The sequence below is a fragment of the Falco biarmicus genome, assembly GCF_023638135.1.
Source record: "Falco biarmicus isolate bFalBia1 chromosome 13 unlocalized genomic scaffold, bFalBia1.pri SUPER_13_unloc_1, whole genome shotgun sequence".
Taxonomy (NCBI): domain Eukaryota; kingdom Metazoa; phylum Chordata; class Aves; order Falconiformes; family Falconidae; genus Falco; species Falco biarmicus.
In genome coordinates this window covers 200,402-334,693 of record NW_026611656.1, presented here as the reverse complement: position 1 = coordinate 334,693, position 134,292 = coordinate 200,402, and the positions used below count along the sequence as shown (strand labels likewise).

Genomic DNA, 134,292 nt, shown 5'->3' with positions numbered 1-134,292 from the left:
GGCAGGGTGGTCCCCCAGCCCCTCCCCCACCCTCCAGCATCCTCTCCCTGCCACAGGTGGTCGTGGAGCGTTACCAGAAGGAGAAGACGTTGCCTCCCTTGACCAGGACCAAATATTTGGTGGCCCAGGACCTGCCCCTCTCCCAGTTCACCGTCACCCTGCGGTAGGTGCTGAAGGACCCGAAGGACCCCCAGGGTTAAGGGGTGGGGGTGGAGACCCCAGAGTGAAAGCCCAGCCTGGATGCAGCTTGGCCAAGTGTTTAGCCTTAGCTTAGCGCAATTAACCTTCGCAATTAGCAAAGGAGCAGTATCCCTCCACCCTGGTGGGATAAAGTGACAATCTGCCCTTTTCCTTGGGGAGCCAGGGTTGTTAATTAGGGGTAGGTAATTAGCAGCCCTGCTGGTTGGTTTAGAACCTTGGTGCTCCTGGTTCTGCTTGAAATCCCCCCATCCCCCACCATCAAGGATAGGTATCTCCTGGCCAGATGGAGGTGAGAACCTGGGGGATGGGGGGGGTCGAGAGCATGTGGGGGAGGGGTTGGTCCTCCCAGATGTTTTGGGGCACATCCAGCTGTGCCCTGGCACCCACCTTTACCCCTGTGGGTGACCGGTCCTGGAGCCAGGATTGTGTCCCTATGGATGGATCCTTCCTGGGGATGCTTCTAGAAGCCCCCTTGAGTGGTCCAAGGGTCTTTCCTGCACCTCCATGGGTACTTCCTTCCAGGATGCTGCTGGGTGCTGAGCAATACTTGTTTCCTTCCCGGAAGGACGCGGCTCTGCCTGGCCTCTTCCCAGACCTTCTTCCTGCTGGTGAACGACAAGGGTCTGCCCAACATGGCCATCACCATGCAGGAGCTGTACCGGGACCACAGGGATGAGGATGGCTTCCTCTACCTGACCTACGCTTCCCAGGAAATGTTTGGTGCTTCCTCCAGTGCCGCCTCGCGGGAAGTGTCTGGCGGTGCTTCCTCCCTCACCGCCTCCTCCAATGCCTTGCAGGAAGTGTCCAGCAGCGCTTCCTCCAACACCTCCCCCAGTGCCTTGCAGGAAGCTTCTGGTGGCGCTTCCTCCCTCACTGCCTCCTCCCACGCCACCTCCCAGGAAGCGTCCGGTGATGCTTCCTCCAATGACTCTTCCTCCTAGGCCTCACAGGAAGCGTCTGGTGGCACTTCCTCCTCTGCCTTGCAGGAAACTTCCAATGATGCTTCCTCCCATGCCTTGCAGGAAGTGTCTGGCGGCACTTCCTCCAATGCCGCCTCCCACACCTCACAGGAGGAAGCATCTGGTGGCACTTCCTCCAACGCAGTTTCCTCGTGGCTACTCATCCCAGGACTCCAGTGCTGGCGGGATCAGGGATGTCTCTCTCCCAACTTGGTTTAAAATCTGTGGGGGATCCCGGATCGCGGCTGCACCGAACCTCCCCCCTCCCATTGCCGGGCCCGGTAACGCTCTTCACCGCCGCTCGCTGCATCCCTAATCCTGCGGCTTTAGATCCAGATTATTCTCCCAAGGCGGTAGGAGGTGGTGCTGGTTGCCTCCGAGCCCCAGGAAGGTTATTTTTCTAAAAAGGTTTTACAGCTCGTTATTATTCCTCGGAAAATTTAGGCTCCTTCTAAACATTTTTCCTAACAGGATTGGGGACGGGGACTTTCACGCTCGGTGCGGGATTTTGGGAGGCTGAGCATCCTCGAGCCGCTGCTACAGCATCCCTGCTCTTGGGGGGTGGGCTACAAAAATACTTGGTTGGTGCCTCTGGCCACCTCAATGCGGCTGGTCCCTCGGGGGTGATGCCACCCTTAACTTGGGGGGCCACTGAAACACACCTGGTCCCTCAGAGGTGATGCCACCCTTAACTTGGGGGGCCACTGAAACACACCTGGTCCCTCAGAGGTGATGCACCTTTAACTTGGGGGGCCACTGAAACACACCTGGTCCCTCAGAGGTGATGCCACCCTTAACTTGGGGGGCCACTGAAACACACCTGGTCCCTCAGAGGTGATGCACCTTTAACTTGGGGGGCCACCGAAACACACCTGGTCCCTCAGAGGTGATGCCACCCTTAACTTGGGGGGCCACTGAAACACACCTGGTCCCTCAGAGGTGATGCCACCCTTAACTTGGGGGGCCACCGAAACACACCTGGTCCCTCAGAGGTGATGCCACCCTTAACTTGGGGGGCCACCGAAACACACCTGGTCCCTCAGAGGTGATGCCACCCTTAACTTGGGGGGCCACTGAAACACACCTGGTCCCTCGGGGGTGATGCCACCCTTAACTTGGGGGGCCACCGAAACACACCTGGTCCCTCAGAGGTGATGCACCTTTAACTTGGGGGGCCACCGAAACACACCTGGTCCCTCAGAGGTGATGCACCTTTAACTTGGGGGGCCACCGAAACACACCTGGTCCCTCAGAGGTGATGCACCTTTAACTTGGGGGGCCACCGAAACACACCTGGTCCCTCAGAGGTGATGCACCTTTAACTTGGGGGGCCACCGAAACACACCTGGTCCCTCAGAGGTGATGCCACCCTTAACTTGGGGGGCCACCGAAACACACCTGGTCCCTCAGAGGTGATGCACCTTTAACTTGGGGGGCCACCGAAACACACCTGGTCCCTCAGAGGTGATGCCACCCTTAACTTGGGGGGCCACCGAAACACACCTGGTCCCTCAGAGGTGATGCACCTTTAACTTGGGGGGCCACCGAAACACACCTGGTCCATTGGAGGTTGATGCCACCCTTATCTCTAGGGAGCCACCAAGCTGTCAGCAGCCAAGCTGGGGGGTCCAGGGGGAGCAAGAAGGGCAAGGATTTTGCCCCCACCATTGCAAATCAGCCGGGGAGACCCCCTCCTGCGGAATAACAGTACCCCATCCCCCTCCCCTCTGCAGAATGGGGGGGCTTGACACCCCCCCCTCTGCCTCCAACCAGCACCTTGAGGATGGGGGATACGGAGCAAAAACCCATCAGCAGCAATTAGCTGAGCTCAAATTGGGGTGCTGTGCTGGGACATGGGCTTCCCACCCCCCCATCCCACAAAATCCCTCTTCAATATTTGGGGTTCCCCTCGCCCCTTGCTGCACAGTCATGCTGGGTGAAGATTTCCTGCACATTTAATCTGAAAATGTTAATAAATGCTAATAAATAAGCTTGAAAATTAGCTGCTGCAATGGTGGGAGCAGATTCCCTGATGTGCTTTTTTTTTTGGGGGGGGGGGGGGGGCGAGTTGAAGAGAGATTCCCCCCCCCTGCCCAGGGATGCAGGTTGGGATGTGGGGGCTGTACGTGCCCCCCACGCCGGGTGCAGCCCCCAAAGTGTGGGGCAGCAGGTTTTTGCCGAGGATTTGGGCTGGGAATTATTTTGGGGGTGGGGGTGATGGCTCCATGTGGCGCCCTTGCCGATGATAAGGGGTGAATCCAGGCGATGGGGAGATCATCCCCATCATCCTGGGGTGATCTCGGTGACCCATGTGATTCCTGGGGTGCAGGTAGGGGTATCCCTGCCCGGAGCACTGGGAGAAACTGGAAAAGCTCCCAGTATGGAGCTGCAGCCCTTTGAGCAGAGCAGGATGGGGCTGAGCGTAGAGGATCCACGGATCTCATTTCCCCCTGGAAAAGAGCTAGAAAAATATATTTACGGCCCCGTTCGCTGGGTGCTGGGGGGGTTGTTGCCCCCCGTGGGGGGGGGGGAAGTGCTGCTGCCTGCCCCATCCCCCCTTTTTCCCCATCCCCCCCTTCTTCCCCATCCCTTATCCCAACCACAGCTTTTTCTCCTCCTTCCCAGGCAGATGTTCAGAGGCAGTGCTTGCTCCCCTGGCACAGACACCTTCCTGCTTGGTGGTGGTGGTGGTGGGTTTTTTATTTTATTTTATTTTATTTTATTTTATTTTATTTTGTTTTGTTTTATTTCATTTTATCTTATTTTATTGTATCGTCTCTGTGCCAGATGCGTGGTACCTGGAGAAGGATGGGGTGGGTTTTCCCTGCCCGCAACAATTAAAGGTTCAATTAATGCTGAAGGCTCCCAGGGCTCTACGATGTGGCACCTTACGGGTTCAGAGCAGGTTCGCCTTCTTAATTAGCTTAATTAATGGCTGAAACCAAGGGTCTGGAGCAGAGGGTTAAAGAAGGTGAGGTGTAGCCTGGCAAAGCCCTGGTCTGGGATGGCAAAGAGCTTCCTGCTCCCCTTTCCTGCCCTTTTCCCGTTTTCCCAGGGAAATACATCTACCTTCCAGGCACCTGGAAGGAAACAGCTTTTGAGGCTTCCCCTCCTTTCCTGGATTTACTCCATGAGGATGAAGCCTATGGGGAAGGCTGCACCGGAGGGCGAAGGGTTTCCCGTCACCCAGCCCAGGTTAGTGGGATGAAGGAACCTTGGGAGCACTGGCCAAGCTCCAGTAAAGCCCTGGGATACACTGGGAGGCAACTGGGCTTGGCCAAGGTGCACGAGGGTCCCTACTGCCTTCCAGAACCAGAGCTGAATCCGTTCCGGAGACTTCCAGAAGATGCTGGATGCCAAAAGCATCCAACAGTCCCACCTTATCCCTTGGATCATAAACTCCTTGCGCTTGATCCGGGTACCAGCACGGTGCCCAACACCAGGATCGTGCCCAACGATTTGCACGATGCACGGGGACACGCCGCGCATCCCGGGCTTCCAGACTGGGAGAATCCCCTCCCCCCCCCCCCCCCCCCCCTCCTCTGGATGCAGGGACGCTGAAAGCTGATCTCCTTCATTTCTTCTAGGAAACCAGATCAAAAAAGCTGCTGACCAGCATTTTACGGGATTTTGGGGATGCTGATGGATTTTTCGCCGGGTCATTTCTTTTGCTCCACGCCATTTGTAACCACAAGCCACCCGTCCTACTACAAATATAATTACATATTTATTGCCGATATCATTCCAAGTTAATTACACGGCAGCTAATTGGCTCAGCAGGGGGGGGTTTGCCATGGTTGGGTGTGAAGGAGGCAGCGGTAATCCTGAGTGCTTTTCTCCCCTGGTCCTTTGCCGCGCGATGCTGTTACTCCCTAGAGGGACCAAAGGGACCAGCCGAGATGCTGCAGATGCAGAAATTTTTCCGGAGCACTGAGATTCCTTGATCTGCTGGACAGGATTGACATCCTCGCTCCCTCGTTAAGATTCCCTTGGCATCTCCCGTTTTGGCGTGTTTGTTAGCGGGTAAATCTTCTATTGTCGGACGCTTTATGGTGGGAAAAATTGCTGTGCCTTTGTTTCGTAAATTGGACTTTCATCTCAGAAGATGCTGGTGATGGGGCCAGCACCCCCCCCCCCCCCCAACACATTAGTCCTGATTAGGCTCATTCCTTTTGTCTCATCCTTGAATAGATGTTTTCCCTGAGAGCCGTAATCATGAAGCCATCTCCAGATTGAGGTGATTAAGCCCTTGATTCCTCTGGCTCCTCTTTATCCCAACCCCAGATGTGGTGGTTTGTCACATGAAGGGTGATGATGACAAGCAACCAGCGTGTAATCCATCCCCGTCTTGCTCCTGCTGCAGCTGGAGGCTTCCCAAAACTTGGATCCTGGGGGATGAAGAAGGTACCTCAAGGGTTTCAACTCTGCTTCCTGGGCTCTGGTCCTTTGTGAGATGCTCTTAGGTGATCCCCCTCCCTCAAAACCTCCCCCACCATCCCCATGGGATTGCTCTTAGGTGATCCCCCTCCCTCAAAACCTCCCCCACCATCTGATCCCCCTCCCTCAAGACCTTCCTGTATCATCCCCATGAGATTGCTCTTAGGTGATCCCTCAAAACCTCCCCCACCATCTGATCCCCCCTCCCTCAAAACCTTCCCACCATCCCCATGGGATTGCTCTTAGGTGATCCCCCTCCCTCAAAACCTCCCCCACCATCTGATCCCCCTCCCTCAAGACCTTCCTGTATCATCCCCATGAGATTGCTCTTAGGTGATCCCCCTCCATCAACCCTCCCCCACCATCCCCATGGGTTTTCTGCACCTTGCTGCTATAGTTGGAGCTCAGACGCTCCCACCTGGTGCATCCCAATATCACAAAATGGAAAACTAAGCAGTTGCCTTGCTCAAGGTTGAACTCCCAAGGCTGGGAGCTCCTGGGAGCTGCCGGAGCCTGGTCAATGCGGGTGACAGGACCTTACCCCAGGCAGGAGACAACCTTGGCTGAGCCCAGCGGGATGCTCCGAGCATCCCCAGGTGGAGCTGGAGTCACCATGCCCCGGAGCATCCCCCCCAGCTGAGTCCAGCTGGCTGAGCATCATCAGCTGGATAGGACCCCCACCTTGCAGCCGTACCCCAGCAGCATCGAAAAGGCAGGATTTTCTCTTGGCTGGTGCTGGTTTCCCTGCTCCAAGGATAAGGAACAGCTTGGGAATGACTCACCTTCCCCATCAGGCAATTAGCAGCAGATTTGCAGCTAATGAGCTGTCCTGCCTCTCACCAGGCAGAGGTAAGATACAGATTTCAAGAGATCATGGAAATAAACCACCAACCCCCTCAACCGCGTCGCAGGATATTTTTAAAACACCTTTTAAAAAAAATCTAAAAAAAAAATTAAAAAAATTTAAAGAATAATTTATATTTCAAAAAGCCTAATTAGCTGGATGGACAGCACCGGGATGAACGGAGCCGGGTGCCCAGGAGCCAGCGGGATCCACACACGCTCCCAGCATCACTCCAAGGGTAAGCAGCGGCCAAAGCAGATGGAAGATCCCGCTGGATCCTCCGCGAGCATCCCGGTGCCTCGGCCGATGGGTGCCGAGATGCTGGCCAAAAGCTGGCGGCACAATGCGCTCGTCGGAGCTTGCGCGACAGAACTTTACTAATTGATGCTTATTTATGAATAGAAACCTTCTAGGAATCCAGCATCGTCGCCGGCTGGTTCATTAACGATTAATGGCTTTTAAAATAAAGGCTTTAGATGTGATTTAAGGGGAGGAGGGGGATGATGCACCCCCTCAACTCAACGGGTTATTTTGCTGCTGGAAGTGGGGAAGGACAGGGAAGTGAGGAAAAACCAGCGGATCAGCTGCAAATTGCTCCGTTAGCACTGCTGCTAATTGCGTGCCTGCTGTTTGGCACAGCAGCAGCCAAAAAAAAAAAAACCAACAAAAAAAAACAAACCCAAAAATTCTACAAATTGCTCTTTCAATCTGTGATCCCAGGCAACGAACTGCAGCGATGAAGGAGGAAGAAGTGACAAATCTGAAAGCATCACGACATAGTCGAGCCCGGGATGGGGGCACGGAGTGAGCCCGGGGGGAGAGAGGAAGCGAGGAGTGGGAAAAAGGTCGGAAGTGAGGAGTGCCGGGAAGGATGACTGCGGAGAAGGGCAGGTGGGGACAGCACGGGAAGGAGAAGGATGGAGAAGGATGGAGAAGGAAGGAGAAGGAAAGAGAAAAAAGGAGAAGGAAGGAGAAGGAAGGAGAAAAAAGAAGGAAGGAGAAGGAAAGAGAAAGAAAGGGAAGGAAGAAGAAGGAAGGAGAAGGAAGGAGAAGAAGGAGGGAGAAGAAGGAAGGAGAAGGAAGGAGAAGGAAGAAGGAAGGGGAAGGAGAAGGAAGAAGGAAAGAGAAGGAAGAAGGAAGGGGAAGGAGAAGGAAGAAGGAAAGAGAAGGAAGAAGAAAGGAGAAGAGGCTGGGTTGCATTGAGCTGCCTTGCGATCTGGCTTGGTCCATCCATCCTCTGGCTCTGCACCCACCCACAGCACGTGGAGGTGGCCATGGTGGCCACCTGGCCGGGCAATCCGAGCAGGACAAAGCTGGGGGCAGAGGGTAAGGATGTTCCTCTGCCTGCCAACCTCCGCTGGGTTCATCCCTGGCTTTGCCTGAACCTCTCAGCCCTGCAGATCCCATCCCTCAGCATCCTTCATTGCCCACCTGGTCCGACCAGCTGGGACCTCAGGGCTCCCTGGTGCCAAGAGGAAAAAAGTCTGGAGCAGGCACTGTGCAAGAGCTCTGCAGAGGCTGGATAGGACCATGGGTGCTGAAGACTGTAAATCACCTGGGAGCTTCTACAGCTAGCCCTGGCACACCAGGACCACGCAAGGACCAGCCCACCCAAAAGGAGACCACCGGCTTGTTTGAGGAATGTCCAAGGTCCTCCTGAGGACACTCACCAGCTCCATGGATTACCTGGAAGCGCCAGTTTCTCTCCACTGGTGCTCTGGCTGTAGCACAGGGAGACAAGTCCTGGCTGGAAGGATATCCAGGTGGAGTGCTGTCTGCTCCTGGGGTGGCCATCAGTGTCTCTGGATAACGCTCATCCGAAGAGCTCCCACTCCTCGACCAGCCCAGCATCCAAAGCCACATCCCTGAGTGGGACTGGACCAATCTTGACCAGCCCAGCATCCAAAGCTGCATCCCTGAGTGGGACCAGATGGAACATCCAAAGCTGCATCCCTGAGCAGGATCAGATGGATCTCAACCAGCCCAGCATCCAAAGCTGCATCCCTGAGCAGGACCGGACTGGTGGCAGATGCTTCTGCACATCCTGGAAGCATCCTCCTTTGCTGCAAATGGGAGCAGAAGCTTCCATGAGGATAAAAGGGAGCAAGACAGGGGACACAGGGTCCCAGGACAGACCTCCTGGCAGCCAGGATGCTCCAGAAGAGATGAAGTTGGAGAGGAAGAGGAGGGAACTGGTTCATCCCAACGATGACGCCGCCAGCACTGCCTGACCCTCCCTTTGCACATGCAGGAGATGGAAGCCCCAGCTCATCCAGAAGCTTCCAAGTAATTCCCAGCTTTCCCTGGCCATCCCCAGAAATCATCAAAGCTGCTTCGTTCGAATTAAGATTTCCCCAAGGGCCGCAACCTGCTTTGCCAATGTACAAACTGCTGGAAAAGGATTAAAAAAACCAAAAAAAAGTCTTTTTTTTTTTTTTTTTTTTTTCTTTCCCCATGATAAGTGTTCCCGGTGGGAAGCCTTGATGCCTAGGAAATTTTGTGATCTGTGCACGAGGCGCCTTTTCCTTCTGCCCTGGCTCTTTCCGTACTTTGCAGGATAAAGAAGGAGGAAAACCAAAGGTTTTTTACCCTGCAAAGGATTTTCCTTTGCAAACTGGTGAGGCTGGGATGCTCCCACCCCCCAGCACAAGGGAGGGAAGGGGATTCCCGACCCATAGAGATGCTGAGGAGGGAGGAAGGGACTGTTGCTCCCAAAATAGCCTGGGGACCTCGAAACCTGCTGCCTTCTCCTCCAAAAACGCCCACCCCCTGGACCACCAGCATCTACCAGCAAACCCCCAAGAGCAACCTGGTCCTGTTGAAGCCGCGGGGTGGGGTGGGGGTGGTGCTGGGTGACCTCCCAAGGTCCCCCCCAACCCAACCCATTCCAAATTTGAGGCTCAAACCCCACCTCGCACCTTTCCCTCCCACCCACCTCCCAGGAGGAGATAACGAAGCAGAACCTTCATCACCAACGTTGCTCCTGCCCGAATCCATCAACCGGGCAAACCCACCCACCAGCTCAACCATCCCAGCTGGATTCACCATGGAAGACCGTGACTTTTTAATTATTATTTTTTATTATTTTTTTTACCCCATCTATCTGTTTGTGGTTCTCATCCCGAGTTGAAAACACCCCTGAGAAATTAAGAAATTAAATTCACGCAAAACTCAAGGTCATGCTTTTGCCCCCACCCCTCCCCCCAAGGTCTCATCCTGCTGGAACCAGCACCCTCGTTCCCTGGAAGTCATAAAAACCCATCAGGTCAATTAATATGGAAATCTGTTCCCGCTTTGCCTCCCGTTCCAGCCTCCCATCCACCGTGTTGATGATTCCTGCGCCGTTGATGAATAGCCTGCCATAAATAGGCTCTGATTAATTGCGGCTGCACTCAGGAGGGCTGGAAATGCATCATTTTGCCGCGATGGATTGGGATAATGGTCATCATCTGCCTTTGAGTGCCATTCAACCGAGCCCTGGGAAGCCAGGTGCTTGGTTTTGAGCTTTTTTTTTTCAAAAAAAAAAAAGTCGTGGCCGCGCACGTAGCTCCAGAGAAAGAGCTCGCTGCCGGCTAATTCCTGTTTTTTTTCCTTATTGATCACCTCCAGCAATGGGATGGAGGCAGAAATAGATCCAGCATCCTACCTGGACCGTTGGGTTGAGGGATCTGGCATGCAGGAATGAACGAGACGGGCACCAAATTGCCTGGCGTGTGCCACCGGCATGCTTGGATCCACACCAGCACCTGGGCCAAATCCTGGGAAAAGCACGGCACCTTGTCATAGCCAAGCTTTTGCTGCTGGAATCTCCAGCTGTGGACGTTTGGATACCCTCCAGCATCGCACCCACCTTCCTAGAGGGCTGTCCCAAGTTGCACTGAATAAAAAAAAAAATTATATGTATTATCTATATCTCATCTAGAGAGAAATAAATAGGATTATATATATGGGATGGATATTTTACATAGAAACCATCCATTTTTTCATAGAATAAACAGAATATCTGTTTTTTTATATATTTACAGTCACATTTGGGTACATTGAGAAGATGCTGAGCGCCCCCTCCCCCCCCCAAGCCTGGGCAGGGCCCCACAGCTTTTGGCTGCGTCGATGCTGAGTTGCCATGGAAACCTTGGAGCCTTGGGATGCAGCTGAGCATCAGCGAGGGCTGCAGCCAAGGTGCCAAGGCAGGATGGGTGCAGGCGGGGGGTGCCCCTCCCCTCCAGAGGGACCCTGGCACCTTTGGTCACAGCCAGCCGGGGTGGGGGACACCCCCTCCCCAGGTTTATTTACTCGCTTCTCATTAAGGGGGCTGGAACCCCCCCCAGTAGGAATTTTGTGGGATTTGCCTTCTGCCTTCCCAGGAAGCTGTGCCAGGACCCCAGGAAAATCCCGATGGCATCTGAGCGGGTGACAAGCCCCAGGGGGGCACCCACAGGGCTGAAACTCCCCGTGGGACACGGGGTGGGTGGATGGGTGGGGGGGATGGAGACACAGGGAGGCGGGAAGGTCTAACGGGGTATCAAGCTCTGGAAGCAAACGAGGTCTCAGCCGCTAAATCCCGTAAGGAAACGATGGCGAGACAGGATGGGAAGGCTGGGAGGGATGAGCAGCCACAGAGATGGGGGGCTGGGGGCAGGGACCAGCACCACAGCCCAAAGATCCTGAGCAGCTCAGCATCTCCCACGTATCAGGTACACCCGGTGCCTGGCGCATCCTGCCCAAGCCACCAGCACCGGGGCGACTCTGAGCCAAAACATCACTGGTGGTGGGCGTTGGGGCAGGAAAATGGGAGGAAAAGGGGAGGAAAAGGGGAGGAAAAGGGGAAGGGGGATGGATTTCCCACCCCAGGACCAGCCGTGGATGCAGACAGCTCCGGATGATGCCCACATCCCAGAGCCAGCAGGTGGAAAGCCCCGCTCCCACCCTGCTCCCATCCTGCTCCCACAGCTTCCAGCATCCAGGTACTGGGAACCCAAGGAAGGAAATGCCAACCCCACCACGCTGGGTTTTCCGGAGGAAAAAAGTTCCCTCGTGTCTCAGGGACGAGGTGCAGAGGGTCGAAGGTTCCTCATTTATCTTGGTGGGGGGTCAGTGGGGTGAAGGCTCTGGGGGGCTCAGGGGCTTCTCCCTGCTCCAGCAGGGTGCCCAGCGTAATTAAGCAGCCAGGCTCATTAAGAGCCACCGGTGGAGCTAGGGTGGCTAAAAAAAAAAAATATTAAAAAAATTAAAAAGTGTTCACCCCTTACTTCTGGTCTCTTCTCCAATTTTAAAAATAAAATTAAAAAAATAATAAATATGTAGCCCTTCTGGGCTCTCCTGCAATTTTTAAAAAATAAAAAAAAAATTAAAAAATTAAAAATTTAAAAATGTTTAGCCCTTCTGGGCTCTTCTGTGATTTAAAAACAAATTTAAAAAATTAAAAAATATTCACCTCTAAGTTCTGCGCTGTCCTGCAATGTAAAAAAAAAAAAATTACCCCCATTCCACAGCCCCCCAACCCCCCACATCCCACAGTCGTCGCCCCCCCCCCCCAACCCACAGCCCCCCCCAACCCTCCCACATCCCATTTCCTGGTTTCAGCTCCAGCCCTTCCACCTCCCCCCGGATTTCCCCCGGAAGAAGGATCCCCCACCCCCGCGGACGGGCAGGAAATTTCCATCCCTGCCCAGAAAATAAAATAAAATAAAATAAAAAAATAAAATAAAAATCATTCCCTCCCGGGGTGTTTGGAGGCAGCAGGTTTAATGAGCCACCTGAAAATCATAAACCCTGGCATTAATTAGCTCCGGGAAAAAGGAAATGGGCTCAGTTCCGGAAAAAGGGAAATGGGCTCAGTTCTGGGAAAAGGGAAACGGGCTCAGTTCCGGGAAAAGGGAAACGGGCTCAGCTCTGGCTCTGGATGCTCCATGGATCCCATCGCTCCCAGCAGCTCACTGAGGAAGCGAAACGCGCCAGGTGAGCGGTGATTAATCATTAATTAATGAAAAAAGAAGCAAAAAAGCCGCCAGGAAAAAAATTAAAATAATAATTAAAAAAAATCCTGAAAACTCGAAAAACTCTCCTCCATCCCAGTGCCTTCCTGCTCCATCCCAGTGCCTCCCCACTCCATCCCAGTGCCTTCCTGCTCCATCCCAGTTCCTCCCCTCCATCCCAGTGCCTTCCTGCTCCATCCCAGTGCCTCCCCACTCTATCCCAGTGCCTCCCCACTCCATCCCAGTGCCTCCCCACTCCATCCCAGTGCTTTTCTGCTCCATCCCAGTGCCTCCCCTCCATCCCAGTGCCTCCCCTCCATCCCAGTGTCTTCCTGCTCCTTCCTAGTTCCTCCCCTCCACCCCAGTGCCTTCATGCTCCATCCCAGTCCCTCCTCACCCACCAGGGCACCCCCAGCCCCCCTTTCCAGCCTCCCTCCGCCTCAGCACCCACAAAGAGCCCGGGGAGGGGGGGGAGGGGTGCGAGGAAATGCGGGGGTCCCGCACCCCGATGCCTTTTGCTGCGGGCGAGGGGGTCTCCAGCAGCCCCCCTGCCCAGCCAGCACCGCCCTTGACCTTGCAGCTTGGCTTTGCACCCACGTCAGCACCCTCCGAGCCCAGCCGGGCTGAGGAAAAGGGGCTTTGTGCTAAATTGCAGGCAAAAAAAAAAAAAAAAAAATTAATTAAAATATGAAGTCCATCCCTGTTCTCTCCATCCCCTCTCCAAGCCAGGACCAGGCACAAACCATCGTTTCCCTCCCCCCAAACCCTCCAGGATGCCCCCGGGCAGGATGAGTCCCGCACCACAGCCCGGCCACCTCTTATGGAAGCTGGAATGAATTAAAAATAATGAGCAGGAAAGTTCATTAAGGGAAAAGCTAAACGCTCCAGCCTCATCCTTGGATGCTGCCAGCAGCTCTGGCAGCGCCGCGCGCAGCCGGATCTGTGATGAAACTGGGGGGGGGGGGAGGGGGGGGGAAGGGAGGGGGGAAACTCAGCAAATTAGATCCAGTTGATGATCTAATTAAGGTTGTGTTTGCAGAACTATGGGATGCACAAGCCAGTCCCTGGGCAGATGCCAGGCAGGGGCACAAAACGGCCCTGCAGGGAGGTGGTTTGTTTTGGTTTTTTTTTTGGGGTGGTGGTTGGGGTTTCATCTTCTATAACAGCTCAAGAGCTACCTCTAGAGGTCCAGGCACCATCCAAGCGGACACCCAGGAACCTCCCAAGGAGGGATACCGCTTTTTCCTGGGATATTTGGAAGCTGGGAGATGTTTTTCCTTTCACCCACGAGAGCTGCGGGTGGTGGAAAAGCGGAGATAACGGATTTTTTTAATCTAGCGCTGGTCCCACCGGTGATGCTCCCAGGTGGGACCAGGTCCTGGAGATGCAGGTTCCATCCTCATCCTCCTCCTCCTCCAACCTTTGCCTCCCCCAAAAGTCCTTCCGAGTAGGGTGAGCCATAAAAACCATCGGTGCCAGGAGGCTGGAAGCACCGATCGGAAAATACGGGATTAATTCAGCAATTCAGCTGGAATGTTAATGAAATGCAAAGTGACACGGGGGGTGGCGTGATGGAGGAGTGGAGGGGGCTCTGGCGGACGCAAAGACGGGATCGTGCCAATGGGATTTTGCTGCGCTTGTGAGTTCCCTGGGGAGAAGGATCTGAAGGATCAAGAAATTCAGTAACGAGGATTAGATGGAGCCCGGAAAAATAATTGCGTTCCCCAGCCGAGCCACCGAGCGCTCCCTGGGTGGTTTCTTTTTTTTATATATATATATATTTTTTTTATGGACAATTAGAAACAGCAGTGTTAAATAAAGCCGCTCCCGTCTGTCCATGTGCCCTTCGGGATCCAGTTCCGAAAGCCTGGAGAACACAAATCCCAGGGAAGGCTGTGGGAAAACTCATGGATGCTCCCGGGGTGCACGGGGACACCAGCCCAGCCCCGTGGGCAAGGGCCCGGCAGCCATTTATCCAAAGGGAAAGAGACCCCCACCCCACTCCCACCCCGAGCTCCCCCGGCACGGATGGGACCCAGGGGTGCTGATTTGGGTGCTGCTGCTTTGGTGGTGGAGACCCCGCTCTTCCCAGGACCCTCAGCCCCACAACTGCTGCTTCCCCATCGGCTCCCGCTCTTGGGACTGACGGATACTTCCCTGATGGGTACTTCCTGATGGGTACTTCCCTGATGGGTACTTCCTGATGGGTACTTCCCTGCTGGGTACATCCCTGACGGGTACATCCCTGATGGATACTTCCCTGATGGACACTTCCTGATGGGTACTTCCTGATGGATACATCCCTGATGGATACTTCCTGATGGGTACTTCCCTGATGGGTACTTCCTGATGGATACTTCCCTGATGGGTGCTTCCCTGATGGGTACTTCCTGATGGGTACTTCCCTGCTGGGTACATCCCTGACGGGTACATCCCTGATGGATACTTCCCTGATGGACACTTCCTGATGGGTACTTCCTGATGGATACATCCCTGACGGATACTTCCCTGATGGGTACTTCCTGATGGATACTTCCCTGATGGGTGCTTCCCTGATGGGTACTTCCCTGATGGGTACTTCCTGATGGGTACTTCCCTGATAGGTACTTCCCTGACGGATACTTCCCTGATGGACACTTCCTGATGGGTACTTCCTGATGGATACTTCCCTGATGGGTACTTCCCTGACGGATACTTCTCTGATGGACACTTCCTGATGGGTACTTCCTGATGGATACTTCCCTGATGGGTACTTCCCTGGATACTTCTGTGATGGGTACTTCCCTGACGGATACTCCCCACCATCCCAGTGCCTCCCCACTCCATCCCAGTGCCTTCCTGCTCCATCCCAGTGCCTCCCTTCTCTCTTGACGGTGTTTTTCCAGGAAACACAAGTTCTGCAGCGCCTTTGTGAGCAGGAACACGTCAGGACTGAACCCCTCGGTCACATCTCCCTTCCCCCCAGCACCCCTGGACCCTCATCCCAACCCAACGCTCTGTTTAACCCCATCCCGACTTCGGTTTATTCACCAGGATATTGCCCACTGCTTCACGGTGTGCCCAGGAAAGGGTTTTTTCCCCCTGAAAAAAAAAAATAAAAAATTATTTCTTCTGGGTTTTTGGTTTTTTTTTTCCCTGAAAAAAAATAATATTATTTCTTTCGGGGTGGGAATGTCCACCGTGAGCATCCCCCGTGTCCCAAGGACTGATCCTTCCAGGCGGGATTCACCGCAGCTCCTAAAGCCGTGCGGATGAGCTTCCCTGTCTCTCCTAGACCCACTTCCCCCCAGGATAAACCTTTCCCTCGGTGAGAGAGGTGCGTTTTTCCTGGAAGTCCGACACGGCTCCCAATTCCCTTCCCAAGCTCCTTCCCAGGGCTGGAAGCTGCTGCGTCACCAGCCGGAGGACAGATCCGGAGCTCCTCAGCTCCGCTTTGATAACGGCGCTTGACAGTGATGGATGCCACCTCCCGCGGGCGTGGCGAGAGCCACCGGCACGGGGTGGAAAATCATTCCTGAGCCCGGTTTTGGGGTGGGGGGACAAACACGGGGTCCGTCCCCCCCTTCCCCACCTGCCTTTCACCTTCAGCATCCTCCTGGTGGGCTGAGGGAGCTGGGGAAAAGCATCCCCCCCTCCCCCCGCGCCAGCCCTGCCTCCAAGCTGGCTCCTGATTTCCCGGGATACGACAAGCTTCTTCCTCAGGCTCTGGAAAGAAACCAGAAGAAATTCCTTAAATGATCCTTCCGGAAAAGTGAAGGTTTCAAACACGATCCTGTCGGAAGCGGTTACTGTCAGTGTCACCACGCTGGTGACGGGTCCAAGGGTTGACACGCGGCTGGAGCATCCAGCCAAGGTCTTCCCGCAGGAGCGGGGATGTGCTGCTCCATGACTTATCCTGGGAAAAAAATCGCCGTCCAGGCCGTCCATCCGTCGCTGAATCGGGATACAGGACCAGCGAGCGCAGCAACCAGCGGCTGCTCCCTCGGGAAAAGGCAGGAGAGCAGCTCCGAGCACAGGATCCCCTACGGGAACCAGGATGCTGCGCCTCTTTTCCCAGCGTGGCCGAACCCAAATTTTGGGATAACCCATCCCCAAATTCCAGAGCAGCTCCCACCCTCCCCACGCACCCGCTCGCTCCTTCTCCGAGGTCTCGAAGCCCCAGCCGCCGCTCAGCACTGCAGGATAGTCCCCTGGGTGTGACGCCGGGCTGGCTTCACCCCAACGCTGGAACCGAAGAGCCACCAAGTCTATTTACTACGTAGGTCCCACCTCGAGTAACGCCGGAGTAGCCTCAGGGTATTTATTCTTCCCTGGGTGGCTGCTTGGAGCCCACCGGACGGCACAGAGCCCCCCCAGCTCTTAGTAATAATACACCCTTGTTACACCTTAGTAATAATAATAATAATAAATTAGCCATAATAAATACCATAATAATAATAAATCAGCCATAATAATAATAATCAGCCATAATAAATATCATAATAATAATAATCAGCCATAATAAATACAATAATAATAATAATCAGCCATAATAAAGACCCTAAACACCCCCAACCATCACCAAGCGCTTTATTTACCTCCGCTCCCGCTTTCATCACACCACCCACTTATTCGAGAGTTTTTCTCTTTTTCAGGTTCTCACCCGCTTTGTCACCCTGAGCTGGATGGTTGGTTTTTTTTTTAATTATTATTATTTTTTTTAAATTGATGTGTAGCTACGGAAACCAACTTTGATCTGCTGCGCGGGAGCTTTCCATCTCCCCGACAAAAAGCAGAACGGCGAGGGATATTCGGAGGTTTGGGTTTGATGGTCCAGTAATTGGAGGGAGGAGGCAGGAGATGGTGCCTTTTTCCAGCTCTAAAATGGCAGATTTTAGCAAAAAAACCCAACCAAACCCCACAACAAACAAAGGAAACCCACCGCCACGCTCCCTATAACGGCCAATTTCACACCAGAAAAGGAACACTTAAATTCACAGAACGCGGGGAGAGGCAGGAAACAGTTCCTAAACCGCGCTAGAAGCACCGGGTTTTAAAATGAACCTTTCAAAATGAACCTTTAAAAATCAACCTTTCGAGATGAACCTTTCAAAATTTAAAAATTAAAAAAAAAAACAACAAAAACCCCCCCCCAATCCACCAGGATTTAAGCAGTTCTTAGGAAATCCAGCGTTGATTCGATGCAAAGCAGAACGCAGTGACAAAAAAGGGGGATAAAAGATATCAGCTTCTAGCGTCAGAAAAACTTTTCCAAATTGGTCTTCGGCCACATTTCCATTTTAAGACTTAAAAAGAAAAAAAAAAAAACCACAAAAAACCCCACAGAAACAAGAGCCAGCTCAGCACATATTGCAGAGGTTTGGGGTTTTTTTGTTCTCATAGAAGCCACAAGATCTCTACAGGCAAAGGAGGAGAAATAATCAATACCAGAGCTCTTGAAATGTTTAATTGGAGAGGGTTTTATTTTCTGCGTAAGAGAGCTGGAACTATACAGCTGGTTTGCATTGGACCGAAGCTGGGATATTTTTATTTTTAAATTTTTTTTAATTCCCCCCCCATTTTTATTTTGCTAAACAGAAGCAACGCAGCGTAACTGGAAAACAACGCCTTACAGTGTTTAAACCACAAGCGGGATTCAAGAGGAGCCAGAGGAAAAAAAAAACCAAAAAACCAAAACCCCAAAAACCCACACACACCCCCCCAAAACCCAACAGCTTTCTAGTTAAAAAGAAAAAAAAAAATCCAAGATAATGTCCGTCCTACAGAATGGCATCCTAAATAATAAAAAAAAAATAAAATTACGGAGCGACTCCAGGCTGTGGAAGCACAGAGCATCCTATGTACCGCGACGGAGTTGGGGCCGGCTACGGATCTGCCTGTGGTGGCAACCACTGGCCAGGAACTCTTCTTTGTCATCAGACCCTCCCCCCCCCCCCCCCCCCCAAAAAAAAAAAAAAAGGCATCTTCAAGTTTTTCCAAGAGTTGAAAGCGATGGCAGGAGCAGAGGGAGCTGCCGGTGCCACCGTGGGGAAGGGATGGAGGGATGGGAGAAGGGAAGTTGAAGGGAAGCTACGGACGGACAAGCTGGCTCCTCGTTTGCTACCCGCCGGGTTTAATTGGTTTTTAATTAATGGGTTGGTCAACCCACCCAGAGCGGAGCGAAATGGCGTTGGGGCTGGTTCCAAAAAATAAAAATTAAAAAAAAAAAAAAAAAAAAAAAAAGTGGAAAGAAACATGCAGAGGGGTTGGGGTGTTCGTTCCGTCCCAGCACCTGCCGTTCGCACGTCGCGGCAATAAATAATTGGGGGGGGTGGGGTGGGGTGGGGGAGGGGGGAAGCACTGAAGTGTGTGACCTTTAGCATCCACCATCCCTCTGCTTAAGGAGACACGGCAACAGGACTCGAGCGGCTGTGGCATCCCCCCCCCCAAAAATGTTGGGTTTAAACATTCCCTCTGCTGATGAAAGACGCTACTGGCTTTATTTTGGGTGGGGGTCTCACCCTGGGCTGACCATGCACCTCAGCGGGGGGGCAAAACACAGGGGCAGGTGCCACAGAAGACACTGAGATATGAAATAAGCTTTTTTTTTTTTTTTGCTTTTTTTTTTTTTTTCTCTTAAATTGGAGATGAAGTTCATTTGGGAGAGTGCAGGGTTGGAGTAGGTTTTGTTTTTGTGGTTGGCTTTTTTTTTTTTTTCCTGTTGTTGGTTTTTTTTTTTTTTTTTCCGTTGTCGTTTTATTTATTTTTTTCTCTCCTTTCTTCCCCTCGCCCTTTTCCTTTCGACGGGTCACCAAGGCACTTCACTCCGTGCGTAGGATGATGTGGATCCCTGATTCTGTGAACACGGGGCCGCTCATCTCACCAGCCCTCAGCGCAAACGAAGCATCTTCGAAAGGTTTCTGCATCTGACCTGCGGAGAGCAGACACCACAAAGTTTAATCAAGCCCGGCAACAAACGCAACATCTTCCTAAACAAGCAAACCTCCAAAAAAGCTCCCAGGCAAACCACAAAGTCACCAATTAATAATCTGCAGGTTTGTTTTCAGCTGCTGCCCGAAGATGATGCAAAACGACGCGTTCGCAGAATTTTTTTTTTCTTTTTTCAACAGGGTTGGGTGTTGGGTTTTTTTTTTTTTCGGATCCTACAGACACAACTGCAGGGAGGAAAGATACTCAGAGAGCCGTGGACCCAAAAGGAAGAGAAAAAAAATCTGTTTTGCAGACTCACTGGCACAAGTGGAGGCCGGTCTTGCAGCCGGGAACGGAACTGATGTTCGTTACAAGTGGCGCTAAATAATTGACAAGGCACACAGGGATCATGGCATCACCTAAATAAAAAATTGCTTTTCCGGGGGCTCCAGTCTGCCAGCCACAGAATTCCAGGAGATCTGAGTAATCCAGGCTGGGGAAAGCTGGAGGTGCTGGGAGGAGGGACCCCCCCACACCCCCCCCGGGGGAGATTCACCAGCGGACCCCCCCGCGGCTCGGCAGGGTGGGGGGAAGGAGCGAGCAGAGTGAGGGGCTCAGCCAAAAAATTCAAGCCCAGAGGAAAGACAGCAGCCGGCTACGGGGTGGGGGGTCCAAGGGGGGGCACTAGTTTCCCCCGTGACACAGGTCAGACCAGAGAAACTGCCCCCCCCCCCCCCCCAAAAAAAAAAAAAAAAAAAACAACCAACCAACAAACGAGGTTTTACTGATGCCAGCAGGTCCAGGTCTCACCGGGGGGGCTCTCAGCAAAAGCTTCAGCAGCAGGATGAGACGCAAAGTGCCCCCCCCAGGACGGAGGGGACCCGACAGTGCCCCCCCCCCCAGCACAGAGGGGACCCTTCCTCCCTGCCAGCGAAGGCTGGGGGGTGACAGTGCCTCCCCCCCACCCCAGAGGGGACCTGACAGTGCCCCCCCCACCCCCAGCATGGAGGGGACCTGACAGTGCCCCCCCCCCAGCACAGAGGAGACCCTTCCTCCCTGCCAGCGAAGGCTGGGGGGTCACAGTGCCCCACCCCCCAGCACAGAGGGGACCTGACAGTGCCCCCCCCCCCAGCACAGAGGGGACCCTTCCTCCCTGCCAGCGAAGGCTGGGGGGTGACAGTGCCCCCCCAGCACAGCCAGATGCCAATCTCTTTGCAAATTAAAGCTTCCCGCCCCCCCCCGAAGCCCGCACATCCCAGAGGCATCGCATCTAGCCCGGCAGCATCTCCAGAATTTATCTTTTTCTTTAGCACCTCCCTCCCTCCCTCCCTCTTCCTCTACCGAGGCCGTTAGATGCTGCAGAAGATGCTCGATTCCTCCCTTCTGGGATCAGTAATAGCTTCAGCTTGGCATTTTCCCCTTCCAAAATAAAAAAATAAAATATGTTTTATCACCGGAGTGACCTGATGCATACGGCTTTCCAGAGTTTCGCTTCTCTCGTTTCAATTAATTGCGAGAAGAGGCGGCTCACGAGCTCCAGTGACAAAGCCAGCGTCGTTCCCTCGAATTTTTGGGGGGGTTATTTTCCACTAGGACCTGAAACCTTTACATCAGACGAGGTACCAGCCCCCCCACTACACCACGGTGGTCTTCCTCAACCAGCCACCTGACAATGCTGAAGGGTTTGCAGAAGACAGATTGAAATGGTTTCACGGCTTCGCCTCCCAAGTAACCCGTCCTCCAAGTTCTAACGAATTACTTTTTTGGGTTGGTTTGTTTTTTTTTTTCTATTTATTTGGCTTCAAAAGAGGTAGAGAGGGGGTTGGACTGACAGCTCAGGGGTTTGGCCACCACGCATGGTTCCAATGCCATCTAGTGGAAACCGCCTCTTGCAAAATTTCCTTACATTTTGGTGCAGCCAGGAAAAAAAAAAACAAACCAAAAAAACCCCCCAAATCAATCTCTTCCCCTACGTCTCCGAAGAGCACGATGAGCTGAGCACCCGCTGAACCCAAACCAGCGGGCACAGCACCCTAGGATTAACGCTTCATTCCATAAAATCCATAAAATCTCGCCACCCCCCGCCTGAGTGGATGTGTTTGAGGAAGCAACTGCTGCGACGCTTTGGGATACGGATGGGATCAACGAATCCAGCATTCCCCCTCCCCGGCAAGAACCTTCCTAGACCCTCTTCAAACAAAATACGCACGGACACCCTCGTCAGAAAAAGCTTTTGGGTTGTTTTCCCGAATATTGTAGCCGCACTTGGGACGTTTGTATTTTCCTCCTAGCAGAAATTACGGCAAAAAGCATCCCTAAGACAAAGTTCAGTGCTACACTTCCCCATCCGAAAGATTTTTTTTTTCCTCCCACGCCAGCAAATCTCTTTCACGACGCAGCATCCACCGGCCTTTTGTTGTCGCTCCATCACTGCACCCATTGAGAATCCCGTGTAACAAAACCTCTCACCGGCACCATTATCTCAGTGGGCTGCGACTTGATCTTATTTCCACAACTCGTTAATCACTTGCCAATAAAAGCCGAATCATTTCTCCGCCGTGCCGCTAGCCAGGCTTAGCCGCCTCCTCCTGATTCAGCGCTCATTATGCTGCGCCACCGGATTTCCAGTCAGCATAGCTGGAAAATCCTTTTTTTTTTTCCCAGCAGGAAAAGCCAATTTCACGAAGGGCGTTTGCACAACATCGCCTCTCAGCCTGGAATAATATTAATCATTGCATTCCTAATTGGTTTAACTTCCAGGCATCCAACGACATTTCCCGCACAGCGGGCTAACCTGGCATCTAAATCCGTTTTTACCTTCGGCCCTACGTGATGAAGCATTATTAAACCCCCCTTCCCCCTGCCAGGAAGATCAGGATCGACCCCGTGATCCCGATCCGGCGTCCACGCCGCCGGGCTGAGCTGGGCTTACCTCTGCCAAACGCACCCAGATCGCCTCCCGCTTTGGCCGAGCTGCAGTCGCTAAACTGGGAAGCCAGAGATTCAAAATCCTCTTCTCCCGATTTTATCTTCTGGATGTAGCCTGGAAAGAAGGGAAGAATTCAGGTGGGGGAAGGCAAAAAGGGGGGAACCCCCCTCCCCCCCCTGCTCCCCAAAACCTACGCACACGGAACGAGGCTTTCAGACCCCCCAAGAACAGAGCCAGAATTAAACGTCCATAACACCCCAAAAGTGCCTGTCTCAGGTTTTCTTCCAGCTTTGCACCGTAGTCCATTTCTATTTAAGTTTCTATTAAATAATAAATTCCTGTGCTTCGGGAGGGGGTAGTAGGCAGAATCAACTGGGTTTTTTTGTTTTTTTTTTTTTTATCGGGCTCGAAAATAAGATGAGTTTTTGATTGCAGAAGAGCTCACCTCACCAGAAGAATCCCCGAGGAGTGAATTATTTGTCAAGACAGCTTTTTAAAAGGTATTTAAAAAAAAAAAAAAAAGTTGTAGTCTTCGCAGCTCCGCCTCCCTGTCCTGAACCCAGCAGATCCCCCCATCCCAAGCTCGTAAGAAGATAAATTAAGAGAGAGATCATCTTTTCCAATCAACAGCTTGTTAAAATTATTATAGAGCCACTCATTACAGATGCTGAGGGCTCTCGGGGCTGGGCAAAGCACAAGCGCCCCCGACACATCCCTCGGTGCCGCCCGGCAGCTCGTCACAGACCCTCGAGACCAGAAAATCCCGCAAAGCTCCACGCGCCTCCCCAGACTCCGGCTCCTTCGTTAAGAGGAGCGGGATCACTAATTGAAATCCCAAGCCAGCACGGGTCCGACTCGCTGCCACCCCCCACCAAAATGCAATTTAGCACCAGTTGCAAGAAACGTTCCCGCAGGAGGACGGCTGCGTAAAGCCAGACAAACTTAATTCTCTCTAGAAACCCTTTTATTTTCAAGCCCCTCTTTCCAGAAAACCTCCCGTCACCTTTTGAAAGAATCTCTAAGGCCTGGCTTCCATTTTAGACCTAAGCAGCCTCCTACCTTCAAAGAGAAACACCGAGAAGCGACCGATGAATGGGAAAAAAAATCAGAAAAGAAATGCAGTTTCCCCCTCTCAAAGCTGTTCTGTTTATTTTTTTTTGGTTTTTTGATCACCAAGCTTCCTATTTCAGGTCGGGTCCCGCGCAAGCCCTGTAGCCTGCATGTATAAAGAGCCTGCACTTTGCTAGATAAGTCTCTAAAAATAATAAATATATATATATAATACCTAAAATTGGGCTGAGCATGGTTTTTTCCAGCCGCAAGTGAGGGTCAGGCATGTTAATTCCAGAGCTAGGCATTATTATTTGGAGGCACGCTCCCACAAAAAGGAGAGGGCGGTTTACGATGCAAAAAGATGAGGAAATAAGGATTTTTCCAGCTCGTTTTAAAGGCTAGGGAATTTTATCCAGCGGAGGAAATACCTGCAAGGGCTGGGAGCAGGTAAGAAAATCATTCTGTAACGAGCGGAGCGGAGGTTGACGTGTCCAGCAGAAGTGAAAAAGCAGGCTAGCCGTTTCTTAATTCACTCCTTTGTCGCAGTTTCACGCTAACAAGACAAAACTAAGGGATTTTAAACCCTCCAGCCCATTTTTCCTCCCCAACTCAGTCTTCTCTTTCTGCCACTAGCCTCAACCTTTGGAATCCAGCAAGGTGTTCAGGACGGCTGGGTTTGCTTTTCCAGCTGGACAGACCAAAAGAAAAAAAAAATGGGAAAAGGAGATTGATTAGCTCTTGTCCTAGATTTTAATTTTTTTTTTTTTTTTTAAGCAGGCGCCCTGAATGTAACTTTCTACAGCTTTTGAATTATCTTAATACCTTAATAACCTGCTCCAACAGAAAACACCAGCGCTCAGCACCAAGTGAGATTATAACGCGCGCGGATCCTACCTGCTGCTTAGATGCACGCGTGGAGGCGGAAAAAGTCTACCGTGCAAGTCCAAAACTTTACAAAACTTAAGACAATGGCTATTTATCCTGCATTAAAAAGAGAAAAAAAGGATTCTTAATCTGGGTGGAAGACAGTTTTAGGAAAGAAACCGGTACCAGTTCATCCTCTTAAACTAAGCTGCTTGAGCACCAACACTCTACTTGCTGACAAAACGGAGTTTATCCTAAAAATACCTATTTGCAGCACCATAAATACGTATCTAACTGCGCAGAGCTGCAAGCACCCGTCAAACAGCGCACCCAGAAGCATCAGGAATTACAGCTTTACGATACGTCCTGATGTCAAAGTAATGAAGGACCCAAATTTAAGGATCAGAGCGTTGATGTTTATATCCCAAACCGGTCACGTCGGCACTTTCCGAGGGGTCAAGAGGGTTTCATAAGCTTGCAGAGAAAACCAGCTACGCCTTGAAGTAGAATTTAGTTATTAAAACTTCCTAATTTTATGCCAGCGAGCAGCCTGAGAGCAAAACCCGCCTGTCAGCTACGGGAAGGTTTTCCTGGAAGAAGCCTAAGGCTTTTTTTAAAGCCAAGGAAGCTGTTTCAAAGCACCTCTACCAGAAGAAGACACCTTGTTTCTAACCTTTGGCTCCGTCAAGCGGGGTTGACAAGACTTTTCCCCAAATGATCTCGGCTGTTTGGAATAAATTACACAGATTAGTGTAAAAAAAACAAAAACAAACCGCAACAAACCACTGTCTGGGTTTTAATAAAGTATCCCTAAAAATCTCCAGGGCTAAGTGAAACCAAATCATGGGGTATCAGCGCAAAAAAAAAAAAAAAAAAAAAGAATGGCAACAGATGGTGCTGAAATGGGGAGTGCTGGGGAAGAGCAGCATCCAAGGGATGGCGCTTTGGGATGAATCCTGACCGATTTTGCAACAAGAAACGGAGTGAAGCTAACGGCACACGTGAGTAACGAGCTGGAGCCGGGGGGGGGGGGGGGAAGCACCGTTGGCAGGAGGATCAGAATATTAAACGTGACCCCAAGGACCCGGCGAGATCCAACGACACCAAGTGAACTCACGCACCTATTTACAAACACACACACACACAAAAACACAACCAAAAAACCCCCAAATAAACCTGCTGTCTGCAGAGAGGCTCGATCAGAAAGAGGAGGACGTCAAAAGGGAATGACAAAGCACTCCAAAACAGGCAGTGTGACTTTAAAAAAGCGAGAAGCTCCTGGTATCTTCAGCAGAGAGAAAGGCAGGAGTAAACGCCCCAGTAGAAGGCACAGCCAAGAGCTCAGCTGGAATATTGCACAGCACGATGAACCCACGCTCGAGAAAAATTAATTGAAACTGAAGTGCAAAGGAGGGCTAAGAGCAGAAATGGCAGAAGGGATGACCTACATTCCCAGAAACTAAAAGCCTGGTTGGCTCAGCGTGCAAAACCAGGCTGGTAAAGAGCAGGGTTCTCTAAATCCACTCGGAGGTCAGCACGGGGAGGGAATTAATTAAGAGTAATTAAACACCACCAATGCAAGAAACAACGGATAGAAACCGATCAGACGCAGGGTTTAGCTGGGAAGCAGGCTTTGCTACACGTCAGGGCAGGATACCCCCAGCTGCCCCTCGATGAAGCGGGCAGAGGGGACTAGGAGGTTTTCCTGCCGTGAATACCAGGGTCAGGCTCAGCTCTGGAATTTCCTCCCAACCCTGCATTCCCTGGGATGTTATCGCCGGTTGGAAAAGCACCCCGAGCGCTCCAGCTCCCAGCGGGAGGGCGAACCCCCGTTTCATCCTCCGCTGCGACTCCCTGAACGGCTTCCAAACCACCCAACTGGAATATCTGACATCGAGTCAAGTTCACCTCCCGAAAACATTTATCTTCAGGATCATCCCCTTTCCCCTGGGAACAAAGAATTCCTTCATCTCATTTCTTTCTCGGGTTTTTATTCGTGTATAAACGCCCCAGCTAGATTCGGAGGGAGATCTCAGCCGTTATCCCCTCTCCAAACCAAACATGCCAAAAAAAGGAGACCTACTTAGGCAATTCCACGCTATAATTCCATTCCCCAGGTACGGTACATCTGTGCAGGGAAGTTCACCGACGCCTGACTGTCAGGAGCCGCGGCCGAGCCAAGCCGCCCATCCTCCCGGGAAGTTTCAGCTGCTCTAGAAACAATCATTTTCAAGAAGCCACCAGAAAATAATTAATCGTCACCTGATGGTCCCTGTGACCTTCCCAGGAATAAAGTTCATTGGGGACAAACGCGGAGAGGACAGGGGTTAGGGTTGGGTTGTTCTGAGAGCGGCATTCCCGCTCCAAAAATTAATTCTCTTTACCAACAACACAAGCGGGGCGTTTACACGAAGGAAATTTTAATCACGACTCCTTCCTCTTCGGACCCCACAGACGGATTATGGAACAAGGGTTATTTGATAGCGAGAAGGCTCGGAAGCTGCCAAGCTTAACCTCATCCTTCCAAAAAGGGAAAGTTTAAATCGTTTCTTTCCCTCACCCTACCACGGAGCACCCAAACCAAGTAAGAACGATGACGACTGTTGAGCCCAAACAACATTATTTAGGCTTCTAAAAATAACCAATTTAGGTAATATCTCCGTATCAAAAAGCCTACCCAGTCACAAGCTCCTGGAACACCTCTTTTAGAGAGAAAAAAAGACAACTTTCCCTTCTAAAAATAGAAATTACCCCCTCTTACAAAGATTCACCAACGCCACGCCAGCATCACGCATCATTTAACCTCTGAGCCGTAGAACGCTCTGTGCTCGCCTTTCAGTTGAATGTCACTGCAAGAGACGGCTCTAGAATACTTTTTATTCTTAAAAGAATAATTAAAAAAAAATAGGAAGAAGGAGAAGACAGAAAGAACGTGCAGCTCGGCTGAAATATTGCAATCTTTTTATCTTCACACCAGCCTCAACTCCCTTGGCACACACACACATCTCCACGCTAGGCGTGCATCCCACTTCACCTCCTCTGGTCACACTTTTCCAGCCACCCTCACCTGAAGGAGACAATTCCCCCTCCCCCCCCGAAAAAAAATAAAAATAATAAAATATTCCCATCTGTGCCAGTTCATCTCATCTCCCCTTCCAAAAGGTGGTGAGCAGATACCACCTGCTGGTCATCGCCTGGGTGCTTTGCTTTACTGAGCAAAATTTCCCCTCCCAGGGGTGGCAAGTAAGAAAATCTTTAAATTAATTGTTGATTAGGACTAATGATAGCCAAAACACCCTCGCTACCTTCTCTCCCTCATGGCTGAAGCCGTAAAAGATACACCAGACGCAGTACTGCGGTACAAACCTGCGCGCCCGCAGCGCGCCAGCTAGCCTCGGCGTCCTTGCCGCCAGAAAAAAACCACAGCTGCCCACTAAAGGAGCACGGTCTCGGTTTCAGTTAATCACCGGCACTAATTGAAACCTCACCTTAAGCCCTCAAATTCCTTATGCTAAAAGGGAAAAGCCAGGAGTAACAGCTGGGCTTCGAACTTGCCACGCTAAGAGCAAAACCTCAACGCTGAAGAAACACGACATCAATTCAATTCTACAGCCAGAGTTGCAAGGAAAAACAAATGAACTAAAATAATCGAGGCTGCTGAAATTAACACCGCCTATGATTGCGGAAGGCATGCAGCGCACTCACTCCTAGACCAGACCACAAACCAGAACGCTTTGGGAATTTGGGAAAAACCCGTCGGATCACCCGTACAGCCCTGTGCAGGGTTGATTGCCTCCTACAAGCAACTTGATTTCAAGCAGAGGTTAATCAGAACTTACTCTAAGTTGCTATTAGGGCAAGGGGTCAAGTGGCATTAAATAAACAGCAATGTTTAAAGAACATCTGGTTTATCTTTCAAGAAGTTTATTTTTAATAGAAAAATACACATTTACACAGAAAATACAAACAAACCTCTGAAATAACATTAAAAAAAAAAAAAAAAACACAGAGGGGAAGACATTTGGGCCGGGACCTATCTTTATGCCATCGAATCATACAGCAAAATTGTTTCTCCGGGTGGGCTGAGCCACACAAAAGTCCACGTTCAAACCATTTGGCTTGAAAAAAACCCTTTGCTATAGCAAGTTCACGACACAACCACTCGTCTCGGGGTTCAATTCTAGCCTGAAAACGACTTTTCCCCTTCCAACAGTATCATATTCTCTCTCTTTCTCCTGCCAGTATCATATTCTCTCTCTTTCTCCTGCATTTACTTGCCATTTATAAGCTCCAGTGCCTCATCTTTGGTCCGTGTGATCTTTTCCTGTCTCCACGACGAGGGTCTTCTGGACTGGTTGTGTTTCACCAAGAGATGCGAACACCGCACTTTGCTGGGCTCCCCCTGGCCGTTCTTCCCGCTGCCGCTGGGCCGTTCCCACTGGCTGGCATTTGTGATGTGGTTGAAGTAATAAACACGGCCTGTGGACAGAGGGGGGGGGCTGGGGTTAAAAAAAAAAGCTCCTGGCAGACCCCCAGCATCACCTCCTCGACCCCCAGTGTCATGTTCCTGGCCCCCAGCGCCCCCTCCTCGACCCCCAGCGTCCCCTCCTCGACCCCAAAGGCATGGAAGACTGGATTTCTGCGCGTGCTTGGCCACATCCACGCCATCAGCTCAAACACCCAAGGTGGGAGAGAAGCCTTTACAACTCCACGTAATTCCCAACGCGAGCGTTTCCGTCAGGAAGCGCCTTTAATCAAAGCAGCAGCCCCACGCAGAAGCAGGCTCCAGCTGCCTTTCCAACTCACGCGGCTCGCCTGGATTAGCGACAAAACACCCACTGACACAGCCAGAAACCACCAACACCCCCAGGCAGCACCCTGCCGCTGCCAGGAGGGTGGGCAGCGCTGGGTTTCTGGCTGAGGGACAAGACCCTGTTTCTCTTGTGTCCTGTTTACAAGGGGGAAGCAGCACAGAGCCTCTCCGTTAAGCGCATCCCGCAGCAAACGTGGCTACTGGCAGCAAAGATCACATCTTTGTATGGCGCAGACCCTTCCTTCCAAAAACCCCCTTTTTTTTCTACCAGAAAAGAAGACCTTCCTGCACAAGAGATCTGTATTTTCTCCGGGTAGTGGAGAATGAAGCTCCTGTGGAGTCCCCTCTCAACACATTCAGCGTTAGAGCTGGGTAATTCTGCGGTTCCAAGGCCTTGCAGCGCTCAGAGCCGCGCGTGCATTTACCTGCTATAACTCACAGCACGGACCGAGGTGATTTCTGCTTCCTTCTAGGGAATCCTTCAGCCCAAAGCTCTCTGCTGAAGCGAGGAGCGGAGCAGGCTCAGGTAAAAAGCCAAAGCAAGGTGAGGGGCTGCAACAGCCCAACTGGACGGGGGGGAAACCTTCAGCCCAAAGCTCTCCGCTGAATGTTGGGAGCGGAGCAGGCTCAGGTAAAAAGCCAAAGCAAGGTGAGGGGCTGCAACAGCCCAACTGGACGGGGGGGAATCCTTCAGCCCAAAGCTCTCCGCTGAATGTTGGGAGTGGAGCAGGCTCAGGTAAAAAGCCAAAGCAGAGTGAGGGGCTGCAACAGCCCAGCTGGGCGGGGGGAAGCAAAGGGGCCCGTGTCCCAGCTGCGATTCCAGCCAAGAGCCTGGACCTAACACCGGACGGCCACGGCTCCAGGATGCTTCAGGTGAGCTGGTTCTGACAAAGAAGGGCCCTCACAAACTCCTCTACCCCACCAGCCTCACGGCCTCCCCTCAGGCGAGCGACAGGAACAGCCCAGCTAGAGAACGCGGCCTCCCAGGAACCTTTCGAGCCTGGAAGAGGAGGCCAGACCCCGCTGGAAGGCCCAGCCCCCCCTACCACACAAGGAGCGCCCCCCTGCCCCCAGCAGCCGCTCCGCCCCCCGGCCGAGGCCCACGACGCCCTCAGGCACAGCAGCCCCGCAGCCCAACCCCCACAGACATCCCCACCCCCAGCGCGGCTCCCCACCCCCCTCCGAGGCCCAGGCCGGGCCCACCAGGCCGCACCCCGACCTGGGCCCAACCCCGGGCCCCCAAGAAGGCGCAGCACCGCGGGGGCGGCCACCCCCCAGCCCCTCCCGGTGGCCGCTGCTCGTACCGGAGCTGCGGCTCATGCGCTTCTCCCAGCCCGCGGGCAGCTTCTCCTCCTCCGCCATCTTCCCTCGGCTGCGCCTCCCGCACCGCCCGCGCCCGGCCCGGCCCCATTGGCGCGGGGAGGGGGCGGGGACGGCCCGCCCCTTCCCTATCCCCATTGGCCCAAGGGAAGGCAGCGCCCAACCTCCCCGCGCGGCCATTGGTGGAAGCGCCCGCCGTTCCGGCGGTCATTGGCTGCGGGCGGGAAGCCGCAGTGAGGCCGGAAGCGGGCCTGGGCACGTGACGCGGGAGAGGACGGTGGCCGCGGGGGGGACAAAAGGAGCAGGAACGCATTAGAGAAACAGCAACGCGCCGTTCCCGCGGCTCCCGGTGCCGCCGCCGCGCCACACAACAACGAGACTCGAGAGACACGTTTATTATAAACCACTTAAACACTCCAGGGCAGCTACAGCAGGTTTAGAGCCTCAACATGGCTCCAGCTGAGGGGCGGGAAGGGGGGAAACGCAGATTGGTGGGGGAGGGGGTGGGTCCCACGGGGGGAGCGAGCACCGCGGGGAGCCGGGAGGGGATGGCAGCTGCTACTGGTAGTAGAGCTCCAGGTTCATGCCATCATGGATCTCATCTAGCGGATGGAGTTAAGGAGAAAGACGTAAGGTCGATGGGGTGGTGTTGGGGTGGTGTTGGGGGGGGGGGGGGGGGGGGCAAAGCTGCAGGGCACCCACCCCCCGCACCCCCCCATCCGGTAACACCGTAAAACACCCGCCCGCAGATGGATACAGTCGCCCAGTGTGACGTGATCCTTGAAGATGGTGTACCTGCGGGGACAGAAAACAGCCCTCAGGCAGCCGGTACCAACCCCACCGCCCTGGGGATGGGGGGGCGATGGCCCCGGCTGCCTCAACCCCCCCCCCCCCGGCTCCACTCACCATTTCTTGAGCACGATCTTATCCCAGCGGGTGCCGGTCTGCGCCGCGATCAGCTTCTTCAGGTCGCGGATGGAATCCTCGGTGCTGGCGGGGCCGTTAAGGAAACGGGGGGAACCGGGAGAACCACCACCCCCACCACCCCCGAACCACCCCCTCCCCCGTTCCCGGGGATACTTGCATTTCACCCGCACTTTCTTGCCCAGACGATCGTTGCAGACGACTTCAATCATGGCTGCCTGAGGGATGAGACACCGGGGGTTAACGGGGAGGCGCAGGAAGGCACCGGGGGGGGTGTCGGTAAGGAAGGGGATTAAAGAAGGAGGTCCCAGCCCCTCCGAGCCCCCCCCGGGGCCTACCGAGCCCTGCGTCACTCCGCCACAGCCGCTACGCCGCTAGACCCGGAAGTTACCGGGAGCGAGGCCGGAAGCGGAAGTGACGTGTTTAAGGGCCGCCGCCTCGTGGGGAAGACGCGGCCAAGATGGCGGAGGCGGCGGGTGTGGAGGTGTCGGTGCTGCCCGACTTGGTGCTGCTGCAGGTCCTGGCGCTGCTGCCGCTGCGGGACCGGCTACGAGCGGCCAGGTAGGGCCCCCCCGCCCCGCACTGACCCCCCCGCCCCCCCGGGCCGGGCCCTGACCGACATCCCCCGCCCCCCCGGGCCGGGCCGGGCCCTGACCGACCCCCCCCGCAGGGTCTGTCGCCGATGGCAGCAGCTGGTGCAGGACCCGATGGTCTGGAGATACGTGGATCTGAGCCCACACCGGGTACGGGCCGCCTGGCTGCAAGGGGGGGGAGGGGTGCGATTGGCGGGGGGGAAGGGGTGCGATTTGGGGGAGAGTTGGGGGGGGGTGGTGGTTCGGGGGGGAAGGGGCGCGATTTGGGGGAGAGTGGGGGGGGGTGGTTCGGGGGGGAAGGGGCGCGATTTGGGGGAGAGTGGGGGAGGGGTGGTTCGGGGGGGAAGGGGTGTGATTTGGGGGAGAGTGGGGGAGGGTGGTTCGGGGGGGAAGGGGCGCGATTTGGGGGAGAGTGGGGGGGGGTGGTTCGGGGGGGAAGGGGTGTGATTTGGGGGAGAGTGGGGGGGGGGTGGTTCGGGGGGGAAGGGGTGCGATTTGGGGGAGAGTGTGGTTTGGGGGGGGAGTCACCCCGCTGCGGGTGGGGGGTGAGGGGGTTACCCTACTGCGGGCAGGGGGCTGAGATCGGGGGGCGGGGTGGGCGCCCCGCTGCGGGCGGGGGCTGGGAGCAGGGGGAATCACCTCGCTGCAGGCAGAGGTGGTCCCCCCCTGCCCACCCCCTGGGACCAGGCCCTTTTCTCTCTCCCCCCAGCTGTGCTCCCACAGCCTGTGGCACCTTGTGCGGCGCCACCTCGGTGACAGCCTGCGGACGCTGCGGATGCGGGGCACCCTCTGCTCCGTCAGCAAGCGGCGGCTGCTCTCCTCGGCGCTGCTGGCTGCCCTGAGCAAGCGCTGCCCCCGGCTCCACCGGCTGTCCCTGGCTGAGACGGATCTCCGCCACGTCCCCTATGAGAGCATCCCCCTTTCCCTCACCGTGCTGGAGCTGAGCCGCTGCGAGATCCCCACCGCCTGGTTCCTCGCCTCTGCGGCGCCCCAGCTGCGGCACCTCATTGTCCACAACACCCCGGGTTTTTTCGATCACCACCTGCTCAACGTCTCCTCCCAGAACCGCCTGAAGACGCTCAGCCTTTGCGGCACCTACCGCCTCACCGATACAGGGATTCAGAAGGCGGCTCCGCACCTGGAGGAGCTGGAGCGCCTGGTGCTCCGTCACTGCAGCTTCGGCGACGCTGCCATCTCCTTCATCGTCCGCCACGCGAAACGTCTCCGCTTCTTGGAGATGAGCGACACTGACTCCCTGACGGACGTGGGGCTGGCTTGTTTAGCCACGCTGCAGCACCTGCAGGCGCTGTGCCTCCACCTCTGCGATAAGATTTCTCCCAGTGCCGTTACTGCTTTGTGCCAAGCACTGCCCCAGCTGAGGAACCTCAAATTAACCTTTGAAAAGGAAGAAATCGATAAAATTCGGGCAATTTTGCCCCACTGTAGTGTTTCACACGCTCCTTGACGCACAGTCTGAAGCAGCAGAGCGTTTGCTGTTCCTTATTACATGTGAAGTTCTCCCTTTGGTGTAAAAACCTGTTTCTCTGGAAGCTGCTATATGTATTTTTGGGGCAAAATTTCTGTCCTTCTGCCCTTCGTATGAAATGGCTTCTCAGAAAGTTGGTTTGGGTAGGATTCCCCCCATTTTCTGTGCCTCAGGGGCCGGGGAGCACCTAGCTTTTGGGAACCCCACTGATGAAGTGACCAAAAACCGGCTGAGGTTACAAGTTTAACCTCTTTGCCTTCTCCTCTTCCCCCACCACTAAACGTTGGGAAGCTGCTTAATGAGCACGGAATTCCAGAATGCTGCTGGAAAAAAACAAAATCTGGCAGCCCAAACCCCAGACTCCCAGTTCATGTCTGACTGCGATTGCTTAACCGCCCTGCACCAAGGCGCCGCACTCTGCCGGGGAAGAAATAATTGGGCGACACGTTCCAGAGCTGTTCTTTTCTTGGAAAAGTGGAGGTGATCTGCCCGGCCGGCGAGCGTTTTCAAGTCCAGGATGTCACCTCGCTTCTACTGTCGTTCAAATTGAGTTCTTCAGGCTGCTCCTCAGAAAGGTTTTGGTTGTGGGGTGTCCTGAACGCCCGGCCTGGAGAGCCACATGTCTCTTGAGCTGGTGTTATCTCTGGATTTTACTGGGAGCAGCCACCTTTCCTCGTCACCTTTTATTGTCTGTGTTCTCCTTTTCCTCCCCACAATGTTGTAACCCCAGGTGACCAACACCACGGGCTGTGACGTAGCTGTTCTCAGGTTCTTGAGCCAAAGATGTTTTCATATCGTTGTATTTATTAAATAAAGATGCTTTTGATACACATTTTCTCGTGCTGTGAGGTTTTAACTGAGCTAATGCTTTTTTTAAATAAAAAAAATCAAGAGGTGGCTGGTGACACCGAGCGGTGTCTTTGGACGCTAACAGCGTCCTTCTCGGAAGCGCAGCGGATGGATTAATGTCTCAGCTGAGCTTTTTCCGGGCTCTGCCTCGATACAGCTGGTTTTCACCCCCCACCCCCCCTGCCCTCCCTTCAGCTGCAGCTTATGCAACAAGCCGTTGGCTTTCAGACAGACCTGGATGGCAGTGACCCCCCCTGTGATGAAATCCTCATCGCTGCGCGTCTCGTTAATGGCTGGTCTTTGCGCCCTGGCCTCCTTTCTGTTCCTACACACAATCTCAGCGTAGCTTTGGGGCAAATAAACAATGGTAAAAAACGCCCCAGCTCTGCTTTGGAAAACATCCCAAGGCTGCTGGCTTAATAAGTACGGCCACGTGTTTCTCCCAAGCCTAGAGATTTACGTGGGAGTAATTAGCGTTATTAAAACTTCAAGCGCTATCTGTCCCAGCACTCTAGGCTTGGAGAGCGAAGGTAAAGCAGCAGAAAGGAAAATTAAAACCAGTAAAAATCTGTCTTATCAGTCAAGGCTGCGGGAAGAACCTAAATGTTCTCTCGATGTTTGCAGTGGGACGCTTGCGAGCCCGGCGCCGCAAACGACCCAATTTAATATCTGAGGGTCCCAACGTACCACTTTTCCGTCGGATCCGCAGAGCGCCTAATTGCTAACCGTGTGGAATAGCACACAACGGCAATTACAACTTCAGATGGCACGAAGCGAGCTTTTTCAGGTTTGGAAGCAGGAGGGGAGCTGTCAACATCGCGTGGCCATGGGCAAATTGCAGGAAGAAAGGGCTGGAAGGTTCTTCTTGAACCATCAGATGTGTTTCTGCCCTGGTGGAGCAGCGGCTCACCCTCCTCCCGCGTCTCCTGAAGCGCTTGGAGGGCTGGTTTAAACCCTTATTGCTTCTAATTTCCAAATTCAGGTGGTTTCCTACTGTTTATTTCATCTTTTTCTGACCTTTTACCTTGAACGATTCATCCCCAGCCCCACCTTACAGCCGTCTGTACATGCGTGGAGACGCCAGCTTTTAAAAATAGGGAAGAAAATTGGGCGCCAGCTAAATCCAAACGGCTCCTGGTGCCCTGTCGGGGCTGAGAGGAGCAAAAATCCACGGCCACCAAGGTGAAAAGAAAACCCAGCGAGGCCGTACGCTTTCTGGGCGATGGATCACTGTGGGGAGCGACCCTTAACTGAGAAGCTGCTCCTGCACCTCCATCCCACGTGGATGCACATCCACACCGGCATTGCGTTGGACCCGGATCCGTTCATATTTTTTGGGAGCTAGCGCATCTGTTGGGGCGCCGCTTGCGCCTTCAGCTTTGGTTTCCAAACCCCAAATCATTTTTCCACCACAAAAATGTGGAGGAAACACCTTCAGAAACTTGAGAATTATTTTTTGTTGGTGTTTTTTTTTTCTTTAATCCAAAGGGATGGGGAAAAGTGCAAACAAAAAAGGCACCTGGCTTAGCTGGAGGAAAAAAACAAACAGGGACAAACAAATTATTGGAAGTGGACACGATCCAAGCGGCTATTTTGAGAGGCCAAACCAATAGGACAGCTTGGTTCAATTATAACCTTTGGACTGACCATCCCTAGGGACAGTGGAAGTCCTCGATTACCAGAGATCCCGGCGCAAAAGCTGCTGTTTGCTTGGGGCTGAGCTGCATCCCCTTCCCGGGATGGACGAGGAACATCTTCACAACGATCTGCGTGTTTTTAAAGGTAACTCCAGCCACGCCGGCTTCAACCCGCCGCCTCCTCCGGTAGGAGGAGCCGGGATAACGAGGCTGCGTCCTCCAGCGCGGTCTGGCTCCACCAAGACGTGGTTTCCGAGGGAGAGGAAGGTCCGTGCTCTCCTTCCTTCTCCTCTTAGGTCGGCTCTAACGCAGTTGCTTGGGGGGGGTGGGGAAGCCCACCCCGAGGAGCTCATTGCTGCGGCTCGGAGGTCTTGGGTGGTGGGCGCTGATGGAGATGAAGGTCTGGTCATGGTGGTGGTGCCCCACCAGCAACACCTGAGAGGCTCCAACCTTGCAAGTGTCCTGGACCGGGGAGAAATGAGGCTTTTCCCGGAGCTTTCCCAAGTCAAGCTTCCCAAAGCCAGCAGCCCAGCACCCTGGCAAAGCTCCCAAGGGTCATCCTTGCCACCCGGGGGGGATTCCCATGGGTGTCCCCCCACCCCAGGAAGGGCACCTGAGGACAGCAAAGAGCCCCCCAGATCACTTGGAGAACAATTTCCCCTTGGAAAAGGGTCGCCAGACAGCTTGGGAGGCTTCCAAAAATGTGTCACAGCCCCTAACACGTGGTGGGAGCTTGAAATTATTTTTATTTTATATGTCACCTGCCCTGCCCTTGAGCCGCGTGTCGCCGCCTGCGTTGGGGTGCCCTCGGCTCCCCAGGTGGATCTGAGCAGGAATTATCACTACAACCTCGGCTCCTGTAGCAAAGAGATAACGATTCTGGGTTATTTATTAACCCTTTGATAAACGGAACCAGAAGAGCTATGAAAAAATCCCGGTGATCCGTAGGGAAATTATGTGTCACATCTTTTTGGGGGGGTTTTTTGTTTGTTTGTTTGTTTTCTTTTCAAGACAGAAACTTCTTCCAGCAGAAGCTGAGATCCTTTTTCACCGTCTACTTGCTGCTGGCCCTCTCCTTCTTGCTGATCATCATCCTGTTCGCTGTGTCGCTCTCCAGAGGTACTGGGACATCATTGAACTAATTAATTAGGCAGGTAGGAGGCTGATGAAGGCCAAGCGCCGTAGAGGACTCTACAGGTCCTAATTCCAGAGGAGCTCCCAGACTGTCCCACGGCGTGACCGCTGACGTCCGTGCCACCCTCTGGGGCTAATCTGAGCCAGGATTTTAAATTCCCAGGGATTTCTTTGCCCCATAGGCTGCTGGAAAAGTAAATCCCGTCTTGATCCTTGGTGGGGTGAGGCACTCGCAGGCAGTCGGCGTGCACGACCGATAATCTGGCATCTTTCCCTCTCTCTCCATAGTTTCAGCCATTTCTTCCAAACTGGATGAGGTGCACCCGGAACAGAAACAGAATTTCTCCAGCAGGGATTCGCTCCGTAAGTCCTGGCTGCTTTTCCTCCCCTCTGGTCTCCCTAAATAATTCCCGAAGCGTTCCCTAAATCATTTACTTCGCTTTGCCAAGGTGGTGCGGCACATCCGTCCCCCACTGGATTTGCCACTGAGCCAGAAGCAACACATTTCTATTTTAGAAAGAACCAAATTTTCCTGGGAATAAGGAAAAACAAAACCCCGACCACCTTTTTTTTGGGGGGTGCTAATTGCCACCTTCCCGGCAATCCAATATGCCGAGCTGCAGGACCGTGCCGCTGCGTCTGGACCAGTTTGGCACTGGAGCTCTGCTGGGAAAACTTTCTTGGTGGGATAAGCCCAGCTCAGCTCCGTGCCATCCCCCTGAATTCCCTCCCATCCTTCTTTCCCCAGTGTTTCCCTGCGGACCTGGATCCAGGGAATGGGAATACTTTGACGGAAAATGTTACTACTTCTCCCTAAGCAGAACAAGCTGGCACAAGGCGAAGGCTGCGTGCGAGGAGATGCACTCGCGGCTGGCTGTCATTGACAGCTACACCAAGCAGGTAAAAAAATCCCAGCTCCAGGCAGGAAAGTTCCAGAATTCCCAAAATCCTCCTGTGCCTCCTTGGCTCCCTGTTGCCATCCTGAGCATCCCGGGAGCCGGGAGCTGGTCCTGTTATCCTTTGGATCAGCCAGCAGAGAGCAGGCAGAACCTGCTCTGCCTGCATCCCTGCCTTCCCTTGGATGCGGGCGGGATGCTGAGCACCGGCACCAATCCTGCACCTCCACCTGGTCGAGAAATAGCCAAGGGCAGAGCTGAACCTCCCTTCCCGGAGCCAACACGGAGCTCAGATGGCTCCAGCCGGCTCCAGGAGCCTTTTCCCGGTGCTTTTCCCTCCTGATTCCTCTCCCCGCTGCAGAATTTTATCATGTTCAGGACAAGGAATGAGCGTTTCTGGATCGGGCTGACGGATGAGAATTCGGAAGGGGAATGGGAATGGATCGACGGGACCGACTATAAAACCACGTTCACGTGAGTGCTGGCCTGCCCTGGGGTTTGCCACCCATCACCCCAAAACCTCCATGCCCCTCCCCCACCCTGCCCCGGCACGGCCATGGCCACAAGGTCTAACACACCAGCAGAAGCAAAATTTGGCATCTAAACCCACCCAAAAATCCAACGGGTTTCACTTTTCCCTGCCCTTCTCCCAACCCCAGGGCTCTGCCGCCTGCTCCCGCCGCCCTCTCTCAGCTCCATCCTTTTCTTCCCAGATTTTGGAAAGAGGGAGAACCCAACAACAGCGGGAACAACGAGGATTGTGCCCACCTCTGGATGTCGGGCAAGTGGAACGATGTCTACTGCACCTACGAGTGCTACTACGTCTGCGAGAAGCCTCTGCCCCCCTGAGCCGAGCCCCGCGCCGAGGCAGCGGCCGATGCTCCCGCACCGCCGAGGCTCCTTTTCCTTAATTTATACTATCCAGGCGCTTGCTCCCGGCTTTTCCTCGCCTCCACGCTGTCCTGAGGAAGAGCAGAGATGGATTCGGATGGTCCTACGCCATATTTTATATATATATATACACACACACGTGTATCTTTAAAAAAAAAATTAATGAAAATAATATCAAATAAGCAAAAAAAACCCCAAAATCAGGAATCCAAAAAAACCCCCCAAAACCAAAATTGGGAATCCTGGTTCTCCATGGGGAGCTCAGCCTAATAAAGGACAATTAGTGCCCTGGTTAATGAAGTTTCTCTGTTTCTAGGAGGGCGTGTAGACGGGTAGGGGGGAACTGGGGCAGCAGACGCGTTTTGAGCAGCTCAGCAGCGGTGCTGGGAGCGGGATGGGGAGAAATGGGGCAGAAGATGGGATTTTCCTGCCCGATGGCTCATACCAGGAGCGGGATGGGGACAGGTTGGGGACAAATGGGACCAAATATGGGATCTTCCTGCCTGATGGCACATGCTGGGGGCAGGATGGGGACAAATGGGGCAGAATATGGGATTTTCCCATCAAACTGGTTTTCAGTCAAACCATTAAACACCAATTCAGAGGTGGGAATGAGGTTTGGGCTTCCTAGCGAGGGAAAAACCCCATCGTTTTCCTAACTTTTTCCTTTTTCCTTGGTGTAGTTTGGATTCCCCCCAAAATACCTTGCATGCACTGCAAAGTGTGCGTGTGTGCTGCAGGGAGGGGTGTGCACACGCATGTGCGTGCACGACAAGGGGTGTGTGCACTGCAAGGGGCTGGCGTCCACACACGTGTGCGTGCGCTGTGTGGGGTGTGTGTGCTGCAGGGAGGGGTGTGCACACGCGTGTGCGTGCACGACAAGGGGTGTGTGCACTGCAAGGGGCTGGCGTCCACACACGTGTGCGTGCGCTGTGTGGGGGTGTGTGTGCTGCAGGGAGGGGTGTGCACACGCGTGTGCGTGCACGACAAGGGGTGTGTGCACTGCAAGGGGCTGGCGTGCACACACGTGTGCGTGCGCTGTGTGGGGTGTGTGTGCTGCAGGGAGGGGTGTGCACACGCGTGTGCGTGCATGACAATGTGTGTGTGCACTGCAAGGGGCTGGCGTGCACACACGTGTGCGTGCGCTGTGTGGGGGGTGTGTGCTGCAGGGAGGGGTGTGCACACGCGTGTGCGTGCATGACAATGTGTGTGTGCACTGCAAGGGGCTGGCGTGCACACGCGTGTGCGTGCGCTGTGTGGGGGGGTGTGTGCTGCAGGGAGGGGTGTGCACACGCGTGTGCGTGCACGACAAGGTGTGTGTGTGCACTGCGAGGGGCTGGTGTGCACACGCGTGTGCGTGCGCTGTGTGGGGTGTGTGTGCTGCAGGGAGGGGTGTGCACACGCGTGTGCGTGCACGACAAGGGGTGTGTGCACTGCGAGGGGCTGGTGTGCACACGCGTGTGCACGCACTACGAGGGGTGTGCGCTGTGGGGAGCGGGTGGGAGCCGCTCTCAGTCACCCGGTACTGGGGGGTGTCCGGTCGTGCTCCCCAACCCAAGTACAGCTCGGTCCCTGGGGGGGGGGGCAGCACCCAGCGCACCCCCACCCCGGGACACCCCCCCCCGGTCCCCTGTTCCCGGGGCCACCCCGGCAGCCCCCGGCCCGGTCCCCCCCAGCTCCCCCCGGTCCCCCCCTGGTCCCCTCCGGTCCCCCCAGTCCCCCCTGCCCCCCCCCCCCCCCAGCTCCCCGGCCGATGCCCTCGGCGGCCCCGACGGCGGGCGGCCGCACCTCTGCCTGCCCTGTCGGCGACACGTCTGTCGTGACGGACCCCGGCAGCCCCGCGGTGAGCGGCGACGCGGCGGATTAACACCACGGGCGGCGCGGACACCCCCCCCACCCCCCCCCCTCCCCCCCCAACCCCAACCCCCACGACCATCCGGACCCCGCGGAGCCTCCCCCGTCCCTGCGACAGCGCCTGTCGTGAGACGCGCTGCCTCTGTCACGACACCCGCTACGGGGGGGGGGCGCCGTCGGTATCGCCTCTTGGGCTTACCGGGGGGCATCACCCCCAAGGGGGGTGGGGGTGGTGTGTCCGCCTGGGGGGTGGGTGGGGGTCCCGCCTGGGGGGGGGGGTGGGGGTCCCCCCTGTGGGGTCCGGCTAGGGGGTGGGGGTGGGTCCCTCCTGGGGGGTCCGGCTGGGGGGTGGGGGGGGTCCCGCCTGGATGGGGCCCCCTGCGCGCGGCCGGCTCGGGCGCGCTCCCGGGGGGGGCGGGGGGGCGGCGGCGCGGGCGGGCGCGGGCACGGGCGGGGGCTGCGCGCTCTGCCCCGCACACGGGCGCTCCCCGCTCCGCTCCTCTCCCATCCCCTCCCTACCGGGACCGGCACCGGGAGCCTTATCCCGGTAAGTGCCCGAGCGCGGACGGGGCGGGCGGGGATGCGGTTCCCGGTGCCCGACGGGTGGGATGCTCCGGGGGTGGGGGGGAGGGGGCCACACGGGGAGGGGGGGGCGCCCCGTCCGGGAGCGGCGGCACCGGCAGCGCAGGGACCCGTCGGGCCGCCAGGACGGGACGGGGAATGGAGGGGGAGGGGGTGGATGGGGAGGATCGCGGTCGCTCCCCCCCGGTGCAGCCCCCCCGGTGGGCTCCGAGGATGTGGGGGGCAAGGTCGGTGTTAACCCCATCGGTCCCGGGGGGAGCGGGGGGGACAGACGCCGCAGCCGCCGTGATTTCGTTACCGTTCGTTCACCGGAGCTCCGGGACGCGGAAAACGAGCGGGAGGCACCGGTTAGCCCCGACCCCCCGGGGGGGCGACGGATCCCGGTCCTTAACGCCCCCCCCTCCGCCCGCAGCCCCCGCGATGAAGACGGAGGAGGCTCCATCCTGCCTGCAGCAGGCAACGCCGGTCCTGGGCTTCGGTGAGTACCGGGGAGCCCGGCAGCGGGTGCCACGCACCGGAGAGCGGGGACCCCCCCCCAACCCCCCCATCAGACAGCATCCGTGCCCACCCCCCCATCCTCAGACGCCCTCACCGCTGCGGGGGTCTCGGTGTGGCCGTAACTTGCTGCGGGACCCCCCAACCCTACGATCCCACCCGCCGGCAGCGGCATTCCCGGCTCCTCCGCCGGCTTTATTCCTTCAGCGAGGAGAATCCTTCCCCCTGGGATTGTTGGGGTGACCGGGAGGGGGGGGGGGGGGGGTCGGTGGGGCCATCTCCCCCGGCTCCACTTGGATTTCGGCTTTGCCATCCGGCAGCCTCAGAACCGCTGCGGCTCTGTGGGTTGGGGTTATCCTTACCGGCGCCCAGCACCGGCACAGAACCCCGGGAAAAGGATGGGAACACCGCCAGCCTCCATCCCTACCTCCTGGATAAAACCCCTTTGGAGTTTATCCCGTTTTTTCGGTGACTTTAGGGAGCAGCCCGCGGCAGGGCCAGGCTGTGCTCGCGTGGCCCTCGACCCTCCCAGCCAGGGGCGATGGTTTTGCCGATCCCAAATTTAAATTATAGCCAAGACATCCCCCCACGACATCCCGCGAGGGGGTTCCCATGCCCCCATGGATGCGGGCATTACATTTGGGATAACGCTGGGGTGAAGCGCCCGAGCTGCCTCCCCTCCATCCTGATGCTGGGTGCTGAAGCTGGGCTCACTCCTGTCCCCCTCGTTGTCCCTTTTCCCAGCCAGCACATGGTGGGGTCCCCCTCGTTGTCCCTTTTCCCTTTTCCCAGGAGAACAAGGTGGGGTCCCCCTCGTTGTCCCTTTTCCTAGCCAGAACATGGTGGGTCGGGATTGCTCTTCCTTCACGTATTTGTGGATCCAAACTGTTGCGTTTTTATGAGCCTGATGCTTTCAGGGCAGCGTAAAGCAGAATTTCCTTTACTTTCAGTTTTGCTTTTTTCTCCCCGGGCTGGCTGTGGGGGGGATTCGGGCAAGCCGACAGTTTTCCTGGGATTTTTCACCCCCCTGGAGCTCGGGATCGCTGGCTCATCTCCCGTTGTGTTACAGCATTGTGGCCTTGTGGCGAGCAAGACTGAGGTGTGAGGGGGCACCACAGGCAGGATCCCACTGCCTCCCACCTCCCCGAAGCCCTGGCACCCCGAATCCCTGGCATCCCAAATCCCTGGCACCCTGAACCCCTGGCACCCCAAATCCCTGGCATCCCGAATCCCTGGATTCCCAAATCCCTGGCATCCTGAATCCCTGGCACCCCAAATCCCTGGCATCCCATATCCCTAGCATCCTGAATCCCTAGCATCCCAAATCCCTGGAACCCTGAATCCCTGGCATCCCATATCCCTAGCATCCCGAATCCCTTGCATCCCAAATCCCTGGTACCCTGAATCCCTAGCATCCCAAATCCCTGGCACCCCAAATCCCTGGCATCCCATATCCCTGGCATCCCATATCCCTAGCATCCCAAATCCCTGGTACCCTGAATCCCTTGCATCCCATATCCCTGGCATCCCATATCCCTAGCATCCCAAATCCCTGGCATCTCAAATCCCTGGTACCCTGAATCCCTGGCATCCCATATCCCTAGCATCCCAAATCCCTGACATCCTGAATCCCTGGCATCCCGTATCTTTAGCATCCCGAGTCCCTGGCACTCTGAATCCCTGACATCCCAAATCCTTGGCATCCCGCTGCTGTGCTCACCAATCCAGAGGGACAAACACCCCCGGGGCTGAAGTTTTGTGTCTCCCCTATTTAACCTGATCCCACGTTGCCAGAGCTCCCTGGCGAATTAACTATCTGCTTTCAAACTGATTTCTTATTAGATTATTCCCAGTTTTTTTCCCCCCTAAATGAAAGAGAGAGGGATTTTAATCCCAGATGCCTCCAACCCCCCTCAGGCTTGGCTGATCCCGTGGTGACGCTCAGCCTGGGGTGGGGTGGGGGGGGTGGAAAGTCAAGAGGGTGGAAATATTTGATGGCAGAGGTTAATAGCAGAGGGAAAAGTGAGAAGTGGAGGCTCGGCATGGGATAAATATCCATAGGGAAGCTCCGTGCGTGCCACAGCCCCCAGGATGTTGCCTCGGCCACCCACGCCACTCCTGGCATTGCAGAGCTGCTCTTGTGCTGCTGCTCCGGCATCACCCAGCAGCGTGGCAAACGTTCAGTTTTCCTCTTCTTGAGCCAAAAGCCTCATTTCTGCTCCCCAGCTGCTGGATCCCGACCTGCCGGGGGGTTCTCAGGGTCCCAGTCCCCTCCAGCTGATGCTGTCACCCCAGTTCCAGGTGCCAGCACTTCATTAAGGAGCCTGAGATCTGCAAAGGACTTGGCTTGCTGCAACGGCCGGCATCGCCCGGGCACGTGCCCGCAGGCTCTGCCGGCTGGGATGCCGGCTGGGATGCTGGAGACACAGGACCCAAACCCAAACCTCATTTTTTTGCCTGCGTGAAAAAGCCCCAATTCGCCCAAATTTACTCCCTGTAAACAGCCCCTCCTGCGTGGGTGGAAGGACGGCAGCGCCCTTCAAGGCAGAGAGCCTCTGCTGTGGTTTCAAATGATTTGGGGGCTTCGGGAAAGCATCCGTGGCTAAAATCGGATGGAAAAAACCTTCAGGAAGCTTCCTGCTGGCGGATGCTCTCTGCTCGCCTTTTGCCTCCACCGTGGTGGTCCTGCTCCACTCATCCGTGCTCCCGCCACCGATGTGAGCTTCCCCGAGTCCAGGGAGCTGGCAAGCTGGGGGGCTGGTGCAGGGACCTGGCTGGGACCTTCAGCCGTGGGGGAGGGTGCTCAGGTGTAAGGGCTGCTTCCCAGAGCTGGGGGAGGGGGGAGATCTGCAGGGCTGGGCTGGTCTCTGCGTGTTCCCGGAGAAGTAAATCCCCTTTTCCTGGAGATGCGGCTGGGTGAGGGCTCCTCTGTGTCTCCCAGCCTTGTGGCTCTCCCCCAGAACACATCTCCTGCCATTTCCCACCGCTCCTTGTTGGCTTTGCCTCCTCGCCCTGGGCCGGTGGCCAAATCAGAGCCGGGCTTAGCCACCCCCTTCAACCCCACGTTCCTCCAAGGTGCAGTAGAAGACCTTGGTTGCCCCCAGCAGGTTTTCTAACCAGGTTTAAGCTTCATCCGTGGGACGGCATCACCCTCCCCAGCCTTGGAGGGGGCTCGGGCAGGTGTTATCCCAGGATCCAGAAGTTTACAGGAGGATAAAAGCAGGGACAGGGATAAATGCTCCGAAACCCCACGGAGCTTGGCAGGATGGAGGTTGCGGACATTGGGAGACGGTGCCACTGCCTGGCTCAGCCTGCAACCCAGATCTGAGGCACCAGATAGTGTGTTTATTACTCTCCCTCCTCTACCTTGAAGTTATCGTGACAAAGCCTTTGAAGAGCAGCCATAGATTTACTTGTTGATAACACCGAGGAGAAAAAGAAAAATCTCCCCAACTGCTCTGGGAGCCTTTTTTAAGCAGCTTTTAGCACCAAATGTGGGGTGAAACTGGACACAATTCAGATGCAGCTCTGTGCTCCGACCTGGAGTTTTCCAACACGCTCAGCACCCGCCGTCTCCCAGTGGGACACGGATGGATTCGCTCTCCCGTTCCCACGTGTGTTTTCCCCGTCCTTTGCCATGTAGATGGTGCCAGAGCGGAGGGGTTGGGGTTCACCTGGCATTTATCACCCAGAACCTGGAGAAACCCCAAAACTGCTGCTTTCAGAGCCCGCTTTGACGTTGATTTTCCACCAAAAAACCTCCACACTGAGCCTCCCCACTCTCCTACACTAACACCACGTGGCTTTGGAATGAAAAACAAAAAAAAAGCAAAACCCAACGGTGGGCGATGGCAAGGAGTTCCGTGAGGCTGAGCATCACCCCCTCCCAAAAGCAGATGCGGATTTTGCAGGACACGATCCCTCCCAGCACAGGAAAACCTTTTCTCACACCGTTTTTTTTTTTCTCCCCTGCTGCCCAGGTTCGGATTCCAAAATGCGGGAGGTTTGCGCTGGCTGCGACACCCCCATCTCTGACCGGTTCCTCCTGCGGGTCAACGAGCGCTCGTGGCACGAGGGCTGCGTGAAATGCACCGTCTGCCTGCAGCCGCTCTCCGGGACCTGCTACTGCCGCAACCGGCAACTCTACTGCAAGCACGACTACGAGAAGTAAGTGTCCTCCACTTGTTCCTGGGTTTGCCATCCCTCTCGGCTCGGTTTTGGCTGTGGTGGAGGCTCGAGGTGTTTCGAGAAGGGTGGGGGGCGGTGGGGCACGGTGGTGGTGGTGGCACATATGTTGGTGAGGTGACCAGGGGCATCACAGTGGCGATGGTGGGTAGGTTGGTGAGGTGACCAGGGGCATCGTGGTGTCACGTAGGTTGGTGAGGTGACCAAGGGCATGGCGGTGGTGGTGTCACGTAGGTTGGTGAGGTGACCAGGGGCATCACGGTGACAGTGGCACGTAGGCTGGTGAGGTGACCAAGGGCATGGCGATGGTGGTGGCATGTAGGTTGGTGAGGTGACCAAGGGCATGGTGATGGTGGTGGCATGTAGGTTGGTGAGGTGACCAAGGGCATGGCGGTGTCACGTAGGCTGGTGAGGTGATCAGGGGCGTGGTGGTGGTGTCACGTAGGTTGGTGAGGTGACCAGGGGCATGGTGGTGGCACATAGGCTGGTGAGGTGACCATGGGCACAGCATGTCCCGCATGGGGACAGAAGTGCTTCGCTTCGGTCGCATGTGGTGGCGTGGCCGGGATGAAGAGGATGGAGGGATGAGTTGTCGGCTGGGGAGGAGGGAAGCACCAGCGGTTGGCTCTTGGGATGCTGTTCCAGGAAATAGGGATGTCCAGGGCCACCCAGGAGATGAAAGCGCTTGTCATCCTGGGCCGGCAGAGGTACCCCGAGGAGCTTTGCTTGGCAGGGAAGGTCCTGCTCCCTGCTCGTGGGGTGAAGGACAGACCAGACGCGGCCGGGAGCGGGCACGCTGCACCCGTAGACATGTCCCCATGTCCCCCAACCGTACCTGGGAGCTGCTGGCGAGCTCTGCATGCTTTCGTGGCCGGGGGGGGCGGGGGGGGGGGGGGGCACGTCTGTGCCTGTCTTCGCCATGGAAGGGTGGCGGGCTCTGCGCTGCTCGCGATGGCAATCCCATGTCTTCAGGAAGGTCGGCATCACCAAGTGTTTGGAACAGGATAGAAATGGGATAGAAAGGGATAGGATAGGATAGGATGGGATGGGATGGGATGGGATGGGATGGGATGGGATGGGATGGGATGGGATGGGATGGGATGGGGGGGGATGGGGGGGATGGGATGGGATGGGATAGGATGGGATAGGATAGGATAGGATAGGATAGGATGGGATGGGATAGGATAGGATAGGATAGGATGGGATGGGATGGGATGGGATGGGATGGGGGGGATGGGGGGGGATGGGATGGGATGGGATAGGATGGGATAGGATAGGATAGGATAGGATGGGATAGGATAGGATAGGATAGGATAGGATAGGATAGGATAGGATAGGATAGGATAGGATGGGATGGGGGGGTGGGATGGGATGGGATAGGATGGGATGGGATGGGATGGGATGGGATGGGATAGGATAGGATAGGATAGGATAGAATAATATAGAAAAGAACAAAATAAATGGAATAGGATAGAAATAGAAAGAAGAACAAAGAGAAGAGATGAGAAAGGAGAAGAGAAGAGAAAGAGAAGAGAAGAGAAGAGAAGAGAAGAGAAGAGAAGAGAAGAGAAGAGAAGAGAAGAGAAGAGAAGAGAAGAGAAGAGAAGAGAAGAAGAAAAGAGAAGAGAAGAGAAGAGAAAGAGGAGGAAGAGAAGAGAAGAGAACAGAAGAGAAGACAAAAGACAAGGCAAGAGGAGAAGACAAGAGAACAGAAGAGAAGACAAGAGGAGAAGACAAGGCAAGGCAAGAGAAGGCAAGGCAAGAGAAAAGAGTATTTCAGTTGGAAGGGACCTACAAGGATCATCTTGTCCAACTTCATCTGCTGTTGAACACCTTGCTAGGGCATCCAGCAGAAGACCGGGCGGCTGCGCTCCTCCGCTTGTTACAGGACTTTAATTGCTTAGATCGAATGTGGCGTTTGAGTGCTCAGTGAATCCAAACGGAGCTGACCAGAGGGAAGCGGCCCACCAAGCTGGAGGGGCTGGGGGCACTTCGTGAGCGGGAAGCTGGGTTGTGGTGGTGGGGATGGTTTTTTGTTCCAACAAAACCCAAAACAACAACAAAAAACCCTGGAGGGGCTGTAGGACAGCATATCGCTGGGCTGTGTGATTTGATAAAATACAATTATTGCTGCAGGTGACATTCTCCGAAATGTCAGGTTTCTCGATTTATCGTGATAAATTTATCAGCTTTGCCTGCAAAACTCCTGCAGCGCTGGAGATGGGAGAAGTGTCAGCAGCACCTTCGCTGGTGGCGTGGTTGCATCCTGCCCCAGCACTAAGGCAGTGAAGGGTTTTTTGACTTTAGTGGGTCATAAATGCACTTTTATTGCCAAAGCAGCTCAGGTGCTTCTCTGAGCATTTCTCACGCATTTGGGAGGTGAACAGAGGATGGAAAAATCTCCTCTCTGCCACTGCCTGGCTCTGTAGCCACTGGCAAACCCTGTCGCCCTCACTGGTTGAAAAAGTGGAGCTTTCACCCTTCGCTTTCCTTCCAGCACCGGTGACGTCCTCTCCCGAGGGGCATCGGGCAGCCCAGGGAGCTGGTCTGGGCACCCCCACGTTTTGCAGCAGAGCAGCCACTGGAAATGAGTCTGGGAGGACAGGGAGAGGGGCTTCCCTCTAAGGACAGCCTCATCTCCCCAGTTCTGCCTTCCCTGGTGGCCACCGTGAGCCCCAAGTGGCATTTTTTTTTTTTTTTTTTTGGGGGGTGGGGGTGTGTGTGACGTGGCACAAGCAGCCCCTTGTTTCCCCTAAGGCTGATCCCTGACAGCTGTGAGCCGGAGCAGTGGGAGCCCATCTGCTGGCCACCCCCTTTCCTTCAGCATCTGAGGAACAAGAGATAAGCTGGAAGAACCTGAAGGGAGTGCAGGATCTGCTCCTCCGAGCAGGACTTTGAATGATGAGCCAGCACCGCAGCCTCCCGTCTGGCTGCACAAGGCAAGTGGCATCGCTCCATGGAGCCGGGGGCAGGGGCGAGCATGCTGGAGGTTATCTCTCGGCACGGAGAACTTTGATCATGGCTGGAAACACCAGAGCTGCTTCCACACCGGCTGTGGCTCCGTCCACCTTGCAGCGGGGCAGGGCATGGCTCCAAGGCAGGGGATGGCTCCAAGGCAGGGGATGGCTCCAAGGCAGGGGATGGCTCCTAGGAAGGGGATGGCTCCAAGGAAGGAGATGGCTCCAAGGAAGGAGATGGCTCCAAGGCAGGGGATGGCTCCAAGGAAGGAGATGGCTCCAAGGAAGGAGATGGCTCCAAGGAAGGAGATGGCTCCAAGGCAGGGGATGGCTCCAAGGCAGGGGATGGCTCCAAGGAAGGAGATGGCTCCAAGGAAGGAGATGGCTCCTAGGAAGGAGATGGCTCCAAGGCAGGGGATGGCTCCAAGGAAGGAGATGGCTCCAAGGCAGGGGATGGCTCCAAGGAAGGAGATGGCTCCAAGGCAGGGGATGGCTCCAAGGCAGGGGATGGCTCCAAGGAAGGGGATGGCTCCAAGGAAGGAGATGGCTCCAAGGCAGGAGATGGCTCCAAGGCAGGGGATGGCTCCAAGGCAGGGGATGGCTCCAAGGAAGGGGATGGCTCCTAGGAAGGAGATGGCTCCAAGGCAGGGGATGGCTCCAAGGCAGGGGATGGCTCCAAGGCAGGGGATGGCTCCAAGGAAGGAGATGGCTCCAAGGAAGGAGATGGCTCCAAGGCAGGGGATGGCTCCAAGGAAGGAGATGGCTCCAAGGAAGGAGATGGCTCCAAGGCAGGGGATGGCTCCAAGGCAGGGGATGGCTCCTAGGAAGGGGATGGCTCCTAGGAAGGGGATGGCTCCAAGGCTGCTGCCTTTCCTTCTGCCTCTGGTGAGGGACCTAAATAACTACAATGATGCTCTGGCAAACTCCAGATCCATTGGGAAACGCTGTGAGCTTCTCCCGCCTGGGACAGGGAGCCCCTCGGAGCTCGGCAGCTCCCCGACGTCACTGCTGGTCGCCACAGATGCTGGCGATTCCAGTAATGCCATGGCACCGAAGGGCTGGGCTGGGCTCTGTCAGTGGCTGGTGCTGAGGTGATGCTTCCTTGCTTCATCCCATGCCACACAAACCACTTCCACGCGCTCCCTCCCCGCTCGTCTCTCCCGTGTCAAACCTTCCACTGAAATATTAGTGGAGGGACAACGCTGCTTCCTGGAAAACCCATGTGGAAAAGGAAGTTGTGACCTTCTGCAGCCGGTGCTGCTGGGAAGAGCTGGTGAGGGAACAAAGAGGCATCTGAGGATGGTGCTGGGAAGAGGCTCCACCGATTTCCAGAAGTTTTGGCAGCATCCTCTCAAGACTCCACGCTGCAATCTTATCTGCCCTGCGCTTGGTAAAAAAGAGCCACTGATGCAAGCGCTTGGCAGCGATGGGGATGGAAATAAAAATACCATGCTTGCCTGTTTCTTCAGGGTGGCTGGGAGAGGCAGGGGCACGGAGCTGGGAAGGCACTGGGAAGCTGGGAAGGTGCTGGGAAGGTGCTGGGAAGGCACTGGGAAGCTGGAAAGCCACTGCTTGGCGTGGCAGGGAAGGGCTGAGCACTGTGGCACCCACATCCTGGCGAAGGGTGAGGGTCCCTGGGTGCTTTGAAGCAGAGGAGTTGGGACCCCTGAAGGGTCTTGGCTTGGGCTGCTGTGCGGGTAGGCAGGAGCCAGGCACTGGGTGGGGGATGGGGGTGGTTTGACCGCTGTGGTTAAGAGTAACCAGCTCAAAACATCTTTGCAAAGAGATGTGAGAAGCATCGTCTCCTCCTCCGGCGGGCGCGTGCCTGACCCGAGGCCAGTGACGGCATTTCCACGTGGAGAGACCTCAGCCTCCAACGCTGCTTTTTTGGCCGTCGTGTTGGGGTCACTCTGGTTTTCCCAGCAGCTGCAGGGCTGCAGCCCCCCGGCACGCTCTGTTCCATCCCCCTTCTGTGCCCCGAAGCATCTCACCGCCCTTCCAAAACCACCCCCCTTGAGGGTCTCCAGCTCCTGAAACCCCTTTTGGAAGCTAGTGCTTCGGGCGCTTTCGAAGGCTCAGCACCTTTGTGCCTTCACCATGGGAATTTCCAGGGAGGCAAAGTCTCAGTCCTCCCGCTTGGAAATCTTATCCCCCGGAGTATTTATGCTTGGCCTTGACTTCCCAAAGTTCCTGGATTTGGCCGAGGATGAATCCAAGCTGCAGAATCCCGTGTCGCCCTGGGCTGCGGCGTGGTGACCCGGCGGGTGAGACCCATCTGGCATTTATTCCTTCTCATGTGAAACTGCGCAATAAAGAGGAAAATGCTTTAATGGAGAGATAAGCCAGCAGCTGCAGCTGAACGTGGGGGAAGGAACGGGCTGTTGGGCTGGAGATGAAATGTTAAGCCCGAAGATGGATGTTGTTCTGCCGTCCCTGTCCTATAAAACCACCATCTGAAGGGTTTTGTGAAATTCTCCTCTTCCCCTCTTGCCGGGGGCCCAGCCAGCTCTCCTGCGCTTTGCTCAGGCACCTGCCCTGTAAATCCAGCTCCGGGCAGCTTGTGGCAATGCAACGGCTCGGGGGAAAAAAAAAAAAAAGGGGGGGAGGGAGAAAAGGGGTGGGGGGTGGGGGGGAAGGAAGGAAGGAAAAATCCTCCTGAGCAATGATAGAGTGGCTGTAACGGCCGGGTGCGGGGCGCCTTGTTTACTTTGAAGTTTGTTTTGTGGAATGACAGGCGATGTGGGGGCTGCCGGGGAGCTGTCAGGAGGGATCTGAACCGCAGCCTCGCGCTGGCAGCCTTCCCCCACTCCTCCGCGCTCTCCTCTTGCCCATGTGGAGCTGATTTGCTCGTCCTCTCGGTCGAGATACGGGGTGAACTTGGCTCGAACCTGACTTGCAGCTTCTCCATTGCCGAGCGTTTTGCCGGCACGTGACCGGCACAGCTGAGCACGGACCGAGTCCTCCGAGCACCCTCACAGTCCCCTGCTCCTTACCTGCATCGCTTTGGCTTCTCCATCTGCTTGTAGGATGGAGGCCAGAAGGTTGAGGAGGGGTCTGAGCATCGCATCCCAGCCGTGGGCTCTGCCTGCATCCCTTCGAGCATCCTCTCAGAGCTGTTCTCATCCTTGCTGGGCGAGCTGGGCAGAACCCAGCCCTGCACTTCAACTTGAGATAATGTTGCCAAGCCACGAGTGGGTTTGAAAGCCCACGCAAAGTTTGGGGTGGCCAAGGTTTGGGGGGGGGCAAAGTTTGGGGGGATCCTGCTGAACCCAGAGCAGCTCATTTGCCTTTTGAAACCCGCCGTAGATAACCTCCGCTGCTCCGGCATGTGGAGCAGGGATGCTCAGAGAGCAGAGGTAGGAAACACGGACCCCCGAGACCAGACTCTTTGGTGCACCGGTGGCAAATGGCCGTTTCGGTAGCCTGGAGTGACATCCGGCATCATCCTGTGGAGACCTTGGACCAATTCTGGGCAATTTTAGGGGTTGTGCAGGTTAGGAAAAGCCCAGCGAAGAGGCGAGTGATGCGATACAAATGGAGTTGCTGGAAAATGGGAACTAGCTGGCTTTTCTCATCAGGTGGAGTAAGGTGGGGGCACAGGCGATGGCTGGGACGTGGAGGGGACCGAGTTTTGTGCATCCCCAGGAGCAGCGTGGTGCAGCCCAGGAGGAGCTAGCAGCCCTGCTCCTCCCTGCCCAAGGGAGCGACACCCTCCCTGCCCAAATATTGGGGACTGACCCAGAGCGAGCCCCTTGGCAACTCTTCTGAGCAAGCTGGTTAATGTTTAAACCCATGGGGGAGGGGCTCCTCTCCCAGCAAAGATCTCCTGGGTTGCAGAAGCCGGGATGGGAGGTGGTCAAGAGCGAGCCCAGGCGCTGTGTGCAAACCCCATTGCATTCCAGGAGCAGGAGTCAGACCCTAGAAATGATGAAATTGGTGTTGAAACCAGAAGAATTTGTGGTTTGGTGTTTTTTTTTTTCTTCTCGTGGTGGGATTTTTTGGGCTTTTAAGTAAAAAAGCTTCTCCCTCCCCTTTGCTGCATTCGGGACATTGGGTTATAGGCAGCTCAGAAATATCGGAGTGCTTCCCCAGTATGAGGGCTTTAAAAAATGGTGCTTGAGATGTATTTATAACCTGAAAAAGAGGGACTCGAGGACAAAACGTGATGGATTGCAAGAGCTGAGGATAGCTGCTGCTCTTACAAAGGCGCTTCTGGTTGCCTGTCCCACCTGGCTTTACCAAGCGCCGCTGCTCCTGCCTCTGCTGGGCATCCCAGTCCTGATGCTCCGGAGCAGGGCAGGATCCGTCCCTCCTGCTCCACTACAGGCAGCTTCTCTGTCTGCTGAGCAATGGGGTGTCCCCCCCCGAGTCATGTCTTCTCCTGGCCCCCCCGCTCCATCAGGCTGGAGAGAGGTAATGAAAAGTGGCGGCGCTCTGGAAAGGGAGCAAATAAATGAGATAATGAGCCCCCCTTGACGAGGCAGTGATGAATGGAGCCCCGCGTGCCCGCCGAGCAGGACCCTGCGGGGACCTCCACCAGTAACAAGAGGGGAAACGAGGGAATGGAGGAAGGGAAAGAGCTGGCAACTCCTTCCAGCTCCTCCGGGCTGGGTGATGGCGACCGAGTCCGGGCACCCTTGGGTGGCACCTTTCACAGGGCGAGGGGTGCTTGGCGCTGGCCCTGCGAGGAGCATCTGCAGCTGTTGGGAGACGCTTCGCTCCTCCAAACTGGGGAGGTTGGTCCACCAGTGAGGACCAGGCAGGACCTCAGTCATGCAAAAAGTGGGAAGCTTGAAGCTGGGGAAGGAGCCCGGGGTCCTTTTGGGATGGTCCTTTTGGTGTGTTTGCAGCTCCGCATCTCCCTGGACGGGGTGGGATGCTGCCGGGGAGCGGGACCAGTTCCCCCCAGCTTCAGTGACCAACCCCATCCCACAGATGGGGATCCTGCAGGATCCCTCCTGCCTTTTTCCCCATCCCAAGGATCTCCTCCTTCCTTGTCGGGCGGGTGGTTGAGCCCTGTCTCCCACTGAGAGCGAAGCCCGGCTGATGATTAATGATGTTAATTACACAAAGCTATTCCTACCCCAGTTCTCACTGTTCCCTTGCATTGGTTTGTTCACAGGGCCCAGGAAATTAAACACTAACTCTATAATCACTGCAAAATGAAAGAAATATGCAGATGCGCCTTGAGCGTGATTAAGAAACCAGCCACCACGTGCTGTCTGTTCCCCATTGCCGTTGGATTCTTTTTCCAATGGAGGGGGGGAAATACGTGGGGAAGGAAGAACTTTTATTTTTTATGGGTGGCACATTATTTTTCTAGTGTAATTAAATGTAATTTACTTGGATAGATAGTCTTTTTCTCTTTTGGGCTGGTTTTTTTTTTCCTTCCGTGTTTCGCGTCCCATGGCCTCGAGTCTCTCCTGGATCCCGCAGCACCAACTTTCATGCTACTCCTGGGCAGAGTTTTTGTAACCATCCAGCATCCAGAGCCCTGTGAGCATCTCATTCCAGCTGTGCCTGCCTGGAAAAAAAGAATTGGCTTTCTCTTCTGATGAGGGAAAGGAAAAATATGCAGGTATCAGAGTCCACAACCATAATTTGAGGGACTGTCCCCCCCCCACGCCAGAGCACACAGATACACCTTGGCAATCGGGTGGGTGCCAAGGGTTTATCCAATTTATATTTATCCAACTCGGGATTTCCAGGGAAAGAGGTTTCTGATCCCTTCCAGACTTTATGGGCACAACACAGCTACCGAGGATGCTGCCACCTGGCACCTGGGCTGGGGGAGGTGGATATGGTCCAGCGGGCAAGCAGCCTCCGGGAAGCGCAGGGATGGAGAGCCTGCTCTGCGGGGCTTTGCTAATTAGCGTGGCGCTGACAGACGGGCTACAGCTTTTACCTTGCCATCGGGGAGCTGGCAGAGCCCCCCCCGGCTTGCTCTAGGGCTGGCCACGGTTCGCTGGGCTGGGGAAGGGATAGGTTTGCTCGGCGGTGGGGTAAGGCTGAGGGTTCGCTGTGCGCTGCCGGTGTTGCCCCAAGACAAACCGGGTTTAGAGCCAGCACAGCCCCAGTTGGGCTGGCAGGTTCCTGCCCCGGTGTCTGGGTGAGGAGTGGGGGTTGCTGAAGGCTGGGCCAGCGGGCACGGAGCAGGGTCAGAGCTCAGGGTGACGATGCTACTGGCATCCCAGCATCTCGGATGCTATTCGCATCCCGGCACCTCCGTTCCCCTGGCGGTGCCTGGAGCATCTCTCCTCCCGCTGCAGCGGGGTCTGGATGTTACCTGCACGCACCGAGCGCTGCAGCTTGTTTGCAGGGATGCCGACACGCCACCCCATCGACTTTCCCAGCGCCAGAGCTCCTCAAGCAGCGTGCCGGGAAGGGCTCTGATGGTTTCGAAGGCTCCGAAGGGTGGGAGGCTGGAACGTGCTCCCACTTCTGGATGCAGCATCCCTCTCAGTCCAGAACCAGGGACCACCAGAGGGCAGGCGTGAAGGCAAAGGTGCCAGAAATAAACTCCTGGAGCCAGTTTCCAGGCTTCCAGCCGTGCCAGGGCTGTGGCACTGGGAGCAGCAGGCAGGCGGGCAGGAGCTGTTGCCCTGCAGCACGAGCATCCCGACGGGGAGCCCTGAACTGTTACTGCTTTAAGAAAAACACTTTTCTCCCAGACTAGGAGATGCCTGGAGCGTGGCCGGGGAGCCCAGAGCCTGTTCTTCTCTCTTTCCATCCGCAGTGGTTTAGGAAGGGTCCAGCAGAAGGGGTTTCCAGGCACTTGGTCTCGGCAAAGGGTTTGCACCAAAGTGGAAAGCCCACGGCTGGCGCGACTGATGGCAAGGATTTAAGGGAAAGTGATTTATGAAGCACAGAGGTGCTGCTGTCCCCCTGTTAGCACATCGCCTTTATTACCAAACGTGTCTAACACTGCAAGTGCAGCACTCGTCATCTATCACCCCGTTTCCTCGTCCTCCACCTCCTTCTTTGAGAAGTTTGCGTGAAACCAGACGCTAAAGAAACAAGGGCGAGAGGTGGCAACGCTGAACAAGCGTGGCTGGTGCCCCACAGAACCCTAAAAGTCAGGGTTAAGTCTTTCTCCCATCTTTCTCCCCAGGTATTTTCCTACCTCCTGCTTCCCAATCCTCTCCCCCTCTTTCCCTCCGCTGTTCCTGCTCACTGCTCATCTCCAGAGCTCTAGTAGCTCCGTGACTCCCGCGTTGCTAACACGCCGCTGGAGAATGTGGCCTCTTCTCTCCTAGCTGTTGCACAAATTGAATTATAAACCAGATCCATAATCTGCTTCCAGCTTTCATTTCCACCCCCCCTTAATGCAATTAAGCTTAAATGTGGTTAATTATAGTTTATCCTAACTATCTCGGTGGCAGCTTCACACATCTTTGACTGCTCACAGAGTTTATTTCCATTATCAGGGTCTTGCCGATGCGGTAATATCGGAGCTGGTCAGCCTGGCATGGGGAAGCAGCATCCCAAAACCCTTTCCCAATTCCTGGCTGTGGTTTTGCTGGTGCCAGGAGAAAGATGAAGCTAAAAAGCAGCTTGACCTGTTAAAAAAAAAAAAAATATGCAGAAGTTTAATTAACAATATGCTTTTAAATGGGTGACGTTCATTCCAAAAAGCGGCGTCATTCCCTTGCAGTGCCAGGGTAGATTTCGGGGCACGGTTTAAGTGCTTTCCACGCTGTGGTTTGTGACCTGTTCCCTGAGGCTTTGGCTTGGTTGGGTTTTTTTTATTTTTCCCTTCTTCTCACAACTTTTCCCTTCCCTTCTCTTTATTCCTACCCCCTCCATCCCAAGTCAGGCTGGTCTGTACGTGGAGACCTCCCAGTGAAGTCAGCTGGTTTCTTGATTTACACCGGTGGGTTCCCATTGACAGCTTAAAGCTTTCACTGCTTAAAAAATCTCTTTAGATTTCTTAAAATCTGGATTATATTGGACTGGTACGTTGGTCAGGAGCATCTATGCAGAGGGATCGCAAAGCTGACAGTGTTAGCTTGGCGTGCTCTCTGTAGTAGATCACTCGCTAAGGCAACTTTAAATCCAAGTTGTTTTCTGGAGGTTGCTCCTGGTGTACCTCTCTCAATCCTTAATGCAGGTTTATTTTTATTTTTATTTTTATTTTTATTTTTATTTTTTGCTGAAATATTGCCCTGGTCATCTCTTGGACCACGGCTCTTTTGCCCGAGCATTTTAATACTTTCTAAAATGAGCCCTGCTTAAAAGGAGGGTTTATTTTGAACCCTTGCAGTGAGGATGCTCTGTTATTCCTAAATCACAACAGGAACGGTGGGGATATGCCCAGAACTTCCCAAAAAATCTAGCAGGGCACAGACAGGGACAACATTTTTTAATGGCCAAGTGCCAACCTCCAGCTCATCACTGGCCCAACTCAGCTCCAGGGGGTACCAGAGGCGTTTTGCCAGGAAAGTCGGCTCCGGTCACCAGGTTAGGACGGGCTGGAGCTAAATGTCATTCCTGGAGGCAGGAGCAGCCCTGGCCAGGCACGGTGCCCCGTGCCCCCGCACGCCCCCTCCCTCCTTTCCAACAGCGAGAAGAGGGCGAGAGCGCGGTGTTTAATTTAAATCGCATCTCCCAAGCTTGTTCTTTTCTCAATCAATATTGCTTTTTACATCATATCTAATCTCTTTCTCCACCCCGCCCCCCCTTCCCAAAGTAAAATTTAATTAAATAATTCTAATGAATGTTTAATGATGTTCTTTTGTCATTATTAAATCTGTAATAAAAGTGTCTGCAGCCCTCCTACCTCCCCCCATCAATACCCCCACCGCCAGCCCTCCCTCTCCCGTGCACACACTGTCCTGCTGTCTCTCTTTCCCCCCTGCCTTCCCCCCTCTCGCTGTGACAACGCCGGCATTCAGACCTGAAAACAGGAAATGAGAAAAGGAGAAACAGGATATTGAGTTTGGATACTATCAGGATGGGTAATATCACCCCTAGCTACTAAGCGAAGGAAGCCTTCTCCTGCCAGGCATACTAATGGAGATGTGGAGGCTTCCCGGAGCCGCGCAATAAGGCAGGGCAAAATCAATATGAATTGAGAACTCCCAACTTGAAACCTGTGGACCTGGAGCGAGTTCTTGGTTCGCGTCTTGTTGAGCGGAGAGGGTGGAAAAAAAGAGGAGAAAGAAAGGAGCCGACGGTTCCCTTCTCAGGGGGGGAGCGGGAAGGTGCTGTCTCGGTGATACAGAGCCAGAAATTTTGTCTCTTCCCACAGAGGTGGAATCCCCATCCAGGTGCAGTTCCCATTTTTTTTTTTTTTTGAACCAGGGGCTGAAGCTTCCCAAGAGCTTCAGCGTGGAGGAAGAGCCCGCTTGTGAGCGGGGTGGCTTGCCAAGGCATGACACCAGCTCTCTGCACTGGGAAAAGAAAACGATTTCAAAAAGAAGAGGTGGGCAGGTGGGTTGGGGGCAGGACCCACCTCCTCACTCCTGCACTGGCAAGTGGCTTTGCTCCCGACAGCATGCAGAGTATCCTTGAAAAAGCACCAAGCGCAGGACCCCAGGAGAGTTGAGCAGGAAATTGCACGGGTTAAACCCGGAGAAATAGATGCTGCCCCTGCCCAGCGTGTGCCCATCCCCGCTCGGCTCAGGGCTCCCACGATCTGTTGGAAATATTAAAAAAAAAAAAAAAAAAAAAAGAAAAGCAAGCATTTAGAATACACTCTCAAAAGAATAAACCCAAAGCTGCAGCCTAGTTCCAGTCCAGCGCAGGTCTGGAGAGATCCAGCGGTTGAATCCCATCTTCCCCCAGCTCCGAGCGAGCCTCGCATGGGATTAGAGCAGAGCAGGAAGATCTTTCCCTCTGCCTGGCAAGGCAAGGGCAATGCCGACGCTGAAACCCCCTCCACCGCATCCCCCCAGCGATGGGGGGGTATTTTCAGCTTAGGGGAGCTCCGGCAGGGCTGGGAGCGCAAGGCAACCAGGCTGTTCGTGCAATGTTAGCAGCTGGAAGGGAAGGGCAGGAGGGAATGGCTCCAGGTACGCGTACTGCCGCCGTCCCTCCGTTCCAGATGGGTTTGGAAGGAGCCTGCTCGGTTTCTTCCTCGGGAGCGGCGAGGAATACCAGCTCCCATCGAGAGCAACAATACCCAGCGAACACGGTCCTTGCACTGGGTGGCCACGCGGTTCCCATCACTGCAGAAGCCCCTGGCGTGGGGGACAGCGGGATTTGGGAAGGGCTGCAATGCCCCGAGCGGTCCCACTGGGAAAGCAAGCACCAGATGGGTACCAAGACGGGTAAAACTCATTTTTAGGACCCGTTTTCCCTTCCACCGAGCTTTTCAGGGAACGGCGGTGGAGTGGGATGTTTTTTTGGGGGGGTACACGCTCACAAAACCACACAACCCCCTTCTCCCACTGTATTTTCCCACCGTCCTTCCCACCTGACAGAGACACCCCAGCACAACCCCTCCCCGGCAGTACTCAAGGAAAAGCGTGTTGGGGGTGTGTGTGTGGGGGGGGGGGGGGAGGAAAAACACCAAAAGAACCCCCAACCCACATTTTTTGTTAGCATTCAGCAGTGATATGACAGACGCCCTATGAATTCTGGGAGATTTTAATAAAGAAGACAGGCCTGTGAAATTTAATAAAAGAGTTCATCAGATTATATGGTGATGGCTCAGTGCCACCGTGCTGGCAGTAATATCCTCGCAGTGGGGGGTTTAACCCCTTGAGGGACAGAGCAGCAGCAGAGTATTAAATCTTTCAGTAGCATTTCACTTGTGTCACTTTAATATTTATGAATCTCTCCGGCTTTGGGAACCTCTTCGGTGTTGTTTTGCTTTTCTGTTTTGCTTGTGGTTTAGGTTTTCGGCGGCGTTAGCGGTTGGCTTTTTTTTTTTTTATTATTTTTCCCAGCGTGTTTTCACCGCTGACAGGAACAGAATCAAGCCCAGGGAGCAGAGCTTGCACCTCTTACCTTGGTGGATGCCAAAGGCATTTACAGGGTCCAGCCAAGCAGGACCACGCTTGCAAGATGCAGGTTTTTTTGGCTACTTTTCAGAACCCAGGGCGATGACACAAAATGCTGCTCACGGTGCTAGATGCAAAACTGCGGGGAGATCTCTTGGCTGCATGCTCCATCCCCAAATCCTGCTCCACACAACCGTGGTGCTGCCCTCATCCTTTCCCAGGGGTATCTCCAGGGGTGGGGAGAGAAGGTTGGGTCGTTCACGCTGTGTGGCAGTGAGGATGCAACGGCAGCAGTGTGATGGTGGCTCTTCGACTCTTACCTCATCCCTCTGCCTTTTAGAGAAACATTTAAGCGAGGTGACTAACGCCTGTTATTTTAAATTTGGGTTTTTTTCCACTCCTCGGGGGAGAACTTTGCAGGCAGCAGGCTTTGGTAATCTTTGACTTCTGAAGATTTCTTTTCTGGCGTACAGGTTCACATCAGAGGTTTGCAAAAGTTTGAGTCTCGGCAGTTTCTGACAAGAGGCACAATGACATGATCACAAAGTTCCTTTCTGGCCATAAATCTACCCATGTAACCCCGCAAAGAGTTTTGGAGGCAACGGAGAGCAAAGGTGACTGTTGCCCCCAAATGACTCCTCCTCTTTCCGACCCAAACATTGCTGGGAAAAGTCAGAAATTAAGCAGAAGGAAAATTTCTTTTCCCCCCTGGTGCCGCTCTGTATCGCCGACCCAGGGGAAATGGCTGGTGCAGTCGGGAATGAAAGCGCATATTGTGCCGCCGCAGCCTCCTCGTTTCCCTTGTGTGTTCCCTTCCCTGTCAAGCCCCCAGCCCAAAATCTGGAAAGGGGCTTTGCAAGTTCCACTGCAATATTTCAGACAGCAACAATGGATTTGGCAGCTCAATGTTAAGTAAACAGACCTCGCTTAAGCCTGGACTGCTTCATTTTGACTAAACCCTAACTAAATAAGCTCGTTTCACCAAGCACAGGCCTCCCAGCTTAATTCCTTGCTTCATTAACACCTTTTAATCCCATCGAGACAATCGTATGCCTGCCAAATTACCCTTCCCAGGCCTGGGTCAGCGTCTTCTCCGTGTCACAGCGGGTCAGAGAGGTTCTCAAACAAGTCACTGCTCAGCTCAGCTCCATCTGGGAGCCGGGTGGCCGCTTCTCCAGAGCCATCAGCCGAGAGACCGATGCCCTCGGCTCCAACACGGCTGCTCTGCCAGGATTAACGGAGAGTTTGGGGGTGTTTTTTACCAGGACTAAAGTCTGATGAACGAAGTCCATAAAACCCTCTGAAAAGATGGAGAAAGATCTGAAAGCGCCTCGGCTGTGGGCAAAAGCCAGAGGGATGCAGGTGGTTCCTCTTCTCGCTGCTCCACACTTTGCAACTTTGCTGAACATCTTGGGGGGAAATCAATCACAAAAACCAGTATTTTTTTAAATGGAAAAAAGAGAAAATAATCGCAAAAAAAAATGTTGTTCTTAGAAAGCAAAGCAAGGAGTTCATGGTAAAAAGAAGATAGTGAAGCTGTAGGCAGGGGGAGGGTCTCAAATAAAGCGATAGTTTTTCACAGGGTATGTCACTCCTTGCTACAAGATGCTGCTGGGACCAAGATTTCAGCAAGCTTCAGACCGCCAGGCATCACCGTGGTGTCCAGGCATCCAAGAGGAAGGGGGAAATAGCGTCGGGACTTTTGGGTGGTGCTGGTTGTGCTCCTGCAGGCGCTCAGCCTTTTCTGCAGAGGGGTCAAATACCTCCGGGCAAGGAAAGCGTGGGCAGCTGGCGACCCTGGCCTCCAGCCCAGCACCAAAGCTCTAAGAGACAATCCACCTCCGTCCTGGCTTGGGTGACACATGCCGTCTCGGAGCTGGTGAACGGTACAGGTGCGCTGGCCCCGGCTGCCAGGCAGCTCTCCTGCCCCCAGCGCCGGTTCTCTGGCCACGCGTGTCCATCCATGGGAAGAACCAGCTGCCAGGACCGGTCCCTGTCACCCCAAGCCTCTCTCACAACACCGACTTGGGAGCGACCATCCTACTTGCTCCATGGCCGAATTCCCAGAGACGTTCCCACTTCCAAGCCCACCCGCCTTCCGGCTGCTGACACTTTTTCCAGCCAGGTGAGCAATCCCCCGGCAGGAAAATCAAATTTCTATTATTTTCCAAGGTAATTAACTTAAGGCAAGCTGGTAAGAGTCATAGAATCATAGCACGGGGTGGGTTGGAAGGGACCTTAAGGATCATCTCGTTCCAACCCCCGCTGCCACAGGGACACCTTCTGCCAGACCAGGTTGCTCAAAGCCCATCCGACTTGACCTTGAACACTTCCAGGGATGGGGAATCCGCAGTTTCTTTGGGAAACCTGTGCCAGCGCCTCGCCACCCTTCACGAAGAAGGATGAGGGACATGTTCCTGCGTGCACACACCTGCCTCTGCTCACTGGATGGTTTCCGACTGTTCACAGGAATAAAAGCCGACAGCCTTATCACACCTCCTGTAAGGATATATCAAACAGAAATCAAACTCAGGTGGGATTTGGGGGAAATGGAGGTCTTAAGGACACAGGGGGACCTGGACAAAATAGAAGTGGGCTGTAAGGATCAGGCAGGCCAGGGGTCTTTCTGAAAGAAGCGGGGTGTCGTCGTTGTGAGTTGCAGGTGCATTGAAGTGGTCCTGCTGCTGCTCCGGGAGCAGGCAGAGCTCTGGCTTGTGTCGCTGCTCTTCCTAAACGCGCTTTTCATTACGAACCTGAGAACCCGCTTATTTTTCAGCCTGTCCCTCAGCGTTGTTTCCGCAGGCAGCCGCTTCCAGACACCGTGCAGCCGCGGCCGCGGCACAGCCTCCCAAGCCTCCTTGCAACCCACTGCCAGCAATGGAGATGTATTTTGTTCCTATGGCAACCCAAACAATATTACCTTGACTTAAACGGATTCAGGCAATATTAAAACCAGCCTCTTTAGGAATTCCTGGTGTTGGAGGGGCTGAGAATTTTAATTTTGTGTAATGCGAGCTGACACCGTGTTTATGAGCTGCTTGCTGAATGTTTTCTTCAATTAGTACAAAGCAGAGCGGATTTGTTTTCGGGGCTTAGCTGGGAGATGGAGGGTGCGGGCATCACGATGCCAAAAGCATTATTGAGTTACGCTGCAGTTACGCTTCCCTCACCTGGTGGCTGAAAAAAAAAAGCCCTTTTCATGGAAGCCTGGGACATGGCAGCGTCTTTACATGAGGCTTTGCTAACTGCCTCGTCCCAACAGCGGCGGGAGGAATCAACAGGGTGAGGTCTCCGGTCCCAGCTCTATTTTGTTTTCACCTTTCCTCGTTCTGCTCCATCCCTGCAGTTAGAAGCACATCAGGCTTGGATAAGCAATATTCCGGATGTTTTCCGCAAGCAACCAGGGATATCACTCAGGCTAGAAATAGAAAAGGAACGAGGGAATGCTCCAGTTATCTCCATGGATAACAATAATTAAGAAAACACAAGTGAGAAGCAAAACAGGCCATCCTCGATCAGTGTTTTCCTAAATTATCCTGTTCCTTACTTGGAGACAGGTCGGGATATTGAAGTAAAGCTTCTGTTTGTCAGGTTTGTGTTCTCAGCGTGTCTGGCGCTGGATTTGGAGCTCTGGGGTGGAACCAGCTTGGCTTGGATGTATTACAGGAGCAAACGCGTCTCTGGAAGATACGACAAGACCGTAGTACCTTCTGGTAGCATGGGATGCAATGGAAGCTTGGGGCTAGCCTGTCCCCAAGTCGAACGGTGTTCGTGTCACTAGATCCAGCTCCGTAACGAAGCCAGGCAGACTTTTCTTCGGGGGCGGTAATTCTCCCAGCTGAGATGCAGAGAAAAGTCAGTGCTTGCTTTAAAACCGGTTGTTTGAAGGATAAGGGACAGAAACCTGGGAAGAATAGTTTGGTGACCCACGACCAGCGTGACTAAATTATAAGCGGTTTGCAAGAAGATGAAGCCATGATGAAGTAGAGCTGCTGGGCGTGGAATACAGTAAGATTCGAACTGGAAATAAGGCATAGAGGAGCTCGTTAGCCCCTGGAACCTCTTCCAAATGGACGTGGACAGATCCTCCTCCTCTCGGAGCCTCCAGACCGCAGCTGGCTGGCCTTCCCTCTACGTCCACCACCAGCGAACGGGCTCGAGGTGGGAATCCCTGAGCAAGATCCTCTGGGTTGCAACGAACGTGGGGTCAGACTACATCCCCATTATCTTCCACCTGGGCTTAAAACCCAAGAACGTTAATGACTTTCATGTTTTGGGGTATGTCACAGGTTCCTGACTGATCTCAGGCAGCCGTGATCGCAGGCTGGCTCTGCTGTTGGGTCTTTTTTATCGTTTTTACTATTTCACTTCTGCTGTAAAAGAAGGGTGTTGGTGTTAGGAAGGGGACAGACTGGGACTCAGCCCAGATTCAGACTGGGACTGTGCCTGGAACACGCTCCCAGTTTGCTCCTTCATCAGACAGTGAGAGGTTGTGGTTAAAAGGCTGCTCTTTACTCCCAGCTTTTTCAACTAAAATTTGATTATTGTTTTTCAAGCGCGACTTACAGAAAGACAAAGAGGAAAGGGGGAGAGAAAGAGACACGGGGAGGGAGAGAGGAACATGCACACACTCACACAAAGGAGAGAGAAATCCCACACCATTCCAGTTGGAATGTCCCAGACACTTCAGCCGAAAGCCACTGCACAGCACAAATCCATGGTGGTATTTGGAAGGGATGAGCCCACCCCTGTAAGCCTCTTCATCCTGCTCCACAGAGTTTGCCAGGAGGATTAACCCAGTCTTGTTCTCAATCCCAGTTTATGAGTTCCCTGCTGGTGGGGAAGATCCTGTGTGTTTAAACAACAGCCTAATTAATCCCTATTTTATTACTTTCTCTTGTCAAGTGGCTAAATAGAAGCTGTCAGCCGGCAGCCACCACCGCTCACATTTGTTTAGATCCCAAATTACTTCATCAGAACCATCTGCTCTGTACGTGGGGTGCTCAGCAGTTGTTTATTTCTCTCTCTGGACACGGTGTGGGCCACAAACAGCTTTCCCCCTGGGATTCCCTGCGTAAGGCTACTCCAGGCCCTGGGGATGGTCCTGGAGCGGTCCATGAAGTCCTCTCATTAGGAGCAACCTAACAAAGCCAGGCAGCTGACGGCCCTAGGGAGGACGAGGGGACACAGAGCTCTGTCCCACCGGGCCAGGCACGTTTGTGGTCCTCCCTGGTACCAGGGAGGGTCAGCAAGCCCCAGCACGCAGGTGGGATGGATGCTTCTTGCTAGCACAGCTCCAAACATCCACTTCCTCCTTCCCTTGGCTTCCTGAGCCCCAACCCAGGGCTGATCTCCCCTGCCCCAGGGTCTAACCGCTCGGATCTTCTTTTCAGGCTCTTCCAAACCAAGTGTAGCAGCTGCTTGAAAGCCATCGCCCCCTCTGAGCTCATCATGCGGGTGCTGGAGAACGTCTACCACGTTCACTGCTTCTACTGCTGTGAGTGTGAGCGGCGCCTGCAGCGGGGAGATGAGTTTGTGCTCAAAGAGGGGCAGCTGCTGTGCCGCAGTGACTACGAGAAGGAGAAGGAGATGCTGAGCGCTATCAGCCCTGCACCCACTGAGTCCGGTGAGAGGCTGGAGCCGTGGTGAGCGTGGGGAACCGGGGTGAACCTCGTCCAGGGTGCTTACTCCCTGATTGACTATGGGGGAGGCTGCAGAGGGAGATGTACGCAGGTAGAGGTTGTAGCATCTTTTCCTGATAAACGGCCAAGGGGGTACGAGGCTGCTGAGATCCACTCGGACGATCTGGTGAGGTCTGGGTGGGCTTTTGGATGGGATGATCCAGGGCCAGGCTGGCCCAAAAGCACTGTCTCTGAACTGACAGCCCTGCCCCCGAGCCACAGCTCAGTCCACGAGCTTTCCTGGCTTCGCTCTGCGCTTCTGCTCTACATCGCAGCTCAGAAGGAGCAAAACTCTGCCACGTTTCTCTAAATCCTTGCCCTGGGAGGTGGCCCAGAAAGGCCAGTCTCTGCTGAACCACCACTACTGATCCTCTGTTGCAGTGAAAAGCGAGGACGAAGACGGCAGCCACTCGCACGGCAAAGGCAGCGAGGAGAGCAAAGACCACAAGCGCTCCAAGCGCCCGCGCACCATCCTTACCACACAGCAGCGTCGGGCATTCAAGGCCTCGTTCGAGGTTTCCTCAAAACCTTGCAGAAAGGTATAAGGAGGCCACTCAGCACAACTGCTGGCTTGGATCCTCGTAAAGGCGATGTAAGTTCTGATTCAGCTCTCTGGGTTTTGTGGACAGGTGAGAGAGACCCTGGCAGCTGAGACGGGCTTGACGGTGCGGGTGGTACAGGTCTGGTTCCAGAACCAAAGAGCCAAGGTGAGTGATGGTTCTCCTGGGTTCTGCATACCTGGGGAATAGCACACACGCTCGTTCAATTAAAAGGGAACTTAGAATTTAGCTTAGGAAAAGAAAAAACAGAAGAATAGAACAGCTATGCAGGACCCAAGCACTGGTCCACCTAGTCCCACAACGTGTTACTTAGCAGTAGCAAAAGCACAAAGAGAAATACAAAAATCGATCGATTATAGATGTTTGCAGGGCTTAACATTTTTCATGCTGTGAAGGAATTTTTATTACTCTTTTTCTGCTTGCTTTCCCCCCCTTACTACACAAAGACGAGAAGGATTTCCCACTTCTTTCTTCTAGAAGATTAAACATTTCGAATTTAGCAGAATTTAAAGGATGAAACCAGAAAATAATGTGGCTTTGAAAAACCTCGCTCTGTAGTAAAACCAAGTCCTTTGTTTTTTAAACTGCAAACGGCTTCTCCCACAAATATAGCTTTTTGTCAGCCCCGTTCCTCACCCAGGGATGCCTGCAGAGGACTCACCCAGAGGAGTATGAGCAGCTTTATATCACAGCCGTGCTCGCTCCCTGTGAAAACACAACTCACTTGCCTCCTCTCTCGCTCAGAACCTCAAATCCAGGGTCTCCATCTCCTTGCAGATGAAGAAGATTGCTCGCAGGCAACAACAGCAGCAGCAGCAACAGCAGGAGCAAGACCAGCTGGGCAACCCTCGTTTAGGGACCGGGAGAGGGACCGGTCGCAACAGCAGGCAGAGCAACGACGACAGCGAAGGTGAGGAGCGGCCGCGGATGGTGACAGCTCTGGGGGCTGCAGGCTGGGATGGAGGGGACCCACTGGGGGTGTATTTGAGAGGGAATGGGCACAGGAAGAGATGAGCAACGAGCACACATACCAGCTGAACTGGCTAGCTGGAACGGCTAGGTGATGTTCAGTCACGGGTAGTCGTGACACACCACGTATCTCCTCTTTTTGAGAAGACTATGGTTTTTTTCTGTCGCTTGTACGCACACAGCCCAGTACCACACGGCGCTGGTCCAGAGTGAGACCACCAAACGCCGCTGCAGCAATGAGGATAATGTTATCGCGATAGTGCTACGTGCTGTGCACCCTTTTCTTCAACCCATCCCACTGGTTGTGTCTCTAGACGGTGCGAGCGTTCACGGTCTGGATGGGCTGATGGTCCCCTACCCCAGGATCCCCCAGCAGCAGCTGCTGCCCCTGGACCAGAACGGCTACAGCACAGACTTGTACAGACAAGGGCTGACACCCCCGCAGCTTCCAGGAGACCACCTGCACCCCTACGGTAGGAGAGCGGTGTGGAGACCGTCCTGTCTCTGCATCAAAGCTGCACATCGCAGCCCGAGTCGTGAAAAGCCAATTCTGCCGAGGTCAGCAGCAGCGAGTGCTCCACGGGACCTTCTGGCCAGCCCTTCTCAGAAGTCTGGGGAGGCCAGAGCCTCAGGATGAGCTCGGCTAGGGGGCAGGGAGCAAGGCTGGGGTCTTCCCTCCATCCACCGTGAAATATTTGAGTGAGGAAAGAAAGAGTTACGCCGACAGCCGGTCCTGCGTGTGGGGCTCACCTCACGCCAGCCCTGCTGACCATTGCTCCGGGTAAAACACGGTCCTGCTGTCACCCTTACTCAGGTTCACACTCGTTTCCTTTTCCTTTTCTAGACTCAGAAGGAGTTTTTCATGATATGGACAGCGACAGCATCAGCCACCTGGGAGACTGCCTGCTCTCGACAGCCGAAGCCAACCTCCTCCAAGCCCGTGTGGGCAACCCCATCGACCGACTCTACTCCATGCAGAGCTCGTACTTCACGTCCTGACCATAGAAAAGCTCCCAGCTCTTCACGAGTATCTCGGATGGATGCTGCTTCCAATTCAGAACGAGGGTGAGGGAGAAGAAACAAGACCGAGACCTTCAGAGACATTCCTTGAGCACTGCACAACGGAGGACGCAACCAGCTCCGCCACGCGTACAAGCACTAATTCCTGGAGACTTTTCACAGCCTGAAGGACTTTTGGGACGTCTCTCTCCTTTTTTTCTAGCCACCAGTAGATCGATGGTGTGATGTTGTTTAGCTGTAACTTTAGCAGTTTGTCCAGTGTTTAAGCTTTTGAGCATTATGTCCTGCAAGCAAAGACTGGCCAAGCTAACCCGAGCTGCCCCTCGAAGCAGGAGGTGCTCTTCTCCCAAGAACTCGAGTTTATTTAAGCCTCGGTTGCAGCTGAGCTGCTCACTGTGCTGTTTTGCCTCATTTCCCAATCCAGACGCAGGCTTCACGAGACAAGGTTAATTCCCAACAGTAAAATCCAAGGTCCTGAGCCATCTCTAGGGGATGCCACCGCTGCTTCCGAGATTTTCTACGTGGTGGTTGATCGGCTGGCCCAGGGCCGTTTGTTAACATTTCACATTTTGTAAACGCACAGTAGTTTGGCCCCCGATTGAAAACAGCTACCCTTGGGTACCTGCTTCAAGGAACAACAGAATATTTACCCTCTCTCATGTTCAGGGATGTCAGGAGAAGCGTAACACACCCACAGCGAGTCCTTTGCCAGCTTTATGCTTGTCTGTCTCTAAAAGAGCAGTTTTCCTCCCTTTACGGACAGAACGAAAACTTCATTCTCAGAAAACAACAGCTGCCAGCCACAGTAATCTCAGTCTCTTTCTTTAAAAATGAATCAATTTTACTCTAAAAATACTCCTGCGGGAAAGCCCTTCCCCTGTAGGTCTGTCCACAGAGAGATTTCCCACCCTGACTGCGCTCCCAGTTTACTCCAGGCACCCCAGCACCTCGCTTCCCTCCATCCAGTGACGAAAAAAACGGGATTGCGTTATCCCGTAACGTGTCCCTGCCGAGTCACTTCACTCCAAGAGGCTACGTTTGACTTTTGCTTCGAGGGCAACATCAGGACTCGGCCAAGAGAAAAGCATCCCTGCTGCGGATAGAAAGGAATAACCCATTTTCTCCATCCACCACCATGCCACGAGGCAGGTGAGTTACGAGAAGCAGGTGGGCAGCAACGTGTGTACCCACCAAAAGGGCAAGAAAGAAGAGAGCGGAGAATGGAAGTCTGAATTATTACCAAAGGGAAATTCTTTACTCTCCTGCTTCGGACCCAAGTCTGGGATTTGGTTCTTTATATACGTGAAGGATAGCCGGTATTCCTGGAAAGGTCAGGTTTTCCCAGGAGCCTGCTTACAGCACATTAGCTGAAGGAATACGGTCCTCCAGAACTAACCTTCCCTTCTCTATTTGAACTGAACAACCGGCAGACAACTCCAAAAGGAAACAACGCTTTATTTTTAAATCTTGGATCTCCAAAGCTGGGAGTCGAACAGCGCAACTCAAGAACCCGGCTGACTGATGTTTCTGTACGTGGTGTTTTACTTCCAAGCATTCACAGGTTTGCCAGCCTGATTTTAAAGGTGTGTAGCCACTCAAATGAAAAAAAAAAAAAAAAAAAAAAAAAAGGAAATGGCTAGGTTTTGTTTTCTGCGGTTATGAAGGAAGATTCCCAGGAATTCAAAAAAATCCAGGATTTGGGGCTGAAAGGAGATGCAGTCCTGATGCATTTTGTTTTTTATCAGGAATTTGGCACCTTCTTAATTGCTTATAGAGAGCTGACATAAGGAATGACGTGTAACAGAACCACAGCCCTTATAAAGATCCCCCCACCGTTGCTTCCTTTAATAAAGCTGTGTGAACGTGACACGTGCTGATGTGCAGTCACTTCCCGTTGTGCTCACAGTGCCAGGTTCTGTAGCTGGACTTGCCTTTGCTCTCACTATCTGACAACGCCTATCCCCAGAAGGCAGTCATGTACGTAGTTTACAGACACTTTGACATTTCTTTTTACGAGGGAAGGGGGAGCCTTTTGCAGAAACAGCTATTTACGAGACGTTTGCCCAGATAGACAAGTTGTAGACCAAGCTGCTGCAGCTAGGTGACTTCCACCTTTGTTGTGTAGTCACCCACCCCTAAAAAACAAAGCAGAAAAACTCCTCCCGCTGTGCATTACTTTCAGAGGCTCTTGCACTACAGCCGGTCTCAGTTGAGATTAAGTTTTAAGAGGACGTTACAGTGAACTATGTGCAAATTGATGTTTCTCCCAAATACCAGAGCCAGCTTCACCCACTGAAACCCCACCCTCCCTTCTTGTGATCTAGTGCTGTGATGTGCCATGTTTTTTTGCATGTACATTTGAAAATAATAATAAAAAAAAACCAAGAAAAAAAAAAAAGAAAGCAAACTCTTAAGTGGAAATCTGAAGCTTGCCTCGGCACAAACTGCATGCATGGGCAGTCAGCTGGCTCCCTGCAGTCCCACGAAGGTTGGCCTGGGCTTCCCAGGAGAATGGCCCATCCTTCACCCTTCCCAGGAGTTAGGTATCCTGGAGTAAAGGAGCAACTCGTGTGAGTGGCTGCTCATACCTCCATAGAGTCAGGAAACTCAATAGCAGGTGCCAGGAGTTGCAAAAGGAACCAGGATCCCAAGGTGAATAAATAAATACGGTGAAGAGCTACACTAGACCCGGGGCTCCTGATGCAAAGATGTCTGATGGTGACACGAGGGGTCAAGTACAAGAGCCAGTGATGAAACGGATACCCTAGAGCTAAGGAAGGAAAGGACCTGCTGTCAGATAGCAGGTGCTCCCCCATTTTGCGCCCAGGTTCTGCCTGAAACAAGCAGAGATCAGAAAGGTGGACACCAGCACCGCAGCCAACAGAGCCCACAGGCTGTCGGGCTACTTCTTACCAGAGGACAGAGCTGCTTTTATTTTCAGCAGCCAGGTAGGTATCAGTGTTCAGTGGCTGCAGGTGAACCTACTCCCAAGCCCGTCTGGCAGCTGGAAGTCTTCTTGCAGTGGTGAAAGACCTGGGGAGACAGCGAGCGTTAAGTGGGAAGAGGCAGAAGTAGCTTTGCATACATAATGCAGGAGAGATCTGGCCCTTGGGCAGCCCAGGGGTACCAAAAGGCGCCCCAAAGCACCTGTGACCATCAGCCAATTAAGCCTCACGGCTATCGTAGGACTTGGGGAACACGTACTTGAAACAGCAGCAAGAGGCTAAGCTCACCCCGCAGCAGAGTGAGGAACAGAATCACAAGCACCTGAGGTGACACCCAGGCTTTTTGGCTTTCCCTTTTTGCTCTGCACGGTCAAGAGGCAGCGCAATTGCTCGCATCCAGCTCGGAGGTGCAGGTCCTTGGCCGTGACACGCCAGCCTGTTTCCCCCAGGAGGCTCTGGGAGCACCCGCCACTCTCTGTCCTACCCAGGTGTCTTTCCCTCCTGTCTTTGCAGGCAGGAAAATAAAGGTGAATAAAAAGCCAGTCGAGATGGCAGACTGACTGCCAGATGAAAAAAACCCCAACCAAACCCAAATGCTCCCTTCTGCCCACACAATTCCCCTCGTGCTCAGAAGCAGCTCAAAAAAAAAAAAAAAAATAAAATAAAATAAAAAATAATCAGCTGGATGACAGCCAAGGAAAGCAAATGTGTGTGTGAATGGAATGTGGCTCTGCACAACTCTCTGCCCTCAACAGTTGCCCATTTCAGACCCGGCCCTGCCAGCAGCACTAAATCTCTCCCCGTGACTGCAAACACCAAAGGAACACGCTGATTTATGGTTCCTTTAAGTAAAAGAAGCAGAGTGTAAAACGAGAATATTTTCTGGATGAAAAATTAAAGAGATGTTTTGGTTAGTTCCTCATTCTAGGATCATGTGTAATTTACCTTATTGGTTTTAAAGTTCCACTTGAAAGGGAAAATGACATCAACAGGAGTTAAAGCAACAGGCTGAAAAAAAAGTCCTGACACACTTAACTTCACATTCTGAGAGATCGAAACCAAGAAGAAATGGAGGCAAAACAAAGCAGAGAATTAAGTAACCTAATGATCCTTGGCTTTCTTTTAGTTAAGGACCTCAGAACTCCTTGCATGCATTAATTAATTATCCCTCATTACTCCCCAGCCCAGTAGGTGTTGTTTATTTCAGAGATGAGTAAACAGAGACATAGACCATGTTGGGAGGATCCTCTAAGGCCACACAGAAAGACAGCGAGTAAGTGGAAACAGAAAAAAAACCTGACACCCCATCTACTTAACTACCAGGCAAAAGGCACATTTGACTGCAAACAAGAGAGAAGAACAATTAAAAGTGGAGAAAACATAGAACCAGGAGACGGAAACCCAGCAGAGAATGGCGATGCTGATGCCAGAAGACAAGAAACAGAAGTGTAGCGACACAAAAAGACTTGTGGGAAGGAAGGATCCTTCACAATAATTAACCCCCAAGCGAGAACGCCTACACAAGCTTGGCGCTGCTTGCTTAACAGCTCTCATCCATCGCAGAATTTGCCCCTTTGGGTTCCTCTCCTCACTACTGCAGGGCTGTAGCGTTTATTTCTGGTCTGGTCTGTGTTTGGGAGGATGTGAGAGGACCAATCTATCTGAATCCTGCTCTAATTATTCCCCCCCCCCCCCAAGTCTCTCACTCTAGGAACCACAGGCTTATTCATTTATTGATTTCAGCCACTTGGCATTAATTTAGCTGAATCTCTTTGCAGTCTTTGGAGAAAAAAGCTGAACCTACCAGTTGGATTGACTGCCCGAGGACTTTTTCCCCTTGTTCAGCTTCGTGCCAGTGACTGTCCCCCTTCCAACGGCTTCCTGCACTCGCTTCCAGAAGCCTGTCCTAACCAAACTAAGAGGTACGAGATCATAATCCTGTGGTACAAGAAATGAAGAGGCAGCTTTCCTGGGTTCCCAGTTCCAAAATTTTCAGCTTTTCAGAGGTCTCCCTTGCCAGTTTACACCTCGTGTAAGATACTGGAGCAACAAATGCTCCTTTTAGCTTTTAAGGCTAAATATGTTTCCAGTGACAGGACCAAAAACCCACAACAGCTGGATTTGGAAGTAACAGCTTTTCCCAGCACTCCCAGGGACACTTGTTCACCCTGTGTATACAATTTTGCCTTATTTCCAGCTGCTACCGCACATCCGAGCCAGTTAGATCCACGGCGGCTGTTCCCTTATGTTGGCAAAGGGCAAAAATAGCTGTAACGGCCACTCAGATTTTATTCCAGCAAATTTGGGTAGCCCATGCCATTAGGATGAGCTGCAAAACTCCTGCTTCTCGCTTAAAGAGGCCTTAAGCCCCTCTGCCTAAGTGAGAATAAAACTGATTAATCACGCAGCACTGCACGTATAGCTGTGGATTCCTTCAAGGCTAAGAGGAAAGCAAGAGAATACTCTCTGGCTTCTTCCAGCCGTTCCCCGGCCCATCCAGTTGAAGGAAAGAAAAATCGTTGCTATGCCTTTCACTTTTCGCAAAGGCATTTGCCAAATTTGCCAGGGCTACAAGATGACTTAATCTAGAAACCTTTCCACGGGAGCTGGCAAACTGAGGAGGGCCACAGCTTCAGGTAGTGACCACCACAACACTCCCCTCCACGGGAAGGTTCCGTCAGTCTCTGCTACACGAAGTTATTTTACGTTTACCTTACACAGGCAGTGAAAGACGTGCACTCTTTAGTCACCATGCAACTTGCCGCTGCCTCACGAGTATTTTCTCGGAAAACATTTCTCTCCACTGCTGCAGGCAGAAACGGGATGGAGCAGCACCTTCCTCTCCCCCGTCTCTGTAGTAAGGAGCGAACTGAACCCTGCGACAGTTTGGCTCATCGATGACAGTGGCAAGTGGCTGGCAGCTGAGCGGTTAATGTGTTAAAGCAAGTAATAATAGAGTGGCTCAGGCTCCTGAGGAGGAGGAGGCGGCATAACTGGGCTTAAGAGGGGGCCCAGTGCACCTTAAACATAATGAAAAATGGCTTTTCTGCTGACAGGCTGACATTTCAATACAATGTCAACAACATGTAAAGCACCTTTGCTCCTGTGTAACGGCATCCTTAATAAAGCTATTCACACCACAATTTATGACTAATAGGGTGCTGCCTGGTATAAATAAAAACTCAAAAGACTCAATAAAAATAGATACTTTTTTTTCCTCCTTTTCTGGTAGCACTTGCCCCCCCCCCCAAATTAATTTTGAGGCAAAGCTACTGTCACCTTTTCCTCCCCAATTTTTCCGTCAGAAGATAAACAGCTCTTTACATTGCAAATGCGCAGCATTCAATTAAAAAAAAAGTTTTCTACAAGCGTGTGTAGACGTTTTAAGACCACTGCTGAAATGCACCCACCTCTGAGGCAGGCACCAGCAACGCCGACAGCCAGCTTTGAGCTTCGGGCTCTGCTAGAAGCTGGAACAGCTCAACTTAAACCTGCTGTCCCTCTCCCCAAAGGAGCGAAACCCTGCCCAACTGGAAAATGCCAAGCCATGTTTGCCAACCAGCACAGGCTCAAAGGCGAGCGCTTGGACTTACGCCTGGCTGAAACACAAATAAGGATTAACGTGTCCCAGGAAGGGGTATGGACCCCTGGGAACCAGGTCAAAGCCAAGTTTCCTTGTCCACGTCTCACCCTCTCTTCAAGGTACAAAAAAACCCTCACAAACACTGGGCTGTGCCTTCAGAGGAAGACTCCACGGGCGTTGTACGTAATAGTTTCTGGATGTTGCCCACTCCCTGCACACTTTTGGAAGATTTTGATTTATACTTCTCTGTAACTCTTCTGGAAGACCCAAGCTCCTACTCTGGACAGCAGCAAAGTTCCGAAGCTGCGTTTGTGTCACTAAGTCACAGAAACTCATTTCTCCTTCCTTAAACCTGGTCTTGAGCTCCCCAAAGGACTTTCCGAAGTTTAAACTGGTGCTGGGAGACTCTCAGCCCCACTTCACAGCCCTACAGCAGTTTCCAGACGTGGCATGCTGGAGGAGACACGAGGGCCCTAGCTCGCAGCACCCCAACATTCTCCCTCCGCAGATGTGCTCACAGATCCCACGAGCCCCAGGTCTCAACCCCCCTCCTCATAACACCATCTACAGTTTCTTTTGTTTTAATTTCACACACACACTATTTACAGCCCAGGAACAACCTCTCCTTAGAGCTGGGCTCTTCGTCCCCCTGGGGTAGAACAACAGAGCCCCCCGCCCCGCCTCCAGCACCCCTGCACTGGAAGATCTCTGTTGCACTTCCAAGTAGAGCAGTCAGTGCTCTGAAGTCTGTGCTTTTTCTGCCGTCTCTGCCGGTGGGAAGACTCCCTCTGCTGTTCTAAACCAGCAGAAGGCCTGGGGCTACAACCCCTCAAGGCACCCCCAAAACTGGGAACCACACAGGATGTTTTCAGGTGAGTCAAGCTGACCTTTACAGTCAAAGAAAGGTCCCTGCAGTTGGTCCAGCTCAAAGAGCAGCTTCCATCATCAGTGGGAAAAGCCAGAACTGGCTTTGGATCTTGAGAAGTGTTGGGTTTTTTTATTGGGACGAAGGAAAATTATTGTGCTTACTCATCAAAGGAACTGTTGAAGAATACAGAGCACAGAAAAAGAGGTAAGGGCTGATTTCAGTGCTCGGCTCTCACACAAGCACAGCTGCAGGTCACTGCTGATCCTTCGGTGTCGCTTCAACACAGTTCCGTAATTTATTTACTTAGAAAGTTTTTAGAGGCAACTCAGCAGACAAACCCCAGCGTTACCCGTCCAGTCAATGGATCAGGAATGCTCTGGCATCCCGGTCAGAGTCCAGCTGTCTGCTGGAGACAAGCGTAGTGTAACCAGACCCAGAAAACCACATCCCAGGGCGGCGTGTTGTTTTTCAGAGGGGTAAAACCAACCCAACCAAGCACTGGGACGATACTCCAGAGTACAGAAAGACTTTTCATTCACTCCTGAAGATGAATTTTAATTCCAAGGCTCCCCTATGAAAAAACAGCACAAATACAAGCTTCAGGTAGGCTCTGCGCGCATGCAGCACCCTAGTTATGAGGTACAGTAGATTACCATGTCAGGTCATGGGAGTATGTCACGTTCAGGTGATTTCCACATAGTCAGTGACGTGTTATTTACTTTAAGGTGGCTCCATAGATGTTTACAAGATCTTCAGCAGAGCGCTGCAAGCTGACCTGCCCCAACAAAGCCATTCTGTATATGTTACCACACCAAACCGATGGCCAAGCTGACCAATAGATTTAGACAAAAATCACAACTTTCCCTGGGCAAGACTGCTTCCCTAGCAGAGCCTTTCGCCCAGGGTATCGGCTCAGTCTGACAGAGAAGAACAAACCCATTTGGTTAAATACACCATTGCACTCACAGCCACGATGGCCACACACACATCGCTTAGAGCCCTGGACAGTCCATGCCAACGGATAAACCACTCTTGTAACCAAAATATACTTCCTGGCTGTGCTCAATGGTTTTCTGAGACAAGAAGGGAAGGTGGGTGGGAGAAAAAGGAGGGTCTCTGTGTATTCTGGGCTGTACTGTTCCACTCCAGCTGTGCAGCCAAGCAGCCCCAAGCAGACATGGGGAGTGGTTGTCAGTAGGAGGGCTCTGGACCACAGGTGTGGAGAGAAAGGGGCTCCGCTCCGCAGCCCGACACTCACCTCACGTGGAGAGCTTCACCTGGTCAGCGCAGAGCAGAAAGGCGTTGACCTGATCGCTACAGTTCATGACGGAAGCTTGGTTCTCCTTCAGACATTGCTCAAAGGCAGCAAACGGCTCCGCGCAGTCCCGGCGGATCTGCTGCACGATGGGGCTGCGGGACAACACCGGGAGCTGCATGGCCTGACCCTGAGGGGTCCAATCCTGAGGGGCCCGGCCCTGGGGGGTGTCTGGCCCTGGGGGGGTGTCTGGCCCTGGGGGGGTTCCAGCCCTGGGGGACCCCGGCCCAGCCCCAGCCCTCAGTGGCCCGGCCCAGTGGGGCCCAGCCCGGTGGGCCCAATCCTGAGGGGCTCGGCCCAGTCGACCCAACGCTGAGATGCCCAGCCCAGCCCCAGCCCGAGGGGCCCAGCCCGGGGGACCCAACTCCGGGGAGCCTAATCCTGAGGTGCCCGGCCCTGAGTGGCCCAGCCTGGGGAGAATGGCCCTGAGGGGCCCAGCCCGGCCCCAGCCCACCCTCCCCCCGCACTCACTGCGCGGCGGCGCAGCGGGACATGCTGAGGCGGAGCCGGTGACAGTCGCGCTGCCAGGAGGCCGGGCTGGCGGCCACGCACCGCCCGTACTGCTCCATCTCGCTGCGGCAGTAACGTGCCGTGATCTCCAGGGCCGCCTGCCTGCGGGGAGACGGCAACGTTACCGCATGGGGGGGAGGGGGGCAGCGCGGCCTAGCGCGGCCCAGCCCCGCCGCCGCCCGTACTCACATGCCGCCGGTGCCGCTGGGGGGCGCTCTGCGCATGCGCAGCCCCGCCCCATCCGCCCCGCCGGCCACTGCGCAGGCGCCGCGCGCGGCCCGGCCGGAAGCGGAAGTGGGTCGTTTGCGGGTCTGTCGGAAAATGGCGGCGGCCGGCCCGCCTCCGGGTCCGTTGGACGAGCTGGTCTTGTCGGTGACGCTTTACCGCCGGCGGCCGCGGCTGCTTCACGGCACCGTGCTGCCGTTTGTGGCGGGGCTCTACCCGGCCTGGTTGTGGCTGTGGGGACCGCGCGTGTGGGCGGCGTGGCGGGAGGCGGTGGCGGTGGCGGAGGAAGAGGAGGCCGGCCCCAGAGCGGGCCCGGGCCCTGCGCCCCCCGAGGCCGCGTTCTTGGCGCTCGCCGCCATCGGCGTTGTCCACCTGCTGACGGCGCTCTCGGGGCTGTGGTCGGTGCACGCTCACTGCGCCCTCACCTGCGTCCGGGTGAGTCCCGGGGCTGCCGGTGCGGCGGGGCCGGCCGGCCGGGCGACCCCTCGGGGGCTGCCCCCGAGCAGCGCCGGGAGGCTCCTACCGCGCCCTGCGGGCTCTCCAGGCGTGCGGGGGCGGCTGAAGGCGTGGGGGCGTGCGGTCCATAAGGGGATGTTTCTGAGGAAGACGGTGAGGGGACGCTCAGCATCACAACGCTTCTCCCCTTAGCTGGGCTTGGGCAGCATGGCGGCGTGCTGGTGGCAGAGTTCGGCAGGCCCCAGCCCCGAAGCGGCATTGGGGAAACCAGCGGCATGTCTGTGCACAGACAGCCTGGGATGCGGCGGGTGTTCAGCACAGGGGCCACTGCCTTTGCTGGTGGCGAGCCGCCGTCTTTTGACGGTGGACCAGCTGGTTGCCGTTTTTACAGTTGCTTACTGGCAGCTGTATGTGCCTCAAGTGCAAGTGAAGGACTGAATAGACGTCCTTTAGCGATAGGGTGTGATTTTGGGGATGGACTGCAATAATTGGAATGTCTTTGATTCTAACAACAGCTCCACAAAAGCACCCGGCTGTAAAGGCCTCTGTGGTTGGCCCGGTTTAGTGCAAAGGCCTCTGTGGTTGGCCCGGTTTAGTGCATCCCAGCCAGAATCCCTCTTGACTGGGGGAAGTTCGGGGCCTGGGATCTGCTTGATGACGTGTGTCTCGTTTATGTTTCAGGAGCCTTGTCCTAAGAAAGCCACATTGGCTAAAGTGGTGCCAACCCCCAATAACGGATCGGTCGAACTAGTGCCACTCCACAGAGACCAGGTAAGGACACTGCTGCTGGGAGCAGCGCTGATGTTTGTCATGGGCCAGGGAGCTGCCACAGCGTAAGCCTGCAGTTCCTCAGCTTTTAATTTAAGTAATTAGTGAATAATCGGCTGCGGTCAGTCACAAGTGGGGATGTTAAAGGGAGCACGGTGTTTCCTGGCGCACGTACCACAAGAAGAATCACACAATGACAAGATACGTGAGGGGTTGGGGTTTCTTTCCTTCTTCAGGCCCAACTGTGTGTGGAGTGAAGCCTTTGCTGTGTGTTCAACTGATTTGTTTTGGTTCTTTTTCCCCCCTCTCTGCAGGGTGAGGATGGGCAGGAGGCTCTTTCCTTTGAATTTCAGAAAATCAAATACTCCTATGAGATAGATGGCAAGAAACAGTTTCTTCCTGTAGCTTTCCCGGTGGAACATCCTCTTTGTTACTACCAGAATGCCCGAGGTTATCAGGAGGACAAAGATATTCGAGCAGCTGAGAAGAAATACGGTACAAACAAGTAAGTTTTCCAGGTGCAGATCTCTTTGCCACGGTATCCCAGCGTTGAACCACATTTCTAGCCTTGCTTTATAGATTTCAGTTACTGCTGACACTTGTTTCAAAAACGGAGAACGGTAGCGTGCTGGGGGGGTCTTCTCCGGGGTGGGCTATAGATGGAAATTAATCACGTATAACAAATTAACTGAATCAAAGTAATTGAAAATAGGGAGATTGTGGACGTTCTGGAGTACAGCGTGGTTTGACGCCAGAGGCTGCAGGTGGCTTTTGGGTTGGGCTTTTGCTGGGAATCTGGAATGTTCAGATTAATAACAATCCGATTCTTTCCCAGGGCTGAGATGGTGGTGCCGGAGTTCTTGGAACTCTTTAAAGAAAGAGCTACAGCTCCGTTCTTCATCTTTCAGGTAAAATGAACAAACAAAAAGAGCTGTAAATACTTCTCCCTGCTAAAGAACGAGAGAATTCCTTATAATCCTGGCCTGAGAGCCACAAATCAGCTGGCAGCTTTCTAAAATCGAGAGCAAGTGCTGATCTTGCACTGTAACATCAATTTTACTTCTGGGAGGAACCCTCTTTCTCCCCAGTGGCTGTACTGTGGTTTTCTGTTTTTCTGGCTTGCTACAGTTCAACGTTTACCAAGTTAGCTTCCTGGAACTTGAAGCTTTTGTTTTCTGAGAGGGATCAGAATAACTCCCGTGTCATGCTCTCTCCACAGGTGTTCTGTGTGGGGTTGTGGTGCTTGGATGAATACTGGTATTACAGTGTTTTCACCCTCTCCATGTTGGTTGCGTTTGAAGCTTCTCTGGTCCAGCAGCAAATGAGGAACATGTCGGAGATCCGAAAAATGGGCAACAAGCCCTACATGATCCAGGTAATCCAAACCGGAGAGAACTGTGCAGGAAGTTTTTGCTGTAGCTGTCTTCTAACTGATTAGTTGCTCCTTTTTCCCATTCTTTGATCCTTTTCTGACACATACAGAGCTGCTGAAAGTGCTTTTCCTCCCCCCCCTCCAGGTTTACAGAAACCGCAAGTGGCGCCCCATTTCCAGCGATGAGATTATTCCAGGGGATATCGTTTCCATCGGTAATGACTTGCGTGATGGTTGTAATCAAAAGCTTGTTTAAAATCTGATTTCTTCTGGTGTGGTGAATTGAATTAGGTATATTAATTAGGTCTTGGCTGGGGTGCTTTTGAGGGCTTTGATTCGTAAGTGTCACAACTCAAGGGTCCAAGAGTTTGGGCTGAATCTATTAGACCTGCTAGCTGCCTTTAAGAAAGGTAAATCCCTGCATCAGTCGGCCTCAGATTCTTCAGCTTAGGACTGTGAAGATGAAGGGTTCCCTGACAATAAATTCCTCGAACGGAAAGGGGAAGGGCCTGGCACCTAACCCTGCTCTCCCTTTTAAGGTTGTGTTACCCCAGGTTGTGATCGCGGTCTCCGAAGCCTGAACAGCAGTGAGAACCCAGTGACTTGATGTTAAACATTCTTGGTTTCAGTTAGAGACCCAGTAACCTTCAAACCCTTTTGGGTCAGGGAGTGGGTACGTGCTGGGGTAAACTCAGCAGCTCATGGGGAGTTTTGAAGCTTTAGGAATCTCCTAAACTGAAGGAGAGCTGTGCCCTGCCAGGGAAGTAGCCAAACAGCAGTCGCTTCTCCCTTTGAGCTGCTTCTCAGATTTAACGTGTTAATTGCAGGCCGATCTCCTCATGAAAATCTCGTGCCGTGTGATGTGCTGCTGCTACGTGGAAGGTGTATCGTAGACGAAGCCATGCTGACAGGGGAGTCTGTGCCGCAGATGAAGGTCTGAGAAATGTCCTCTGTGCTGTCCCTTTGTCGTAACCTGGAAAAGTAAAAATGCAAAGTCATCCCTTGGCGTGAATGCCGGCCCAAGCAACCTAGTCTGTTTGTTACCAGCTCTCTGTCAGTGATTGATGGTCTCTGGTAAATGAGAAACAGAAAAGTCTGTTTTGTCTGGCAATGGCTCCAGCTTTTGGGTCTGAACTCCATCGTGCGGGCATGGCATCGCTCTCCTACACATTCCCCAGTCTGGATTCCTTTGGTGGGGTGGAGGTGGGAGGAGGAATGGGTGTAAAGCACTTCAAAGCCCCGAGTCTTCCTTTTTTTTATGCCAGTGGGTGACTTAAAAATGAGAAAGTAATGCTTGCGGAGCCTCCCTTGCTGAATTCAGTGTGCCAGGGGTGAACTAGTCCCCCGAAACCAGCATTCCCACAGATGCCAGGCTCTAAACCCAGACCGATCGGAGCTGAATGGCGTGTTAAGGTCTAGATTCGGTTCAGGCTTTGGTTGAAGTGAAGCTGAGAGCATCTCGTGGGATAAGAACAGAAGAGAATACTTTTAAGTGTACTTGTTTACAGCTGTGATTCTGAGGCCGAGTGTTGTCCCGCAGGAGCCTGTGGAAGATCTCAATCCAGAGCACATCTTGGACATGCAGACAGATTCCCGTTTACACATCATATTTGGGGGAACAAAAGTGGTGCAGCACATCCCGCCCCAGAAAGCCAGCACAGGACTGAAACGTACGTACCTGCGCAAATCTCCTCAGAGACGAGCGTGTGGCACGCTCGCAGGTTGATTTTAGGGGGCTTGATAAAACTTTTGGAGGGAGTCGTTGAGCCAGTCTCCTTGGCCCTGTCACTGCCAGTTTATTTTGATTATTAGGCTGCTGTGATGTCCTGTTGAACTTGACTACGTCCTCCTGTAAGAGAAGGGTGTAGCTTCAAGTTTATTCTGTCTGTGGTAAACCTGTACAAGATTTGCCCTAAACTTACCGTCTTCCTTCCTCTTCCAGCTGTTGATAGCGGGTGTGTGGCATATGCTCTGCGAACCGGCTTCAACACATCTCAGGTACATTGTGGACGTGCCTTCTCGTCCCCGTCTTGTCGATGGTGCTGGCTGTGTTGCTCAGCCCTCCGCAGTCAGAAAACGCTTACGAAGTACAGCGACGGGGGAAATATAAATCGGGGCATTAAAATTACTTGTTTGTTTGGGACAGGGATAAATAAGGTTGGTCTCTGTGGGTCGGATAAGTAGTCTGATGTTCGGTGTGGAAGCCCAGCAGTCAGGATTCGGGGTTCCTGCTGTCACTGGCCACGCTGTGTCTATACTACAGCTTCTGGTTATCCCTGTTTCTATAATGGTAAATGTTGGGAAAGGGCTTCTGAGTGTGTCTGGAAAGACTGGAGCCACAAACACGAGCTTTTTCAATCGAAAATTGAAGGCTGCTTCAACGAAATCATCAACTCCAGTGACTTGTTAAAAAACCTGCAAACTTGTTACTAATTATAAGTGACTCTAGGCTGCTGCCTAATAAGAGGATCACAGACGTGGGAATCATTCTCAGGCTCTGGCCCCAAAACACCAGAGTGTATTTTTAAAAATGGGTTTTGTGCGTGTTTTTAACAAACCAATGCATTACACATTTTTAACGAACCACTGCATGCTGCAGAGTCAGCTTCTTGCATTGAAGGCTGTATTTCTCAGGGGAAATTGCTGCGTACAATCCTCTTTGGGGTGAAGAGAGTGACGGCCAATAACCTGGAGACCTTCATTTTCATCCTGTTCCTGCTGGTGTTCGCCATTGCCGCTGCAGCGTACGTCTGGATTGAAGGTGAGATTTATTTTTTTTCCTTGCCTCTTCCAGGTCTCTGCACAGGACTTGCACCAAAGCCTGTGGGAAGGGCAGTCGACGTAATTCCTGGGAGTCACAATAACTGGGTTGGGCTGCGCCACTGTTTCAGTGTAGGGGCCCGCACCGCTGAGAAGATTCGCTCGGGGATTCCGAGAGCGATAAAGTGGATTGAACTGGAAGGAGACAGGGTTGTTGGTCTCTGGCAACAACGCCGGGCTCAGGACTTGTGAATTTAATTGTCTTGGGGGACTTGTAGGGTCAGGTTTTTACGGAACAGCTCTCTGCTGCTCCTCCGTGCAGTAGCATCCTGCCTTCTTGTTCCGCTGCCGTTATGCTGCTTTTCTTGCCCTCCCACAGCCCTTCCTCGGTAGGTGAGCTCCTCTGTGGTACTCATCCAAGTTCCCTGGGGCACACCCAGTCTGAGGATGAGGAGGTATACAGCTCTCCCGTCTCATTCCGTAGGCACCAAGGATCCCAGCAGGAACCGTTACAAACTTTTCCTGGAGTGTACTTTAATTCTGACTTCGGTCGTTCCACCTGAACTTCCCATTGAGCTCTCACTGGCTGTCAACACCTCCCTCATCGCCTTGGCCAAGCTCTGTAAGTACCAAGCCTAAACACAGAGATAAAAAAGAACTTCTCTTGTGACTGGAACTGTGGGGACATCAGTGAGGAAATGAGAGTGTAATGACTGTAGCTTCCTCTTGTTTCTACGCGGGGATGGGGTGGGTTTGGGAGCTGGTGTGTGTGAGGGGGTTTAAAGGCCAAAATGCTTGGGAGTTGTGAGCTTTGAAGTGGGTCCTAAAGCAAGTGTAGGAGGGAACTGCTTGCTCAGCAGCCTCGCGGTTCTGCTTTGAGCAGCTTGCTACCCGTGGCATATGGAGGTCAGTGAATTTGGTGTTGGGCTGCATCGCTGCTATGGCTTTGGCGGCTGTTGTGGTTTCAAATACTGCCACAATTCAGAACAGGGAGGTTTGGGTTCGTTAACTATCAGAGCACTGTGCTGAGAGCTCCTGTCTTGTGATTAAAGCCACCGAGCGTCCTGTCATGGCAGATCTCTCGTGGAATTTCCTCTCTTCTTCTAGACGTGTACTGTACGGAGCCCTTCCGCATCCCCTTTGCAGGCAAAGTTCAAGTTTGCTGTTTTGACAAAACCGGCACATTAACCAGCGATCACCTGGTAGTGAGAGGAGTGGCTGGGCTCAGGTAGGTCCTGGGTGATTTTTGTTACGTGATTTGCTGTGGTCCAGGCTTTGGGCGCTGTGGGAGCTCCTCAGGCACGAGTGCAATCACATTCCAGTGAGGAAGAGAAGAGAACTGGGGATTCAGAGTGAAAGATGTGGATTGAACTGGAAGGAGAAGAGGGTTGTTGCTCTCTGGCAACGACTATGGGCTTGGGACTTGTGAATTTAATTGTCTGGGGGGGCTTGTTGCCCCAGGCTTTTGTGTAACCGAGCTCTTCGCTGCTCATCCTTGTAGCAGCATCCTGCCACCTTGTGCCGCTGCCATTCAGAGCTGCGCGTGAAGGTCGATGCCGCGGCAGAGAGACAGGCAGCCAAGTCCTTCGATTGTGCAGTTACTTAAGTGTGTTAGTTCAGGCCTCTTCTTCGAGTGCTCTGCTTGAATCAAGTTTCCTTTGGAGGACTGGCAAAAATGATGGGCTTTGGCACTGTTTGCACTTGAGAGAGCGCCAGATTTCCTACGGCTTTGATCTCACCATGAGAAGCTCTGCTGTTTACTATATTAGAGTAGGAATTTTTGGCTGGGAAAAAAAAATTTTTTCAGGATTTGTCTGAGATAATGTGAATGGGTCTGTTAACACGGGCGGTCTTTTTTTTTTTTTTTTTTTATGCTGCAGGGATGGGAAGGAAGTGACACCAGTGTCTGACATTCCTGTAGAAACCCACCGAGCCATTGCTACTTGCCACTCGCTTGTGCTGCTGGATGATGGGACGCTAGTGGGAGATCCGTTGGAGAAGGCGATGTTGATGGCTGTGGACTGGACCCTGACCAAAGGTAAAACCTGTTTCCAGCTCCTCCCTCCTCCCGAGCCCCGTTTACATACGCTGGGGGGTGTGGGGTGGGTTTTTTAGGGGAGGGTGACAACGATGACACTGTTCTGAGCGTGACGTTACCTAGTCTGTGGAGATTTCCTATGCCTCATGCCAGCTTTCTGCACGGAGTGAATGGCATCCGGTATGATCCCAGGGACTGGTCTGGGGCGGTGGAAATCCTTGTACTCTGTGTCTGAGGGACAGCAAATAGTAGAAGTCCGTTCTCGGGCCTGCAGATACTGCGTTCTGCAGCTGCCAGGCTCAGGTTGGTGTCTTCCAGTTCTGCTTGCGCAGACGGAGTAAAATCAGGGTGCGAGTAGCGCAGGTCGCAGCAGTGGAAACGTGACAGCGTGGGTTTCAGCGAGGTCTGCGGGCAGTCCCTCTGGAGGCTTTCTGCTCTGCTTTCTTGTCTCTCACACGCGCAGACAGCGAACGTTAGAAATCTTTCGGAAATACTGTGTTACATATCCCGCTGAAATCCGTGCTGTTGTGTTTTTCCTTCTGGATTTTTACCTCCGATGAGAACATTTGCTATAAATGCACCTTCAGCCTGCTGTGCAGCTGTTATCCTAACGCACCCAGGTGTTCTGATCCGCTATCTCCCTTGCCTGTTGGCATGAGAATTTCCAGCTCTGTATGCTTTTATCTAAAGAGAGGAAAATGGCGTGATCTCAGTGACCTATGGGTTCCTTCGGGACCTTGAAGGGAGGGGTGTTGCTTTTGATACCGAGAAACCTTTCAGGATTTCCTGATCTGTTTGTTTCCAGATGAGAAAGTTTTCCCCAGAAGTATTAAAACTCAGGGACTGAAAATTCACCAGCGCTTTCATTTTGCCAGTGCCCTGAAAAGAATGTCTGTCTTGGCGTCGTACGAGAAGATCGGCTCGACTGATCTCTGTTACATTGCAGCTGTGAAAGGGGCCCCAGAGACGCTGCACAAAATGGTGAGCGCATCTCTCTAGGAGAGGAAGGGCCTTCGTTAGCACGTGTGCTCGTCCCCTTACGCCTCTGCTTGGCCCTGCCAAGCCTGGAACCCGAGGGATGTAGGCGTTACATCCCGCCCAACGGTGCAGCCATCCCATGCCTGAAAACGGGCTCCACTGGGGAGTTTCAGTCTAATCCCAGTGAGATCCCAGTATCTCGCCACGGGGGCTCCTGGCCCTGATGCTTTTGCTGACCACAGAGGGCTAAACCTGGGGGAATCTCCTCTTTCGCCCTTGATGGTGAGGGACCCTCCCAAAGGTGCCTTTTTTCCCCCCCTCTCTGTATATTTAATGCAAAATGCCGAAACGTGCTTGAAACTGTGTTAATACGATGCTTTTCCCCACGTCTTCTCCAGTTGTCTCAGTGCCCAAGCAACTACCATGCTGTCCACACGGAAATTTCGCATGAGGGTGCAAGAGTGCTGGCCCTTGGCTACAAAGAACTGGGTCACCTCACTCATCAGCAGGTACGGGTGTTTAAGCCTTGGAATCGAGCTCCCGTTAAAGGAAACGGAGACGGTGTGAGCAGGGCTGGGGAAGAGGGGGAGAGGGGGTCTCTTGGGATGTGGTTGCCCCAAACTGCTGTAACCTTGTTGGGTTTTTTATGATCTGGATCTTTTGGGAAGATGGCAGCCTCTGCCCTGTGCTCCCAGCTTTGAATTCCTGTCCGTTATTCGTCGATGTTTCTGTTTCCCTGTTGGTATAAAGCAGGGTGCGTTCTTGTCGCAGCTGAAGAGGCTTACCACAGAACTTCTCAGCTGTGAAACTGGTTTTATCTGGGGACGGGAACCTGTTTTCTGTGTAACTCCTTTCAGGGCTGCCTCAGTGGAGCTTTGTGCCGAAGGCGGCTGTCTCCTAGAGCAGCTGGGGACGGTCTAGCATTGCTCTGTGCATCTTGGGGCACTAGCTGGTGCTTTGATTGCAAGGAAACACCTGCTGGAAAAGGGGATTGCCACAAAGCAGCAGGTAACACCTTACTGGTTTGCTTTGGCAGGTGCGGGAGATGAAGCGGGAAGCTTTGGAGTGTGATCTTAGATTTGTTGGATTCATTGTGGTTTCCTGCCCTCTCAAAGCTGACTCCAAAGCTGTCATCAGGGAGATCCAAAACGCGTCACACCACGTAAGCGTCAGCAGCATCTTAGCCTTGCTGGTAGCCAAGGTGTTTGGGGTGTGGAGTTTGCGTACCCGAAGCCTTTGTGTAGTGAGGGCAAAGGCTTCGCTGTGGTGAAGGCAGGGAGACCTCGTGCATATGATGTTATTTTTGCGGTGGGCTTTGCCCCGGCTCGGAGGAAGCCTCCTCGGGGCGCTGCACATCACTACGTCTGATTGAGAATGTCACCAGCATCCAAGCTAGGCAGAAGTCCTTTCAGTGTAAAAGAGACTCATCATGAAACCCCACTTGCCCACCCAGAACTGATTCTCTGACCCCTCTGGCTTTCCCCTCAGGTAGTGATGATAACAGGAGACAATCCTCTCACCGCCTGCCATGTGGCCCGGGAGCTACATTTCCTCCGGAGGGAGCACACCCTCATTCTGCAGCCTCCTGTGAGCAAAGGTGACTGATCCCATGCAGGAAACTCTTCTGTGCTTTGGAGGATGGCAGCCAAAGGCCTGCTGGGGCAGCTGGGGCATCATGTCAGTTAGCCACGTGCTATTAGCACTGCTGCTTGGTGCTGATAATGGAGATGACTTGCTCTCCAGAAGCCTAGATAACCCTCTGTCCTTTTGCCCCTCTCTTCTCTGGCTTGGAGTACTACGCGAGCTCTGCCAGCTCCAAACGCGAGCTATCTAAGCACCAAAAGAACAGAAACAGCCGCAGCTTGAAGGCCTCCTTGCCGTGCAGGTTCAGAGGCTTTCCAGGGATGCCGAGAGCCATGTCGCTGACTGCAGGGAAGGGCAGTCCCCATGAGGAGCGTACCTAGGTGGGAGGTGGGCACAGCACTGTCCTGAGAAGCAGCAGGCCTCGTGTCCATGAGGCTGAGGGGCTGAAAACCCGAGAGTCAGCGTCTGTGTGGTGGCTGGGAGCATTTCGCACAGCCAGGCGCCTCAGCCACGCTCACATCCAGCTTGCGCTTCCCTCTTCCCAGACTCCGGCTGGCAGTGGCGGTCCGTCGACGGCGCTGTCTTGCTCCCCATCTCGCCCACCTCCTTGCAAGAGCTGACGCAGCGTTACGACCTGTGTGTCACTGGGGAAGGTCTCTCCCACCTCCAGGCTGTGAACAGGCAGCAGCTGCTAAAGCTCATTCCGCACATCCAGGTGTTTGCCAGAGTGGTGCCCAAGCAGAAGGTAGGAAGCGGCAGCTTTAGCAGGGCTCGCGTGGCGCCTGGGAGCCACGTAGATACCAGCCCCTGATTAATGCCAAAGCTGTTTACAGCTAATGAACATACCCAGCAGCACCTCTCTTGATACCCGAGCCAGCAAGCAGCAAGAACCAGAGCTCAGGATGTGCCGTGTTCTTATCCTAGAGAGTCCTGAGCTCTTCGGCCTGTTTTAGCTCTGTGCTCCTAAAATGCAGCCCGAAGGTGAAGCTTTGGGAGCCTGGGTGTGAGACCAGTGAATTCCTGCAGAACAGGAACTGTTCTGTGCGCTTGACCAAGACACATAACCCAGTGCAGGCAGCAGCGTGTCGGGAGGCGCGGGCTGCCGAGGCTCACTGCACCCTTTTCTGCGCAGGAGTTTGTAATCACTACGTTGAAGAGCCTGGGCTACGTCACGCTGATGTGCGGCGATGGGACCAACGACGTCGGAGCTCTGAAACACGCAGACGTGGGTGAGTCTGCGTGCAGGACTCTCCTGCGTGCCCGGCTGAGTTTGGCTAGCGTTCCTAAATGCAAAACCGGTGTTCATTTTTCCGGTATTTTGAGGGCTGGGATCGATCTGCCCAACATCATTTAGTGGCAGAAACCAACATCAAGAGGAAGGATCGCTGTGCTGGTGGAATGCCCACTGCCTGCGTGCCAGCAGGAATTGGCTGCAAACACGTTTTTCTGGAAGAAAGATCCTTACATATGGTTTTTCCCCCCCCCCCCCAAGCTTTCTTTTAGCAAGCATAACATCTCTCAAGTCCCTGCGTAACTAGCACCCTGGCTCCGGGTGTAAACAGCAGTTGGGATTCCTACTGTGTGGAAGGGATCACGGCTCTTTTTCCCTGCAGCTAATTTTTTTTATACTCTGACAGGAGTGGCACTTCTGGCAAATGCTCCCGAGAGACTGCCCGAACGGAAGAAAAGATCTCGAGACGGCCCCAGTGACGGGAGGCCTGCCCTGCCATCCATGGGGAGTGGGACTGTGAAGCCCACCTCCCGTGGTGCCAAGCACAGAGTCATGTCCCAAAGAGAGGAGCAGATGGCTATCCAGAGGGTTGGTAACGATATTTTTAAAAGTTAACTTACCCTTGCTCTTTGTTCCTCCTCTGGTTTACTGCTAATTCATGGGAACTGGAAATGGCAGGATGTACTGGGAAAAGACCAGCTTTTCTGCTTTTTATCCTGAAATCGTGGATTTGGGCAGAGAAAGTGCTGCTTTTCCAGCCAGCCATCGAGTTAGCGCTGCAAGCACGAATGCCTCCCCTTGGAGCAGGGGTGTGGGAGGGGGTAGCACAAGGTCATCTTCCATCCAGGTTGTGGTGATGAAGCACGTGTCTGTATCTTTAATTCACCGGCAGGAGCGGATCAGTCAGGTCCTGAAGGATTTGGAAGAGGAGCGTGTACCCGTCGTGAAGCTGGGCGACGCCAGCATTGCCGCCCCCTTCACCTCCAAGCTCTCTTCCATTCAGTGCAGTAAGTGCGTGGTGGGAGCTGAACTTTGCATCTCCGCGTTCCCCAAGGGGAATAAATCTAGATCGGAAAGAAGCCAAGACAGAGGGCGTGGGGTGGTGAGAAACGCCCCCCCCAACCCCAGGGCACTGCCAGTTTTTTGTGTGGAGCAACCCTCTGCGGGTTTGTTGGATGGGGACACGAGTGGTGAGGGGTTAACTGCTTCAGAAAAGGAGAGGGCTGAGGGACAAAGCCCCAGAACCCATTTTGTTTTTTCGTTTGGTTTCCAAACTCTGCTTCCTCTTGCTCCTTAGTCTGCCACGTGATCAAGCAAGGTCGCTGCACGCTAGTGACTACGCTGCAGATGTTCAAGATCCTCGCCCTGAATGCCCTGATCCTCGCTTACAGCCAGAGCGTCCTCTACTTGGAAGGGGTGAAGTTCAGTGATTTCCAGGCGACTTTGCAGGGTCTGCTGTTGGCCGGCTGCTTCCTTTTCATCTCCAGGTCGAAGGTGAGGGTTGGGACAGTGGCTGGTCTATGTCGGGCACACCGGGATGCCTGAAGGAGCGCCTCTCTCCCCAAAAATGCTGTTGGATTTCAATAAGTTAAGAATCCACAGGGCTGGAGGGGGTGAGGGTTTTTGTTCCCCTGGATTTGGGAGGCTCCCAAGGCCAGCACTTGTGTGAGGGAGTATCCCGGGCTTGCAGGCAGGCAGCTTCGCTCGGGTTATGGGAATGGTGCGGTCCCAACGACTGCTGTCCCCACACGGAAAGGTTGGAAGAGGTGGGAAGCGGAATGTGGATAAATGGTTTGGTCGAGGCTGCTGCACCAGCTAAGCTGTGGGTCTCCTCGGCGCGTGAAGCGCAATTTTTGTAGGTGTTCCCTGAGAAACACTAACGTTAGTCGGATCCTGCTGGAAAACTGCCTAGAAATGGTCAAAACCATTCAAGGCACCTCTGCTCGCTTTGCTTTCCCAGCCTTTGAAGACGCTTTCCAAGGAGCGTCCGCTGCCAAACATCTTTAACCTCTACACGGTCCTGACGGTGCTGCTGCAGTTCCTCGTGCATTTCCTCAGCCTCGTTTACCTGTACCGCGGCGCCCAGGCACGCAGCGATTCCAAGTAAGAGTCTCTCCCTCCAACACTGGAATGTTTTTCTCCCAGTTGCTGCTACGTGGGAGGGTGGAGAGCAGCCTCCCTCACTACAGTGCTCTTCCTGTGAGCGCTTTATCAAGCACGGCAGGTGTTAGGAGTTTAATGTGTGGGACACATCCAGAAAAAACATTTTTTAATTGTCTATCGAGCACGTTGGCAGGGAGGTGATGAAACCAGCAGGAGTACGGTCTGATACGCTGTGGTTCCAACGTCTACCGTCCCCATATGGAAAGGGAAAAAAAATAACACCAATGAGGTGGATTAGTGGAAAGGTTATAAAGAAAAATGCCCCAAAAAACTGATTTTCTTTCCAATTTTTTGATTGTTATTTTGTGAAAAAGAACCCCTTGATGACCTGTGCTTGCAGCCTCTGCGGCTCCGCTCTTACCCGTGCAAGCATGCTTGCTGGGGAACTGGTTTTGCCTGACCAAACTGGAATAAACTGGGCTCAGCAGGGCTGTGCAAGGGGAGCTGAATATTCCCGGTGTTCTGGGTCTGACCTCCAGCTTTTTCCTTTCAGACAAGAGGAGTTTGTGGATCTGTACAAGGAGTTTGAGCCCAGCCTTGTGAACAGCACAGTCTACATCATGTCCATGGCGATGCAGATGGCCACGTTTGCTATCAACTACAAGGCAAGCCATGTTTTAAGTCGCATCTCCAGCAGCACCACCAAAGCGTTTTTTGTAATTAAGATGCAACAATACAAAATTCTCTAATTGCAAACTACGTTTTCTCAGTGCTCTGCCGGGGAGGAACTCCCTCTTTTCGCACCATGTGTCCCAAACCGTCGCAAATTGCACCCCGTCCCCTAGTTTGAATGAGTACGGCCTCATGGTTTCTCCCCGCGGTGTTTCAGGGCCATCCTTTCATGGAGAGCCTGCAGGAGAACAAGCCTTTGCTGTGGAGCATCGTCCTTTCGGGACTCGCCATCGTGGGCCTTCTCACAGGCTCTTCGCCAGAATTCAACGAGCAGTTCGGCTTGGTAGAAATCCCTACCGAGGTGAGCAGGCGGCGTTTCTCTGCTCCTACTGGATTTTAAGTGCGGTTTCCAGTGGGAGAACAGGTCTGAGCCCATCTTCAGGTTTTTAGCAGGGTGGCAGGAGCACTGACTGCCCGAGTAGCTCCGAGGGAGAGGATAGGGTAGTGATCCTGCTGAAGCGTTGGGGATTATTTTTTTTTTTTTTTACAGCAGGTTGTGAATTTTGTGAATTTCTGAAAACGGAGTCATTTTTATGAAAGGAGGAAGTTCAGGCTGTAGCGGAGCAGTTGCTGCAGAGTAGCGCCTCGTGGGGCAGCGGCTCTGGAGTAACTGAAGAAGGGGAGGGACCGACGCGTTGTGTTTTTTTTCCTAGTTCAAGATCGTGATCACGGAAGTGTTGCTGGCTGACTTCTTCCTCGCCTTGTTAGTGGACCGAATTCTTCAGTTCCTGCTGGGGAGCGCAAAACTTAAAGTGCCTTCCTGAAACGGGTTCCAAGGTCCTGGCCCCCAGCAGTGCTATGCGAAGGACAGCACCCGCGGCCGCATCGCACCGTCGCAAGAATCATCCTTCATTCTTTTGACAGGAACTCTGATCCTGTTTGGAAAACGGGCGTGGGGAAGCTTTCTTCCAAATCACGTGGATATCACCTCTGTGAAACAAGACCTGACTTTTTAATGTTTCCAGGATGTACCACCAACTGGCGGGACTTTTGTACTGCCCTAACGTTTAAAGGAAACGTTTACAGAATTTGGTAACTAAAACCAGAGTCGATGTATTTTAAAACGTGTTTGGGACTTCCTTGGTAGGGCCGAAAGCTTTGCGATGGTTTCAAATAGCCAGTGGGACCAAGTGCAGGAGTAAAAGCAGCAACAAACTAAAGGTGAGGCCGAGGGGTAGGAGTTGTGACACAACGAACAGCGTAAACACCCTTGCAGGAGGTGTAATGTTCAGAATAAAGACTCGTAGTGCTGACAAAGCGTAGGAGAACACACACAGCCAAGAACTTCTAGACGTTACCGCTGCCGTACGCGCCAGCCCCGAAGCCCTCTATTTCAAAAGCATTGCAAAAATATTTTGGCAGTGAGAAGAGAAACACGTTTATTTTTCTCCTTAAGCAGTTCCCGTGATCAGATACTGATTGCATTTCTTTGGGTACCCCGAAATTTAAGCAGAGAGGGAGCAGCTCAGCCCAGCTGGATGCTGTTCACATCCTCCAGGTTGACTCCAGGGCTAACAAATGCTGGGTGGGAGCCTGGCAGCCGCTGTCCTTTCGACTACAAAAGCATAATTGTACTGAAAACAAAAAAAAATAATCGGTCAGGATGAGACACGGGTATTTAAGAAATTCTGAACGCGCCCGCTGCCCCCCCCCAAGAGGTGCGTGACCGAAGCAGCCCTGTTACCTCTTTCTCGATATCGGCAAGTGACTTAACGTTCAGGTCTGTGAGAAAAACCTAAAACCAAATAAAATTAAAACATAAAATTTCTTAATTCAGCCAAGTTAGGAGGCAGGGCCAAGAACAGCAGCATAAGGGAACTCACATTAGTGCCAGAAATGAGCCTGCTTTCAAATTTGGGGTGTAGTGTGAAAGGCACTCCATCCATAGCTGGGAAGAGAAAGGAGAGAAGCGTTAGGAACATCACAGGAACGGCTCTGAAAACAATTTAAAAAAAAAAAAACATTTATTCCAATCTGGGGCCTTGATCAATTCCTACATAATTAATTACCACGCAAAGCAGATGAGTGGAAGGGGACACCTCAGCAGCACAGTTTGAGCAAGAGGTCAGTGATGGCTTTAATTCAAGCGAGAAATAACTTGGAGGAGGGGAGAAGTCTTTTAAGAAAACGTAGCTCAATTCCAGGCTCCACCGAGAAGAACCGCGCAGCAACAAGCTGCATGCGAACCAGCTAAAAGCCCCTTTTTTTTAATATATATTTTAAAATACTCCTTAAAGACAGCTATGCTTGCTTCATGCAGCTTCCTCGCTTCTAGCTGAAGAAACACTTTACCCGAGAGGCCGTAGATGTTGGAGGTGTCGTACAGAGATGGGTGCTGGGAAGCGCGTTTGATGCTGCACCGAGCCGCTGGTGACCTGTAGCAGATCAGGATAATTAATGGCTGGAGATGTGCTCAGGTGAATGGGAACCACGAGGTGGGCACCGGCAGCCGCCAGATTTTATTCCCAGTTCTGGACTGGTTCAGGTAAGACTGGGGAAGGGTTAAAAAAAAAAAAACACCACCCCAATGTGGACGTACTGCTGGTTTGGGTCGGGGGGCTGGAGCGAAAGCTGCCTCAGGCCGGCGCTGATGGTCCGTGGTTTGGGGACGGGCTGGGGGCTGCACTTTGGAACCGGCCCCTTTTTACACCAGATGGCAAAACTGCCCATTTCCCTACGGAAAACCGGCGGGTGTTTGTGGGGGGGCGGCAGGGGGCGGGGGTGGGAGGATTGGGGGAGGGGCAGGACCCCCTACCCTATTTTCATGTAGTGCGGGAGGGCTTTGCTCTTGGAGCTCAGCTGGATGTCAAACACGGCCGTCTCGGCGGCGTCCAGTGGCACCAGCTTCACGTACACCCGTTTTTTTCCGGGAGACACCGATTCCTGCGGGGGGGGGGGGGGGGGGGGGGCGGAGCCGGTGGCAGGAGGAGGTTGGGGGGCGGGGGGTACCGGGCCCCGCCACCCCATCCCCCTTACCGTGGCGGGGGGGTGACTTACGTGGCTCTGGGAACTCGGGGGCGCGGGTGTAGCCGGTGGGCTGCGGGCTCCGGTCGCTCAACACCTGGACGTCGGTCACGACGGGCCCGGGAGCCGCCTGGACGGGACGGGACCTCGGTGCCGGACCGGGCACAGCCCACCCCCTCCCACCCCCCCGGGCTGGCACCCGCCGCCCACCCCCCGCACCTGGGCTCCGCCGCCGCTCACGCACAGGTACCCGCCGCCCTTGTGCCCGAAGCCTTTGCCCAGGTTGGCGGCCGCGCCCTCCACGGTAACGGTGATCTGCGGGCACACGGAGCGGCGTAAACCGGGAGCCCGGGCGCCGCTCGGTCGCGCCCCCCTCCCCCGCTGCCTCCCCCCGGACCCACCGCGGTCCAACCGGCGGGGGCTGCCTCGGGCGCAGCGGCCCAGCCCACGCCGGTCAGCGGGGTCGCCGCTGCCGCCGCCATCGCCGCCGCTTCCGGCCCGGAACTGGCGGAGCCCCGCCCCCTCCCCGCTGCTATTGGCCCGCTGCGGCGATTGGCTGGCGCGCTCTGACTGACGTGCGTGACGGCCACTGAGCGGCTGCGCGGCCGCCGGGCGCCTTCGAACGCGGAAGCGCGGGGAAAAGCGGGCACCGGGAAGGCACCGGGCTCACACCCGGCTCGCACCGGGCTTTATTGACAGCAGCGCGGCCCCGCAGCCCCCCGCCCCGCTCAGCCCTCCGGCGGCAGCGTCTTCCTCGGCGGGGCGGCGATCAGCTTGCGCACGGGGGACTTGTCCACCTGCCGGAAGGTCCTGGCGGCTGGAACGGGGAGAGGAGAAGGGGAAAAAAGCCTGTTAACCCCCGTTAAAGCCCTCCACGGAGGCTTCCACTCCCGAGGGGCTCTCGCTTACCGAGCTGCTCCGACAGGCGTTTGAGGTACAGCCGGCTGTCCTCGCTGAAGGTCTGCAGCACCGTCACTGCTTGCTGGAGCTCGTCGAGCTGCAAATTGAAAAAAAAAAAAAGCAAGACAAAAATCACTCAGTCCTTCGCAGGGGGCTTAAATCTTTTCCCCCTAAACCAGCTGAGCGACCTCACCACAAGCTCCATGCAGCAAAAAACTTCCTCCTGGTCATCCAGGATCTTCTGGTAGTCGGGTTTGCTGCTGAGGACCTGGGCCTGGGAGGTCTGGAGGTGGGGAGGGGGCTCTGCCCACCCCCCCTGCCGCTGGCATTCCTCCAGCTGCCTGCAAGAGACACCGTCTCGGTGAGGCACAGCTCGCGGCATTGTCCAGTTTTCCAAGAGCTGCAAGATGTGGGAAGGGGGACGATCCACACCTGGAGATCTCTCCAGCACCTTCCTGGTAGCGCTGCAGGAGCCGATCCCAGGACTGGCACTCGGCAGTGAACCTGCGGGGAGAACAGCGCCGTACGCCTGATCCCTCTGTAACGCTCGACAACGGCACAGGCCCGTAGGAAAAACGGCTAAAAAATTAAATCTGCCCCAAATTCCAAGAGGCGTCTGTTCAGAGTCCCAGGCTGTGCACCGGTCGCTCTTACCTGGCGATGTATTCCTTGATTTGGGCCACCGACTCATCCAGAGCCACATCCAGTAAAACCCTGAAGCACAGATGCAGAACGGGCTGGGCTGCAGGGCGCTGCTGGAGCCCATCCCATCATCCCATCCCCCGCTCCAGCCAGAGCCACGTCCAGTAAAACCCTGAAGCACATCCCATCCCAGCACATCCCACCCCTGGCTCCAGAGTGGCAGCCAGGCACATGGGAATGTCTCTGGAGACGCCACAGCCTCTCTGGGCAGCCCGTCCCAGTGCCCTGTTACCCTCAAAGACTTTTTTCCTGCCACTCCAGTGGAGCTCCCCGTGTTGCAGTTTGTTGCCCCGTGGCCAGGCGCTGCTGGGAAGAGCCTGCCCCCACCCCCGACACTCGCCCTTACAGTGTTTGTACACGCTGGTAAAATCCCTTCTGTTCTCTCCTCTGCACAGGCCCAGCTTGCTCAGCCCTTCCCCGAGGCAGACGCTCCAGCCCCTTCACCATCTTTGCAGCCTCCGCTGACTCCTCCCCAGTAGCTCCCCATCTCTCTCAAACTGGGGAGCCCAGCACTGGCCACAGCACCCCAGACGTGGCCTCATCAGGGTCCCCTCCCTCGACCTGCTGGCCACGCTCCTCGTGGCCCCCAGGGTCCCACTGGCCACGAGGACACGCTCCTGGTCGTGGCCAGCGTGCTGTCCGTATGATCCTTGTTATCCACGTGGGTTTTATATCCACTTTAATAGGCAAAATCTTATTTGGGGTGGGTTTGACTTGCAGACGACTCCCCTCTCCACATCCTGCATGTGTACCAAGGGATAATACAGCTGCTTCTTCCCACTTCAAAGTTTCACCCCCCTCTAAAATCTGCTGGCCCATCTCCACAGCAGCCTTTCCCCACTCGTTCTGTTACAGATGCCTGGATGGGGGAAGCCAGCTAACTAAAACGTTTAAATGAACCCAATGTATTTTGACACAGCTGGGTTAGGAAGGTTTGTGCGGGCAGGCCGAGGTCGTACGTGGCAACAGACCCATTTTGTACTCAGGCTACTTGTTTCTCCACCCAAAAGCGATACGACTCACCGCTTACACTCCGCAAGGGATGAGTGGGGTGAGCCCTTACCCTTTAGGGTTTTCTATGCAGCTCTTTAGCGTTCCGTCTCGTTTCAGCTTCTGCATGTATCGCTTCAAGTCCTCTGAAACCGAGTGCACTGGAGATAAAGACAAAATAAAACAGTGCTCGTACCCACTGCCTAGAAAGCTAGTTAGTCCTGAGAGAGGAAGCGGTGACCTAACCTGCAGACACTGCTCTGATTCCTTATAGTTTTTCTAGATATTCTAGTTACACTGCTTCTAAAGAAACAACTCATCTCGGTGGCCACTGCTGGCTTTAGGGTGTTCACGTCTCTTCCCTCCCAGAAACCGCGGTCACATACAGCAGCTTAAAAACCATCTTTCCCATACTTTCTGCTGCACCCACCCCTTCCAGGAGACAGCTGGTTTCATTTTGAGAGGATGCTAGGGAAGGGTCGACGTTTTTAAGCCCAGGATTACCCTTACTGATGCTGTATCACACCTTACCATTAGCTCTGTAAGTCTCATGGCTAAAGCCGTCAGTCTGCTTCAAGACGTGTTCGAGTTTCTGTGCAGAAAACTAAGAGAAGATGGAGAAGAAGGTTTTAGCCCTTTCCTGAGCTGTATGACAAAGTCTGGGGGAGGATTCGTTAAGGAGAAAGGAGCCTCTCCTCCCCTTGCACATATTTCACAACTCTGTTATACAAATCAGAACGTACATTTAGTGGCAGAATAAAGGCAAGGGAAAAATAATTCACTTTTTAAAAGAGAGGACCTTACCTCGAAACTGGACAACAGCAGCACAGAAAGCCGGTCTATCTCTGGCAGATCCAGGCTAATTGATTTGCTTAATTCTGAAAAATCAGAACAAAATCATTTAAGAACAATTACATTCACACCAACGGCTGGCATTTTCCTGAAGGACACTTAAAAGCTGTTGTTGTATAGGAGCGTGGTTTGCAGGCTATGGAAGGAGCAGGGAAAAGAGGGAGAAACGCGAGTTCCTAACGAGGAAATGTCACACTTAAGGCTCCACCATGCTAATAAAAAGGCAGAGACTACAAACCACTGGTCTACAGAAGCCGTTAGCACAGGATGTCCTTTTATCCTCAAGTCCCTGGACCTCTGAGACCACTTCCAACACGGGTATCAGTGGCCACTAGCTAGGAATAACGTAATTGTGCTCTAATCGCCCTAAAGGTTGTGCCATAAAATCAAATCTCAACTTGCTGCAGGCTGCCCTACGAGTTTCTCGAGAGAGCTTGATAAAGGGAAGAAGCGGAGGCTGTACCAGTGACATCTTGGTGAAGGGGAGGCAGAGACGTTCGGCGTCTTGTGCCTTTCAGGCTCGAACGACGCCAAGAGCGACGCTTGGCTTGAGGAGTGGTGATGAGCAGTCTCGGGGACAAGCTAAAAGAACCCAGCATATTGTCACTCTTGGTACTCTTTCTTAAGGGACTCAATCTGAAGGTACTTTTCCCAAGACTGGGACTTCTGCGGGATGTCTTCACAGCTGCTCTGGTCACCCCATGGGGACTAGAGTTCTTGCTACCAGCAGTTTTGTCAGGCTGCTTTAGGAATTGCTTGGGATCCACTTGCTCCTCTCCAGGGTCAGAATCTGAGACAAATAAGATATAGTTGTAAAAAGAGGGGCAAAAAAAACAGGGGAAAGGGTCTTTTCTAGGGATTCAAACGCACTGAACCTTTGTTTGCGCTCGGAGCAACAGCAGTGTTATAGTTGAATTTGAAATAACTAGAACCCGAAATAAATTCACTAAGTATTTATTAAGGCAGGAAAGCAAAAGCAGCGCTGGGCAGCCGGGGAGTCACAGCTCCATCCAGGCTCGCAAATTCCAACAAGTAACACAGCCCTTTTATTCTCAACTTCAAGGCCGGTTTAAGCAAACAGTTATGCTCTCAGTCCCGTAGCAAGAAGCTGTATATTACAAAACTAAGCTATTTTTACACTAAAGTCTAGACGAAGACAAAGGTTGTCATAGTAACATGAGATTATGGTTTAACATTGGCCTTGAGAAGGTACATCTCCAACCTCATGGTTAACAGTTAACTCTTTTCTCGCCAGACAAAACATTCTCAAATCTGTTGCAGCAAGATCATTCCTTTTGTTAAAAACCCCTTTGATCAGCAAATTACCCTTAGTTACTTATTACAGCAGCGCTGAGGTGCGAGGCCGCATCACCGCTCCACAGCCTCCCCGGGCCGCCGGGGGCCCCCGCCAGCGTGGAAATCCTCCTCCCGGGCCCCAAGCCTGCCCCGCCGGGGCAGGCCCAGCCTCTGGGGGCGCAGGTCGGCCCCGTCACCCCGCTCCCGGCCCTTACCTGCCGCTCCCCCTCCGGCCGCAGGGCGGGCTCCGCCGGGGGAACGCTGAGGAGAAAATCGGTTACAAGGCTGGAGGCGAGGCCTCCCCGCCGTCCCACCGGCCGGGCCAGGCCTCCTTCCAGCGCTCACCTCCTCCTGCGAGCCGCCGGAGAGCTGCGGTGGGACGGGAACCGGCCCGGTGCTGCCCGCCGGGCCGCAGCCGCTGACCGCCCGCTCCGCCATGGCGGCACCGCCCAGCCGTTGGGCGCGGGGCATGCCGGGAAGCGGGGCATGGCGGGAAACGCGCCCCGCCCCCCCCCGCCGCGCGCCTCCCCCCCTCCCTCGCCCGCCCTGAGGGAGCGCCGCCGCTTTTCCCCGCCCGAGGAAAACTGACAGGAAATACAACGAAAAAAAGGGAGGAAAAAAAGAAAAAAAAAAAAAAAAAAAAAGCTTTGGAAGTTTATTATCTTTGATAAAATCTCAACTGAAAGGGGTGGACTCTGTGTTAACAGCTGCAGGAATGCACAAAAACCTATCATCCACGGGGAAGTCAGGTGATGCTGTTGGGTTTTTTTTCATTGGTTTTGTGGTGGTTTTTTTCACTAGACATTAAATTAAGAATTATGTGGAATGACACAGGATGGAAGGTCCTACCCGAGAGCAAAGTCCAGTGAGAGTTTTGGTAAAGCAACGTTCTGATTAATTAGCTCAGAATGAATTCTAGTTAAGAAAAGCTTATTTTCCTATACAAAATTACAATACAGAGAACGCATACAATTACAATACAGGGGGTTTAACTGTTAGTAGCTATCAACTAGAACAGAAATTTCATAGTAAAAAACTTTATGGAAATTAAAATAAGTCAATTTTCTTAAGCTGTAAAACTTGAGACAAACGCCAAGTTCTAGAAGAGACACTTTCAGATTCTTACCATAAAATCCATATTTTTAAAAAATGAATTTGGTTAGGAAAATGAAGCAAGTTCTTTTAAAACAATTTCACATCCCAATGGGCATAAGTAAAAAGAACTCAACTGTGTGAGGCTGAGAGGTAGAGAGGTATCATTGTAATCACAATCTTCTATTGGTTCCAGGGGTTTTTCTGAGGTAATTAGCTGTGTGTCAAGTTGTATAAACAATAGTATTGGCAAAAGAGCAACATTGACAAATTACACTAATGACCTCTTTCCTCTCATCAATAGGTCCTAAAAACTTAATTAGACGCATCCGAATTAACACTTCCAGGGTCTCCAGCAGGTGAAGTGATTGATGAAGGGGTGGTAGCATCCTGCCAGCTGCCATTAGCCTGAAGGGAGAATAAATGCAACATTTCATTAAAACCTTTAAGAAACTACTTGTAAAAACTTGTTTTTACACATTTCCACCTTACAAGGGACCAGAGCTTTGGAAAGGAAATTACTATTTATCAGCTCTGGCAAAGCAGGGTCCACAAATACCCCGTGTAAAAAACGCCCTTCCCTCCCCAGATTTTATGGTGTTACTCTTACTCCTAGCACTATCTCCTTGCGGCAAGAATTAACTGAAGCGCACAAATTTTCTGGTGACCAAAGCCATAACTTTAAGTCAAGTATTTGTATTAAAAGATGTCTTTCCCTGCTTTTTCCTATCCCCACATCAGACATGTCGGCAGAATAAAAAGTCAGCTTATATTCACAGATCACCGTGCCACAGTCTCAGGGCAGAACTTGTGTTTCTGGTGAGTAAATACCTCAGTACATCTTACATCTATGCGCTGCGTCGTATACAAAGGATTCCCCACAATTGTGTCGTATCTTCCTGTCTGGTGTATGACATGATGTAAGGAATCCATCTAGAACGAGATCCCACCCCATGAGAACAGTTAAGGACAGAAAGTCAGGTTAAAGAAATGTGGTAGTACGTGGCACACACCTATCAGGCCAAAAATTCTTTAAATAAGGGGCGGGTTTTCTTGCAGGAAGACAAGTTTTCTCTGCAGTTCTTGCTATTAATTGAGCTACTACAGCTAGTTCCTTACCAAGCAGAACTGGAGCCTAGAATCACACCTGTCACCTACAGCTTTTATGACAGAGGAACAGATTTTGCACCATTCAGATGGATTTAGAAATTCAGCAGAAAGCTGAAAATTAGTTTAACGATACTGTTAACCGCAAATGCTAAGTTCTACTTACATGGAACAAGATTGGCTCTAAAATGAGAAAACACCAATTCATTAATGTATATTTAAAAGGGATAGAAACCCAGCAGTAAGTTAATTTAGGTATCAGTTAATTCTGTAAGAGAATATTCCAGTTCCAAGAGAAAAGATGCATTTGAGCAGGCTTGCTTCTTGACTCGTTTGAGAAATTTTACTCTAATCATGTTTTGCATCCGAGCCAGTGCTGGCCAGAGACAGAAGAACCCACCCCTATCTGGTATTAAGAGAATCTACTTAAAAAAAAAAACCCAACCACAAAACACCCCAAGATTGTCTAATCCAACCCTGCTGTCAGACGCTGGGTCAGTCTGGTTGGGTTTTGAGTATCTCCAGGGACGGAGACCCCATAACCTCCCTGGGCAACCTCTTCATACCGTATAAAGGACAGAAACGGGATTTTAACTTTTATCTCGCTGCTGAAAGTACGTGGTGGTTAGTTGTTTTTTGGTTTGTTTTTTTTTTTAATTCCTTACTGACCTGCGACTGCACATTGGCTCCCACTGGGGAGCTCTGGTAGGAAGTCAATGACTGCAAATTTATAAAGGAATCTCCAGAATTTGTCATCTTAAAAGAGCCAGAGGAAGCTAAAAAACAAAACCAAGAAAAAAGAACATATTTTAATGAGAAATAACACCCAACAAAAATGGTTCTTCAAGGAGTATTACGTAAGTTTAAAAGAAAAAGAAACCCTACAACCATTTTGAACACCGGTGGGCTGCGGTACTAATTGTCACAAGAAATAATGAGAGACCTTCCAGCGGACAGACTCTTCACTGGCACTCTCACTCACCTGAATTTGGTGTAGACGGAGAATTTGCCTGGTTGCCTTGAGCCACGACATTAGTTGCATCCACTGCCGTTTTTGCGGCATAAATATTGGCTTCTTCTTGGAACTTCCCCATGTTTTTTTTATATCGAATTCTTTTGTTACCAAACCAGTTGGAAACCTGGAAACATAGATATGGCTGTTAGCATTTGATCAAACTATTATATTTTCCACTATCTTTGGGAGTTGTCAGCAAAGGAGATGTTTTAAACTAGGCTTCAAGCAGAAAACACCTTCTACTAAACCCTTCGGAACAACCTAAATCCTGTTTAAGTACCAGTAACTGAAGCCTGTTGCTAAAAAACCCCACCGCTCGAGGAAGGAAAAATAAATTACTTAATTCCCCATAAAACATATTTCATACCTGTGAAACTGTGATGCCACCTTTCTTTGCTAGCTCTTCTTTGGCCTCTTCACTGGGGTAAGGGTTACTCAGATGCGAGTAAAAATACTCGTTCAGTACTTCCGTTGCCTGTTTGCTGAAGTTACGTCGTTTACGCCTAGAAAAATATTAGTTATTCCTATTTAAAATGGTGTTTTAGAGTAGAACGGCTAGACTTGGCTTTTCCCCTCCCCCTCTAAAATACGCTTGGCTTGAAGAATGTAAGAAGTGGGACTGGACACTGTCAATGGCAAAGCATATACCCTAGCAAGCAAAATGGGTGGCAAATTCTTAATATTTAAACAAGAACAACCCTGGGAACAACAGACTTGAGATTTCTTGCACAGTCATTGGCATTGAGCAACAAAAGAAGTCCTGGCTTGAACACCCGTTATCGCTAGGCTGCGTTTTCTCGTACCTTGCATCAAGAAAGCGTGAGCGCAGGATCATCACTGCCTCGCACGTGCTCTGCTTCAGCTGCATCTGGATGGTGCTGAACTTGCCGTGGATTATGTTCACCATGCGCTCTATTTCTTTCGGCGAAATCGGCCTTGTCCTACTCTGTTCCCTAAGCAGGTTCATAACGTGGGTGGTGAACTCACTGCAGGCCTGAAAACACACACAGTTGTATCGACAAACAATAAAATACCCTAGAATTTGTTTCCCCAACAAGAAAATATATGCAAAAAAAACTTTAGAGTTTCCATGTTTCAGCTTTACTCGATTTACTCTTAAAAAACAGCAACAAAGATAAACGAGACATTTAATATCTTTAGTTTGATGTCCAGTCCCTCTATCTTCACCTTACTTCCGTAACACTGAGATAACTTTTCAACTCAATTTGATATCCTTGCATTCACCTGAATTCATTATACCTCCTGTTCTGTGCTTACAACCAACACCAAAGGAAAAAACGGTTATTTTTAATTGAGATGATAAAAACTCTTCCATGCAGAAAGATCACCTGTTCATATTTCTCTAGCTCAGAGTGGTATATCTGTCGGATCTGTGACAGCTTGGCCCTGTAGTCAGAGTGTTCAATGCTATTGTCATTTGGACAGCCACCTGATGTTGCTGCTACAGCCATCGGTCCTCCTCTTCCTCTTTTCTCGGGCCCGGAGACACCCTCTGCCAGCAACATGTTATCTAGTCTCATTAGTTGAGCATCTGGGGGATCTTCTTCCTGAATACCGCGAATACTTAACACTAGATGAATATAAAGAAGGAATCAACAGATTATTTCTGAATCAGGAAAGAACGCCCACTTCAATTCTGGCAAAGCATTTAAACGCCCTTCAGAGGTTTTAGCCGGTCTTGAGCTCAAAGGGGGGAAAAATAAAACGAGGCGGGGGAAAGGGTGCGTTTAACAAAGCCACAAGGCGATGCATCAAAACAAACAGGACATTGCTCAGATCAAGGAACACCGAAACATAAATCCGTACGCAAGGCACGAGCCTGACCTCGTCCCCTTTATATGCCGAAGATGCAGCCACGCTGTACAGCAGCAGGCTACAAACTGAGGTCTTAACAGCACTGAATTTTAAAAATCTATTAAAAACTATTTAAAAACTACCGATATCTGAAACAAGATGAAAAAAATACGCTAGAAGCCGGTTTCTTTAAGCTTATACTCAACAAACCCAGACTGCAGCAGTCTGTACACTCAGACTATTTAAGTTTGATTCCAAGCAAATATATTTTTAAAACTTAATTGCCAAAATTTTTTGACAATGTATTAGGAACTTCTTTTTTTAAAAGGCGTAAGAACTCACAAGATACCAAGTCAATACAAAAAAACGCCAACAGCGTTTTGACTTTTAACTGCTAGACAATTTTAGTTTGATAGTCGTCAAGCCACCAAATTCAAATGCCCTTTTCCAAACTCTTAACAGGCAGGTTAATGCTAATTTTGAACACACAATCAGCCTAAACTTAAAATCACATTGCTGAACTTGGTATTTTGCAGGTAATACAGAAATTAGTATGCAATTCTGATGAAAGGAGAGTTTTGGGGTGGCTGCAGACCCGAATTCGCTCTGTCACAGCAACGCACATCCCCAGAACATCCCCAGGCTTTTTGCAAGCAGAAAAAGGTAAGGCAAAAATAGCTGTACATGGGTAATGGCTGAGCTCAAGGTAGGACAACAACGAGGAAAGTGTTGACTGTTTTAAAAGTTAGTGGCTTTTCTAACTCATTATGGAATTAAAATGAGTACCTTTAAAAAAAAAATTAATAGCAGACCTACTGCATACACCTTTTACTGAGTGAACATGACAAGAAATGAAACAAACACAGAAAAAAGGGGTGGTTTTTTTGTTTGTTGTTGGGTTTTTTGTATTTAAAAATCGCCAGCTCTCCTTTTTTCCAGAAGACCCAGCAGAGAGTTGGCCAGTGGCCACTTGCTCCTCGGTCTTTTTGATAAAACTCACATTAAGCTAAGCACAAATTCAGTGGAACAGATATTTTGGTGTCACCTTCTTATGTGAATGTGCTTCTGCCAAACGTCTTTTTATGCACATTATGATGCATATCAGAGTACCTCATGTTGAAGTCAAGCTCCCAGCTGCAGCTTAATTTTATGTCACTTGTCTAATTATGGTAATTAGACATTAGTTATCATCAATTACACATAAGCTCATCTCAAGTTGACTGCTGAAAAGCACATATAAAGCACCTTCCCAGTCTCAAGGGAAGACTCTGGTTGGCCGACTCTAGCAAGTCACGAGAAACTAGAAAGGAGTTAACCACCACCAACACGTCGTAAACTCTATTTCCAACCTAGTAGTTGCAAATTTTATTTAATAAACTCTGACAGAGGTGAGCAGACCTAAGAACCGATGAGTGCAAGAAGCTTGGGTCTGTCCAACCAGCTCCATCGAGTTGACTTGGAACTTTTGGCATTAACTGCATCTTAATATGTGTGACAATTAAAACAAGTTCTACAGAAATCATTGCCGCAGATGTTGGTTTTTAAATTAAAGCCATCGTCTCCTGGAACGGATACCTTTGGCTTGAGCTTTATTTTTACTCCTAGCATCTTCACCTAATGATAATATTTGTACAGGTCATAAATTACATCAGATTCACTCAAAACCACCTATTCAGTCAATTCCTGACTCTGCTGCCAGCAGCAGACAGTTCCGATTTCCAAGTACAGTTGTTCATCTACCAATCTTCCAGAGCTATTAAATCTCAAAAGACAGCGCAACAGGAAAGCAAAGCCACTGCCGTTGCAGGAACGCCATGCTCACACCAGCTTCTGCAAGTCTCTCTTGGCAGCCTGGTAAAAACAATTCCAGGAGCACACACCGTACCACTCAAAGAGTTTTGTCAGGGTGGCTGCATCTACCCTGTGAGCTTTCGGCATGCTCCGTGGGTCAGGCATCGCCCGTTTCTGCATACAGTCCTGAAAATTACGCCAGCAGGAGTCCGCAGTCTACATGGCTTCTGCAAGAACTAGATTTCACTAAAGAAAAAGGAATCCAAAGGGGGAAAAAAAGTTACCACAATAAAAAAAAAAAAAAAGCGCATGTCGGTCAACACTGACTTGTTACATATGCCCGTCCTCACACACCGGTTATTAACTGCTGGCTCACTGTACTCTGAGGAGAATGCTTCCTCAGCAAGCTTACCCCTCTCAGTAGCCTTTCGGCCACTGAATTTTTCAAGTTCCCACCATAGTTTAGGAACATATAACAACTCCATTAATACTCAAGGCTTTGAGTCAAGACACTAAGAGACCGGAGTTACGGCATAGTCAGTGGTTTAAGCGTGATTTAGAAAGTCCTTGCGTAACGGTAAAATCCTTCACACTTAAATCCTTCCCTGAAATCCTTCCCAATCCATCATTTTTATGGATGTTTAAGAAAAATCCTACCCCGGCTCAAGAAGCCCAACGACTCGCTCCCGTCAGCTGCACTAATACAATATTGTGCATTCTCTGGCACACCACCTACCAGATATTCATCAAATATGTAAAATAATTATACTAAGCAAAATGAAATTCCCATCATTTCTAATTAATCTTTAATTAAAATACATCACAACCTAAGGTGCTGAAGCCTCACTCAGTATGCAAATGCAATCATTACAATATATTTACATCTCATTAATTAAAGATTTGCAGTTCTGTAATGAACTGTACAAGATCACTGGTACCAAAATAAGCAATACACGCTTTGCTTAAGATTTGCTTCCCCTTCCCGATTTTCCTTCATGGAGCAAGTAATGCAGAAGCGCGTGATAAATGCGTCTGTTTGGTAGCGAACACACACAGTTAGGACCAAAACCTGCATGATCAGTGCTAGAAATGAACAGCCTGTACTGTATGGAGCATAAAACACCTATGGAGAGTGCAAGAAGTAGGCACTTGGGTGCTGGACCAGCACCCCTCCTGGTCCATGTCTCTGTTGTTCCAAGATGATCCTGTCCCCTGTGTGACCCTTGCAAATATTTACTCTACGACTCACGCTAAATACTGACTCACGATGGTTTTATTCAGGCAGAAGGGTTTCCTCAGTCTGGCAGCCCACAAATCAGACTGTTCGGTGAGAAGGCAGGAGCGTATTTTTTTTAATAGCGGGTCACCTAAATCGATCGTGAAGCCCTTCTGAACTACTTACCGCTACTAAAATACCACACACATACATCGTGTGGCACCCAGCCAATTTTTCACCTGCACTGGACACCCCCATTTTTCAGTTAGTGGTCCTCCCTGGGGGACACCAGCCCCCCAAGCACCCCGCTACAGAGAACGACGTCGCTGTTGGTTCAGCTGCTCTCGCAGCATCGTCACAGAGAGCGCCTTCTCCAAATCTAACACTCTCCTGCACGTTCAGGGAGAGAGGAAAGCAAATGGAAACAGAAGACAAAAGCCAGCAGGGCTCCGAGCGCTGAGGAACAAGACTGGGCTACGTAAGAATGTCAACAAACTCAGCAACAAAGACAAAGCGTGTTCTTCAGCCACGCCGCTTGCCAAGTTTTATAACCAGATGAAAAGGTGCCCGTTGAATTAACCCAGCCGAGCGCCAGCACAATGCAGGAAGGACGGAGGGTTGCAGCTAGCAACGACAAGAAACAATAAAAAAATGGTACTCCATGTTACGATGCTGCAACAAATACGTTCCCTGCCATGGGCCAGAAATACAGAATCAGAGTCCTACTGTGCAGCGGGTTCTGTAAAAGTGGGGAGAAATATCCTCTCCCTGCCCCAAGGGGCCTGAAGCCATTGCAGACTACTGTCTTCTGAGTATGGTATAATCAGCCGAGAAGAAAAACTCTAAAATTTAACATTCAGCACCAAAAGCGTGCATCTCTAATAGGAGAGATGGTTAATTCTGATTTTAAGATAGAATTATGCCATGTTTGAATTCATACAGCTTGAATCATACCTGAAGTGTAACCTGACGAGCAAAAACCCCTGTCTGCTGCATGGATTAAAAACGCTCTAAATGCTTCTGAGTTCCCACAAAAAACTAAGGAGGCTTTATTGGATTATATGCCTCTTCAAATACCTGCGTATGCTCCAAGCAGGTATTTAAGACTTCAAAATAAAATACCTGTTTTTCCCAAAAGGTGGTTTAAAATAAAAAATAGAATCACTGGGGGGGGGAGATGATGACAACACACACGGGGCTTGAGCAAAATATTAAACGTGGCTAAATCTATTTAAATTACAAAGAGTAATTTCAACAGAATTACAAAGAGTACATCTGTAATTTCTTTTTCATTAATAAACACTGCTGCTGGGGAGAATTTTTCAGCACCTTTCAGCTGTCTGCCCATTGCAGAGGCATACGGCTTATCCTGAGCTATTGTGAACGATAGGAGCGCTCCAACAAAGAACGAAAGAAAGATGGGGGGGGTGGGGGGGGGGTGGGGGGAGGAACACGTTTGAAACTGATTTCTGAGCTAGAAAAGAAGCTTGTGTGCCTGGGTCACAAAGAAAGCCCAAAACCTTGTGCTACAGTATGTCCAGGCTTTTGTTTGCTTGAAGCCATAACATCTGCTCCCCATAATTTAAATAAGGAATAGACAGACCATCAGACATTCAAAAACCTATGAGACCAAAACAAATCCAGCATAACCACGGCACCAGGGTCTGCTCCTGCAAGTGTATTTAGCTGGGAGAAGTCACAGTTTCAATCAATAAAACACAGAAGGTTCCTTTCAACCTAGAAGGGAAAACCAGAGGAAAGACCCTCTGTAAGGACAGCAATCCTCGGAGGACAGACAGACATAAAAGCTCGCCCTGGCAGCGCACACACACGCTTCCTACCCCAATATTTTCTCTCAGGAGCAAGCTGCTATCATGAGGACGCAAGATATGAACCAAATTCCCAAGAAATGAACGTGTAACGTCCGCCTGGGTGAGGAGGGCACCGCGGAGGACCGAACTGCATGGCCCCTCATTTGGCGATGCAATGAACAGCGCTGCAAGTTTCGATACGCTTTTAGAAAAAAATAACAAAAATGTAGGTTTAGGATGTTAAATATTAACACAACAAAAAATTTAAAAAAAAAAAAGAAAAAGACCACCATTTCGGTTAAGTATTACGGAAGTAGTTATTCTCTAAAAAAGCATCAAAATTCACTATGGTTTATAGAACTTATATATTCAAACAACGTTCAGCGTTCAGATATGAACACACACGGGGTGATTCAAAATCGAAATCCGTTTGCTTCTGCTCCTCAAAGCAAGCTGCACGATCACCAGCTCCATTTCCTGCCACTTCAGTTTTCCAATATCCCCAAGTGTTCTGCCTTACTGTCTCCTTTTCTCCATAATACAGTTATTTCTCAACTTCAAACTCTTCCTACCACGATTTCGGTACTAATTCCTTAAAGGGGGGGGGGGGGGGGGGGGGGGGGGGAGAAGGAGTGTAACAACATAGCAGCGTTATTCAGGATTCTCTAGGTAATCTAGAAAAAAAACCACCCCAGCCTATAGATTCTTTACATACACACAACTAGAACACCTACTCAAATAAGCAGCGTTTTGTCCAAATCTGCACGCAGACAGCATGACAAAAAGCACATCAAAGCAATTCCCAGCTTACAGAAGACTAGTAAGCCAAAAAACAGCCTTAAGTTGTAGAGTCTATCAGGGAAAATACAATTTTTTTGTATTTTTAATTAAATTAAATGCATTAAATGAGAGCGAAGCAGGTGACGGAATGTGGGTTTTTTGGAAGGCTGAGGCCAGGAAAGACATCAACGCACCTGTTTTTTCCTTGATCTCACACAGCACGCTGAAGAGAGCAGGCTTCATTCTGTGGCAGTTCAAGGCATGCTTTCTGAAACGGAAGAAGAAAGAATGAGCAAACGCCAGCAGGAAAGGCAGCGAAAGACGCCAAGGCTTTACAGAGGACTGGAACGCGCTGCAGTGACAGCAGGTTAACACATCGGATTAAGTGAGAAATGGGCAAGTTCTGGTGATAGATTTCATTTAAGCACCACACTCAGTCATCGCTAGGAGCAAACTGTCGTAAAAACACGCAGGCCTTAGAATCCAGAATTCTGTGTCACTTCCAGGAACTGCAGGCACCTTCGGTTCTACCAAAAGCGTGTTTTATACATGGGGATAAAAAGTTGCTTCTTGAGTATACTAATATAAAATCTAATCACGGAATCCATCAAAAGGTAGAAAAAACCCGGGGTTTTTAGGGCACATACATCCTGATCAGTAGGAAGAAACTAGTACCGCTCGCCGACTCGCCTAGCTCACGCAAGCGGCCGCCCAATCCAAAGAAAAGCAGACTGTATTTAACGGCATTTTCGTACAAGTTTTACCGCACGTGCTAATTCTGCTTTTTTGAAGCTCTTCCAGTGTTTGCGGCTTTGTTTTCCCACTGCTCTCCAGGAAGGGACCATGTTAATTACACTGTTAACACGGAATCCATCCTAATGCCTAATCAAAACAAGAGAATGACATCTTTTGCTGAGTTGAAAACACATTTGAAGCGCGGTGAGCGCCGTATAAAAGCAGGAGCTGAGGTTTCCCACGGAGGGCGGGCGGTGTTTTACCACCACACCGATTTCTAAGGCTGGCCAGCAGTCAGGTGCCCAACTTCCACTAGACGTCAGCGGAAAGAAGCATCTAACCGCACCACACGCCTCCAAGAAAGCCTCGTTTGCTTCTCGTGACCCCTTCTGTCATTCAGAAATAATATTTACGTCACCTTTACGGCTAGGTTTCAGTATGTCTTTTACATAAATACAAACTGGCCTTCCTTCTCGTGCACCAGTCTGTACTCCAGCCATCACAAACAGTGCAAATACAGGTGCCCAGCTTCCTCACAACCCGTAACACTTCCAGCTACCACCAAACTGCCAGCAAATACCAGAACATAAGCTTTTAACAAAAATTGCAGAAGCTGAAGCCAATCGGCCGCTTTCCTTCATGACACGGCCTAAAGAAGTATAAAACCCATTCGGCTACGGAGATGTTTGATAGTATCAACCCCAAGACAAACAGCCTGAGAACAAAGGCAGCTGAGAAGACAGCCTAGTGGAGCCTATTGTCCTTGCCTGATGAGGGAAAAAACAGGGGGAGAGAGAAAATGAATTCCAAGCCTTCAGACTGTACGCTCCACCCGGAGTCTAAAAAGTGGTGTTTACGTACAAGGCAGGAGAGATACTAGACCCAGAGATAATTGCATAATTAATATGGCCACTAACTCTTGTGAAGACGGCTGCAACGTCTTTAACAGCAGCGTTAAACTCACCCTTGGCAGATGAATTTCCTTCCATCGCAACTTTCACCCCAGTTTGCAACTTGTATTAAAAAAAAAAAAAAAATCTCGCTGAGCACACTGCAAGAACGCTCTGGCGTTCACTAGGCGTGAAAATAATGCACACAAAATACAGCCACGTGCATTTTTAATATAAATAATAGAAGTAAACCCCAACAAATGAAACGGTTAACACCGTGTTACCAAGATCACTTCTGCAGCGGGTTTAACCAGGCTTGAGTTTTACTTTCTCAGCAGCGCGTCCTCTTAAGGAGGACCAAGCCAACCCAACAAACTTCTTGTCCAGAAGACAAAAGCAGCTTCTTTTATGCACATACACGTGAAAATCCACTAAAGTTGCTTTAAAACGTGGGGGCCTTCAAAACCTGCAGTGCTCCAGCTGGAGTTTGACGGCATTTCTAAGACAACGTTGAGGTCATTTAGTTTAAGCAATGGTCAGGCCATTTTTCAAAGCCCATTCCTCAACTCTTATCTAGAATTCAAGTTCCTAACAAATTTATTCTGGTCAAAATGATCTTAAATACGTCGTCAGGAGAGAAAACTACGGCTCTTAAGCAACGTACAGGCAAATTCACGCCTATAGGATCTATACATGAGCTGCAGACAGGTCTTTCTGAGAAGACTGGCAAGTAGAAAAGAAAAACTTGTTTGGGGAAGAAGCAACGGCCCCGCACGCGACCCCCAGCAAGCAACGCTCACGGATTTCATTGCCCTACAAGCTGCAGTTGAAAGTTACCCTAAAGAGTCGACTTTAAACCCAAATTATGAGTGCCTTCGAACACACGGTTTCTCCTCATATAACCCACGCAGCCCTCTGGAATCTGGTACCTGCCCATGGTAGTGCCACTGCCTCGGCATGCCGGTTGCTGACGGCGCACGGTAGCACCAGGCGTAACTAAACGCAGCCAAACTTTAGGCAGAGATTAATAAACCCCCACGATTTTATCGGCAGCCATCGTTGCGATAGGAAAATCAGGGCATGGGCAAGGACCAAGGGCAACGCCAGGGGCACGGCGCCACGTTCATCCCGGGGAAAAAAAAAGACCAGAAAACCATTTTGTTGCTTTTTATAAACCCGCTCGATGAGTCTCCACCTTCTCCCAACTGGCCTCATGGTGGGGGCTGCCCACCTCGCGCACGCCGAGGAAGCAAAGCGTGTAATTACGTGTAATTGCACCGCGCCAATCAGGGCCGGACGCAGCTCCAGGGCACAGAGAACACACCAGAAGATGCTGAATTCTGTTGATTTCCAGGCTGGTTTTGCCATGCAATTATTTACATCCCACCGAAGCCAAGGCAAGAGGAAAAGTAGGAACATTGCTCTTTTTCCTTTCGATAGGATTACCGAAAAAACTTCCCGGTGGCGGTGGAAAACGTCGCGAGCCCCTCGCCGTGAGGGGCTCCACGGACCTCTGCTGCCTCTCTCTTGCCCTTCCCAAGCAAACTTCGGCCCTCAACGGCTGCCACCGTTTCGGCTTTCCTGTTCCCAGTGGCGTCAGGCAGGATAATCCCGTTTCCACCGGGGATGACGGCTGCGATTCCCGTCTTGACGCCACCCCGGGCTATTTCTTAACGTGGCGAGAAGGATGGAGAGTGGGGAAATTAATTACAAGCAACGAGGGCGGCCTCCCGGTGCTGGAGGCCGGTGTGGAAGCGCTCCCCGGCTGACGGGAGGTGATGCCACGGAAGCACCGGGAACCCAACGCCAACTTTTCGCCTCCGGTGGGCGATTTCCCACCGACCCCCAACCCCCCCTCCCTCCCCGGGGCCTCACCGGAGCCGCGGCCCCATCGCACCGCGGGCCCCGCCGCAGCCCCGGTACCGAGCGGGGCAGAGCGTCGCGCCCAGCCCCGCCGCGCCGAGCTGAGTCACGGCACCGGGCTGCGCGGGAAGGCGGCCGGTACCGGGCTGCCCCCCCCCGCCCCGTTCCCCGCCCGGCGGCCGGGCCAGCCGCTACCTGGCCTGGGCCTCGTCCAGGCTCTGGTCGGTGATGGCCATGATCTGCTGCAGGACGTCGCCCGTATCGTGGTGCGCGGGCGGCGGCCCCGGTGGGGGCGCGGCGGCCGGATCCCCGGCGGCGGGCGGCGGGGGCGGCGGGATGCCGCCGGGTAGGGTCACCCCGGCGCCGTGCGCCGCCGTCAGCAGCCGCGACGGGTCCTCCATGGCGGGGGGCAGCGGGGCCGGTCCGCCGCGGACGGGCAGCGGCGCGGCCCCAGCGGCTCCCACACAACAGGGCCCAGCGCCCGCACCCCCTCCCGCCGCCGCCGCCGCCGCCGCCGCCGCCGCCCCCGCCAGGCCACGCCCCCTCCGCCGCACGCCGGGGGCGGGGCCGCCGGCAGCGCCGCGCCGGGTCCTAGCGCCGCCCGCCCCCGCGCCGGGTCCTAGCGCCGCCCGCCCCGCCCCGCCGCCTCCCGGAGTGCCGCCGGCTCCGCTGACCGCTGGAGGCGGCCATCGGCCATTTCAGGCGGCTCTGCGCTCATGAGCTTCGGGGGTCCCGCTAACTGACCTCTCATTTGTCAGAGCAGAAAACAGAACATCTCCGCATGCTAACACGCGTGTATGTGCCGTGCAAGGAGCCCGGTCGTCGCCCAGCCACCATCGTCTCCTGATGTCAGGCCAAGCATCACACAAGCACGGCTCCCATCTCCGCTTTTCACGCTCAAAGAGAGCAAAATTATTCAGATCAATGCTAATGGCACTTCATTAGTCAGGAACACAACCGAAGGAACAATCAGACTACACGTTGCTTCTGTGTTGCTAATCCTGTTCACGTTTCTTAGTAACCCAAGGAAACTGTCACTTCTAAACCGATTTGTTCTGCCCAGTTATTGCTGAACTACTGATCTTGCAACGCCAACGCCAACGCCACGGGTATCCACCGGCGCCATAAGCGCCTTCTTCCATCAGCAGGCGGCACAGGCTCCAGCCTGGGCTCAGGTCGTGTTCACTCATCGCTTTGTCACCTCCGAAAGGCTCTTGCTGCCACCACGCGTGGCTCCGAGCATGCAGAGGCTTCAACAGCAAAGCTACCGCGCATCTCACAGGTTTGCAGATGAATTAAGGCTTGTGGGAGCAAAGCAGTGCAGAACAAGTTATTTTTTAGAGAGGATCACCCAGACAGCTGTATAAGTTTGGGTATCTTCCTAAGCTGCTACTTGGAAGTTATAGCACTCTAGCCAGACCTAGGGTTGCCTAAAAACAGAAGTTAGAAAACCTCACGGTTAAAGTGTATTTAAATGTGTCTGCACAAGCATGCAGCTGAGTGCATCCGTCACCGTTCTTCACCTCTTTCAGCATTTTGCAGCCCAGCAGCATAACGTGGTTACAGCGTTCCACATCCTCTTACAGCTGCATTGCAAGTAGAAGCATCTTCTGCTCTCCTGATTGCTGCTAACCCAACGCCTGCATCTTCACCACATAGGCAAGGGTCATTTACCGTTCGGTGTTGCAGTTTTACTGCTGTTTAAAGTAACAATATCAGTTCTGCGAATACGAAACATTGCATTCATCCTCCAAAGCAGGCACGTGATGTTCATCGTCTGCTTCAGAACACAAAATCCAGGTTTGATCCCTCTCTCGGATGCCCGGTGGCCAGGTCTCAGTGTCAGCTGGGCACATCAGCTTCTCCGGCTGCTCAGCAAAATCTTTGTAAAGAAAACATTCCCTCCTAGACATCATGATGAATGAGGAAAGTGCTGCAAACCGACACGGAGCTTCCCCTCTGGGGATGTTCCCAGCGGAGCGAGTGTAGCGTACCAGCAATCGCCCGGCTGAAGTAGCTGTGCTCTGACAAAGTTAAAATACTTTTTCTGTTCCTCTGCAGCAAACACATTGAGGTTCTTACAAAAGAAGTTTACTAAAAGCGGCAATTACGGTAGCGTGCGGGGTCTTCACGACTCTGGAAGGCAGCAGGGCCCCCTGGGGGTCCCGCTGAAGCCCAGCTGAAGGCCCCCCTCCAAGTACAAAGCAGGGAAACCTCCTTCTCCTCCTGGTGAGCTTTATTCTCTCCCCCGTAACACCACACACCTCTTAAAACCACTGACACTTTCAGGCACCACTACAACCGTGATCAATGCGGAGCCATGGGTAGAAGTCTTAGCATACTGCTGTTCCTCGGGGGGTCATAGTTGCATTTAGGGGGGAAAACAAACAAACAAACAAAAATTTGTTACATTAAAAAATGTCCAAGAAACCGCTGGTATCAGTGAACACAAACATCCAAGTACCGCGTTCCCAGAACTCTGCTTGCCTCCATCAAGATCTTGAAATCTTGTTTCCAGGCAGAGCATTACCGTTCTCTTAGTATTGGTGCATTTATTGATTGAACTGACTAAAGCTTTAAATCAGAGGGGAAAACAATAACCACAGTAAGACTCTCAATCGACCTGATCTTGGTATATTTACGATGGGGGTTTTTTAATCACTGGGCAGCGTTTGGACCAGAAGCAGCATCTTCCTGTTTTTATTTTTTTATGTATTTATGTGTGTGGATGTATTTGCATGTGCAGTGTCTATTAGAGAGACCCGTTTCTGGTTGTTGGGAAGCTTCAGTGCTAAAGCAACCCTGGCTTTACCCTCCCTGGATGTGGTTCTATAGGGACAACGCCCGCGTGGCCAAGCAGCACTTTTGCTCATGCTAATACTTTCCACCGCTACTACCACATCAGGGGATTGGCAGCAAGCTGCAGCTTATTTGTTAAAATTTCCAAATATGAGTAATTCGGATGGAGCTCTAACATTTCTGTGCAACGAAAACCAAGATCGGTGCTGGGTGTATGTTTTGCCTTTGTTATTTCAAGTAAGAAATCTTAGCTAATGCTCCTGTGGAACAACACAGAAAGCACCCTAAGCAAGCGACAGCTCGTTTAGAAAGGCCCCAGAGCAGGAGCAGGGTGGGGACGAAGAGACAGAGCAAGGCAAGGAAGAAAATGACAGTGACAGAGAAAACAGATAAACCCTGCAAGTCCCGGGGTTGTGACTTGGCTCAGAACCACCGACCCGTCCTCCTTTGTTATCTTAGCTCCCCAGTAAGTGATAGTGACGGTGACATTTATCCTGCGGCTTTCGATAGATTCTAGCATGTCACTTTTTAGCGGGGAAGCTCTGCAGCATCCAGCAATCTTCCATGTATTCCAACATCCCACCGCAGACCTGGGACCTGGATTTAGGCACACACCCGGCTTTAGGAGCTAGAAGTCCCCACTCAGGAAGATAGCGACCCCCACTTTGTGACTTCGAGTGCACACAAATGCGCTGCTTTTTTTTTTTTTTCAGGCTTTATTTTCAGCAGGTTCTTGCATAAAATGCCAGGGCCAAACCCAATTGAGTAACACCCTTTAAGACCCCAAGGGGTCAGGTTTTCACAGCGAGGGAACTAATTTTCCCATGTCACAGGGCTGAATGTTTATGACCCTGTTGCGGCTCTGGGAACGCTGACTGATGAGATACAGAGCAAGCACCACTGAAGAAATGCTGCATTTCTCAGAGTTTTGCTAAAATGATTAATAAACCATCTTTTCTCCTTCACAGGCTGACTATAGGGGGAAAGGGAGCTGGATTAAAAGATGACAAGAAATTAAATTGTCTTGCAAAAGTTCTTGCTGATGCAGCCAAGGGAACAGGGAGAGCTGTCTCCAGCTCTCTGATAAATCGCCCTGTGCATTTCGATTGGAAATGGACTGGGGTATAATTAGCAAGTGAATTCTCTCCTGTCAGCACAAAAAAAAAAAAAAAAAAAAAAAAAGGGGAGGGGGCGAGGGGGAATGGTTCATTTTAAAACTACAGCCAGGACTTCAGATGCCAACTGACAAGTTATAAACTGAGCCTGAAGCCCACAGAGCATCAAGGCGCAGGGTGAAACACCCCCGCTGTAGCCTACACCTTATCTCTAGGCATTTCCACAGCCAGAGCTACAGCTCAAATAAGTGTCTGCGTTGCGATGATGGGATTAGATGAGCCGCTAGACCTGTGATCACCGCTTTTGCGAGGGGAGGCAGCAGCACACAATCGATGAGCTCCTCCTGGAGAAGGAAAACCAGCAGGCTCCCCAGCAAGAAGCTTGTGCCCTCCAGCTGTATTTCACGATTCATCTGGGCCAGCAGATTTCTTCCTTATTGCTTCTGCCCACGAGATGCTTAAGTTACATGTACGTGTGAAGATACCTGCACGCTCTTCATACAGGCAGAAACACCCGCCTGGCTCTTGCACCTGTGACAACTGCTTGCTGTCGGCATCCTGGAAGTCGGAACATAGGAACTTGGTTTCGCAGATCAGCCTGAGGCTTTGCCCAGCCCCAAAACCAGCGGTGAGATGGTGGGAAACAGGCTCCACCACCACTACCACCACCCAACTCCTAGAGTCACATACTGGTGGCAGCGTGGGTGGCACAGCCCCTCCATGCAGAGCGCTGGAACGCTGCTGGTGGGAGGCTGTGCATCCCCCTTCTCAGGGGAGAAGGGGGCACGAAGCATCAGGCAGAGAAGAAAACACGGTGCAAGAACAGCCTGGCTGACATTGCTTCCCAGCAGAGGAAGGCTCCAGTGTGCTGCACAACAGCTACCCACACCCCTGCCGAGGTTTTTCTGCCAGTAAGGGGACTCGTGAGTGTATGATGCTCCTTGGAAGTAGCTCACCATTTCAAAACCCCACTTGTAGAGCGCTCTGCGGGCTCAGGAGAGCTGTGCCCCATCGCATCATCCCATTCCTGGCTTGTGGTTATTTGTGCACAAGTCCTGTGGCTTCAGCCTCAAGTTGCTCGCACATCCCTTGGCTACTGCCGCAGCCGCCTGGGGAACATCATGTGCTGTTAGCAGCAGATGAAAGCGACTGCAAAGTCCATGCCCTGGGCAACACAGCGGTGATACAGGTCACCATCAGTACCCCCAGGATACCCGCTTGTGCTCAGCTGGGACGCTTCGGCTTTGGCCTTCGTATTTGTGAAGTCCCTCCCTGACTTGCCACAATCTGTCAAGGGTTTCCAAATGCTGATGGGTTCCACTTTGATTTCAGCTGTGAGCTAAATTGCTTCTTACAGCCAGATTAAGGAAATAGTGCAGTGAGTCCAGAGGAGGCCATGAAGAAGATTAGAGGGTGGAAGCACCTCTCCTGTGAGGGTGGGCTGCGAGAGTTGGGGGCATTTGGTCTGGAGAAGGCTCTGGAAAGATCTTACAGCAGCCTTCCAGTACCTAAATGGTGCCCACAGAAAAGCTGGAGAGGGGCTTTGTACGAAGCGTGTAGCGACAGGACAAGGGGGAACGGCTTGAAACGGGAAGAGGGAAGATTTAGGCTGGATATGAGGAAGAAATTCCTCGCCGTGAGGGTGGCGAGGCGCTGGCACAGGCTGCCCAGAGCAGCTGCGGATGCCCCATCCCTGGGAAGGGATTCCCATTCCCTGGGAATGTTCAAGGCCAGGCTGGACGGGACTTGGAGCAACCTGGTCTGGCAGAAGGTGTCCCTGCCCGTGGCAGAGGGTTGGAACGAGATAGTTAACGTCCCTTCCAACCCAAACCGTTCTGTGATGATTCTCTGAAAACTGGTCAAACGCTGAAAGCTGCATTACACTTGCAACAGCCCATACCAAAAACCATCAAGACACAAGGAAGCATCTTTGACTACTTGTAATAGAAAAAATGCGATCTCTCGGATAGCCAGAGAGAAAATAAGAGCAAGCACTGCTTCAGCGAAGGTCCCTAAGGCATGGAGGCAGCAGGGAGAACAGGAAAGCAGCAATGCCAAAAGCATTTCTATTTCTCTGTCATCGTACAGCACAGCAGCCTCGGTATCTCCAGGTCCCACTACTCTACCGTGCTGCGTTACTCTTACCCAGACAGAAGTGGGTGGCAAGTGCTGGAAATCAGAGGCGGGTAGCACCAAATAAATAATTTTGTGAGAAATGACATCCCAGAGCAAAATCCAGTGGGCAAGCTCCTCTTACTTCCTGGCTGGTGGCACTGAAATCTAGATTAACCCATGACTATGAAACTTAGGAGGAAAAATACTCTCTTGCTACCTTTGGTTGGTCTTCCCACGTAGTGCTTGGGACATCATTTTGGACAAGATGGGGACACTTTGCAGCATTAGAGACATTACAAGCACATTCAAAAAGTCTTTCTGAGAAATCCTGGGCACACTTTTTTTTTTTCCAGTTTGCATTCCTTGCTTTCAGTGAGCAGGGAAAAACCTGGAGAGCAAGACCGGTTCTACCATGAAAAGGGTCAATGCAACTCAGCCAAACACTCCTTTCCAAGCACAAATCAGTGAAATGCTCTCCGTCACCATCACGGAAGAGGCCGAGGGGAGATTTACCAGGAAATAGGTGTGAAGAACTAAATAAGAGTTTTATTTTACCTGCTGGAAAATGCAGCCCCTCCTGACCTCATCCTTCTGGTGCCCGCTGTATTCTCTGCGACAGGCACAGCGTAAGGACAAAACCTGGCCAAGACCACCAGCTGGAAGCAGCATCTTCCAGAAACCCTGCTTGAAGCTGGACTCCAGGATGCTACCAGCTCTCACATGAGACGAGACACAGGTTCTTCTTCCTTTTGCTCACAGAAGTTCCACTTCAATAGCGCGTGGGAGCACAGACTTGTGAAACCCAACTGCTGCTGCTGAACGTTGCGCTCTTTATAGCGAAGCTTTTCACAGAAATACCACAGGATGTAATTATTCCACCACCAGTGTGACCCTTCTTAAATTATCTTGGCTACACACGTGCCAATCCACTGCAGAGATACCAGGCTTCACTGCACGACTGCACTAACGCGTGTCCTAAGCCAGGAACTCACCCCACGAGAGCTTCGAGGTGCTCTGCCTTCTGCAGGGGGAGGCAATGCAAACGTGGTGGGCTCCAAAATTATCTGCCACTGGCATGCAGACCAGGGGCCCCAGGTGTCACACCAGGCATCCTCACACATTAAAAATAAACTCTCAGCCCCGATGTTCCAGCATTGCCCAAGACACAGGAAAGCACAACTGACTCCAGTAAGCTTAATTTTTGCAGTGGCTATGCTTACAGCGTCGCAGAAATTTTGATTTTCATTTTCCACAGCTCAGTAGGTCAGAGAGATGAAGAACTGAAGTTTAAAAACAAAGAAAAACCCACCATCACCAGCTTCCCTCTGTGAACCTCACTTTCCCCTTTGTTCTGTCTTTCCCCTTTCCACAGGTTGGGTTTTTTTTGTTGTTGGATTTTTTTTCTTTAATAAAATAAACCTTCGGACTCCATCGGTCCCCACAGTATTAGTCTCCAGTGCTACCCTCCCCCCAAAAAAACCCACACCAAAATCCATATTACTTTTGGCAGCAGCTTGCTTAAGGAATTCCAACCAGTCAGCAAGGCACGACCTCTCATTCCTGGAACCATACAGCCTATCTTTGATCAAGTTGTGTGTTCTCACTTGTCCTGCATTTGATCCCTTAAAAATAGTTCCTAGGTGTCTCTTCCTTCCTCCCACCTCACACAGTAAGTCTAGAACAATCTCACAAGCCTAAAAAAAAAACCCAACAAAACAAATCCCCTCCCCCCCAATTTCAGCACAATTTCCTCTTAAAAAAAATAAAAAATGTTGAAACCGGTAATGAACCTTCAAAGGCAGTTTCATACTGTGATTTTAAGGAAGAGCAGGGGGTCTTTGCAAACTGAAGGGAGGGATGTTGCCACATTTAAACTAGACACACCACAGGTTATGCATGATGAATTAAAACGCAAGCTATCCCACAAACCTGGCAGCATCCAGCTCTGGATACAGTGATAAAGTTTTATTTAAAATCTCCTAAACAGAACTGTGTAATCAGGTACCACCCCACCCTTTTCTGCAGCATCTTGTTTAGGACACAAAACTGCAAGTGCAACATGGGTCCTGCCTCCACGTAGTTCAACACAGCTTTGCGTTTCCAAATAAAACTAGGACGTAAAGTCACAGGGGATACCGAAGAGCCTAACCCCCTCTTTTTTTGTGATGCATGTTCTATAAATCCCATTTATGTCTCCCCATCTTCTGTGCTGGGAGGGCTGTTAAAATCCCCCTCCTATCTCTTCTGCCTCATCGATTCACCAGTTCTTTTCAAATCTCACGGAAAACAGCACTTTCCAGGCTAGCTCCTAATTTCCTGCTCTCTCATCTATTACAGCCAGCTGGAAACAACTAGAAATCCGCAGGTCCCAAGTCACTCAGGAAGAAAAATCTCGCTGAAGAATTCCAGGCAAGCCGCCTCCATTCCTGATGGGTGCCAGGCATCACTCAGACAAGCTCCACTAAAGGTTTGGGACTTTCTTTCTCCTCCTTACACTAATTAATTTCTATTTACCTTTGGGAAACCATGGATGAAACTGCATTTGTACGTTCAGGTCCCATCATTCAACAGAATCCGTTTTTATACAGGAGTATTGACGTGTTCCAGGTAGTCAGGATATTCTGCCTAGTACCAGCTGGTCACATCCCTGCTATACAGAGGGGTACCAACTGGTCACATCCCTGCTATACAGGTGGGTACCAGCTGGTCACATCCCTGATACACAGATGGAAAAATCAAGGTTGTGTATGACCGTTCTTTCATATTTATACCACTTTGACAGGCTAAATTTAAATAAGTCATCTAAAATGGGGGGGGGGGGGGGCGAGGAAACCCCTCGGAGGCAATCCTCTCTACATGGTGGTCATAAAGCATCACGAGCCTGTTGTCAATGACTTGAATTCTACCTGTGTGGCGGGTACTTACACAAAAGCTCTTGTCAGAGTGGGATGGCATCGCTGGAAGGCGGCTCGACAAGCAGCCAGCAGAAGGCTGAGGTCAGCCGAGTTACCGGATCCCTCGGGGAAGAACGTGTGCAGCTTATTAAAGGCCCAACTGGGCAGAAAAGCCAACTGCAGCTCTTTTAGGAGCCAAGTGTCATCTCACCCACTACAAAGATTCATTCACACCCAGATGCAGTCAATTCCTTACAGCCACCCCAATTAAATCCGACTGGTACTGGTCCCACCCCTAGGCAACACGAACTTTCTTATTTCCTCCTTCCCTCTTTGTTAATAAAAGCAAACACACACCAGGCTCTGCTTTAATTGTAATCTCAGCTTTGCCTGAAGTAGGGCTCGCGTGCCTGCTGCTTTGGGGATATTCAGGAAAGCAGAAAGCAGCGACCTAAGTTTGTTCTGCCCCAGCTCCACCACTCCCAGTAACAGCTCTCCAGGTGTTCACCAATTTCAGCCTTCCTCCAGCTCCTGCTAATTCGCCCCCTGCTTCCACCGCAGTGTGTGCCTGTAACAGTGTTTTCCAGGGAAAACTCTCTAGTATTCTAGCAACTAGTCATCTTCTTTGGCAATAAAAAAATAAAGCGAAGCCTCCTCTTAGCCCTACCACCTGGTAGGCCTTACATGCACAACCTTTCCCCACGCCAGCCAAGCCTGTTTGTGAGCGGTGGACCAAGGCTGTCGTCTTGCCCCCAGCTCTGGCTGAAAATTACTTCCTCCAGCTCTTGCTGGTCTTTCTGGAGGCTCTAACCCCTCCAGACACACACACTCCTGCCAGATGCTCTCAGAGGCAACCTGCCTAGAAGGCAGACCAGTAGCAGGGCCACCACACAGCAAGTCATGAGGGATGCGAGCGTGAAGGGCAGCATCCCTCCCCTCCCAGCACCGCAACACACAACTGGAGGCTGTTACTTTTCCCAGGGCTTCGGGAGATGGGAAAAATGCCAAGTCCTCTCTTCTAAAACCCAGGACAAAACATTTATTCCAAAAGTCTCTGGGACACAGAGATGGGAACCATATTCCAAGACTGTTTGAGTCAATCCATGGGACTGTCACCTTAACGGTCACTTCCTACGTTTTGCAAGAAAAAGTCCATACACACGCATTTGAGTAACAATGCCTCCCGTACATTGTCTTCTCTGCAAAGCCAGCTGAGGCGATCAGGCAGGATCAGAACAGGGCTGTTGTATAAAAAAAAAAAAAAAAAAAAAAAAAAAAAGCACCCTGAAATTATAAATTTAGACCATAATTCCAAAAACCTGCCTTATGTTAGCCTCTCTGCTCTGAGAGAAGCCCATGGAAAACTAAACTCTGGATTTTCGGACTGTCACAGGCACTTTCACACTGTTAACAGTTTAACAGCTTGAAGGTGAAGGAAACCTGGAGTATTTACGGTTCCTCAGCTGTGAATATTCTTCTGCCAGCAGAGCCTCTGCCCTCCAGCCATGGCCTTGCAATCAGGAGCGACAGTTTACATCCCATATCAGATGCAGCCAACGGACTTACCCACAAAACTAAATCCTACGTCCGCTAATATTAATTAGCGCCGCTAATTTCTTAGGGTGCTTTGCCGAGAGAAAGGCGACATACGGACAGACTGTTAACACGTTATTTGAGCAGTTGAGTATTAAGGTACAAACTGCACATTAAAACCTAAGGCAAAATACTGATTGCCTTGGAATCTAACCTAAACCTGTCCCAAAGGGTTTTCAGCGAGTAGAAAGATGGTTTAATGGGAACATGACTCACTCCACATTTATGAATAGGCAATGAACTTGTGAATACCACATGGTATCACTTAGCAGAACACAAACACAACTGCAACTGGTTACAGCACCGCTCTCCGTTTTAGGAAAGAATTAGGTGCTTCTCAGACATCCTCCAAAACCCCGGAATACTTTGAAATTCAGTCACACACACTTAGGAAAGCAGGAATCTGCTTCTCAGGAAGCAATTCCAAACAGATTCCTCTCAGAAGAGGATTTAAGAAGAATATGATTTCTGAAGTGGGTGGAACACAACCTGGATAAGGCTCTCTGGGGAAACACTAAAGCTCTGTTTAGGAAACAACGCGTAAAGCTGAAGAGCTTTGGCTCTTTGGAGCACGCTGCCACTGGAACGATTCTTTCTGAAGGCGGTAATACTGAAGTACCAAGAAAATACTTTGCTTGTTGAGAGATCACACAAGATTCCCGTTGCACAGAGCTTGCTTCCAGATGCTGCTAAATTAAATCAACTTTGCATTAGAAACAGCAGTCTTTAATAAGAATACTACTCAAAGTATGTTTGTCCTAAACAACGCGCCATCCAGCAGTTCCTTAAAAGCATCTTGTCCTTTATCGATGACAAGTATTTTATAGAAATATTTATGCTTGAGCATGTAAAAGTCTCCGCTGCTTTAGAAGCAGGTCACTCTTCGCCTCTGCTCTTCTGCTGGGAAAGCAGCCGCCATTCAGCACCGCGCTCGTCTTGCTGACTGAGCGCTAAATAGAGGAATCCACAGTAAAGTGCCCGTTCTGAGAAAGTGTTCTGCGGTCCGTGGTGTTCAACTTCACCGCCGTGGGGGTGTATTTGGAATTCCTGTAACAGACAAAGCAGAGGATCCTCCGGAAGGTGCTACGCATCTCGTTGTCCCTGTAAGAGTAGACTATCGCGTTTATCAACGAGTTGATCTCTGCCAGCAAAAGGACATATTTCTCCACCGCTAGAACGTTGCAGCTCTTGCAGCCCAAGCCATCCAGGAGGAGCACAACTTGCCCTGGAGTCCAGCAGATAACAAAAGCACCTGGGGAGAGAAGAACCCCCATTAGAGAAAAAACACGTTCCTGGCCGTGCCCCGTCACTCACCACAAAGATGCTCAGCGGAATCACTGGTGGTTTATCTTGTGAAAAAAGTTAAAGGCGGAGGAAAAAAGCCCACTAGTAGTTTCACCCTATAGTTTTGCTTTGGAAGAAGACCAAGGATTCAACCAGCAAATATTAAAAATGGAGGCACTGGGTTGTCCTCCCCTTCCCCCCGCCCCCATTCACTCAGAAGAACTTTTCCCTCCAAGAACTTTCACTCCCCTCCCCTCGCCCCCACCACGCCATTTACAGAGCGAAGACAAAGCGGTCACATTTCCTATTTACGTGCCACTCCCTCCAAAAAGGGGAACAGGCTATAAAATTAGGGAAGAGCCAGAGTAAAGCATCTTAAATGAAATAATCACTGTTCATACAGTTTCTGGGGGTTTAACAGGGTGAGTTTGGAAGTGTCCTGGCCAACACACAACTGTTGAAGTCCCCCTCGAGCAGAAAATAGCCACGCAACAGGCTGGCCAGTGCCCGGACAGAGCTGGCCAGACTCCACCACCAATTCAGTCGGGCAAGGCTACGCTCTTGCCACCACCTGCAAAGCTCTTTGGCAAAAAGGCTAATTGCTGTTTCGCATGACGGAGTGGGAGGTGCCCGCAGCTCCTAAAACCCTTCTTACAGTCGTGATTTTAAGGCTGACGTAAATGGAGCACTCGCCCATCAGTGCTCCTGGAGTTCGTACATAAGGTTGTATCTTCAAGCGCACGAACTGCACCCTGCTGCGTCTTCTGGGAAAGGGTGGTCAAGGCGACAACTTGCTGGGAACCTCGTAACTACACCCTTTACTGAAAAACATCAGGAAAAGGACAACATCCAGAGGAGCAGCACCAAACCCAAGAGGCTGAATTTAGAGCTGTCGTTGAGTGAAATGCCCCACCAGTGAACACAGGGACACCTGGGAGGGATCTCCTGGGTTTCCAGGGGTGTTCCCCCACTGATTTCAGGCCACTGCATTGTGTAACCCTTTTAATTTAAGTAAATCATGCTCCCAGGTGGTCAGCACAGCAGCCACCGCATCTGGGCCAAGCAGCTCTCCCCCGCGCTTGCGGACATGACTTCACTCCCTTTAAATTTAGCAAATACACAAAACAGATTCCTGGTTGTCATGAAGGGAGGTCCAATACTTCTATCTTGAGTGAGCCTGCAGGCAAGGGACCTCCTTGTTTAGTGAGGCACCTTTTTTTTTAGCCAGGTTTTCAACACCTACAAGGCAAGCCAGGTTCTCTGGAGACCAGCTCCCAGCAGCACAAAGTAAAGCCAGAGGAATATTCAAGATGAGACGGGGGAAAACCCAAAGGAGGTACCCAAGAGGTTCTCGGCCTTTGCCTGCAAATCCAGCTGATTTCCCTGCTCCTTAATGGAAGCACAAGTATTCAGAAAGAAGCCTGAACTCTTGATAATCTAACACAGCACGGTCACCAACGACTCAGCCCTGTGGTTTGGTCATCATCACATCTTGTGTCACTCAACTGGTCTGTGGGAAAACCTCCTCCCGGTTTCCAGATGTACCTTGGCCTTATTACTGGTTTCCAAGTCAGCTCCTAGACCTGTTCTTAACGCCCAACACCTGCAGGATTATCAGCCACAACTACACAACGACCTTGCCTTGCGATGGAGTGGCCCACAGAAAGCTTCTACCACGCCCTCGCCTTCCTCGCACGCTCACCAGCAGCTACACCCTCTGATGCATAAGGCGCAAAGTATTCCTCTGTGCAGAGTCCAAGTTTGCAGAAGGCTGGGGAACGAGGGTGGAGAAGGAATTACACCAGGGCTTTCATGGGGAGGGGAAAAAAAACCCGCTGCAGTCTCAACTTTACGCTGAATCTGAAAGGAAAGGCAGTTTTCTGCCCAGGTTGAGCAATTCCCTCCCTCGCTCCCTTTGGTGCAAGGGACCCACGCGGAACGACGGCTGCTTCTCTCCAACGCTGCCCTGCAGAGGAAGGGGAGAAGCCCTACAGGTTACAGAAGTCCTCCTGTGTCTTCCTCAGCTTTCCACATCAGGCTCCTCCCCACTGTCCATCCGCAGATGCCAATCCCAATTCCCCGCGAAGCCACAGCAGCTCTTCTGAGCCTCCTCTCACCCAAGTTTTTAACTCGCCCAAGGCAGAAGACAAAGCAGGCAGGCCAGGTCAGGAGGGGGGCCATCGAGAAGCAAGGCATCTCCCAAATCGAGCCGAGGCACCAGGCGTGAATCCCATTTTCCTTCTTGCCCAGCATCCCCATCCTGCCCACCCTCTCCCAGCTGATGCTGTGAAGTCCCATAAAGTCAATCAGCCCTGCTGACACCTTGGGGCGACCCCACTGGTACTGTTCAGGAAGGGGGCAACAAAACAACTCCTCTCCACCCCACGGGCTGTGCAAAACATACAAAGTAAATCATTCTTCAGCCCCCCTGACCCTCTGTGCAGCATCTGATCAGCTCCAAGGCACCAACAAACTCCCAGCTGCACGCAAGAGATGGAGAGATTGCGAGGCAGGGAAGGTGACGTCACAGGAAAGGCAGGAATAGGCAGAAAACTCTGGTTTCGATGCTCGCAAGTTACAACAGGACCCGGCAAGCCGGCGTGCCCCTGAGCAGGGACACACCAAGCAGCCTGACAGCCCCCCACCCCCACACCACTCCCCTCCCCTGCTGAGCCCCACTGCCAGCAGGGGTTTGCAAGGGAGTAGTCTTTGTCTGCAGCTCCGAGGTTTCCCTGACGGAGCAAATTCTGTGCTTATCAGGAAAGATTTGCAAGCAAGGGGTTGTGACCGTGAGCCCAGAGTCGAGCTGGGTTGCGGGAGATTTGAGTACGTTGATTTATTGCGCTTTATAGAAAGGTTGTTAGACCATTAAAGCACGAAGCAAAAGCAGATGAAAGAAATCACGGAGCGGCGAGGCTGTCGGAAGCACAGTGCCTGCGCCAGCCTCCGCCATTAGAGGCACAGCACTGGGCAGAATCCAAATATATCCAAATCAAGTGAGATATCCTGGAAAGTCGGAGCCTCAGCGCCAACCACTTCCAGTTACCGATCGGCCTCTATTAGCACTACAGACTGCGGATGCAGACAGATGACGGGGCTGTTAGCGCTTTGCCGGAGATCCTATGCTGATGGAGAGCAGCTTGAACGATGAGCTGAGGCCTCCCAAGGATGTATCTACCCGAGCAGATTCAGACCCAGCACTGAGCTGCTCAAAAAACCAAAGCCTGAGCAGAGTTCAGTGCCTGGTTCCAGTAAGCAGTACGGAATTTGACCACAATTCCCTCATTCTTCCCCCATCACCTCATAATATTTGTCCCAAGCCCCTCACAGCTCTTTGATAAAGGATGCGCCAAGCGCTGCCTCTTGATGGAGGCCTGATTATAGCTGCTAATTCCACGCTACACTTCTAGGGAGGGAGCACGAGAGCCGCTCCTGTCCCCGAAGCCACTGCACTTCGGGCAGTTGGCTATAACCTTCCTGCAGAGTCCTGAAGCTCTCGAGTTCCTCGGCAGCCAAACCAAACCACACCACCACCACCAGCAGCAGCTTCGGAGACCAGGGAAGCAGAGCATGACTTCCCATCGCTGTCCCGAGCACATTCACACACACCCCCAACCCACCCACTCCCAACCCGGGACGGGGGACCAAAGCCTTATTTAGATCGGCCAGAGCAAGGTGGACTTACTTAGGATAATAGTGACTGTCTTGACAAGGCTGATCATGGTCTCCTTGTAGCGGGGGTGGAAGCTAGTGTGCTTAGACATCCGTGTCATCTTCCTTTTGACGTAGATGAAGATGTGCGTGTACACGACCACCATGATCAGGAAGATGACCAGGTTGGAGATGGCCCAGAAGGTCAGGTAGCTCCTGCTGTAGAGCGGTGCCATGCTGGAGCACTTCTCCAGAGCACAGAGGCAGTGCCAGCCGTAGGACGGGATGAGCCCCAGGAGCAGGGCCGTGACCCAAATACAGAAGATGAGGATCATCACGCGCTGGTTGGACATTTTGCTGTGTAACTGCATAGTGAACACGGTCTGGTGCCTTTCCACAGCAATTGCCAGCAGGTTCACCACAGAGGCTGTCAAACTGGTGTCCAGCAAGCTCTGACGGATGAACCAGGTCTTCAGGGAGAGCTCTGCTGTCCGGGGCCCCGTGTGGAACATGAGAAACATGTAGGCGATGCCAGCAAAGAGGTCGGCCGCTGCCAGGTTCCCCAGCAGGTAGTAGATGGGGTAGTGGAAGCGCCGGTTGATGATGATGGCAGTGATGACCAGCAGGTTGGTCAGGAGCACAATGACACTCACCGTCAGGCCCAGGGCAACCACCAGCACATCCTTCGTCCTCCAGTACGTGGTCAGCTCTTTGCGGCTGTTGTTGTAGAAGAACCCCACGGTCTCATTGTAAAAACAGTGCTTCATCGCTGCTGTCCTAAAGAGGGGTGACAGTATTATTAGCTTGTTGTCCCCGTGTGTGTGTCCCCCCCCTACACACACAACTGTTGCCAGCCAGGGAGATACTGAGCAGCATTACAATAATGCCTCTGACACAGATGGAGGTGGAGAGGAGCTTGGAAGACATGAACAGCCCCATGAGCAACAGGAAACCACTTTTGTACTCAACAGAGACCTACACACGTCTCACGGGCCAAGTCCTTAGCGATCAGTCCTCAAAGCCGTGCCGAGGATGCAGCAAAACCTTGAACATCCATGGGAGGAGTTAAGGTTTGCCAGATCTGATAAGATATTCTCCCTGCCGGGCCCACGCAGCTTCGTGGGGACAACAGACAAAACTACCGATGTCGCCCCAGATGTCCTGCTTCAGAAACATAAAAACAAAGCCACAGCAAAGAAGGTTTATCGGTCAATCACTAAACAACGTGCTGGTGAAGCCTATGAGCCTCTGCAGCTGCTGCAGTCCCCAGGACTGCTGCTTCTGCTTCAGTGAGCGCACGCACCTCATCTTCCCTGGGTAGTTTCATTGCTTAAAGGCCACCACAACACACAAGCCGCTTCTGAACGCTGCCCTACGCACAGCAATCCTTCCAAAGCAGGGCAGTACTTCCCAAACTTTGCCAAGAGGCACAAAGCACGTAGAGCAGGGCAGAAACAAACCCCCTCAGCCCGGGAAAATAAACAGCAGCAAGAAGGCAGCACGTTCAACCATGGGGCTGGATCTCTGGAAGGGCTGGATCATCTGGAACCCCTGCAGTGCTTCGATGAGAGAACAGCGCGTGGGTCAGCACCCAGAGCATCACCCGGTCAGGCGCCTGTGCAACGAGGGAAGCAACTCCCCTCTTCCCTTTCCAGGAATGGAACAAGACTCCAGTTCCAATTTCAAATTCCACAAAAAAACCAAAATTCCAGTTCAAAACTCATTGAACTCGCTGGAAGAAATCGATAGGAAAAGACATTTAAACCTCCAGAAGGGCTGTTCACATTGCTTTGACACGCTGGGCATTGCTGAGAGCAAGACCAGACAAGCCACTCGCCTGGATCACAACATCATTAATTTTCAGAGCCTGTATCCCTTTAGTAATCGAACTTCCTATCCTGTTGACAGCCAAACATGAAGCAGCAGGTCAAGCTGAAGGATATTTCACCTTACAGAGTCAGAATACAAACCTGGTAATTGAATGGGTGTCAACTGTGTTACTCGCCCATTAAAAAAAAAAACCCACACATGAAAAAAACGCAACACAAACGCAAGGGATAAGAAGCAGCCCAGTCACTACGCCCCACAGCAGACGCAGCAGATGTTCGTGTTCCTTTACTAACCAAGAGCTTGGAAATCTCAGCTCAGGGCTGGCTGCGGTCCCCGCTGGGATGGGCAAACCCAGCCTGGAGCCTCGTTTCTTGCAGCACTTTGAGGTGCCGAAAAATGACACAGTTTTTCCCTACCCTGGTGCGTTCTGCACATGAAGTCACTGGTTCTCCCTGTCCCCTCGCGAGCAAACCCATCATCCTGACTTATGTGCAGAACATGAGAAGAGTGCTGTCCTCTTCAGGCAGGGAGAAAACCCAACGTGCCTGAATTACAATTAATTTTAATTACCCCCGAAACCAACACACAGCTCAGGGGGGCTCATTAGTTCCATGTTCTTCCACTCGCTAGGCAGAAAAGTTTTCTGGGACCGCGCTGTTTTCCAGGATGCTTCAAGCAGGAACTCCCAGCGTAGCAGCAAGGCTGCTGTTAGGAAGCCAGGCCAGCTTATTATGGGCTGCACCGCACCCACCTCTGCCCGCACACACGCAGAGTTGTGCAAACAAGGGGGCTGAGCCAGGAAAGCCTATCATACCTGCAGCTGAACTTTTGATCTCTGCTGCTTAATGAGCTCTGTTAGCAGTTTGCTTTGGCATATGGCTGTGTCTACCACGAGGCAAGAAAGCTGCACAACCGAACTCACTCTAAAATCTGCTGAATAGGGAAATGTTATTTTTTACAAATATTATTGGGGAAAAAAAAAAAAAAGGAAAAACAAGGCAGAGGAGGAATCAACCTGCCCCAGAGGACAGAGGTTACTACTAGCCCTAGTAACAAGTACATCTTCCATCTCTTTCCAGGTCACAGGGTGTTTGGAGATTGAGCTGTTCAGGAGTCATGTGGTCCGAAAGCAACCAAGTGGGTTCTGCAGAGATACCACGTGGCAACGCAGCAGGTAACCGGGGATTTTGGGCTTGAACAGGGAAAAGCAATGGAAGAAGAAGGAAGGAAGGAAGGAAGGAAAGCCCAGGAACAGGACAGGACGAATACAACAGCTGCGAGTCACAGGCAGGTGGATGACCACCTTGGTAGGCTGCCTCTGGGGAGGCCCCAGAGCAAAGGCTAGGCCATTCTTCTGCAAGCTTTGGAACCATTTTTGAAAGCTTTAATCCCAAATCAAAAAGGCAAGCGTTGCTGAAGTTCAGTCAGTCACTTCACCCTTTTGAGATGGCATGCGGATGCCCAGGGAAGAAAGGGAGGAAGGAAAGAAGTTCAGGTGGTACCAGGGTTCAGAGACCACCACGTGAACAAGCACCTTTCAACTGCCATTTAACCCCCTTCACATGTTCGCTGCAGAGTAGCGTAAGTGTCATCCCCACCCCCCCAAATTATAAAAGTTTAACTGATACAGTGGAGATCATCATGGAACAGACTCATGCTGTACAAAGACAGCTCACGCTCTGCTTTTATTTTCCAGGAACATTCAAATACTCCAGTGAAATAACATGCTGATGGATCTTATTCCCAGTAATTTTCGAGCTGACACCAAGACAAATTTAATCCAGCTAAGTCTAGCTTTAAAATTGCCACTAAGTTACAGAGACCACTCTTATTCTGTTGCAAATATTAACAGATTCCACAGCTATGACAGCCCTCATAAGCTTCCTCCCGGCAAACTGAACTTTTTTAAAGCATGATACAAGTACTGGTTCAGTGGTACGTTTACTGGGGGAGGGGATGAGAGCTGTGTAAACTGTGTTCTGCATGTGCAACACTCAAATCTGGAGGAACAACCCTGCAGCATTAATAGCAATGACATCTGCCACGCTTCTTTGGGCAGGACCCACTTAGAGCTGCAGGGAAAAGCTGGAGGGTTGCAAATCCCTCCGGAAGGTGCGTGGGTTGCAAACCAAAGGTGTGCGATCCCATCAGTGGGGTGGGGTCCAGGGGGACCAGACAGGTTCGTGCTTGTGGCTGGCTCTAGGAGCTCGTGTGCCACTTCACCGTCGCCCTGCCATCCGAAAACGGCCCTTGGAGTTGGCAGCAAGGGCAGACAGTGCCACAGAGCAAAACTGAACGGGCAGCGCCCAAGAGGAACACCCTGCCCACAGCAGCCAGAAAGTCAGGCCGGTGCCATGATGCACAAAGGAGCTGGAGGAATCTATTGTTCAGTGTCCGAGCAACCCCCTTCCACTCCTCAGCAGGAGCTTACAAGATTTTCTTCCTTACCAGCCTTGTTTACTCGGTCAAACCAGATTCCAGTTACTTGCTGCAACAGTTCTGCAGCCCCTTTCCTCGAGCAATACGCAAACACAGCCTCTCCTCTCATCACGCTACCTCAAACTCTGCTCAAGGCTCTCCCCCTTAAAACCCGGCACAGCTTTTGAACTTTGGGAGGAACCACCAGGCAAAACGAGCGCCTAACAGGTTTTTTTCTCCTTGCCATCCCTCTTGCATACGCCATCTCCCTTCTTAATCAGTTAATTGCCGCCCAAGGTTCACGCTAAGTTCTTTCACGCAGCAAGTAAAGGTGCAAGCGTCCTCCCTTCCCTGTCGCCTCTTGCTTGCCAAAGTGGAAAATGCTAGTCAGCTCCTGGAGCTCGGGGAAGACATCCAGCACTTGCTCGCAAGCCGACGGCCAGCCGGTGTACAAGGGCAGAGGGATGAATGGCTGAATTTATGCTCCCACTAATCACCAACACAATCAGCGTTGATCAAGGCAGAACAATGGATCTAGAAGGGCTCACAGGGACTCAAATCCCAGCTGTTTCACCCCTGTGTCCCCTGCATGCAGATTTACACGGCCAAAAATTCCAACCACTGCTATATTTAAGCCATAAACACTACAAGCTTTTACTCCAAAGAAGAACGTTCTTACCTGAAAGCACAACCACTGCATCCAAACCTGACATTTAGCATTGGTCTCCCCACCACAGGAAACCAGGGCAGCTATCCAGCAAGGAGATCCCCATCTCTGGAGGGCAGAAGTGTTTTCCAAGCAAGGGGGAAAAAAGAAAAAAAAAAAAAAAAAAAGCCAAGTGCCTTACAGGAAAGTTTCAGACAAGCTTTACAGCCCCACAGCCCATCACGCACTGCTCCGCTCCGAAACACTGGCTCCTGGGAGGCAAGTTTGCAAGAGCTGGATGAGCCCGTCCCTCCTTGGGTCCTCCCCTAGGCGGGTCCTTCCAGGAGACCCAGGAGCTGTAACCCGAGTCCTCGCTGCCTTCATGGAGGCCAAAGCCACTTGCCAAGCACCTCCGGGTCTGGCTGGAACGGGTTAGACCCGATCTGCCAGCATCACCCCTGTGGACCAGCTCCTGCTGGCAGGAGCTCCAGCGAGGTGCTGGGTGGGGAAACTGGTGGTACCCCTTGGTCGCCCCCTGGCAAGGGCTCGCTCCTGCTCGCCCACTGCCCCAGAGCCTTTGCCCCACTATGGGAGGCGAGTGAATCCCCCGGATGACCCGGTGGGATCCTGCGATGGAGGGGCTGTCACCCCGTGGTACCAGAAACCGGCTCTCCGAGCCTGCGACGATGGCACCCAC

The 134,292-nt window shown here is 52.3% G+C and overlaps 12 protein-coding genes and 1 long non-coding RNA gene across 24 annotated transcripts in view; 5 read left to right on the top strand and 8 right to left on the bottom strand.

Annotated features, from left to right (window-relative positions):
* LOC130143196 (microtubule-associated proteins 1A/1B light chain 3C-like) overlaps positions 1-1,142 on the top strand; it is a 1,444-nt gene extending 302 nt beyond the window's left edge. Inside the window, exons 3-4 of the mRNA XM_056325847.1 lie at positions 57-163; positions 767-1,142. Coding sequence (XP_056181822.1) covers positions 57-163; positions 767-1,142 — 483 coding nt within the window. The remainder of the gene's footprint in view (positions 1-56; positions 164-766) is intronic.
* A 16,717-nt stretch (positions 1,143-17,859) lies between these two features.
* On the bottom strand, positions 17,860-30,443 carry PIN1 (peptidylprolyl cis/trans isomerase, NIMA-interacting 1). Its single transcript, XM_056325868.1, has 4 exons — positions 30,289-30,443; positions 28,450-28,650; positions 22,258-22,368; positions 17,860-19,326 (listed from the first exon to the last, which is right to left on the bottom strand). The coding sequence occupies exons 1-4, from the start codon at positions 30,440-30,442 to the stop codon at positions 19,217-19,219; spliced, it is 576 nt and encodes a 191-aa protein (XP_056181843.1). The 5' UTR covers position 30,443; the 3' UTR covers positions 17,860-19,216.
* A 241-nt stretch (positions 30,444-30,684) lies between these two features.
* On the bottom strand, positions 30,685-73,783 carry UBL5 (ubiquitin like 5). Of its 2 annotated transcripts, none has more exons than XM_056325902.1 (5): positions 73,779-73,783; positions 31,385-31,446; positions 31,211-31,294; positions 31,062-31,099; positions 30,685-30,906 (listed from the first exon to the last, which is right to left on the bottom strand). In XM_056325902.1, the coding sequence occupies exons 2-5, from the start codon at positions 31,438-31,440 to the stop codon at positions 30,863-30,865; spliced, it is 222 nt and encodes a 73-aa protein (XP_056181877.1). In that variant the 5' UTR covers positions 31,441-31,446; positions 73,779-73,783; the 3' UTR covers positions 30,685-30,862. The 2 variants fall into 2 exon arrangements, with proteins under 2 accessions (XP_056181877.1, XP_056181876.1); XM_056325901.1 differs by lacking the exon at positions 73,779-73,783 and adding an exon at positions 31,567-31,664.
* Positions 31,453-34,137, top strand: FBXL12 (F-box and leucine rich repeat protein 12). Its single transcript, XM_056325892.1, has 3 exons — positions 31,453-31,789; positions 31,899-31,971; positions 32,531-34,137. Exons 1-3 carry the CDS (start codon positions 31,689-31,691, stop codon positions 33,284-33,286), a joined length of 930 nt encoding a protein of 309 aa, XP_056181867.1. The 5' UTR covers positions 31,453-31,688; the 3' UTR covers positions 33,287-34,137.
* On the top strand, positions 35,801-39,010 carry LOC130143227 (hepatic lectin-like). Of its 2 annotated transcripts, none has more exons than XM_056325895.1 (6): positions 35,801-35,938; positions 36,805-36,912; positions 37,216-37,290; positions 37,749-37,827; positions 38,202-38,297; positions 38,537-39,010. In XM_056325895.1, exons 1-6 carry the CDS (start codon positions 35,896-35,898, stop codon positions 38,670-38,672), a joined length of 537 nt encoding a protein of 178 aa, XP_056181870.1. In that variant the 5' UTR covers positions 35,801-35,895; the 3' UTR covers positions 38,673-39,010. The 2 variants fall into 2 exon arrangements, with proteins under 2 accessions (XP_056181870.1, XP_056181869.1); XM_056325894.1 differs by having other exon boundaries at positions 35,802-35,938; positions 37,676-37,827; positions 38,185-38,297.
* LOC130143224 (LIM homeobox transcription factor 1-alpha-like) lies at positions 45,632-69,596 on the top strand. 2 transcript variants are annotated; one of them, XM_056325891.1, is made up of 7 exons: positions 45,632-45,812; positions 65,127-65,359; positions 65,796-65,953; positions 66,044-66,121; positions 66,752-66,884; positions 67,258-67,416; positions 67,788-69,596. In XM_056325891.1, the coding sequence occupies exons 1-7, from the start codon at positions 45,640-45,642 to the stop codon at positions 67,940-67,942; spliced, it is 1,089 nt and encodes a 362-aa protein (XP_056181866.1). In that variant the 5' UTR covers positions 45,632-45,639; the 3' UTR covers positions 67,943-69,596. The 2 variants fall into 2 exon arrangements, with proteins under 2 accessions (XP_056181866.1, XP_056181865.1); XM_056325890.1 differs by having other exon boundaries at positions 67,258-67,911.
* Positions 55,920-77,393, bottom strand: CHCHD5 (coiled-coil-helix-coiled-coil-helix domain containing 5). 6 transcript variants are annotated; one of them, XR_008819689.1, is made up of 5 exons: positions 77,374-77,393; positions 77,146-77,286; positions 76,618-76,769; positions 70,877-70,996; positions 65,970-66,152 (listed from the first exon to the last, which is right to left on the bottom strand). XR_008819689.1 is itself a non-coding variant. In XM_056325900.1 (4 exons), coding segments are annotated over exons 1-3 (294 nt in total). In that variant the 5' UTR covers positions 77,376-77,393; the 3' UTR covers positions 55,920-56,346; position 76,618. The 6 variants fall into 6 exon arrangements, 4 of the variants coding, with proteins under 4 accessions (XP_056181875.1, XP_056181874.1, XP_056181872.1 ...); XR_008819688.1 differs by lacking the exon at positions 65,970-66,152 and adding an exon at positions 69,403-70,733; XM_056325900.1 differs by lacking the exons at positions 65,970-66,152; positions 70,877-70,996 and adding an exon at positions 55,920-56,346.
* A 90-nt stretch (positions 77,394-77,483) lies between these two features.
* ATP13A1 (ATPase 13A1) lies at positions 77,484-93,827 on the top strand. 2 transcript variants are annotated; one of them, XR_008819687.1, is made up of 27 exons: positions 77,484-77,844; positions 78,547-78,636; positions 78,948-79,138; positions 79,469-79,541; positions 79,853-80,008; positions 80,151-80,220; positions 80,833-80,939; positions 81,546-81,675; positions 81,948-82,003; positions 82,640-82,766; positions 83,250-83,387; positions 83,873-83,993; positions 84,646-84,803; positions 85,609-85,784; positions 86,180-86,290; positions 86,818-86,943; positions 87,270-87,378; positions 87,911-88,110; positions 88,498-88,594; positions 89,003-89,184; positions 89,489-89,603; positions 89,894-90,090; positions 90,557-90,699; positions 91,253-91,364; positions 91,589-91,732; positions 92,085-92,463; positions 93,692-93,827. XR_008819687.1 is itself a non-coding variant. In XM_056325884.1 (26 exons), exons 1-26 carry the CDS (start codon positions 77,506-77,508, stop codon positions 92,193-92,195), a joined length of 3,579 nt encoding a protein of 1,192 aa, XP_056181859.1. In that variant the 5' UTR covers positions 77,484-77,505; the 3' UTR covers positions 92,196-92,495. The 2 variants fall into 2 exon arrangements, 1 of the variants encoding a protein (XP_056181859.1); XM_056325884.1 differs by lacking the exon at positions 93,692-93,827 and having other exon boundaries at positions 92,085-92,495.
* On the bottom strand, positions 80,861-82,038 carry LOC130143230 (uncharacterized). Its single transcript, XR_008819690.1, has 3 exons — positions 81,928-82,038; positions 81,684-81,854; positions 80,861-80,978 (listed from the first exon to the last, which is right to left on the bottom strand). It is a non-coding gene; the product is annotated as an uncharacterized LOC130143230 (long non-coding RNA).
* On the bottom strand, positions 92,785-95,010 carry MVB12A (multivesicular body subunit 12A). Its single transcript, XM_056325893.1, is given in 10 exon segments — positions 92,785-93,005; positions 93,116-93,166; positions 93,255-93,319; positions 93,724-93,806; positions 93,971-94,105; positions 94,187-94,296; positions 94,298-94,314; positions 94,429-94,525; positions 94,615-94,710; positions 94,797-95,010. Coding segments are annotated over 10 exon segments (798 nt in total). The 5' UTR covers positions 94,878-95,010; the 3' UTR covers positions 92,785-92,942.
* A 45-nt stretch (positions 95,011-95,055) lies between these two features.
* Positions 95,056-99,629, bottom strand: DSN1 (DSN1 component of MIS12 kinetochore complex). Of its 2 annotated transcripts, XM_056325887.1 has the most exons (11): positions 99,481-99,629; positions 99,351-99,396; positions 98,303-98,629; positions 97,792-97,865; positions 97,519-97,591; positions 97,061-97,148; positions 95,950-96,009; positions 95,728-95,799; positions 95,489-95,636; positions 95,305-95,392; positions 95,056-95,212 (listed from the first exon to the last, which is right to left on the bottom strand). In XM_056325887.1, the coding sequence occupies exons 1-11, from the start codon at positions 99,604-99,606 to the stop codon at positions 95,124-95,126; spliced, it is 1,191 nt and encodes a 396-aa protein (XP_056181862.1). In that variant the 5' UTR covers positions 99,607-99,629; the 3' UTR covers positions 95,056-95,123. The 2 variants fall into 2 exon arrangements, with proteins under 2 accessions (XP_056181862.1, XP_056181864.1); XM_056325889.1 differs by lacking the exons at positions 99,351-99,396; positions 99,481-99,629 and adding an exon at positions 99,166-99,335.
* A 147-nt stretch (positions 99,630-99,776) lies between these two features.
* PBX4 (PBX homeobox 4) lies at positions 99,777-113,776 on the bottom strand. 2 transcript variants are annotated; one of them, XM_056325885.1, is made up of 9 exons: positions 113,446-113,776; positions 109,957-110,030; positions 103,699-103,940; positions 103,153-103,343; positions 102,717-102,852; positions 102,317-102,473; positions 102,004-102,110; positions 101,059-101,160; positions 99,777-100,635 (listed from the first exon to the last, which is right to left on the bottom strand). In XM_056325885.1, exons 1-9 carry the CDS (start codon positions 113,649-113,651, stop codon positions 100,543-100,545), a joined length of 1,308 nt encoding a protein of 435 aa, XP_056181860.1. In that variant the 5' UTR covers positions 113,652-113,776; the 3' UTR covers positions 99,777-100,542. The 2 variants fall into 2 exon arrangements, with proteins under 2 accessions (XP_056181860.1, XP_056181861.1); XM_056325886.1 differs by having other exon boundaries at positions 101,074-101,160.
* Positions 113,777-124,422: 10,646 nt separating this feature from the next.
* On the bottom strand, positions 124,423-133,763 carry LPAR2 (lysophosphatidic acid receptor 2). Its single transcript, XM_056325905.1, has 3 exons — positions 133,629-133,763; positions 128,736-129,478; positions 124,423-125,018 (listed from the first exon to the last, which is right to left on the bottom strand). The coding sequence occupies exons 1-3, from the start codon at positions 133,667-133,669 to the stop codon at positions 124,717-124,719; spliced, it is 1,086 nt and encodes a 361-aa protein (XP_056181880.1). The 5' UTR covers positions 133,670-133,763; the 3' UTR covers positions 124,423-124,716.
* Positions 133,764-134,292: the final 529 nt, after the last annotated feature.

What these genes read in the sequence shown, in the direction of transcription:
- PBX4 (XM_056325885.1), bottom strand. Translation starts at nt 113,651, where the DNA reads ATGGAGGACCCGTCGCGGCTGCTGACGGCGGCGCACGGCGCCGGGGTG. An exon ending in TGAGATCAAGGAAAAAACAG is followed by an intron (nt 103,941 to 109,956) that starts GTGCGTTGATGT and finishes ATATTCATCTAG; the next exon opens with TGTTAAGTATTCGCGGTATT. An exon ending in GAGCCAATGTGCAGTCGCAG is followed by an intron (nt 101,161 to 102,003) that starts GTCAGTAAGGAA and finishes ATCTCGTTCTAG; the next exon opens with ATGGATTCCTTACATCATGT.
- DSN1 (XM_056325887.1), bottom strand. Translation starts at nt 99,606, where the DNA reads ATGCCCCGCGCCCAACGGCTGGGCGGTGCCGCCATGGCGGAGCGGGCG. An exon ending in TGCATAGAAAACCCTAAAGG is followed by an intron (nt 96,010 to 97,060) that starts GTAAGGGCTCAC and finishes TCTGTGCTTCAG; the next exon opens with GGTTTTACTGGATGTGGCTC. An exon ending in ACGCCTGTCGGAGCAGCTCG is followed by an intron (nt 95,213 to 95,304) that starts GTAAGCGAGAGC and finishes TCCCCGTTCCAG; the next exon opens with CCGCCAGGACCTTCCGGCAG.
- LOC130143227 (XM_056325894.1), top strand. Translation starts at nt 35,896, where the DNA reads ATGGACGAGGAACATCTTCACAACGATCTGCGTGTTTTTAAAG. An exon ending in CGATCTGCGTGTTTTTAAAG is followed by an intron (nt 35,939 to 36,804) that starts GTAACTCCAGCC and finishes TTTCTTTTCAAG; the next exon opens with ACAGAAACTTCTTCCAGCAG. An exon ending in GACTATAAAACCACGTTCAC is followed by an intron (nt 38,298 to 38,536) that starts GTGAGTGCTGGC and finishes TTTTCTTCCCAG; the next exon opens with ATTTTGGAAAGAGGGAGAAC.
- LPAR2 (XM_056325905.1), bottom strand. Translation starts at nt 133,669, where the DNA reads ATGCTAAATGTCAGGTTTGGATGCAGTGGTTGTGCTTTCAG. An exon ending in TGCAGTGGTTGTGCTTTCAG is followed by an intron (nt 129,479 to 133,628) that starts GTAAGAACGTTC and finishes ACCCCTCTTTAG; the next exon opens with GACAGCAGCGATGAAGCACT. An exon ending in GACAGTCACTATTATCCTAA is followed by an intron (nt 125,019 to 128,735) that starts GTAAGTCCACCT and finishes TTCTCTCCCCAG; the next exon opens with GTGCTTTTGTTATCTGCTGG.
- PIN1 (XM_056325868.1), bottom strand. Translation starts at nt 30,442, where the DNA reads ATGGGGATAGGGAAGGGGCGGGCCGTCCCCGCCCCCTCCCCGCGCCAA. An exon ending in GCGCATGAGCCGCAGCTCCG is followed by an intron (nt 28,651 to 30,288) that starts GTACGAGCAGCG and finishes CTCTGTCCACAG; the next exon opens with GCCGTGTTTATTACTTCAAC. An exon ending in GGCACTGGAGCTTATAAATG is followed by an intron (nt 22,369 to 28,449) that starts GCAAGTAAATGC and finishes CCTTCTTTCCAG; the next exon opens with GCTACATCCAGAAGATAAAA.
- ATP13A1 (XM_056325884.1), top strand. Translation starts at nt 77,506, where the DNA reads ATGGCGGCGGCCGGCCCGCCTCCGGGTCCGTTGGACGAGCTGGTCTTG. An exon ending in TCTGAAACACGCAGACGTGG is followed by an intron (nt 88,595 to 89,002) that starts GTGAGTCTGCGT and finishes ATACTCTGACAG; the next exon opens with GAGTGGCACTTCTGGCAAAT. An exon ending in CAGGCACGCAGCGATTCCAA is followed by an intron (nt 90,700 to 91,252) that starts GTAAGAGTCTCT and finishes TTTTCCTTTCAG; the next exon opens with ACAAGAGGAGTTTGTGGATC.
- CHCHD5 (XM_056325900.1), bottom strand. An exon ending in TCCCGCTGCGCCGCCGCGCA is followed by an intron (nt 76,770 to 77,145) that starts GTGAGTGCGGGG and finishes GTTGTCCCGCAG; the next exon opens with CCCCATCGTGCAGCAGATCC.
- LOC130143224 (XM_056325890.1), top strand. Translation starts at nt 45,640, where the DNA reads ATGCGGGAGGTTTGCGCTGGCTGCGACACCCCCATCTCTGACCGGTTC. An exon ending in TGCAAGCACGACTACGAGAA is followed by an intron (nt 45,813 to 65,126) that starts GTAAGTGTCCTC and finishes TCTTCTTTTCAG; the next exon opens with GCTCTTCCAAACCAAGTGTA. An exon ending in GAGCAACGACGACAGCGAAG is followed by an intron (nt 66,885 to 67,257) that starts GTGAGGAGCGGC and finishes TTGTGTCTCTAG; the next exon opens with ACGGTGCGAGCGTTCACGGT.
- FBXL12 (XM_056325892.1), top strand. Translation starts at nt 31,689, where the DNA reads ATGGCGGAGGCGGCGGGTGTGGAGGTGTCGGTGCTGCCCGACTTGGTG. An exon ending in GACCGGCTACGAGCGGCCAG is followed by an intron (nt 31,790 to 31,898) that starts GTAGGGCCCCCC and finishes CCCCCCCCGCAG; the next exon opens with GGTCTGTCGCCGATGGCAGC. An exon ending in TGGATCTGAGCCCACACCGG is followed by an intron (nt 31,972 to 32,530) that starts GTACGGGCCGCC and finishes CTCTCCCCCCAG; the next exon opens with CTGTGCTCCCACAGCCTGTG.
- UBL5 (XM_056325902.1), bottom strand. Translation starts at nt 31,440, where the DNA reads ATGATTGAAGTCGTCTGCAACGATCGTCTGGGCAAGAAAGTGCGGGTG. An exon ending in AAAGTGCGGGTGAAATGCAA is followed by an intron (nt 31,295 to 31,384) that starts GTATCCCCGGGA and finishes CGGCCCCGCCAG; the next exon opens with CACCGAGGATTCCATCCGCG. An exon ending in AAGATCGTGCTCAAGAAATG is followed by an intron (nt 31,100 to 31,210) that starts GTGAGTGGAGCC and finishes CTGTCCCCGCAG; the next exon opens with GTACACCATCTTCAAGGATC.